We start from the raw sequence: 144,179 nt of genomic DNA, 5'->3' as shown, positions 1-144,179 counted from the left end.
CACCTCTGATGTAAAAAAGCGCATTTGCTCCTAGACTATTTTGAGCGTAGCGGGATTCAACAGAAAAACTTGTGCTCCCTTGCCTTGGAATGATGTAATTAATTGGTGGAATTGCCACCGTTTGGTGGCAAAAATCAAGTCTGATAAAGAACTGAGTACCATTCCCCTCCTGCATCCTATCAGTGCTAGATCATATACACCCTGGCGAGCGAGGAAATTATTCAAGCATATCAAAATAGCCCTGGGCTTATGAGCAGGTTGCCTTGCTGTAACAGGTAGATGGTAAACAGAAACCGATGTGCCCTTTGGATTTCATGGTCCCAGTTCCATACTGATAGTTCTGGAAAGGCCTATATAAACAATTCCATCACCAATTTCCGAATATCCTGTTCCTCAATTCCCTCTGGAATGCCCAGAATTCTCAAGTTATTACGCTGCAGGCGGTTCTCTAAGTCACAAAATTAAGTGGCGAATGGATCACTTGACCTAGGGTTAGCGGTTCCTCGTGTTCAGTCCCAATGAAAAACCCTCAATCACGTGTACAAGATGGGATTGGCGGTATATCTTGATTCTCCGCCTCTTAATCATGTGACAGCATCATCATGGGGTTAGTGCTCATGCTTCCTCCACCCGGAGGTGAACCCCTGGTTAGTGCAGTAGTGATCAGTGATTATGGGGTCAGGAGTGGCTTTTAAAAATACTCATACAGCCAGGAGTTGATTTAATAAGTCTGGATTTGAGATATAAGTTTAAAAAGTAAAGTTTTCTGCGTACTGAGATTTGATTATGGATCTCCCGCACATTAAGATTCCTTTAAAATGGTCGATATGTTTCAGCTCTTGATTTGCCTCTATAGGTCAGATGGGCTTTCTTCAGGACCAGGGTGAAGAAGTGATGTGAGACTGTGGGTGTCTTTAATTGTGTACCCCTTGAAAATAGTTTGTTTTTTCTCTAGGAGAAGTAAGACCAAGATATATTAATCTGTTTCTAGGCAAGGTCCAGCGGTACCTTCTGCAATTTTGATCAACGTTTCAACGGGCTGCCAGTGAGTCTTTAAAACCTACTTCGGCGTGCTGTCAACACAACTTGTGCTGACTCTTCCACTCTGGGCCAGAGTGGAAGAGTCAGCACAAGTCTTTGATTTTTGGTTCTCTAAGTCAACCAGTTTCTATTGGGTGTCATCCTTATGTGCACGCATGACTTTTGTAACAGATTTCTGGGCTGCCACTTCATCCTCAAGGGTGGATATGCGTGCCTCTGCCTCATTGATCCTCTCAATGAATTCGGTACAGGATTATGGGATCCTCCTGACGTGTTCTGAAGTTTCCGACAGGCACCATGTGTTTTCGGACTCTTCATTCGGGTCTCCGCTCTGTGATCTAATATATTTTGGTATGCCGCCAGAGAGATCTTTTCATCTGGGTTTTCCAATGGGGCTTCTGCTGTGTGACTGGAAGAGGCCCCCACAACGTGTGCCATCCCAGGTGATGGAGAGCAGTCCCATAGCGGAGTATCTGTATCCTCTGGGTGCACCTTCTTTTCCATGGGTGCCTGCTTCTTATGCACCGTCATCGCCCATATTGTCTTGCTCCAATTGTATGCTGCTCAACTTGCTGCCGCCACTGTCGAATGACCCTTCTTGTGATTGTATTCTTAGGCTTGCCTCATCTTCATCGTCTGATGTGTCAGAGGCATCTGACATAGAATTTTCCAGAGTCATTTTCCTTCTCTAAATCCTGTAGATCCTGTAGAGTGCCAGCGGATTCCGCCCCTTGCCCCCTAGCCTACCATGGTTGACTCTGTACACACAGTGTGCTGTACGAGATTGACCTTACCCTCCCCAAGATGTGGGGATAGAATCTTTAGATTTTCCACAAATCCTGGCTTACTACCTGCATCCCCCCTTTCCTTAGAATTCAAGTTGGACCTGGACTTATTTTTATTTAGCTGCGCCGGGGGTTTCCAGAGCCAGCTGAACATTTTCCTGGGGCAATTTATTCACCTCCGCAGGATCGGTGCGATGCAAGACAGCCTCTGAGGTTTTCTAAGCACCTAACAGAGGATCTTGTGTCATTGTGAAATTCCTTTTGTTGGCAGACAAGAATAATGCGGGAACCTCCCCCCCCTGCTCACCTCCATGAGAGATGTTTAGGTTTCCCACTGCTCCCTCCTGTGCACCAGCTCCACTACGGGGCACACCAAGACCAGCACCTCCTGATCCCAGCTGTATCCAAGGTCGCCTGAGTCTTCCCTCCTCTGACGGACTTGGGCAGCATGATAAGAGGATGCGTGGCCGAAGCAGGAACAGAGGAAGACACACCTCCAGCAGGATCCGGCCCCCGCAACAGCCACGGAATCACGAAGGCAGGGTGCAGACCACACCAAAGAGTCTCCAAAAATCAGGCCAACATTTTTTTTGCCAGCGACGGCACCAACAGCAATTTCGGGACCTACCAGGTACTTGATGGCTTTATTGGACGCGCTTAAAGCCGTGTTTGCTGAGTAGAGAGGGGGGCGGGACCGGGTGCTTACTGTTTACACATCCGACCCGGCGGACGCCATCTTGCCTTCTCAAGCAGCATAGTCTTTTTGCCTTGATGACTGACACCTTTCTCAATTGATGCAAAGCACACTTTAGCAGCCGAATGAAAATATGATTTGAACCAGTCCTTGTATCCAGGGCCCATATAAGGCAAAAGATTCTCTCATAGCCTGCTTGAGTGGGGTGAAAAGATAATGGTAATCAATTTATATCCACTTTCAGAGGGCTCTTCGGTCGGTGAGAGCATCTGTGCAATTGTGTAGAGTTGTTGTTTTTTGCAGTACCCTGTGATGACGGAGGAGAAAAGTGGATTAGATGTTGCCTGGTGTGCATAGGGTGTTTGTTCCCTTTGTGTATGTTTGTCTTTCTGTTGGAGCAGGGATTTGCACTTAAGCAACTAGCTGGATGAATCCTCTAATAAAATCATAATAAAGTACTAATAATTGTTTGTAATACTAATTCACACAAAATTCGTACGCAATGTAGAAGAAGGGGAAGCTTGCCTATGTGTCTACTAACAAGTAACCTGAATGAAACTAAAATGGCCGCTAAAACGCGGGAAATAAATTGTGCATGCGCCAACTGCATGATGTCATAACGCTTGGAGGGAAAGTTCAGCTTCTGCACACTGAAAATAACCGCTTCAGAACTCTCATGCTAAGCATCTGCTCTGCTTGAAACTAAATTGTATTTTATACTAAGTGCTAATGCATAAAGAATTATTTTTATTAAATAGGATTAGAGTAGAGATAAGTGGTGAATCTAACATCTTGTCTTTTTGACTTCTCTATTAGCTCGTAAGTGGGCCTAAATTGAGAGACAAGGCTAATAAACATGTGGTCCATGCGCACAGGCCCATTAAAGAAACAACCCCGGAGTCGGGATCCCAAATCTTGGAACTCGATCAAGGACAATCTTTTCTCATGATCTGAGTGATGATGCCACATCCTGAAGACTTAATGAACAAATGTATAGATGTTATTACAATGTTATAATGGTAATATGAAAACGGGTGGGATATAAAGCTTGGGAGAAACAAATGAATGGGTGGGAACATAAGACAATGCTCTTAAGAAAAAGTAATAAACTAGTATGGTGTGACGATCATCCCCTTGGCTTGCCCAATCAGAATTCACAATTTACACAAGTTAGAAACATTTGGCGGTGGATCATGCCATCAAAATGTATAATTAGGTTAGTTAGCTAGATGAAGTAGTCTGATCGCTGCCAGAACGCTGAGAGATAGAGATGCTGTCCGAATGCTGATCAAAATACCCGAAGCAGACTTAGAAATGTTTTCATAATTAAAATTAGGAAGGAGTTTTGCGGAAGAATTGAGGAGGCGAGGGAACTAGGAAGGAGTTTTGTGGAAGAATCGAGGAGGGAAACTAGCATCAGAGAGGGGTTTGACGGAGGTGTTAAATCCAGAAGAGGTCATCTGTCCTGTCCTAATCCTGTCCTGAACCTGTCACCTGTTATTTACAGAGAAGCCCAAACTCTTGGCCAGAGGGGTCTGATTCTTGCACCATCCTAGGTAAATATAAGCTGTGTATTTTGTCAATGTGCCTTTTCTCTCTGTCCTCTTTTTCCTGAGGTACTCGTCATTAAATTTTATAGACTAATTTAGGTGACCAAAACATACCTCTTGAGAATGATGGAGTTAACATTGTAATTTGTATTTGGTTCACTAAAATATTTCAGATAAAACTTTAAATCAAAAGCGAGTCTGTGGTCATTTAATGAATAACCAGGTGAATATTTCTGTGATAAATTACCTATATCTAATTAACTGAAATAGATCCATGTGTAAGAAAGGGCTTAGTAATTAAATAGGCTCAATTCGTTAGGCAGATCGAACATATAGAAAAGCTCTAAAAATTGATCTCCAGCTAGGTTTCATCGACCGAGTATTGTAAGTGAGTGTTGTTTATGGACCCTGAATGTATGTATTTTAGTGATAATTGTCCGCAGGCTGGTGACCCACTGGATCAGTTCTGACCTTAGCCTAGTGTAGAATGGATGTGGTCCCTCAGGTGAGCGGTGGATTGGACAGTAGTATGCCCTTTGTGTGTTCTTGTTGTTCACTGTACCTAGGGTGGTAGAGGTGTTGTCTCCTAGGTCAAAGGTTATATGAGGAGTTGGGGTATTGCTGATGTGTCTCATAGGTATCACGTATTGCATCCACAGCGATATCCAAATAGCTACCTTCAGGCATTAAAAGTTAATTTCAGCAGATTGGCCAAATACCCCAATTCCAATGCTAAGTCCAGGTACAGTCTCTCCGCAGTTCAAGCGCTCCTTGCCTCACCGGTTCACTCCTCACCACTGTTTCTCGTCCATATGAAATAGGCAGCCCTCAGCATCTGCCGCACAATTACGCCTGCCTGTTAAAATGCCCTGTACTGCAGTCTGTCTGGTGTAAATTGACACTGATGGGGCTACCAGGCGCAATTCTTCCTAACAGGCTTCAATTTCTTTCCCTGGTAATCTTCTTAGTTGAATCTGTAGTTCTTCCAGTCTCTTCTTAGTTTTTTGTTCCTCACGCTTAGTTTCTTTTCTGCTCGTTACCATTGTTACAATGAAGGATGGATACTCATAGGTTATAAAAGATGTAAATTTAGTAGCTTAGTTGTAGATTACAGATGAAGCCGCACCAAGAGCAGAACCCTGCTGCTCAGCCCTTCTCTCTCCAACTGTCCAGTCATCCAAACACAAACACTCTCATCATTCCAACCATCCAATGACCTCACTCACTGGCTGAGGAGCAGGGAACATCAGGACCGTGGGGAGAATGCATGAGATAGTGAGAGGCCAAGTTTCATCCTGTGTGATGACCTTTTGTGGTTGTATGCGTTAAAGAATGTTGCTGTGTATAATCCCATGGAATGGGTTTGCTGTCTGTTGTTAGAATATGTTGTTGAAAGGAGGGAGGTATGTAGTATCCAGTGTGTAACTCGCTAGTAGGGAGAACAGGAGGGTGTAGACGGCCTTCAGTATATATTTCTCCTTCATGTGTACTTCACTATTAACACATTATTAACACCAAATTCTATTTCCAGTGGAAAGTTGTAAGGACTTATCATTCTAGTCTTTATTTTAAAGCATTAGAATTGTCTTTCTCAAGGCTTAGTTGAGGCCTTGGCAGAACGCACGCAATAAGCGGGTTGCTGTGGACGAATGGAGCAGTAATTCAGGGCTTATCACGGTCTTATCACAGTACCCTGGTTATCGGACTCTACTATTCTCTTGAGAACGTGACAGAAAACTATAACTGTTGAATGGTCTTATCACAGTGTCCTAGATATCGGATTTACTATTTTTTGGCAACGCGACTAAGATTCACTTTCTGCCAAACCTTCGAATATGTATCCAAGAGGTTTCTTGTGTACGGGACTATGGAGCCAATGAAATTTCTGGCCCCCGTTCGAGTATCATCTAAGCCTTGAGAAAGTCGCGGTGGTGACAAAACGCGCCCTGGCTGTTTTCGATGTTCTACCCAACAAGGACTGGACTACCACGCACATCATAGAAAAATCAATCTATGTATGTTTCAACAAATGATTTAGTGCCAGTTTTTGTGTTTCTTGGTATTATTGGAAAATAAATAATTTCAATGAATGATCAATTGATGTTCTCTTAGATATTTCCTGTAATAGGAGGTATCTTTCCTCATCATTGTGTTTCTTTGCTTTAGGGACTAATATACATAACTGTACGTGCAAATAATTGGAGGGCCGGGGTTTTCATTCTGAACACAAGAGTAATAAGTTGACATGCTGTATTATTAAACTGCAACACCAAAAACTTTGCCTAGCCACCTACATTTAAATCCACATTTTATGGAAAGTTGAAAACGCTCACTGTCAAATTCAACAAGGTACTTTTATTTATACCAAACAATTTTTTCAATTTTATCAAAATTTGTCGAAGGAGACACATCAAAGCACACAAAGACACTTATCTATTATACATATTTACACTCTACAAAAATATGTGACATGTGATCATTAACAAATGAATTTATACAACAAAACAGAACAATATTGACATGTATAAAAAACAATAATGTATTAAATGAATAAACCATAGAGGGAAATGGTGAAGAAAGAAAAGGAACACAGACAATTTATGAATATTTCTGCCGCCAGCAGTTGCTGATCAAAAGGACTAATTTCCAATCTTATCCTTTCTAACTAGCCGACGCGTTTCGAATCCAGTGCACGACTTTCTGGAGTCTCATCAGGGCATAATTAGTCTGTCTGTTGGGGACAATTGGAAAAAGGAATGTAAGTTATTTTGACTGCTAAACTCGCCTTCTCATTATGTGGCACTCATACTGGAATGAAACCTACCAGAATTAAAGACAGAGTTGATTCAGGGGACAAGGCACGCTGAGTCTGGCTATGTGGGACTGGGCTTGGGCTTCTGAGGGTACAGTCAAGAAAAGACCATAGGCCACCCGAAAAAATCAGAACAATAAGCAACTACCGGCGTGTGTATCTGCGCACAATATTTAAGAGGTTTATGGGCAAAATACCTTCATTGATTTGAGGGGGGGGGGCCCTGGCGACGATCGCCGTTCTAGCTTGGTGTCCTGTCTAATGTTCTCAGGAGAAAAGGGTCGTCAGCGCTGAAACCAAAAGAGACCAAGAAAAAGGGTTTTGATATATTTTCTCTTTATAAAAAGAAACCCTTAAAGGGCGGGTTTTGAGTCGTGGCATACCTTATATTCGCGCCGTTCGCAAGTGGCTTCTTCACGTGTCGAGCTTGCAAGAGATTGATTGCTCTAGCTCCCGTTAGTTGACGTTTCCGCTGTAAATAAATGCGGAACAGTAATCTTTCTAAGATTCTTTAAGCGCGCGTGTGTTTGTCGGCAAAGCTGAGCGCGGCAGATTCCACGTACCTGTCTCAGCCTCAGTCCCAGTCTGCGGTGTTCTGCAGATGAACAATGCAGGACCCGGAAGTCTTAGCCCGGGTAGTTGACTCGTTGGAGTAGCTATTACTTGTGGGAATTGTAGTTTATTGTATCAGCAAATGCCGATAGTGCAAAACCCGGAATGGAATTTGCGCAGATGGATTAAAATTGCACTACTTGGGTGTCTAGTACAGAAATTGGTTGAAAGAGACAGTTAGAGACGAGCAGAGTGACCCAGGCCGCTGCAAGGCGCCAAGGCAATGGACGTTATTCACAATCTAGCAATTTCAGAAAGACTATTAAGTCCCTTCTGTACACTATTGAATTTCAGGATCAAATATGCCTCTTTTTTAAGAAGCATTTTGTCTTATAAAATAAGATTTTGACTGCTCCAATGGTCGAACATTTCCTAACAGCAAAACATGACGAAAACGACTTGAGATGGACTGTGTTACACACCATCCGCCCCTCAAACCGTAATGTGGATATAGACAAAATGCTTCTTAAAAAAGAGGCATATTTGATCCTGAAATTCAATAGTGTACAGAAGGGACTTAATAGTCTTTCTGAAATTGCTAGATTGTGAATAACGTCCATTGCCTTAGCGCCTTGCAGCGGCCTGGGTCACTCTGCTCGTCTCTAACTGTCTCTTTCAACCAATTTCTGTACTAGACACCCAAGTAGTGCAATTTTAATCCATCTGCGCAAATTCCATTCCGGGTTTTGCACTATCGGCATTTGCTGATACAATAAACTACAATTCCCACAAGTAATAGCTACTCCAACGAGTCAACTACCCGGGCTAAGACTTCCGGGTCCTGCATTGTTCATCTGCAGAACACCGCAGACTGGGACTGAGGCTGAGACAGGTACGTGGAATCTGCCACGCTCAGCTTTGCCGACAAACACACGCGCGCTTAAAGAATCTTAGAAAGATTACTGTTCCGCATTTATTTACAGCGGAAACGTCAACTAACGGGAGCTAGAGCAATCAATCTCTTGCAAGCTCGACACGTGAAGAAGCCACTTGCGAACGGCGCGAATATAAGGTATGCCACGACTCAAAACCCGCCCTTTAAGGGTTTCTTTTTATAAAGAGAAAATAGATCAAAACCCTTTTTCTTGTTCTCTTTTGGTTTCAGCGCTGACGACCCTTTTCTCCTGAGAACATTAGACAGGACACCAAGCTAGAACGGCGATCGTCGCCAGGGCCCCCCCCTCAAATCAATGAAGGTATTTTGCCCATAAACCTCTTAAATATTGTGCGCAGATACACACGCCAGTAGTTGCTTATTGTTCTGATTTTTTCAGGTGGCCTATGGTCTTTTCTTGACTGTACCCTCAGAAGCCCAAGCCCAGTCCCACATAGCCAGACTCAGCGTGCCTTGTCCCCTGAATCAACTCCGTCTCTAATTCTGGTAGGTTTCATTCCAGTATGAGTGCCACATAATGAGAAGGCGAGTTTAGCAGTCAAAATAACTTACATTCCTTTTTCCAATTGTCCCCAACAGACAGACTAATTATGCCCTGATGAGACTCCAGAAAGTCGTGCACTGGATTCGAAACGCGTCGGCTAGTTAGAAAGGATAAGATTGGAAATTAGTCCTTTTGATCAGCAACTGCTGGCGGCAGAAATATTCATAAATTGTCTGTGTTCCTTTTCTTTCTTCACCATTTCCCTCTATGGTTTATTCATTTAATACATTATTGTTTTTTATACATGTCAATATTGTTCTGTTTTGTTGTATAAATTCATTTGTTAATGATCACATGTCACATATTTTTGTAGAGTGTAAATATGTATAATAGATAAGTGTCTTTGTGTGCTTTGATGTGTCTCCTTCGACAAATTTTGATAAAATTGAAAAATTTGTTTGGTATAAATAAAAGTACCTTGTTGAATTTGACAGTGAGCGTTTTCAACTTTCCATAAAATGTGGATTTAAATGTAGGTGGCTAGGCAAAGTTTTTGGTGTTGTTGTTTAAATAAGGTCCAGCCTTCCCACCTGTCCTTATGGGCCTAACTCCTTTTTTTTCGTATTATTAAACTGTGCATTCCTCTAACTGTCCTCTCTAACTTTCGCGCCATTCAGATTAGAGCCTTTTCTCAAACCCACAGGATCCCCATTACTCTTCTCGCTCGTACCTAAAATCTACTCTTGTGTAACCAAGTTGTAAGGGATTTATATAAAGACAAAAACTATTGGCAATGCCAATAGGTCTGGCTTATGAATAAAAGTGCCTTTTACCTCATTGATGGGGTTTGGCACTCACTAAGGCATCTGACTTATCTCTGACCTCATGCATCTATTCACACGTCCACTGACTCATTCTTGCATTACCTCTCTAACACAACTGCAATAAAATACACAAGAACTCAACAACATATGCAAGATTAATTCAAAAAAATACCTTTAGAAAAAGAAAACATGCACCTGTCTAAACACTGTAGGTATATGCTTGCAATAACAAAACTAAACATAAGAGAGGGTGTCCATCTTACATAGTTATAGTAAATAGTTTTTTTTGAAAGTTCCAATCTGGCTCATTTAGGACCAACATGTTGGCCTTCTTGGAATGGTAAAACAATGATACACTATGGATAACAGCAATCCATAATGGTAACCTGATTTAGAGGGTGTTGCCACATGGGAGACAGTGCAATGCAGAGAAAAAGAGCAGCAAACAACCAGTTAGCACTGCCTGCAGAGTTGTAATATCGTCTTAAGCAACAATAAAATAAAATGGGGAAAAGCTAAGAAACGAAAAGGGACTATAAAAGAACACAACTGAAAATAAAGACTGACACATAGCCATGACACTGAAGCACACGCATTTTCAGGTGGATGTACACATATGATCAGACAATGATATCAGTCACAAGGCAAGAGAGGCAGTGGCTGATTAGGACTTGGCCATTTCCCTATGCAATATGCAGTCATGTGTGAAAAGTGTAACGACAGACAGACAGACTGATGGCAGAGCAGAGCTGACCAAAAACTCACCATGTTTCGATTTGGCTATATATTTATATACATGATGCATTAGTTAATGATTATTTAATTACAAGAGCCTCGCTGACAGCTAATAAGAGATTCCAGCAAGAATTAATACAGTGCAAATCTTCTAGCGTTTGCCAGAGGCAGTAACTAACATCAACATCCTTCTCTCCAAAGGTAATCTGTGGCATTTCATCGAACAAAGTACATATCTGTAGGCTTTAATACAGAGAAATAACAATCCACCATTAAATTAATATTGCCTTCAACATATGCTCTTCACAATCAATATGGCAAACCTACTGTGTTTATCATAACTTTTCATAATAAAAAAAGATCAGATCTAAGTCATCAGAAATACTTTTTCCTAGTGAACCAATCAGGCCTGTAGCTGTTATCATTGGCTTATCACCATAACCACCACAGGATTCTTGCTCAGAGCATAACCGTCTCCATAAGGCAGCCATCAGGTATACAGTCATAAAAATACATATTATTCAGAACTAAAATTGCCTGCTCAAAATACTATCTCTCCTAAGATTGCCGTACAAGGATTCTAACAAAGTAAACCTTCTGTACCCAGGGTTTGTCACACTGGGTGACCAACACCAAAATCTTGCCTACTACGATAATCTGTGTGAGTGCATGTAACAAAACACCTGTAGGCTTTATTATAAAGTACTAGCAATCAGCACTTAAGTGTCTGTTGACTTTAATATACATGTGAGGCCTTTATCATAAAATTCATAAGAAACAGATCAGGCCTATTACTTTGATCGTTGGCTTGCCACCGAAACCAACTCCGAATTGCGACTACAATTTTTTCCATAAACTAAATTGTACAATACAAGCAGCCTTTTTAGTGGACGCACACAAGTTCATCATAATCAAATCCTGCACTCAGGGGAACCAACAAGTAGAACCCTGCCATGTCATGTGCCTCTCTCAGTAGTACTCTGCAATCTCTTATTTGTAGATCAAATATGGTCAGGCAACAGCTGTACTGTCCAGCTAGATTGAAAAAAACATGTAGATTAGTGTAGTCATGCCATACTGCTCTCAAACACAAACCTGCAATCTGAAATCCAAAGTTCATGCTGGAATGGGAGGGTTCTGGGACTGCAATTTATTCCTCATAAATGGCACAGAAAAATAAACACAGGTAGCCATACTGTTGTTGGCGCAGGAAACTGGGCTGCACTGTCAGTCCAGATCTAACAAGCTAGATATATGGAGCTGGTGGTGAATAATAGGTCAATGGCACTCTCAGGTCATTCACACATATAATCCGATTGTGTCATGAAATCTGGTACGGTGCCATCAGGTAGGGAAAAACCACCACATCCCCACTTCACTGCAAATACCAATCCTCTGCACACATTTGGGATATTACTACATAAATGCATTTATAAATCAAAATAACGTTTATCCTGTGTTTTTCATAAAGATTTATTCAGTTCCTTCTGAAAATGAAGTTCGTCCTGTGCTTCACGTGGTCAGTTTCTTAGCCAATACGTGTTTCATCGCTGTTACATGGGATTACCCCGCGACTTCATCAGGGCTATGATCAGTCTTTTGTAGTTTCTTTTCTGTGATATTTCTGACCCAAAAATGGTTTCAGTTTGTCAGGTAACATTGTACCATAGTAGTCGTCTACGTATTTTGGTGTTACTTTTTAGTTATGCGAGGACGGTTGTTCAGTGTCAACCTGCTGCCCAATCCGGCAGGGTTGTTGGTCTACAGGTCTTCCTGTTCTCGGTGTGTGCACCAAGCGTGTCATAGCCCTGAGGAAGTTGCAGGGTAATCCCATGTAACAGCGACAAAACATGTGTTGGCTAAGAAACTGACCACATGGAGCACAGGATGAATGTCATTTTCAGAAGAAACCGAATAAATCTTTATGAAAAACACAGAATAAACCTTATTGTGATTTAAACTGCAACTGTATGTAGTAATATCCCGTATGCAGAGGATTGGTATTTGCAGCTCTAACAAACATTGGCAAAGTCAATAGGTCTTGTCTGTGCAAGAGCTATTTGCTTTGCCAATGTGTTTTAGCCATGTTGCTGTTGTTCAGCGTGGTTAAATGTTTGTGGATAAGATGAGAGTGGCATTGGGTGGAGTGGCATAGAGTGGAGCAGCATAGCATAGAGTGGAGTGGAGTAGAGCATTGTGGAGTGGCATGGAGTGTTGCGCAGTGGCATAGAGTGTCGTAGAGTTGAGTGTCATAGAGCGGAATGTTGTGGAGTAGAGTGGAGTGTTATGGTGCAGAGTGGAGTATCATGAAGCGGAGAGGTGTGGCGCAGCAGCCATGGCACCTGTCTACGGAGCGCAGGGCTCGCGGTTCGATTACCAGCTCTGGTGGCAGCTCAGCTCAGCAGTGACTCTGGGCAACAGCTCACTTAATCTCCCCAAAGGACCCCAGTGCCTTGAGATCCTTAGGGGGGAGTAGTTTGTGTCTTATAAATATCAGATTGATTAATGGAGTAGACTAGAGTGGAGAGATATAGGGTGGCATGAGTGGAAGGCTGCCGGGCCCAGACCCAGTTACCGCAGCTACCCCCCTTGTTGATGTTACCATATCGCGTTTTGGTGCCTTTGCTGTTGCTAATGCTAAGGCCCACCCACACAAAAATGGGCTATTTTGATCAGGAGACAAGTGGGAGCACTGTAAGAATTGTGTAGATCCCTACAAATTTGGGAACTTTCCCTCACAGATATGTGAGGGAATGTGTGCTTTTAACCAATGTTTGAGTCTTGCATGGGCTTCTCCTTCACTCTAGTTTTCGGAAATGTCAGAGTTTGGTAGGTTTCCTTGAGTGGTGGCTGACTTAGGGCCCTAAATCTGAAGTTACCCACATCATAAAGAAAAGTATTGATTTTGCTGGGGAAATGTGATCTCTCCAGGTCTTATTTTGTGGCGTTTGCATCATATTTTTATCGGAACAAATGTGAGAACACAGAATAGTAAAATGTTTATAACAACCAATTGGATTTCTCTGTATTTTGGGCTTTCAAATATAAGCCACTGTACAAAAAAGAAGACATTTTGTAAAATAGCCTCATGAATCACATGATAGTAAGGGTACCCACAAATTCAGAGGCACTCAAATAACCACTGTTCCTAAACTCTGTATCTTGTGTACATTTCATGCCCATTTTTCACTCTTTATATTTAACATATGAATTGCTGTGTACACGTCATGCCATGAAAAGCCATTGCAAGGTACAGCTTAGTTGTTTTTGGAGAGCCTACAAACACTGCATATCACAGGGACCAGAAGGGCCTATCGAGCATAACAGTATATTGCTTTGTGACAAAAAGTTACATGAAACGATTGTCAGAAATGGCATTTTTTTCCTACTGATTTTCATATATTTTTTTTAATTCAACAGTTAGTTTTCTAGGAATACCTGGAATGAGCTAAGCAAATGATCCCCAGCTGAATTTAAAATGTTTTCAACATTTCTGAGATGCATAACGTTCCAGGATGACTCCCATGGATTTCACACCTGTTTCTAGACTACCTCTTAGAAAAATGAAAAAACGATGGGAATTTCTTTTAGATACAACTATGCTTGTTCCTGAAAGCTGAGAGGATGGTAAACCTAGCACAGCAAACCTTTTGTTGTTGCCGTTTTTAGGGGAAAAACATAACTTTTCTTGCAGGGGGCTTTTTTGCAATTTTATCCACACACAAAAATGCTGTATTTTAGCAATTTTCTCGGTTCCTATCTTCTAGGAGCAAATACAAACCCTGAGTGTCTTTCGAGACCCCAGGATGTCGGGGGAAAAAGCATGCACATTTGGTGTGGATACCTTTTATGGAAAAAAAGATTTAAATGTGAGATACCCCTAATATCCAACAAAGTGCTTTTTCCCTCCTCATTTTTGCGATCTGTATGGATTGTAGGGGAGAGGTGTGGCGCCGCGGCCAGGGCGACTGACGCTGGAATCTGGGGATCACGGTTCGATCCCCGGCTCCGGCGGCAGGTTAGCCCAGCACCATGTGACTCTGGGCAATAGCTCGCTTAATCTTCCCGACGGCCCCCAGCGCCTAGAGACCCCTACGGGTGATTGTGCGCTTTACAAATGTGGATTATTATTATTATAGCAACAGGGTCACCTCTAATTTGACGCCCTTGGAGATGAGGTAGGACCATGACTTAAAACCAGCAACTTCTTTGAGTTAACGAGACACTGTTCCACCACAAATAAACTCATAAAGTTTGGGGATAGATATAGGCGGTAGGGTACGGCAGGGTAGGAAGGGATGTCCAATGATTTTAACCAACGCGATCATAACCAACAAAGTGCTTATTACTGTGGGGAGGCTGAGAGCCAGTAGGGAGCCATAGCAGTCAAGAGGTGAAGCAGGCAGAGCAATATTTTTAAATGTTCAAAACTGCAGACAAAGCAAAGAAAACTGAACACGTGTTCATTCACACAGTAGACATGAAAATCACAAGGATCAATTCAGTTTGGCTTGAAAAAAATTCTAGAAGCGGAAACATCTGGGACATTAAGAAAATCTCCAAAAATGAAATTGCAAAGGAGCAGCATGAAGAGCTCAGACGTGGACATAAAGTGACTCTAAAATGGCCTCAGAGGCAAGGGAAGGGCCAGAGGCTCAAAGTTGGCCGCTCTTCGATGTTCCCCTGATCTGCCCTCTGGATGGCAGATGGGAAAAGGCATTGCCATATTGTAATTGTTGTCATTTGTCAGAGAAGCAACCAGATGGAATGGTGTGGTGAGAAACACAGAGTCTGCTTTGAACCAGTGAAACAGTAAACAGTCATCCCTCTCTGTGACCTCACCAGGCATTCACAGTATAGATTACAGATCCAACACACTCCAAGCACCTCCTTCTTCTTTTCAGCAAACCACAAAGAAATGACAACATATCACCGACATCCAAGATACATTCCTTGAATTTCAGCAGAGTGCTGTCATTGTCATAATCCAGACGGAACCCAGATGGATAAACTGGGAACATTGGACTGACTGCCTTACTGAGGTCACAGGGGATACCAAAATGCAGGACAGATCTGAAGGAGAATTTGGAAATTTTCTTTTGTCCACATTTGTCAATTCGTGAAGTGAAGGTATGCCAATCCTGGTCAACAAGGCGGGCAAACTTCCTACCAGAGGAGGACTCATTCCTCCGTAGGTTGACAGGGCTGTTGGTCAAGACCTGGAGTTGCGGGAACTGAGCATTACAACTGTGGGAGTGAAGGAGAACTGAGGGGCTTATTTATGGGCCCTCTAGGGAGATGGGTCACTTTTCATAAATGAGGCCCAAAAGGTATAGGCAGCTAAAGGTGTTCTGCTATCTAGCAATTGTATCATGCAACTACCTCTAGTCTGGCATCCTAGAACTCAAACTGACTGGAGTGATGACAGGAGGTCCTATATGATAGATTGGCGAGGGCAGTCTTGTAGTATGTGCTTTACGGGAGGAATTGGGTTTGGTGGGTGAGCTTTTGACACATGCTATGGTGCTATAGCAAAGAATATGACAATTCTGATATGTGTACAAATGTTTATGAGGTATGTGAGAACAAATAGGGTACACGCTAGGCAGCACTTATTCTATCTCCCTTATTGAAGAGGTGTTGTGTGGTGAGTGCACTGCCTGGTCTTTCTTGTTAGAGATTAGGATAGACTTGTTGTCTACAGCAACTCTCCCAGGCCATCCAATCTGAGTGTTCCTAGCATCGGTGTGGTGGGTGTTGGTAGGTGTTGTCTTATAGGGAGATTAAGCATCACTCTCGGGACTTAAGCTTTACGACCCTTTGGGGACGCAAGGTGGTTGTGTAACTTTTATTTCTCGCTGGGGAGGAAGTTTAGAAGGTTATGGACTTGGACTGAGATTAAGTTTGGCACTGAAATTTGTTGGTGTATTGATAAGGAAGCTCTTCTAAAAGTGGCAAATGAGATAGAGTTCTGGAGGACACCACCTCTGTGAGCAGTTTTTAGGAGGATACCAAAATATCGAAAGTATTCAAACGAGTGATGAGTAGAATGCATGAATTAATGTCAACCACTTGTAATTACTCATGCCGCATCCCAGTCCATTGTTATTATGCACACGATATCACCCCGGTTTATGCCGAGCCATATTTAAATCAGTCTTGACCTTGCTTCAATAGTATCAGTCCAGCCCAAACTTCTTGACCCGGACACAAGCAACCCAAGACTAATTATACCCTGACTGGGGCTCTTCAGTTGGGTGCAGCTTAATACTAATGGCACAGGCAGCATGGAATCCATGTCGGAACTTATTTGCCACACTTAGTCAAGTCAAGTCAAGTCAGAGATTTGTATAGCGCGCTACTCACCCGAAGGTCTCAAGGCGCTTAAGGGAGGGGTTTGTTACTGATCGAATAACCAGGTCTTGAGTTGCTTCCTGAAGGAGAGGTGGTTCTGGGTAAGACGGAGGTGAGAGGGGAGGGAATTCCAAGTCTTGGCCGCCAGGTAAGAGAAGGATCTTCCTCCCATGGTGGCTTTACGGATACGTGGAATCACGGCGAGGGCTAGGTGTTCCATTGAAGTATACAACAAAGTGATCAGTGGCATGCTTGAATTAATCTCAGCTCCTGGTATTTACTTGGGACTACATCCCAGTCCACTGTTATTTTGCAGCTCATGCACCTCGTTTTGGACCCAGACATATACAAATCAGTTTATACCCCGCTCCAATAGGAACAGTCCAGCCCTAACTGCCAGGTCAGGTCCTCTCTGAACTGGAACTGGAACACAAGAATCCATTTCACCCTGATGGGGACTCTTCAGCCAGGTGTAGCTTGGTTCTAGTAGAACAGTGAGTACGAGACCGACATCTGGGGATACCCGTCAAACTTAGGGCATCGCAAAGTAGTATACAAAAATGTGATGGGTGAAATGCTTGAATTAATCTCAGCTACTGATATTTACACAGGCAGCGTGTCCTGGTCCTTCCTTATTTTGCACATCATGCCACCTCAGTTTGGACCCAGCCAAATGCAAATCAGTCTTGATCCTGCTCTTTAGTTGTTTGTGCTCTGGTTCAGGGAGAACCTTGCTTGAAAGTATGGGCTGGACAGCTCCTACTGGAGCAGGGTCATGGCTGATTTGCAAATGGCTGGTTCTAAACTGAGGTGGCCTGATGGGCAAATAACAATGGTCTGCGAAGACCGATTCCCGGTGGAGCTGCTCCGCCAGCTATAGACTAGCTTTGGCACACCGCTAAGGCCATCACCTACCCAGCTAGACTTCAGACATATGTCTTGTCTCTTTCTCCGCTGCTGTCTCCTTCATGTGGACTCCCTGCCATCCCTGGCCTTTTTGGATCTTGATTTTTGTGTTCGCTAATAATTCCTGTATTGTATATATATTCATTCTGAAATTAAATGTGAATATTTTTGTAACTTGTCACACGCTGTTTCCCTATGTAAAGCGCTCTGATACCTTCGGGTCTAGCCAGCACTATATAAAAAAACTCAAATAAAATAAAATTAAAAAATTAAAAATCAAGATGTGGGCCGAGTCCAGTGGCGGAGATTAACTGAAGAATTCTACCCATCACTTTTTTGTATACTTCACTACCAAAATGTTATGGCTTATTTTTTAACTGCAATTAGATTACTGCATCACATCGACTAGCAGTCTATCGTCAAGGTAAGTAGATGTGTGGAGTTAGAGTTGTAATTCTATGCTCCCCAGTGTATGCTTACCTGGATAATAAGCTGGAAGGTAATATGAAGCAGATGATATAAGTGCAGGCCAATATTTTTCAATGTCATATTTTGACACGCAACCGAAACAATGACAGTATCTGGAAAATTATCCTTGAATGATGGCAATGGAGTAGAACTTGCAAACAGAAATACTTTATAGCCTAAACCAATCTTCATTCTGGCACAAAGTTCAGGGGAGATTGCAGAAAAAACGTGTTGCATTAGCTACAAACTACTTACCAAATCTTCCAAATAGGGGAACTTTTTTTTGATAAACATGTGTCAGACCACTAATCCCCCTCCAGTGAAATCTCCAGACAACATCTCTTGAAACCACTGGCCTCATGGGGTGGACAGGGAAAAATCATGCACATACTGAAAGATATAGCAGTAAGTAGAGAATGGCATGCTGGATACCTCTGAAGAGTTTACTCTAGAGTTGTAGTCTGGCTGTGCAGGCAGATGGTCTTAGGCCTCCTTGCTGATAGGGATTGCAGTGGCAAATAGCCAAGCTTAGGCCTAGAATACCCTGGCCCTCCTTAGATGCTTTTTAATCTTATAGCATCAAGTTCAGAAGAACCCTGGGCTGAGGGAAGAAGGTCAGCAGCAGCTCCTTCTCTTCAGAATATGCCCAGCCCTCCTCGCTTAGGTTCTTGTAAAAGAGTGTCAGATGTTCGTGCATTAGATCTTGCAGGCATGTATTTTACTCCTGAAGGAGCTACTTTTCTCATATACAAGAGAAGGAAATCGGTATCCAGAGAAGTTTCCTTCCATGCCTTCCCAGGAAACAAAACGTTATGTGTAGTAGATCCTTTAAGACCATGTGAAACTGTCCCTTCAGAACTCATATTCTACACGGCAGATGCTTATTTATTTTATGCGGCCATACGGTCCAGTCTTCTGCTCCACTTTAGCTCAATGGATCAGATGAATTCTATCTGAAGCAGGCATTGCTACCTCTGTTTTTGGTGCTCACTCAGTTAGAGGTGCAGTAGCCTTCAAATCCTCTAATGTTGTTCCACGTTTGGACAAAAGTATCAAAATAGCTGAATTATGTGTATTATATAGTGGTATAAATTGTATCTCATTATTTACCCACCCTAGATTAGTAATTTAGACAAATTTGAAATAGTCTCATCTGGCAGGGGAAGCAGCCGACAATCTGTGGAGACCAATAGAATGTCTTGGAGAATCCGGTCCCATGCTTGAGCATGGTTGGGTTTATGATGTCCCCTCTGTACCTCTAGTTGTATATTAGAACTCTCACATTCCACCCACGCAGGCAGCTCCAGTCTCCATCGCTGTAAGGAGGGATTTGCAGGGGCCTTTCAAAACATAGAAATGTGTCATTTGGAAAACGTGGCAGCATCTGTGAAGCCTGCACAAATAACATGACTACATTTGTCCATCACTGGAAACCAAACACCCAATTGTAGCGCCTGACTCTCAGAGGGTAGCGTTGCAGAGCAGTCTGAGACTTACTCAAGGGAGGTGGTGTGGGCTAGTAATCGCCATTTGCAGGTGTGCAAAAATAACACTCAATAATTGATTGTCCAGTCTGTACTTTGCTTTATAAAAGTAAGAGTACAATTATTAAGCACACACACTACTCAATACTATGCACCAATTTACAAATATACATAATCTGTTGGAATTACTTTGTGACATTGCATAACATTTCCACCCCTCCCACGGGACTGTGAGGTCTAGCACCACCACTCCCATGAATGCACATCATCTTGTCCCTTATTCAATTAGTTGAACATAACCTGGGGAGTGGGCCCTGCGCACTGGCACCATCCCAGTGGCGACCCACCCCATTACCTCAACAAGCATTAAAAATGGGTGCATTGGTGACACATAACCCTGACTGAGCATCTCCTACTGACCATAAAGTATGCACCTTTAAATCTTCGGGGCTAACAGTCTGGGTTGTTCCTCACCTAACCTAACAGCATCAGCAAGAATACATGTTTAAACATCACTTAGAATGACAGTACTTAGCACATTTGTGGATCATTAGAATGCATTGCAAGTACAGCCCCTAAAAGCATCACAGATGAAGTCATAGGATTACGCATCTACAACCAGACATCCTAGCAGGAATGTCTGGCAACATAACCCCTCTTGCTTATGACATCACCTTACACCAGTACTTCACATTACTCATGTGGTCTTCAGTCCCTCTAAAAGAAATAACCTTAGTAAATGCATTTCTGGTGCAATTACACCTCTTCACCTCCAGGGGATGCTGTTCTCCAGAGACCCCCCACTCAGCCATTCACTCCGTGATGCACTTCTCAATACACCCTCAGCTGTAGAACGAAAGTTCCAGCCTAGAAGGTGTTAAATGCTGGGTGAGCCCTTGAGGGGTTATTCTTTTCAAGTACCCATGTGACTTAGAGAGGGACTTCTCTTTGTGATGGGGGGAGACTGCACTTCTCCAGCAGCTCCCCCAACACCTTTTCCATCACTCTCCTTTGCCCTATTTGTCTCCAAGAGGGTACACTCTGCAGGGAGCGGTTTTCACTGGCTCCCTGCGCCAGCCTTTCACCTGGCTCTCTTTCTGGGCCTCTCTTCTCCCTGCGCAGAGGCCCCTGCTTCTACGCACCAGTCTAGGACTCTTCTCTTGGCGCTGTTCAGGGCCCTGGGGGGCAGTCAGGGGGTTCCTCCTCCCAACTGCCCATTGCCAGGCTCCAGCACCTTCAGCCTCAGCAGACCACATCCCAGAGAGAGCTTCTCTTCCCGTGCAAACACTTTTTAAAACTTGAGTAGGGGGCTGGCAGGAAGTCTCTTTTGGTCCTATCAAACAGCGACACATCACTTCCCTGCCCCTGCTCCCTCCTTCTTGTCCAGCCTCTGGGTTTGTTCAAAATGGCGTCGTCCAGGGTCTCTGGCCACATGGTCTCTGAAAAAGCCCCTTCCCCCCTCGCCGCCTTCCCTCCTTGGTACAGCCTGGTGCCTGGCACGCAGTGATAGCTGCTGAAGTAGGAGCCTGTAGCTCCACCCATCTTCTCTTTGTGGAGAGGAGGCCTTAGCTTGTGGAAGAAAGGTTATCAATCCATCCTGCTGAGGTCAGCCCTCAGCCGGGTCTGGTTATGGATGGCTCAGAGAAATGTTACAGTTCTATATGACCCAAAAGCAGTACAAATATGACTTTGAACTCTGCAGAATACTCTTTCTCACATCCGTTACAGTGGAGTTTAGTGCGTGTCTGGAATCTGTAGGCATTATGAAAGTTACTCTAGCTCATGGGTTCCTCATCCCCATAGGGGGATAATGAAGTGAAAAAAAGTAAAGCACACTGACTTTCCCTAGCATGTTCCTTCCCAGTGTATAAAGCCTATTCCATGTCACCACCCAATTCTGCATAAGTCCTGCCACACCATTCACATTGTAGCTGCTCCTGGACTGCGCACACTAGGAATCTCCCCTGCACAGCCCTTACACGTTTGCACACGCATGTACACATGTGTCTGCATGTAATCAGCCCGGTGTCCCTTACACCAGCTGCTGCGCTGTGGCCTGGTCAAGCCCGTGGGACACCAGTAAAATCCCCATGCAGTCTCTTTCATTATGAGTTCACTGTGGGTGAGTTCCAACTTATGAGGCTACCCCACAGTAAAAGATCAACAATTAGGTGCTCTAAAAGCAACAAATCTGGGTGGCCCATAGTATCAGAACCACCTTCTAACAGTATCTGTGGTGGATTGTCCTGTAGTGTTTTGCTTTGTTCAGGAAGGGTGCCAGCATGAAGTTTTGGTGGAATGTATACTGAAGATATATTGAGGTTTCGCCCCTCCCATGTTCCAGTCAGTGTCACAAATCTGTCCAGTGGGTCCTGCCAGGTGCAGTCTCCTATCAATGGCACTGATTTTTTAACAAGTATCGCCACAGGATCCTGTTGTAAAGCCCACGTGGGCTGCTAGCATGTACCCGTATCTATTAACTGCTAGATACTGGTTGCCTTTCAAGTGCATCTCCTGGAGAAGGACCAAGTTGGGGAGTGCCTACGTAGGTACTACATGACCATCGTCCTTTTTATTTTATCCCTCAGGTCATTCACCTTCCAGGTCAAAATGTTCAGTGTGGTTGTGGACCGTGTTGTTGTATCCATGTCCGAGTGTTTTGCATGTGAGGGTCCATTACCTGCTCCCTCTCCACCCCTCCCTTCCCCAATTGCTGCCAGGTGAGTTTGGTCTGAAACGAAGGGTCGACGCATAGCGCAAAAATAACGTACAACAAACATAATCTTATAGTTAGAAAACAAATCACCTTTGTAATTACCCCCCTCCCTGCTAGCCTGCACTGCAGGTTTGAAACTACCCACCTCCCCAATTTGCAGAGGGCCTGTCGCCCCAATAAAACCATTTAACTACAACTTGGGGTTGGCTGGCTCTGCCACCATTACGTGCGGTTATTATTTAAAACCTGCACCCACACCTGCCTTTTAATCTTAGGGATTGGGGGATATTAATAAAAATTCTTTTTTCCACCCAATTCACCTAATTTTATAATTACCCTTCACTTTTCCACTCCTATCACTATACACTGCTTTTGTCATTAGCCACTATCATACCCTTCTGCTCTGCCCTCACATCACTTTTCGGTCACGGTAATTATTTACCGGCCATCTTGTCTCCTGGGTAAGGAGATCCCAAATGATGACAATAAGGGCGGTACAGTGTGGCTTCTGATGGGAACAATAGTTTTTTCTCCATGTACTTCTGAGTCTTGACTTGACCGTTCACTAACTATTATTTCTCACTGATACTGTCTTGTATGCATTTGGTGTAGTGGTCTCTCCTGCTAGACTTACTGACTCCTTTTTTTGACCCCCAGATATTATTTGTTGTTGTATATTGAGTCCGGGGCTTATATCTGGTTGGTCGGTAAACCTGCCCTTAGACCCTCCCTAACTTTTTGTTGAACGTGTCTGCCACGTGTATACCTGCAGCCGCCCTCCCGCACTTCTGCATCTGAGGGTTAGCCATGTAAGGAGTATGTTGTCCAAAGTCTGGGACACCTCCTCAGCAGTCTTTTAGCAAATCAGATAGGCCCTGATTACCTTACAAAGTCCTCCATTCATGTTCTTACTTGTCTGCCGGGCTGGTAGGATCGTTGCATTTTCATTGTTGATATTCAGATGAGCCTTCACTCTCCCCTCTGCCCCCTGCCGCTCAGTGTCCAGAGTCGTCTCCAGAGTGTATGTGTGCTTCTGTTTTGTCTGTCTGGGTTCCACCAGGCAGAGAATGCCATTGAGCTTCCCGTGTCCGGCCTGAGTCCTGCCACCGCTGGTGATTCATTTTTTTCCCTCCTTCAAGCCACTCCATACTTCATCAGGTGTTGTGAAATATAGAGATTTGTCTAGGTCAATGACTTTAAGTTTAGCGGGAAATAGCATCATATATTTGAGATCTTTTGATCTTAGGGTTCTCTTTACCTCACCAAAGATGCATCGTTGCCACTGTACCATGAGGGTGAAGTCTGGAAAGAAGAGGATTACAGAGATTTTCAGAGGGTAGATCGCCCTTTGTAGGAGCTATCTGTAGTATTATGTTGCGGTCTCGTAAGTTAAGGATGCGTGTAATTATTGTCCGCAGCGGGGCACCTGGTATTGGCGGTGGTGCCAGTGCTCCATGTGGTCTCTCCACAGAGAAGAAGTTCGAAAGGCTTGAGTTTGAGGTGGTTAAGTATGAGGTCTTCCAAAAAGAGTCCCGCATCTGGGCCCTCCGCTCCCTCAGGCACCCGCAACACTCTGATGTTATTTCTCCGGGCTCGCCCTTCCTGGTCTTCGAGCTTCGCAACCATCACTCTGTGTTGTTGTGTAAGATACTATATCTATTTCTCCATTCTTTGGAAAGTGGTTTGCAGTTCGGCGATATTTGTTTCTCCTGTGCCTACTTTTTCGAAAGTTTTATTCAAGTCTGCTCTCAGCAAGGTCACTTTGATTTGGCCTTATCCATTTTGGATTAGAGCGTTGTCCCCAGTTCATGTATTGCTGCCATAATTGCCCCCAATGAAGGCTCCACCGGGTCCTGAGTTCCGTGTGCCGCTGCCCCCTCCGTCATTGGTACCTTGGGTACTGTATACTTATCAAGTTTATTGGTCTGCTGCGGTGGGGCACTTTTGGGGCGCAACGTGTATCCTTCCACTGAGACAAGCGGCAGGAAAGACACCGCAGGGTCTCAATCTGGACCAATCTCCTTAAATGGCCTTCAGGGCCTCCCCCTGCAGAGTCAACTGAGATCTTCTAGCTGCAGCAGGGCCAGCTGTGGAGATTTCTTTATGCAGTTCGCCGAGTGGGAGGAGGGGGACCTGTAGTCCTCAGGTTCTTATTCAGGAGAAGGGAACAGATTATTTTACAGGGATATCCTCTCCACCAGAGACCATCCAGTCGGGCACTCCAGCATCCCCCGGTTTGGTTGGGGCGTAGTCCTAGCCCCGGGCCACGTCACTTATTCAATGGCCTATGGGACCCACAGATCTAGGTTCTCACAGCTGTGGCTCGGTTCTTGAGTATATGTGCAGAGTCTCTGTGCAAAGGCCTTGCCTCCGGGGGGGAGTTATTCACGGTCCCCTAGGAGACGGTGGACCGCCTGCACGACGACCGGTTCGCAGTCTGTGCCGCGACGTCAGGGCCCCTGTCTAAGTTCAACCCTGGGCCACTTCGTCAGCTCCACCCGGCGCTTCTCAGCCAGTGGAGGAGGGCCCCGGAGCGAGCAGATGGTTATTTGGAGGGTGGCCGCTTGCGAAGGAGACCACCAATTCAAAGAGACGATGCACATCCACTGCCACTGCGCCGGATCGGCTTCCACGTCTCAGTATGGATTCTCGCCATCTGCCTCACCCTTCTCTCCAAATGTTGGCCACATAGAGCCCAGCGCCTCGCAGGGCACTGCCACGCAGCTGTGGGAATGATTGGGCTTCAGGGCTCCACTCTTTGGCCTCTCTCGTTTTCAGCATGTCCGGGGCTGCGGGACTTAGTCGATTCACTGATGGCTCCTCCCTCCACAAGCTCTCGGCGGCACACCCCGTCCGCGCGGCCTCGTTGCCGTTAAACCTTTCCTGCCACTGATTGCGGCCCCTCTACGATACAGCGCGATGCCCTGCTGCCGTGTAGGTGTCCAGGTGGACCTTGCCGTTCAGTGCCCTCTGTCTGTTGTCGGATTTAGTTGACGATGGGAGGGCTGCAGCGGAGCTCTCGAACTACGTGGCTGGTGCCAGATAAGGACTGGTTTTGTAAGCTTGGATGTTCTGACGTGTTCAGCTGCCCAGTATCCATATCTAAAGCTGACATTTCTTGAGTTAGGAAGGCATTTATTTCACTTAAATTCGAAGCTAGAGAATCTACAGCTTTGAAAGTGAGATCGTATGCCTTGGTCCAAATTTTGCCCTTACTGGAACCCTATCTCAGCTATGGGTTCTCTAATAATCAGAGTTTCTTGCTTACTTGCTTCAGGGTTAATCTAATACATAATTTGTTACGTGTTCCAAAGGGCTGGGTGCATGATGAATTAGACACTTCCTGCCAATGAGACGGTCGTTCGGCTCAAGATACTTTGCACTTTGTCCTTACATGTTCATACGCAAACACTTTTTGAAACCGATTTTGGCAGGGCTTAATTCCAGATGTGCTAGGCCCGCCTTGCTGTATTTGCAGATGTTGGTTAATTTTAGAATTCGTTTTCATGTGGCGTGTTTTTTTAATTCTGCAATCAAAGTAAGAAACACAGTGATTATTGACTGACGTAATGGTCCTAATGACCGCTTGCTCCTCTGTATTGTTTTTAGTTGAATTTGATGATGGATCCACAATGTATTTATTATTATATTGGTTTTATTAATTATACTGTGATCTTAACAATTTTAGCATTTTATGGTTTACCTGTTTTAAACTGAATAAAGATTTTTGATTGATTGATTTATTAACTGAACATGCAGCTTGGTCTTTTCATGGAGCTATGAATCTTTATGTTAATTAAAGCTAGGTGGGTCGCAAACATTTGTCGTACTAAAAAGTGGGTCATGGTTCTAAAACATTTGGGAGCCACTGCTCTGAACCATGCACATGGTCTGCCATCCTTTTTGTTAACCAGGTCTGTGACATGATGCAAGTTTATTTCTCACCTTTTGGGATATACACTATTAAATGCACTGGCAATACGAGTAGATTGGTGTGTATCTGAAAAAGGAAGCCAGACCTATAGGTTTTTCCTACTGTTTTGTTCTAGAATGAAGCTGCAAATACATTAAGCTGTCTCTAGCCAAACTTTAAAAAATGTGCAGAAGTCTTCAGGGTGTAATGCCTATGTAGGGGTGATGGCTGCGTAGTTTCAGAAAAGACACCCGCTCTGCTGCCATTCCACATAGCTCTCAATCTGAAAAGCACCACCACACCTGAGAAGGACTAGGACCAGCATTGGCCCTCAAAAACAGCCCACCGTCCATCCAACCTGCTCTAGGATCTCACACGCCAGGGAAAAATCAGAAAGAGGCACAGTGGACTGGTACATTCATGCAGGGCCTAGCCATGCCTGGCATCTGAGATCTAGGCTTCTGCTACTCTGTGGGTTGAATAGGGTGTTAGAGTTTTCGCCACCAAATGCCATGCTACAGTGTGAGTACCCCCTATATATTGTGGAGAAGTGTGGCTCACTGGTTAGAGGAGGCAGACCTTGAAGCAGAGGTCAGCCCGGGACCAGGGTTCAATTCCCGGCTCGGCGGGGTCTTGAGTCCTAAAATGTCCATGGACTCGACAATTCTCGCTCCGGTGCCTACTTGATTCACGGGTTCACACTCTGCGACTCTGGGCAATAGCTTGCTTAATCTCCACAACGGCCCCTCGTGGCGGGATGCCTGGCTTTCACCTTGCGGATACCCTGCCGGGGTTATCTCACAGGGGAATACCAGGACGGGTTCCCTAAGCAAGCGCTTAGAAACCGCTCGGTGATTTGCGCTATATAAATTCCTGTACATTTACATTTATATAGTATTTCTCACATTCATGACTTGGTGTGTTTCTCAGCATGATGATGACACTATGGGCCATATATATAGGTATAACCAGTTTTGCGATTCTCAAATTGCGATTTTGAGGCAATCGCAATTAGAGAATCGCAAAACGCAATGTAGGTAGGATTAGCAAAATATTTTGCTAATCCCACATATTCCTTATTTGCGAATCGCAAATTGAGATTCGCAAATAAGGAATACCTTCCCATTCATTCCTATGGGCTAGAAGGCCAATCGGAATGAATGGGAAGACAGTCTCAATTTGCGATTCCCAATAAGAGAATCGCAAATTGAGAATGCAATTTCAAGGTTACAAGGGTGTCAATAGGACACCCTGTTTCACCCCTGAAATAAGCATTTGTGCTCATGTAGTGCACATACATGCGCTTAGGGCATGTATGTGTGCCACATGGCACTTTGTAAAATGCAAAAAAGTGCATTTTTCAAAGAAATCGCAAATTACCACCAACCTGAAGTTGGTGGTAATTTGCAATTCCTTAAGCCAAAATCGCACAACTTGAGTGCTTCCTACATTGCATTTAAGGAATCGCAATTTGGGATTCTTTAAATGCATTCTCAAAATAGGGAATCGTACATTTTGCGATTCCTTACTTTGCAAGTGGGTTTTTGTCTGCTACATATCACTCTGCCGAAATTGCGATCGCAAATGCTGAAATTCTGCGATCGCAATTTGGCTTCTTACATATGGCCCAAAATTCCCCTTTTGGTAAAGATTTGACATCCTCTCATTGGCATTCCTTCTCAATGCTAACTCTGCCAAACACGGTAGCAGATCTGCCACAGCAGATGGGGCAGCTGAACCCACACCATCTTTGGTGGACACAGCACCTGCGCAACAGGCTATTTACCCTGTACCAACCTCTAATTTGGACAGTTGGGTTTGGAGGTGTCGATGAAGGATTTGCCATTTTACGGGTGATTCAGTTAACCCCCACCTGATAATGAGGTCCTATTTCTATAAAGAAAGCTGGGCTGGGCTGGACTGTGATGTTAGAAGAATAACATTATTTTGGATATCATATTATGGCTCCTGCTTCATAATGGACCCAAAGAAGAATTCATTTGTTTGATGGCCAGTGAGTAATATTGGATGAAATAATCTCTCACTAAAATGTTTGGATCTTTTTTGCGCTCCCTTATGTATGTTGTTTTCAGTGTATGTCTTGTGTTTCCTGAGCAGTGGAACCCTATGAGGTGGAGTGCTACATATTGTATTGACATATTGAACAACCAACACCAGTGCTGTCATATAGGGCCAATACTGCTCTGCTTGGAAGTATTCCTATGACTACAGAGAAAGGTTACAGCCTCAAAGATTCTGCTGTTCAAGGTAGACTTGTTTCAAAAAGTCATTCAGCATTTTACTTTTTAAGATTTCCTTTCTAGACTTGCTTAGAAGATCAGATCTAAGTTGTAGATGTGCGCCTGTCAAGATGTCCCACCTTCTCAGTGAGGACATGTCCTAGTTGACCACATTTCTTCTGCTGGTCCATCACCCTGGAATCAACACTCAGGGCCTGATTTAGAGTTCAGCAGACCAGCTACTCCATCACAATTTGACAGATATCCCGACCATCGTATTGCATGTGATTTGGATATAATACATGAATAATAGAGCGGACAGGATATCCGTCATGTTTGTGACTGAGTAACCAATCCACAAAACTCTATATAAAGCCCTTAGTCAGCCTCCGGCTTTCAGGCACTGTACTGCAATGCTTTAAGTGTTCTAAGTCCTTCCACCTCAACTATATCACAAGGGACAAAACGGGAAACCATTCCCCAACACAATCAAATCTCAGATCTTTGCTGAACTGACATGTTCAATTCTTTATTTGCATCACTCCACTCAGAAACAGTACAGCAGGGTGGAGGCATGGAGGTAGCTCTAAATATCCAAGCTCAATGTTTCTGCACAATGTTCTATGTGAGTGCCACAAACACTACTTCATGCCCATATGTAGGACGTGTGTTGCCATGCTTTACTTTCAGTAAGCCTGTTCTCTGGGATGTTTCTGGAAGCCGCATCCACACCTGCATATTCGAGACTAGGGGCCAGATGTAGTAGAGGAAATACCGGTCAGTAACGGCCGAATACGGCCGTTACCGACCGGTATTTAGGAATCGGCATGTAGGGGCTAGCATTTTACAGAATCAGTAAATTTACCGATTCGGTAAATTTACCGAATCTGTAAAATACCGAATCGGTAATTTTACAGATTCGTTAATTCCACATGTAGGTCACACTCCTGAGAGTGCCACAGGCCCTTTAGAGTCGGTATTTTACCACCCAATCCTATCGGGTGGTAAAATATCGAATGCAGGTGTGCATGCACATCTGTGCATGCACACCTGTGCCATGTGACACACAGACATGCCCTTAACACACAGACATGCCCTTAGGGCATGTCTGTGTGCCATATGGCACACATGCCCGTACTTGGGGTGCTAGAGGGTGTCAAAGTGACACCCCCTGCACCCTTGCAGGATTCGGTATTTACCGATTCGGTAACTACCGAATCGGTATTGCCCATTGATTCCTATGGGCTTCAAGGCCCATAGGAATCAATGGGCAATACCGATTCGGTATTTACCGAATCGGTAAATACCGAATCTTACCGATTCGGTAAATGTGAAAAGAAAATTACCTACATCTGACTACTTCTATTTTACCGATTCATAAATACCGAATCGGTAAAATTCTGTATTTATGAATCGGTAAAATAGAATTACCTACATCTGGCCCTAAGACACTGGAGAAATACACTCACTGAGATTGATCTCCTTACAATTATTTTATCCAAACAAATTGTCCTGAGACGTTACACTATATGCTCTTTCTCACCCATGTTGATTCCAAATGATCCTCAACAGGGGGTTTTCCAAGGCCAGAGTGGCCACATACAACCTTCTGGGGTCCTTTGTGCTTCAGGGGGAGGGCACCAGTCTCGTTCTTTTGTTTTCTTGGGAGTTTTCTATAGCATGAACTAGACCAAAGGTAAGAGAGTGATTTACATGAGCATCAGTTGTGTTACAGATGGATACATTCAGGGGAGTTCAAGTGATTTGCCCAGAATCACAGGCTATTGAGCGCCCCAGTCGAGACTCAAATCCAGTTCCCTAGCATCGAGGTCGATTGCTCTAGCCGTTAGGCCACATGGTTTGTTCCATGCTAGCAGTCTAATGAGTGGCTGAGCAGCAAGTCGCAACCAGAGGCTCAGACTACATCCTCCTCACAGGTCGGCTCCGTAACACCAACAGACACCTCCTTCACTTATCCAGACTGGTCTCATTCTTGGCAAATCCAAAAGGTCCATTGGTTGGGCCTCACCAAGTTTGTGTTTATCAATGTCATTTGGCTTGAATCCATCAAACCTGGCTACTTTGGACTGTTGCACCTTCAGATCTCTAGCCCTCTGATTCATTGCTCCATCCCACTCACCTCCAAGCACAGGTCCCAACAGGACCTCTGAAGTATGCTCCTACTGCGCACACAGAGCAACCAATACAACAAAACACCCTATGTGGCAAACACCGAAAGAACAAGGACAACAACACACATCCTGCTGCTCACAAAGTGTTTCAGGGCACCTAGCGAGAGTAACAAGGTTTCAACCAGTACCCAACATGCACCCAACGCTCCATTTCACAAGCACATACATATTGCATGATTAGGTGCCTGCTACACCACAAAACACATTCACCCTCCCATGAGCACCTCATCCTAACAGGTCTGTACCTCTGCTTCAGGTACCCTGGTCCATCTTTACGAGGACTGTGCCATGATCCCCCCAGCTGATTCCGTTCAGCCATTCTCTATTTCAAAAGGCTTTTTCTATTTCATAGTGGTCCTCTCACAGTCTCGCATTTCCTCCCCTCTCGCCAGCATTATTCATCCTACTAAACTCATGTCAACAGCCATTGTCATACCCTCTCCTTATGTTCATGAAGGTGCTACACGTATCCATGTGTACTCTCTCATCAACCACGGACAATCACTCTATGTTCAACCATGGATAGACATTCTCTGTTCAACCATGGATAGACATTCTCTGTTCAGCCACGGATAAACACTCTCTGTTCAACCACGGATAGATATTCTCTGTTCAGCGATGATAGACACACTCAAATCGACCACAGATAGACACTACCTGATCGACCACGGATAGACACTCTCTGATCGGCCACATATAGACCTTCTCTGACTCATTCTCTGGTCAACAACAGATAGATACTCTGTTCAACCATGCATAGACACTCTCTGCTCAACAACAGATAGACCTTCTCTGGTCGATTGCGTATAGACGCTCTCTGTTGAAATCTGTTCATCCATGAATAAACACTCTCTGTTTCACTCACTATTCATCCATGGATAGCCACTCTCTGTTACACTCTGGTCAATCACTGATAGATACTCTCTGTTAGAGCTTTCAATCACATATAGACATGCTTGGTTTAACAAGGAACAGACACTATCTGTTACACTCTCTGGTCAAGCACAGAAAGATATTCTCTGTTCAGCTACGGATAGAATTTCTCTGTTCAACCACAGCAGACACCTTCTGTTCAACCATAGATTGACACTCTGGGCCCGATTCATACAGGTAATCTAAGACCTGAAGTCTTATTTTATACCTAAAGACTAACTTTGGACCTGAAGTCTATTTTTAAACCAGACGTTTACCTTTAGACCTTAAGACTAACTTTAGACCTGAGGTCTGACTTTAAACCTGAATTATTTCTTTAGACCTGAAGTCTAACTGAAGACCTGAAGTCTTGGACTTCAGGTCTTCAGTTAAACTGCAGGTCCTAAGTTCACCTTCAGGTCTAAGGTTAGACTTCGGATCTAAACTTAGACTCGATGTCTAAACTTAGACTTCTGGTCTAAACTTAGACTTCAGGTTTAAACTTAGCCTTCGTGTCCAAACTTAGGCTTCAGGTCTAAACTTAGACTTCAGTTTTAAATTTAGACTTCAGGTTTAAGTTTACATTTGTGAATCGGGCCTTCTCTCTTCAACCTCAGATCAGCCCTCTCTGTTCAACCATGGATAGACACTCTACGTTCAACCACGGATAGGCACTCTCTGTTCTACCACGGATAGACACTCTCTGTTCAATCATGAATAGACACTCTTTGTTCAAACACGGATAGACTCTCTCTGCTCAACCATGGATAAACACTCTCTGTTCAACCATAGATAAACACTCTCTGTTCAACTATGGATAGACACTCTGTGTTCAAAGACGGAGAGACACTCTATGTTCAACCACGGAGAGGCACTCTCTGTTCTACCACGGATAGACACTCTCTGTTCAACCATGGATACACACTTTCTGTTCAACCAAGGATAGACACTCTCTGTTCAACCATGAATAGACACTCTTTGTTCAAATGTGGATAGACACTCTCTGCTCAACCACGGATAGACATTCTCTGTCCAAGCATGGATACACACTCTCTGTTCAACCATGGATAAACACTCTCTGTTCAACTATGGATAGACACTCTGTGTTCAAAGACGGAGAGACACTCTGTTCACCCACGGATAGACACTCTTGGTTCAACCATGGATACACACTCCCTGTTCAATCTCGGATAGGCACTTGTGTTATGTTTCATATAGGTACCCTAATATAGGCCTGGGTAACATCATACCCCTTCACCTACATTACCTCCCCTACACTGCACTGTAACAACCCTTTTCAGGATTGAACCTTTTACCTAGTTCTAGTCCTTGGTGCAGAAGGAGGGTATCTCGTAAACAATAGAGTCCTATAACTTCATCAATAGACTTACACAGTATAAATGAATACTCATAATGTAGTGAGGGCTGGGCCTGGTTTGCGCACATTGCTATGTTAGCATGGCTTATTAGAAGTTTAAACGCCATTTTACCTTTTGCCGCTTTTGCACACGACAGTGCATATAGCTGTTTTTGTAAGTTAGGCTGCGTGAATATCTTCACATGGGAAAGGCTTGTTTTCATCTTCCCTAGACCTACATCGCGACCCTAGTCTGCACAGTGAGTGCTAAAGCCTCCAAGGTTATCATAATAACAAGGTAGCTGTTGTTCGGACTGATCGGCTCACGTCTTTAGACATAACATACATGCAGCTTCAAGCCAACGGTGAATCTGGCGCATTTAATATTGCACCATGGGCATGATTTCAGACACTTGGAAGATGTTCCGTTTCCAGTGAGACAGAGAGCTTGGTCTGATTCTGATGTGATTCGCTCTTGCTGATCTTAGAGGTATGGCGTCCCCCGCACAAGCCTAAGAAACCTTCTATATTTTATAAAACATAGTTCCCAGCTAGGGAGGGTGATATAACTAGGCGCTATAAGACCTGTTTTCACCATCATTGTAATATGATTTCTCCTTTTGTGTTTTATGGAATTGTAACAATGCTGATCATATTATTTCTAATCATATGTCTGCTTATGTTAGCAAAAATACTGCATCTGAGAGCACGTCTTTAAAATAAATATTTTAACCTTTCATGTGTCTCTTTTTTTACTCCTGTTGTGGACTGGTATAATAGTATAACGAAAGAGTGTTCTTGCTTCCCACCATTCCTGAGTATAACCTAGGTCACATGTTCTGGGTTGTCTAATCATTGGTTCCTTTGCTATAGGACGAAGAGCTAATGTGACACTGATGCTAGCTGGTTGGGGTTTTCTAGGAACTGAGGTGAGTTTTATGGTACACTACAATTCACTGAGGTCCTGGGTTTCTGTGCACAGTTCTGTGTAGGAGCAGAATCCTTGCAACAATAAGAGTTCCTAGAAACCAGGGTGGGGCTACACCACCTTCCTCCCCATATCTACGTACACGGTTCATCCCATAAGTTATCCTCAAATCCAACAATGGCTAATACAAGCAACAAGAGACAAAGGAGCCCTAGATACTTTCTGTATAAATATAGCACCTCTTGCTAGTGTTAGTTAGAGGGAACCGAGACTTCCAGGCCGACACACTGACCAGAGACACTGAGGCTCCTGCATGCAGACGCTCCAGCTGACAGTGGTCTGAACATCCCTTGCGGGGTGTCCAACTCGAGACCAAGAAGGGCTCCAGCAGTCTCACACCTCAGGTAATGGGGTCGACTAAATCCTAGAGGGATTCTTGGCTATACACCTACTCACATGCTAGATACACTTAGGTACATCTAGATAGGCATCGTAGGAGTACGCACACTTTTATCATGCATTTTATATTCATGTATTTATTCATGCTTATTGCCAGATGGTAGAACTGTACTATACTTTTATATTCACTGTACTGCTAATCATATATCTCTGCTACTGTCTGTTATGTTATGTTATGTGGTATTTATTAAGCGCACTGTCACCGTGAGTTTCCTGGCGCTGCAAGGATCCTGAAGCTAAAACAGAAGAATTTTAATAGCAATGGGAGAAAAGCAGAGTTTTCAAGGATTTCCTAAAGGCAAGAAGGGAACAGGAGGTCTTGAGGGGGAGAGGGAGAGAGTTCCACAGCTTAGGGGCCAGATGAGAGAAGCTGCGGCCACCGGATCTAGTGAGTTTGACGCGGGGAACAACTAAAAGATGAAGATGGGTAGACCTTAGGGCTCGGGAGGGACAATAGGGAGTGATCAGGGACTTGAGGAAGACAGGAGATGGGCCGGTAAGAGCTTTAAAGACCAGGCAGTGGACCTTGAAAGCTATTCTTTCACTGACTGGAAGCCAGTGAAGTTGATACAGTAGGGGTCGAGCCGACTGCCATCTGGAAAGATTGAACGCGAGTCTGGCAGCCTGGTTCTGGATGAGTTGTAGCCTGGATAACAGGGAATTGGGGAGGCCGTGATAGATCGAATTTGAAAAGTCCAGGCGGGACAACACCAAGGCTATGATGACTTGTAGCAGTGCTTCAGGGGTTAGGAAGTGGGCAACCTTCCGAATCCTGTATAGCTGGAACATATAGGAAGATGTTACTGCGCTCACCTGGGCCTTGAGAGTGAGGCCGGAGTCAATAATGACCCCGAGACTCTTCACACGGTCAGCGGGAGAAGGAGGTGTACCAAGCTCAATCTGTCTAATGGTTGTTGCAGCTCATATATTTTACACAAGAATAACAACTGTTCAATAAATCCTTTTTGAGACGCCCAGACTGTTTATTCTGTGTATCTCTAAGATAAACTAAATGTGCACGAGTGACTGAGCGAAAAGTAGTACATTGTTTCCACGATCTTGAGGGATCAGGGATGTCATGTTCTAAGGTTGCCAGAAACGGATCTCTCCCCGATAAGAGGAGACACTAGTGGCACTGTGAGCTAGCTAAATGCAAATAGGCTAACATTTCTTGGTGGGGGTGTACGGAACCAGTCTGCCACCAATCCCACAGTTTATGTTATCCAAACGAGCAGGTCCTGCATGGGTACTATAGGAACTACAGAACACTCTTTTTTCAACCATGGATAGACACTCTGTTCAACCAGGGATCAACACTCTCTGATCAACCATGGATAGACACTTTTTGTTCTACCATGGGTTCACACTCTTGGTTCAACCACGGACAGACACACTCTGTTCAGCCACAAATCGACACTCCCTGTTCAACCACGGACAGACACTCTCTGTTCAACAACAGATAGAAACTCTCTGTTCAACCACAGAGAGAGACTCTCTCTTCAACCACGGATATAGACTCTCTGTTCATCCATGGATACACACTCTCTGTTCAACCACTGATAGACACTCTCTGTTCAACCATGAATAGTCCCTCTAAGTTCAACCGTGGATAGACACCTTCTGTCCAACCATGGATGCACACTCTATGTTCAACCATCGACAGACACTTTCTGTTCAACCACGGATAGACACGCTGTTCAACCATGGATACACATTCTCTGTTCAACCACGGATAGACACTCTCTGACCAGCCATGGATAGACACTCTCTGTTCAATCATGGATTCACACTCTTGGTTCAACCACGGATAGACACTCTCTGTTCAACCATGAATAGTCCCTCTATGTTCAACCGTGGATAGACACCTTCTGTCCAACCATGGATGCACACTCTATGTTCAACCATCGACAGACACTTTCTGTTCAACCACGGATAGACACACTGCTCAACCATGGATACACATTCTCTGTTCAACCACGGATAGACACTCTCTGACCAGCCATGGATAGACACTTTCTGTTCAATCATGGATTCACACTCTTGGTTCAACCACGGATAGACACTCTCTGTTCAACTACGGACCGACACCCCCTGTCCAACCATGGACAGACACTCTCTGTTCAACCACAGACAGGCACTCTCTGTTCAACCATGGATAGACACTCTCTCATCAACCACGGATATACAATATCTGATCACCCATGGATAGGCACTCTGATCGACCACAGAGAGACACTCTCAGTTCAGCCATGGAGAGAAACTTTCTGTTCCATCATTTGACCATGGTTTTGACTATAAAAGCATTCACACATTAAAATGCATGTAGTTAGCTGGAATTTGACCTATAGATTATGGCGGACGTAGAGCTCTGCCAATGCACCTCACACATTAAAATGCATGTCTTTAGATGGAATTTGACCTATAGATTATTGCGGATGTAGAGCTCTGCCAATGCACCTCAAAAATCGCCTTCATTACCACGTGTTATTTAATTATGTAAGCGTGCAGCTAGCTCTATCAGTGCACCTCAAATCTCATCTGAAGGCCCAGTGGTTAATTTGTAAAAAAATAAGTGCCGAGCCTCTCATCAGGAGGCAGCTTGCACCACCCCATTTCTCCTGTTAGCGCCGCCTTAAACAGAACCAACTACTAACTGTGAAAGTTGGTTGGGGGAGGATGTGGTGTAATGGCCAGAGCTGCTGACTTTGGAGCTGGGGTTCAAGTCTTGGCGTCAGCTCAACATCCTGGGCAAATCATTTAATCTCCTCATAAATGAATGTTTTCTTAATTGGTGCTCATGAAAAGCGCTAGTGTTGATGAGCACTGAGTACTGAGCACTGGAAACCTCCGGCTCAAATTAGGCACTAGAAGGGCCTGATCTATTTAATTACAATATAAGCCAGCTCCTAGCTCTGTCAGTGCACCTCAAACCTCATCTGAAGGCCCTGAGCTGTTTAATTACATTATAAGCCCATTCGTGGCACCTTCAATGCTCATCAAACCTCAGCTGCTGCGCCCCGTGATAGTGAAGTACAAAAGCCCCTCTCAGCTCCACAGCACCCCCTGCTGTTCACATTGACCCACACACATTCATACTCACATTCTGCCTTGCTGACATGATGGGAAGAGAAGAGCACTCCACGCTGGTCAAGGAAATAATAATGTTTATTTACAGTTTACCAATACTTAGACATGTAACGCAGTGATATAAAATGGATGTAATCGCTATAAATACCAGTTATAAATATCAGCAAGAAAGTTATACAAAGGCACCCTGAGCAGTTCCCCTGGCCTGGACTACTGGACTTACTGACTTACGTTGTTCCTGAACAAGAGGCCTAAGAAGGAACCGGAGAACACCAAATGGAGCAGCCTTGAGAAGGATGGGAGGGTCAATGCTACTGAAGTACAAAAGCCGACAAAGAGCTTAGTACCATGATGGAATTTGAGACGGTAGCCTCACTGACCAATCACAAATAATGCAGGGGCTTTATTGATGACTTACTGTTCTGTGCACAGCTACTGAATCCTCAACTAGCTTTGACAGCCAATCAGCTTCTTACTTAGCAGAAGCTACAGCTGTCCATGACGTAGGGAATCCACAGTCAATCACCTATTTGCTTAGAAGAAGCTACAGCTGTCAATGTCTAGGGAGTTGATAGCCAATCAGCTCCTTGCCTAGCAGAAGCTACAGCTCTCCTGACTGTGATGACTTTATGGCCACAGCGAGGCCAGCCAAGCACCGATTCGACAATGAGTGATACCTCGACGTCCTCTGGCCTAACCCAGGAAAACATCAAAAAATCTAAAGGCATTGAGGATGGCAAGAGATTATAGAAATGTTCATGGAAACTTCAAACATTCAGAGACTCTGTTCTCAGACCCTCACATACAATGTGGATAAAGATGAGCTCAAAATGGCCACCATGGAGCAAGGCATTATGAGAATGATTTGCCTCTTCTGGGATTAGAATATTGAGGGGCTTAACCCTTGTAAAGCCCCATGACTCCCAATGCCTCCATGTTTGTTTGAAGATATTTCTAAAAGTGATCCTAAGAAAGCATATGCAGACTGCTGACAGCGGGGGACATGTGCTAGAACCTGAGCATGGGTATGGTCCAATTCATTCCTTCTTCCTGGTCGCTGGCATTTGGGTCCTGGAAGTGGGGGTAATATTTTGCAATATCACTGCTAAACCTAGAGAAGATTAGTTATTTCCACTATTCAGAAAATCTCAGATTTGTAAATTGCGATTGAGGGTAAACATTTTCAAGTATGCTTTAAATTAGAAAAAAAGATCACATTACTTGTTGACTTGATGAATGAGAAGCAACAGCTATACCTTATGTTACTATCTGTATTTAATGTTTTCAAATGAATGTATTGAGAATTTGAGTTTTCTCAGGGTAGTTCAATACAGGTGACCTGCAACTCCTCGCTTGCTTGTAGATCCACATATCAACACCCAAAGCAAAGATGAAAATAGGTCCTGGTGTTTCAATGTCAGACCTTTGCCTTTATATGACATCTATGTATTAGTGCAAGCATTAGTGTAGATGTACTACAATGTAGCACAGCAACCAACTTTGTTGCGCTATATTGCGCGAGCAGAGCACTATGTATTACGACTGGACTGCTGCCGCGGTCTTCCCCTTCGGTGGCGGCCTTAAAGGCTGTCTTGCACTGTCAAGTGTGCGCTGTCTAGCAGAGGATTTACCTGAAAACATACTTTTCCAATATGCATTTCTATGTTTTGACAAACACAGAAGGATTCCACGTGGTATGTTACCATTACTTTGCATTTTTTACATTGTGCAACATTACGTCACAGGTAAGTACATCTGCAGTACTTACTGCAGATGCACTTACCTTACAGTAGTTTACATCATAAGTAAGCTAGTTTTTAAAGTATTTAAGTGAATTAACCTTAATTGTATATGTGTGAGTATGTATATATATCTCTAATCACTGAAATAAACAAATATTAAAGGGACGTAATAGTTAGGTGAAAAGGTCAGTTAAAACATACCATTTTAAAGTAACAAAACCACAGAAATTCACCAGTTATTGTTATCTCAAGTAACTATAACTCATGCCCTAAAGTAATTCGACACCAGTGCCATGCACACTTGCACATTGGAAAATCTCAACTTTGAGTCTAGAACAGTATTCGTAAACCCTATTTCACGTCAACAGTCATAAGGCACTAGTGTGTATGGGTTCAGTGATCCACCTACAAAGCAGGGAATGTGTCTATGAGGAGGGGGGGGGGGGGAAACATCCTGTACAACGCAACTTTTACCACGCAGTGCTTTTACATCACAACTTTTACAACACAAACCATTACAACGCATTGCGCTGGGGGGCGCTCTAGGATAGGGAATAGATTTAATTTACTATCCAACACCTTCCCTACTATCCATGGGGACTGGAGTTGGAATAGTAAATTAAACTATTCACTATCCAGCACCCCAAAGTGCTATGCGTTGTAATGGTATGCGATGTAAAAGCATGCGTGGTAAAAGCATGCGTTGTAATGTCATATATCCGAAGCGGGGGCAACAATCAGCCTTTCTGGAACATCTGCTCTGTTCATCACGAACAGTAACTAAACTAAGGTGGGGCAGTAGTAGGACTGAGCATATGTTTGGGCCCATGATTAAGGCTACATATCACGAGGGCTTCAGTTAGAACTGACTCCGTCAACTATCTCCCCCGGCAGAGACAGGCTTCCCCCAAAACTAGGGAGAAAGCAGCTAGAGGGCAAGAAGCCTATTGGCAAAGTCAAAGGGTCTGGCATCGACCGTCAGCTTTTTTGCTTTGCCAATGCTTATTTCATCATGATTCTTTAAAAACGTTATTGTTGGAGGAACTGCTGGCCCTAGTCATTCTAAAAAACAATAGAAAAAACGTCTATAAGCAAAATGTTTTTTGAGTTACCAAAATACACATTGCCATAGTAGTCCCTGGCACTTAAGGGAACTACTTTGTGTGTGGATGTGAAAAACAAGTCACTCACAGTCAATTTATCTAATCGCCGAAGTGAGCTGACCCACTGCCCATTGCGGTAGCAGACTGAAGAAGAACATGAATGGCAAAATAACAACCAGTGGGCGAAGAGGACTGAGAACCCCTATAAATAAGTATATTATACATATAATTTTAGTAAAATCTAAAGATGTTAGCTGACGCCAGACCTAAATAGGAAAATAAGAGTTAAGATGGAGTGGAAGAGCAGGCAGTGGGCAAGCCTACCATGCAGGGGGAAAAAACAAGGTCCCGTCCAGGCTCTATAAACAAGAGAATTAAAAAAAAAAAATAATATTAAAACAGAACTTTTTTTTTAAAACAATCACAGTGATTTTGATCACAGAAAACATTCGGCTGAGAAAAATATGTCATGACGTATTGCTTCAAAACTGAATACACCAAATCCCTGAGTCTACAGGTCACATTCCGTAACATGTCCAGGCTAGGCCAATGGCAGCCCCTGGCCTCTTCTTACCTGTTGTAGCCATGATGAGGGTGATTTGCTCCTAACTGCGGCCACAAACCACACCTAAAAGTCTTAGGTTTACATATGCTACCAATCACCTGTGAACAAAAGGCCTCCAGTGATTCTGCTACACAACTGTCAAAAAACACAAATCCAAGTGCAATTGTGATGTCTTCAAAGTCTGGGACACTGCATGTGCATCCTGACACCAGCCACCGCCCCTGCCTGACCTAGCAGTAGGGCGGTGGACTCGGACCAGCCTCCTTTAGCCCATAGTTCAGGTAGATGGGCATCATGGGCGCGAAGGAAGCCTTGGGGAGGGTGGGATACGGGGTAGAGAAGTCCTGTAGCGAGAAGATGTGCTCCGGGCTCTGGCTGAATGTCTCCAGGGGTGACTCTGGTGAGGGCTGGTGATCTTCTGGAGTGTCGGCTGAGCACCCCATCTCTGGGCTTCCCTCCTGCGACAGATTCTTCCGCAGCTTCGCCCGGGCGTTCTGAAACCAAACCTATGGACAGTTTTATCAACAATACCCATCCCTCTGGAAACGAACATGAGAGTCCCATGCACACATGGAGAAATCATTATAATTATGCAATCCAGATCCCTGGGGCAGACATCATGCATTTCTAATCTATCCCTTTCTTTGCTATGGTGGCTTGCCTACAGTAGGGTAACTGCCCCACCCTCCCCCACCAACTTTCCAGCTCCTCCCTGTTCTCCCAAACATCAAATCAAGTTTCATGCAACCCCAGCGAGCCACATCGAACTGTCCTGTTTTCATGATCCCAATAGGCAGGGTTAGGACAGACCCCTCCCCCACCCTATTCACTCACATGCTCTTTTTATTACTTTGAGAAATGTGTGGCTGGCACACTACAAACTGCATTGTTCCTAAATGTGTCCCATTGGAACAGATTGTCATCCAATGACTTATTGTAGTTGTCGGTTTGTGTACAAAGGGGGGATTGAGGAAGAGCTTTTGTGAAGGTGGTCTACAGAAGCAGGGCTCTGATGTGGAAACCAGGTGGAGGAGGATCTCACAGGTGTGTTATGTCTTATGTGGAGGTGGAATCCGATGGACATGTTAGGAACACACGGATGAATTCTTTTTCTATGGAAAGGTATCTGGGCGATGACGTGAGGCTTTCTAGAGGTGTGTTATCTTAGAACGGCTCTTTGTTATGTTATTAGGGACTTGTTATGTTATGTTATGTTATTAGGGACTTGTAAAGCGCACGGCTACTCGATAGTGTCCTGGCCCTAAAAATACTGGGTGGGGCAGATGAGGAACCAGCTATGGGGCTCTGGTCGACGGTTGAGGGGTGCTTGATTAGAGGGCTCAGAAGACTTAAGAGCCATGTTTGGGGCTAGCACAAATCTATTAGTTACTAAGCTTTTGGCTGAAAAGCACTCTTGATGCAAAATAATTATTTACAGACAATCCTAGATTGAGAATCTGACTTCAGCCCGCTTGCAGAGGAAGGAGATATTACGGGAGATATCAACAAATGCTGCGAAAAAAGTAACGATGACATTTGGAAATCAAGAAACAAAATAGTTTTGTTATTGTACCCTCGCACACCATACGACCTGTGATAATTGACAGGCACATTTTTGCTAAAGGTGTACGACTGCACCCAAGCTAGAGATGTCCCTCCAACCAGCATGACATCCTGGAAAGCTGCCCCATGTCATCACTAGTGGAAGCAGCAAACACAGTGAAGGGAGAGATTTGTCACCAGCACACAACACACCCGCAGTAAGCACGCCTCACAACTCCTTCACACACAGACACATGCAATCCACACACCACAGATATGTTACTACCATATGAAGCATCAAGCAACACGCTAGTAGTGGAGAAGCTCTACCTCTACGCCTGATCTTCCGAGTGCCTACATTCCGTGAGCCATAAAAGTAACGGATACACCTAATTCTTCTCATCTTGGTTGAACAAAAGGCCATGATCCAAACGTTACTGTGTCGTTTGGCAGTACATGTGAGTCCACATCAGCCGGACGGGAAACTGGAAGCAATCAGACAGGCAGCGCTCAGAGTCGTCCCGCACTGGACGTATGGCCACTTTAAAGTGATCAGGAAGTGACACTACGGAGCCTCTGCAGGTTCACTCGGGAATGTACCAAGTTTCACAAGTATTGGCAAAGCCAATAGGTCTTACTTATGCAAGAGCTATTGTTTAGCCATGTTTTACACCATTCTGGCTGCTGTTCAACATGGCTCAAAGTTAGTAGTGTGGAGTGGGGTGGGGTAGATTGGAGGGATATAGACTGAGGTAGAGTGGAGTGGGGCACAGTGGAGTGGGCTAGACTAGGGTAGGGTCTGGTAGAACGGGGTAGATTGCAGTGGGGTAGACTGAAGTGAAGTACAGTGGAGTAGATTGGAGTGGAGTAGAATGGGGTAGATTGGAGTTGACTGGGATAGATTTGAGTGGGGCGGGGTAGATTGGGTTAGAGGGGGTGGAGTGGGGTAGACTGGAGTGGATTGGGGTAGATTGGAATGGAGTGGGCCATGCACAATTGCACATTGGAAAATGTCAACTTTGGCTTTAGATAAGTCTTTGTAAACCATATTTCATGTCAAAGTGATAAGACACTAGAGTGTATGGATGCAGTAATCCACCTACAAAGCAGGGAATTTGTCTTGTGGGGGCAACGATCAGTCTTTGTGGAATATCTGCTCTGTTCGTCAGCATTGTTAGCTACTAGTTGGGGCAGTAGTAGGAGGAGGTCATAGGAATTAGCATATGCTTGAACCCAGGATTAAGGCTTCTACCAAGAGGACTGGATTCAGTAAGAACCCACTCTGCCAACTGACCCCCCCCCCTCCAGCACAGATAGGCTTACCCCAAAACCAGGGAGAAAGGATCTGGAGGGCATGGCTACCTAGAAACAACAGGGAGAACGTAGAGGGCAGGATGTCATTTCAACAGAAGCAAGTACATGCTGAAGAAAAGGAGGTGGATTGAAGTGGAGTGGGGTAGATTGGGGAGGAATGTGGTAGGTTGGAGTGCGATAGATTGGGTGGATTAGAGTAGGGTAGATTGGAATGGAATGGGGTAGATTGCAGTGGAGTGGGGCACAATGGAGTGAGATAAATTGGAGTGGGATAGATTGAAGTGGAGTGGAGTCAGGTAGATTAGAGTGGAGTAGGGTAGAGTGTTGTGGGGTAGATTGGGATAGGGGAGTAGATTGGAGTGTGGTGTACAGTGGGGTACATTGGGGTGGATAGAGTATATTAGAATGGAATAGATTGGAGTAGAATGGGGTAGAGTGGAGTGGGTAGATTTGAGTGGAGTGTGATAGAATAGAATAGTGTAGATTGGAACGATGTGGAGAGTGGTAGATTGGGGTGGAGTGGAGTGGGGTAGATTGGAGTGGAGTGGGTTAGATAAGGGTGGGGTGGGGTGGGGTAGATTGGGGTAGATTGGAGGGGTGTAGATTGGTGTAGGGTAGATTGGAATGGGTTGAGGCAGATTGGGGTAGAGTGGAGTGGGGTAGACTGGAGTGGAGAGGGGTAGATTGAGGTAGAATGGAGTGGGATATATTGGAGTGGGTTATAGTGGAGTGGGATGGGGTATATTGGAGGGCTGTAGATTGGAGTGGAGAGGGCTTGATTGGTGTGGGGTAGATTGGAATGGAATGGCGTAGACCGGGATAGATTGAGTGGAGTGGGGTAGACTGGAGTGGAGTAGATTGGAGTGGAGTTGAGTGGGGTGGCGTAGATTGGATGGATTGGAGTGAGGTAGATTGGGTGCAGTCGGGTAGACTGGAGTGGAGTAAATTGTAGTGAAGTAGATTGGGGTAGATTGCAGTGAAGTGAAGTGGGTTGATGTAGATTGGAGTGGAAAGAATTGAGGTAGATTGGAGTGGAGTGGGTTGGGGTAGAGTGGAGTGGAAAGAATTGAGGTAGATTGGAGTGGAGTGGGTTGGGGTAGAGTGGAGTGGAAAGAATTGAGGTAGATTGGAGTGGAGTGGGTTGGGGTAGAGTGGAGTGGGTTAGAATGACATGGAGTGGAGTGGTGTAGAGTGGAGTGGCATGACATGTTGTAGAGTATCTTAGAGTGGAGGGGCGTAGAGTTGAGTGGAATGACATGTAGAGTTTCTTAGAGTGGAGGGGCCTAGAGTGGAGTACAGTGTCGTTGAATAAAGTGGAGAGTCATAGAATGAAGTGGGATGGTGTAGAGTGGAAGGGCATAGAGTGAAGGAGAGTGTTGTAGAGTGAAGTGGTGTAGAGTGTTGTAGAGTGGAGTAGTGCAAAGTGGAGTGGAGTAGTATGCATGGTGTGATAGCGCAGCACCATAACAGACAACACATTTCCAACTGAAATGACCATTACATTTGCACAAACATACAGCTTTTCCTTGCACAAACAATAATGTGTGATAATCTCATCACCTTGTGCATTGATATGTTTTGGCAGTATTGAAATATTTGTTTCCACTACACTTCAAAATTACAAAAAAAAGGCCCTTCATTTCTACTTTCCTAATTCACACTCGCGTAAGATGCCTGGGTCAACTTGGAGTCCAGTTGCAACCTCAAGCCAATAACGAGACAATCTTTAACGTGGCTTTTGCCTGCCAACCTTGCTGTACCCTCATGCACAAAAAGGTAAAAATAAAGCATAAATAACTGATGTAACAAGAAGACACATATATCCATTTAGGGCTGCTTTGTACTGAGTGAAGTCGGAAAACCTGGATTAATCCCGACTTTCCCGCTTAAATTGTGTGATGTTAGGCAAAACATTTATTGAATTGATCCTCCCTTTCTTCATTATCGCACAAGAAAGCACCTTCAAATGCATACAACCATATTGTGTTTTATTTAATGGAATTTAATTATGGTTTATCTACAAGAATCTGAACCACATACATGGTTCACATTTCAACTGCCTTGCCTCTTAGTTCACTAATGGTACTGTCACCAGTGTGGGGGCATAAATGGTTCTGAGTTCATGTCTAAACTCTATCACTTTTATCATGTAGTTGTGAATGCAGTGGAGTAACGTGACATATTGATATAAAGAGCATGCACGTTAAAGAAATACACTTTTTGAGTTTTGAGGAGACTGTAACATATTTTAGGTGATGCCCGAGTTATGATATACACAGCAGCAAACTTTTAGGGCTTGGCTCGTGTACCTGCTCTTCTGCTGATAAGGAAGGCTAGATAGAATGGAAGACACTTTGGCCCTCTTTATTAGTCGGGTGTGAGCGGAACTCCGCTCCGTCTGATCACAAAAGTCTCGGGGGCAGATTTACGAGCCCCGTGCGACAAATTTGCGCCGCTGCTGAGTCACGTATGTCACGCAGCGGCGGCATAAAGCAAGCGCCACGCTGCAACGGATTTACAAAGTGATGCATCTAGGGAGATGCGTCACGCCGAAAACCCCTATGCCACATTATAGCTGACGTCAGGTATAATGTTGGCGTACCGTTGCAGTGTGGGCGTACCGTCACAGGAAAGCCTTGGAAAAGTGCCTGAGTGAAATCTACAAGATTGCACTCTAATTTTTCCGACGCCGCTGCGTCAAAACTTTGCGCCTGCCCGAAGCAGGTGCAAGGTGTGACACACAATGTTAAAGATAGGTCGGTTTGGAACAGTGCTGGAGTTGTGTCACGCCCGCGACACGACTCCAGCACTGCGCCAACCTTACGCCAGCAGATACGACACGCATCTACCTATCCTAGCACCACGGCGCCCCGCATTGTAAATGCGGCGCATCCATGGTGGCGCAAGGGTGGTTTTGCGTGTCGCATCTGTTCTGGCGCATCCCTGCTGATTTGCAGAGATGCGCCAGACATTGTAAATATCTCCCCTCCCCCCCAGTGTTTACACTCCCGGATTTCCCAGCTAAGGGACCACCAAATCCAATTTTACTGGCCGGAAATAACGTCTGTAAAATGCTTTAGGGTTCGGCTGCACCAGCATCCTTGCTTTGTACTCCCACCGCCCAGGCCCGGTTCTAGCGGGTGGGCCGGGTGGGCCAGGCCCACCCAAACATAAGCCTGGTGTGAGAAGTTGGCCTGGTAGGGGATGTTTCCAATTCTGGAACCACCTACTACCTGACCAAACAATCCCCTTATGGTGTCTGGTTGTAAGTCAACCTTATTAGACAAGCTATCCTAGTGGTAGCATGGACTAAGCAGCCTAAAGGCTTAACTTAAGAGGTCGTGTTAAGCGAGCTGTTTTACCACATACAATCCTGTAATACCAAATGAAAGGACACCACACAAGTATATATTATAAAAATATATGTGTTTATTACTAAAAACAATCCCCAGTATTCTTTATGAATAAAGGGGCACAAGCGTTAAATCAAAAGCACTGTTTAAACATACAAAGTTGCACAATTATGGATGAGGGCAGGGGGCCACTCAAACCATATACTAAACAAGTGGTATAAGAGAGGCCACTCGAACAGTGGTTAGGCCTAGGGCCTAGGGAATCGCTGGGAGCAGTCAGGACAAGCAATGCTGAAGTCGGGAATGGCCCTCGGGATTCGGGAGATGTGCGGAAAGCGCACGCATGCACCAATGTTAACCAATGGTGCGTAAAAGTCAAATAGTTAAAGTTTAAGGACACTTCCGCTGAACCTAGAGGAACAAAACTTAACACACAGACCCTAGAGGTGTGCACCAGTGTGGGAACACCGGCGGAGCAAAGTTACCTCACCCACAGGAAGTGGGTGCACAGGGTCGAAGTGGCGTCGGGTTTTGACACGCAGGCTCTTGGTGCTTGAAGCTGAAAGGGCTGCAGGCAGGGGGAAGACGAAGTGTCCGGTGGAGTCCAAGGGTGGACTCAAGTTGTAGAGTACCTGAAAGCAGAGGGGACAGAGTCTGGGTCACTCAGCAGTGACCAGGGTGGAACCAGGACGGAACCAGGCAATGTCGGGCGCAATCAGGTGGTCGTCGAGGCGCTTCTCTTCGCTGTCACGTGGGCTCTGGGGCATCTGCGACGTCCAGGAGCAGGTCACGATCTGTCCCACGCAGGCTCTCACCGTCGGTGCAGTCGGCTTCCGGTTTGGAGCAAACAAGCCTTGGTAAGAGCAATCCACGCGGGATTGGAAGATGGCGTCTCACTCGGACCAGGAAGGTCAGAGTCGGGGCTCCCTTTCAGGGGAGCTGGTGTGGATCTGGAGCAACCAGAATCACGAGTCTTCTTTTGTAGTTCGTCGGCACAGGGACCACAAGCCAGCTGGCAAGTGACCGGGCCAACGCGTTGAGCCAAATCGTGCCAAAGGGCCCCACGCAGCACTCGTCGAGTGTGGAGGGCTGAACTTCGGCTCAGGAGTAGCTCAGGGTGGGGGCTTCTCAAACCCCGGTGTACAGCTTCGAGGGTCACTCGTGGGCTGCACGGTCAGCGTCTCGTGGTCACTTCAAGATGGCGTGCCCCACGCTTCCGGTCGCCTCCACGGGTCTCAGCTTTGCAGGGACTGTGGATCGGGCTGTTAGAAGCTGGGCAGGCTTGATCTCGTCGATCTCAGTCGCTCGAGTTCCGGCGGGAACTGCAACTAAGTAGACGTCGAGGGCTGGATGGTGCCTGCTGCTGCAGGGTGGTCACTCCTTGACCACAAGGGAGATTCTTCGGGCTTCCACGTTGAGATGGAGGGCGAAGGGTCCAGAATATCGTTTCAAATGTTTCTTCCAGGAAATCTGATGTCCATTGGCACTCCTCCCACTCTTATTCGAATCTGGTGGGCGTGATTACCTGCTAGGTCCCCTCCTATGGGTGGGACCCAGGAAGTGGGTGGATACACCCCCTTCCTTTGATCCAGGCCGCCCTGGCACGAGGGCTGGAGTGCCCCAGAACCGGTTTGGCCGGATTATGCAAGGGGCAGCCTTGTGCGCCCCAGGCAGTGTCTGGTTTCTTTCAAACCTCCCTGCTACAATACACTATCTCCTGTCTGGAGGGCGGTGACACCCTCCTGTGACAGGAAACCCTTTGTCCAGGACCCCCTTGACTGGGTTTCGGTCAGCTCCAGGGGTCCAGACATTTGTCTGTGGCAGAGGCATCCATTTTGTGGATCTTAAGGCCTTTGGAGAAATCAACCGCATTAAAGCAAAGTAACATGTCTTACCCCTCTAGAGGGGTGGAATGCCATCCCCGTCGCCAGAACTGGCGAGGGGATGGTATTCCAAAGCGTATGACACCTTACACGACATGTTTTGATAAAGCCAAACCAAAGTTGCTAAATAACCGCGAGGATTATAAGGCACTTAATAGTATATGGTATGGCATTATCCTGAAACAGCTTAGGGATTTGTTCCCGACGGCTGCAGACAGGCTCAGCTCATGCTAGAGCTCCATCTCACATAAAAACCATGCACCCAGCCTCCAGGATTGGTGAGGCCTGTCTATAGGAGTGGCTCACAGGTTTACATGTGTCCAGATATAGGTTTAGACATAGGTATACTATATCTAAGCAAGGGGTGTGTACACCACCTTACCCCAGCTGAGTGATCAGCCAGTTGTGTCAATTTAAGAACCAGCCAGGGGTGGCAAAAGATATGCTGCAGCCCCTGGTAGGCCTTAGTGGCTCCTGTGCCCTGTGCACCTATAGTGCATTCTACAGGGGCTGACAAGGAGTCCATTTCCAATTGGTATGTACCTAGGGTACATGGAATCCATTTTACAGAGAGAGCAGATGGCCTGGGGCCCTGATTAGCAGGGAACCAGGTCAACTAAGTCAAAAAACCAGCTAAACACAGGCAAAAAATCTGGGGTAACCATAGTCAGGTAGCCACCTTCCTACATAACCCCCCCCCAAACGAAAGGAGATAAGGCTATCCTTGGCCAGGTAAGCCTATATTGCCTGAGTGGCCATATAAGGAAGTACCTGCACTAGCATGGGTACCCCCTGTCTCATGGTCCACTAAGCAGTCCCTCACCCTTTGGGTATTAGAGGGTCTCCACCATAGGGAATCACTACCTTGGGTGTGTTTATGCAAAGTTAAAGGCTGGTTTGGATATGGAGTATTGAAGTGAGGCTCTACTAATTTAGGGCTTAGCTTCCTCCAATTATCTTCCACCATGTGTGCCTTTCTTTCTTTAACTGAGTTGCACTGTGCTCTCAGGGTCAACCTCTGGCTACCTAAAGCTGGAGGCTGGGTCCCTCTGTTTGGCTTGCTGGAGGGACAGTTCAGGTTTGGGCCCTTTGGGTCCCAGGTTTGGCTGTGCCCAACAGAATCCATCTGGGGGAGGTCCCTAACTGTTTTTAAGGGGGCTCCCTCAGGAGTTTTTAAAGTTTTCACCTTACTAGGGCTACTAGTTTTGGTGCACCTAATCTTTTGATGGGGGTGCTTTATTTGACAGGGGGCCCTCTGGGTCTCACTGTCCTTCTTGTCCTCTGCAGCCCTGGGCTGGCTAAGGCAAGGGAGAGAGGGGCAGGTTACCTGCTCCAGACTGGGTCCCACCTGAGAAGGGTCCACTGACATCAGAGGTTCTGTCAGGCTAGGCCCAACCACCTCTGGGGCAGCTCCTTCATCAGGGGTAAGATCAGTTCCCTGAGGAGGCTGATCCTGTCCTAAAGTCTGGTGAGGGGGAGATTTCTCTTCCTCCTCCATGCTCTCAGTTTGTGTGGAGTTATCCATCATTTCAGGTTTCACAACACACATGTCAGTTTGAGTTTGGGCTGTGGCCATCACAGCCCCACCAACCTTTTCAGGAGGAGACTCAGTTTGGGTTTCTGCTGTTATCATAACAGCTTTGCTATTCTGTTCAGGAAGAGCTTTTACTAAAGATGGGGCAGAGAGTTTCTCAGCCCTACCAACCTTTTCAGGAAGGACATCTTGGATTGGGGCTGTAGCCAGTACAGCCTCATTAACCTTTCCATGGGAATTCACCATTCTAGAATGGGTTTCCTGTTCAACCTCAGCCCAGGCTGAGATTTCTAAATCATTACCCAGTAGACAGTCCACAGGCAAGTTTGGTGACACTGCCACTCTCTTTGGGCCAGTGACACCTCCCCAGCTGAGACTTACTACTGCCATGGGATGATTTGTTTGGATGCCATCAATGTTTATTACCTGGTATGTGGCACCAGGTAAAAGTTGCTTAGAGGGGACTATGCCATCAGCCACCATGGTGATGCTAGCCCCTGTGTCTCTAAAAGCTTCAACTCTTAAACCATTGATGATGGGTTCTTGTCTATACTTACTCAAAGTATTTGGGCAAGCAGAGAAGTTGGCAAACCCCATGCCAGTCTCATAAACAAGATCATTGGGTGATGGGGACCTGGATAGGCCAGGGTCCACCTGATTTCCAAAAGTAAACCCACCCAGATTCCTGGATGTGCTCCCACTTCCTGGGGGATTACTGCTGACAGTAACAGGAGGTGTTGAAGCTGGCTTTGGAGGTATATTTTCTTTATTGTTATTCTTGGGACAACAGTTATCTGTTTTGTAATGCCCCACCTGTTTACAGGCATAACAATAAGGCTTTTTCTCAGTTGAAGAAGTGTCTTGGGACCCACCCCCATCCTTGGAGTTTTGGGGCCCTGGGGAAGTCTTTTCTTTACTTTTATCCCCACCCTTATCTTGAGGCTTGGTAGACTCCTTCTTCTGGTTACTGTCCTGATTCTTAGGCCTAATCCTGGTTCTGACCCATTTGTCTGCCTTCTTTCCCAATTCTTGGGGAGAGGTCAGATCAGAGTCTACCAGGTGCTGGTGTAAGAGCTGGTTCTGACAATTACTTAGGATCTGCTCCCTCATAATCAAATTATACAATCCTGTAAAGTCATGTACTTTGCTGCCATGTAGCCAACCCTCCAGAGCCTTAGTAGCACAATCTACAAAATCAGTCCAGTCCTGAGTCTGTGTCTTCTGGGTGTCTCTGAACTTCAACCTGTACTGTTCAGTGGTTAAGCCAAACCCATCTATCAGAACACTCTTCAGGACTTTGTAATTGTTTGCATCCTCATGTCTAACAGTGAGGAGCTTATCTCTCCCTTTCTCTGAAAAGGAGTACCATAAGATTGCTGCCCACTGTTCCTCAGGAACCTGCTGTACCATGCAGGCTCTCTCAAGAGCAGTCATCCATTTGTGGATGTCATCCCCTTCTTTGAAGGGGGGCACAATCTTTGTCAGGTTTCTACTATCATAGGACCTGGGTTTCTCTTTTGGAATATTGCTGCCACCAGTGGCATCTAAGCCACACAATTTCTGCTCTCTTGCCAAGGCAAGTTTAGCTTGAGCTAAGGTAAGCTTAGCTTGACTCAGGGCTACCTCCTCTCTCTCTATCTGGAGTCTGACAGCCCTCATTCTAGCCCTATGCTCAGCTTTCTGAGAAGCACTCATGCCTCTCTCTGATTCTCTGGAGGCACTAGAAAGATGAGAGTCCCCTGAGGGAGATCTCACTCTTCTGTTGCCTGGGAGAATCATATGTTGGGTTCTGGGGAGGTGCTGGCCCTCTCCATTCCCCAGTAGGTCCAAGTTGGCCTGGCTAAGCCTACCAACTGGAACCTGGCTACCCTGATCCTGTACTTCTAAGTCCTCAACCTCTGAGTCCTCATCCAAGTCATCATCATCCTCCTCTTCAGGGGGATCAACTGCAGGGGGGTTCCCTCCAGTTCCTGTATCTAGGGAAGCTGCTTTTGCCTTCTCTAAGTCATCCTGTTCTAGGAGTTCTACCAGGATTAGGCAGGTGGGGCTTCTGCCCCTTTTTAACCCTCTTGCTTTGCACAAGACAATCAAGTCTCTGCGGGTTAGTTTGTCATATCCAGAAGTTGCCTGGGTAGGGTCAACTGTCACAGGACTAGACCCTGAGGCCTTTCCTGTGTCAGACATGGTTACTAGTGAGGTGTAAGTGGTGCACTTACCTACACTAAGTGTTTTCCTACTGGACCTTGCTAGTGAGTTGTAGTCAGGGGTGTGCTACTCCCTTCAACCTACAACTACTAAGTTCAGTAGAACTTAATATGCTAAGCTTTTGATTTTATATGTACCTAGAGGTACTTGATGTGATCTTTCAATTTGATATAAAGATTGCAATGGTAAAACAACAGCAAGCTCAAATCCGCACCGCTGCTCACCAATGTGAGAAGTTGGCCTGGTAGGGGATGTTTCCAATTCTGGAACCACCTACTACCTGACCAAACAATCCCCTTATGGTGTCTGGTTGTAAGTCAACCTTATTAGACAAGCTATCCTAGTGGTAGCATGGACTAAGCAGCCTAAAGGCTTAACTTAAGAGGTCGTGTTAAGCGAGCTGTTTTACCACATACAATCCTGTAATACCAAATGAAAGGACACCACACAAGTATATATTATAAAAATATATGTGTTTATTACTAAAAACAATCCCCAGTATTCTTTATGAATAAAGGGGCACAAGCGTTAAATCAAAAGCACTGTTTAAACATACAAAGTTGCACAATTATGGATGAGGGCAGGGGGCCACTCAAACCATATACTAAACAAGTGGTATAAGAGAGGCCACTCGAACAGTGGTTAGGCCTAGGGCCTAGGGAATCGCTGGGAGCAGTCAGGACAAGCAATGCTGAAGTCGGGAATGGCCCTCGGGATTCGGGAGATGTGCGGAAAGCGCACGCATGCACCAATGTTAACCAATGGTGCGTAAAAGTCAAATAGTTAAAGTTTAAGGACACTTCCGCTGAACCTAGAGGAACAAAACTTAACACACAGACCCTAGAGGTGTGCACCAGTGTGGGAACACCGGCGGAGCAAAGTTACCTCACCCACAGGAAGTGGGTGCACAGGGTCGAAGTGGCGTCGGGTTTTGACACGCAGGCTCTTGGTGCTTGAAGCTGAAAGGGCTGCAGGCAGGGGGAAGACGAAGTGTCCGGTGGAGTCCAAGGGTGGACTCAAGTTGTAGAGTACCTGAAAGCAGAGGGGACAGAGTCTGGGTCACTCAGCAGTGACCAGGGTGGAACCAGGACGGAACCAGGCAATGTCGGGCGCAATCAGGTGGTCGTCGAGGCGCTTCTCTTCGCTGTCACGTGGGCTCTGGGGCATCTGCGACGTCCAGGAGCAGGTCACGATCTGTCCCACGCAGGCTCTCACCGTCGGTGCAGTCGGCTTCCGGTTTGGAGCAAACAAGCCTTGGTAAGAGCAATCCACGCGGGATTGGAAGATGGCGTCTCACTCGGACCAGGAAGGTCAGAGTCGGGGCTCCCTTTCAGGGGAGCTGGTGTGGATCTGGAGCAACCAGAATCACGAGTCTTCTTTTGTAGTTCGTCGGCACAGGGACCACAAGCCAGCTGGCAAGTGACCGGGCCAACGCGTTGAGCCAAATCGTGCCAAAGGGCCCCACGCAGCACTCGTCGAGTGTGGAGGGCTGAACTTCGGCTCAGGAGTAGCTCAGGGTGGGGGCTTCTCAAACCCCGGTGTACAGCTTCGAGGGTCACTCGTGGGCTGCACGGTCAGCGTCTCGTGGTCACTTCAAGATGGCGTGCCCCACGCTTCCGGTCGCCTCCACGGGTCTCAGCTTTGCAGGGACTGTGGATCGGGCTGTTAGAAGCTGGGCAGGCTTGATCTCGTCGATCTCAGTCGCTCGAGTTCCGGCGGGAACTGCAACTAAGTAGACGTCGAGGGCTGGATGGTGCCTGCTGCTGCAGGGTGGTCACTCCTTGACCACAAGGGAGATTCTTCGGGCTTCCACGTTGAGATGGAGGGCGAAGGGTCCAGAATATCGTTTCAAATGTTTCTTCCAGGAAATCTGATGTCCATTGGCACTCCTCCCACTCTTATTCGAATCTGGTGGGCGTGATTACCTGCTAGGTCCCCTCCTATGGGTGGGACCCAGGAAGTGGGTGGATACACCCCCTTCCTTTGATCCAGGCCGCCCTGGCACGAGGGCTGGAGTGCCCCAGAACCGGTTTGGCCGGATTATGCAAGGGGCAGCCTTGTGCGCCCCAGGCAGTGTCTGGTTTCTTTCAAACCTCCCTGCTACAATACACTATCTCCTGTCTGGAGGGCGGTGACACCCTCCTGTGACAGGAAACCCTTTGTCCAGGACCCCCTTGACTGGGTTTCGGTCAGCTCCAGGGGTCCAGACATTTGTCTGTGGCAGAGGCATCCATTTTGTGGATCTTAAGGCCTTTGGAGAAATCAACCGCATTAAAGCAAAGTAACATGTCTTACCCCTCTAGAGGGGTGGAATGCCATCCCCGTCGCCAGAACTGGCGAGGGGATGGTATTCCAAAGCGTATGACACCTTACACGACATGTTTTGATAAAGCCAAACCAAAGTTGCTAAATAACCGCGAGGATTATAAGGCACTTAATAGTATATGGTATGGCATTATCCTGAAACAGCTTAGGGATTTGTTCCCGACGGCTGCAGACAGGCTCAGCTCATGCTAGAGCTCCATCTCACATAAAAACCATGCACCCAGCCTCCAGGATTGGTGAGGCCTGTCTATAGGAGTGGCTCACAGGTTTACATGTGTCCAGATATAGGTTTAGACATAGGTATACTATATCTAAGCAAGGGGTGTGTACACCACCTTACCCCAGCTGAGTGATCAGCCAGTTGTGTCAATTTAAGAACCAGCCAGGGGTGGCAAAAGATATGCTGCAGCCCCTGGTAGGCCTTAGTGGCTCCTGTGCCCTGTGCACCTATAGTGCATTCTACAGGGGCTGACAAGGAGTCCATTTCCAATTGGTATGTACCTAGGGTACATGGAATCCATTTTACAGAGAGAGCAGATGGCCTGGGGCCCTGATTAGCAGGGAACCAGGTCAACTAAGTCAAAAAACCAGCTAAACACAGGCAAAAAATCTGGGGTAACCATAGTCAGGTAGCCACCTTCCTACACCTGGCCCACCCAAACAGGAGCCTTGGCCCTCGCAGTGAGGGCTTGAAGGGAGGCGCGCAAGGGCATTGAGCTGAAAGGGCTGTCTGTGTGTGTATGTGTGTGTGTGTGCACCCGGGCTGAGACAGCTTCCCGGCGCACACACACACACAGACAGTTTGAGAGATTATCGCAGCCTCACCCTAGTACTTCACAGGTCTTTAAAAGACCATTTACATGTTAACGAGGCTTTGTTTATTTTTTCACCCCTTCTTCTCTACTGGGGAAAGGCGGAACGGTCACCTTTGCCTCCTGCTGTGATGTGTAGTTATTTCTTTTTCAATGCCTTGCAGGAGAAAAGAAGTTTGTTTATTCTTATTCACCTTTCCTGACCCCTGCAGCTGCTTATCACATTGGGCTGTGACACAAAGCTTGTTTTATGGAGTAGGTAAGAGAATGTGTTACTATTTGTTTTTGTTTTTTAAATCTGCACAGGCCCAGCAGGGCACATACTTCTTGTTTGCTTCATTTGAACAGTTTTTATCATTATCATGGCTGATGCAGGACAACAAGACAATACAAAATGCCTAAATAACGCTGGTGATTAATGATCCTGCTGGAGAGCAATCATTTGTCTGTTAGTAGTTTTTTAAATGCAGATGAACTGTATTTTATGTGGTTAGCTCAGTGGGTTACTGCCTTTTTCACAGAGGTCCTTGTGTTACTTGCAGTTCAGAAGTTACTATACTAACATAGGACAGTGACCAATGAACTGTCACCAGAGCTGCATACAAACATGAATGGTATAGTTAGAACTTCCCTTTTTTTAGGTTTTGTGATATAGTTAGAACTTCTTCAGTCTTTCCTTAGTCTAATGTTGCTAAAATGAGTATTTTGGGGCAGATATACATTTTTATCAGTAAAGCTGACCCCATGGAATACTCTTTAAATCCTAAGGTTGTGTTTCCACAGACCAAACCCTCTTAAAATATACTGCCCACCAGTATGGATGACATGTGATTCATACACCTTGAAATCCTCATTGGCTTATGTGACATTCCCTGTGGACTGATTTACATACTTGTATGATTCATTGTCTCTGGATAATGTGTGTGGTGTAAAGTACTAACATACACTACACTGATATGAGTAGTGCTATACAACAAATTAAATGCAAATGAGAGAGGGGCTAAGTAAAGATGAGGGGCACTGGTGGAGGGTGGCAGTGAGGGAATCCGAGGAGGAGGTAGTGGGAGGGACTATGGAGCGATGAGGGGCACTGTTGGAAGGTGACAGTGAGGGAATCTGAGGAAGAGGTCATGGGGTGGAGGGAGGAGCTAGGAAGAGATAAGGGGCACTGGTAGAGGTGGTAGTGAGTGAGTCTGAGGAGGTGGTCATGGGCTGGGGGGCTACACAGAGATGAGGGGCACTGGTGGAGGGTGGCAGTGAGGGAGTCCGAGGTGGAGGTCAATAGGGGGCGGGGCTATGGAGCGATGAGGGGCACTGTTGGAGGGTGGTAGTGAGGAGTCTGAGGAGAAGGTCATGAGGGGAGGGGCCTTCGGAGCGATGAAGGGTACTGGTGGAGGGTGGCAGTGAGGGAATCCAAGGAACAGGTCATGGGTTGGAGGGGGGAGCTAGGTAGAAATAAGGGGGAGGGTGGAAGTAAAGGTATTTATGGAGAAAGAGGTTATTGGTGTGGCGCCAAAAAAGACTTTCGCATCAGCGCTAAAGCTGGCCCTGTCATGGCCTTTCTGTTTTTGTTTATTTAATTAGTAGTCGGGTCATAAGGAACATACTTTAAAAGTGCATGCTAATTATATTTACTGCTATATTCAATGTTTTAAGTTTGAAGGCGATTTTACTAATGTTTTTACCGGGAAAATGAAAGTGGTGCATGATGGTGCCTTATATGGGGCTGGGGCCCAAGGTCAGCTGTGCGATAAGGTGCACTGGAGAGGAGTAGTGGATAATCAAGCCTGTGAGGGAGTGTGTGCGTTGCAGAGTACGGGGTCAGGTGGAGGTAGTAATGAAGAGGGATTCTCCCTGAAGGCTCGCACATAGGGAACCCGAGAAGTGTCACTTGCCTGATACTCCCACCTCAGAAACCTCCTCTTCCCATCAAAGGAACATTTCATGGAAATAACACTTTTTGAGAGTGATAATATTTAGAAAGAGACTTGGAAAAGAGTGCGTTTTACTGGGCCTTGCAAGAGTAAGAAGAGATAAAGGAGGGCCCTGAAGCAGGCCTGCCTAGACATATATGCGACAAATCGAGCCCGCAGTGGCCCACCCAAATATAAATTCCTGGAGCCGGGCCTGCCACCGCCCCTTCCTGCACCTGTTCCTACAGTGAAGAAAGTTGTTTTTCTTCTGAAAGTATTGTTATCGCTCAGGCACGAGGTCTGGCGCTCGATCCGGTGCCTTTTTTGTGTGCATATTTATGCACGAACTAGATCCGAAGGTATTGGAGCGCTTTACATTAGCACAGTATTTACATTACACATTCAGGCACGGGGAGATTAAGTGATTTGCCCAGAATCACAGGATGTGGACGCGACCCCGAGGCTCGAACCCTGGTCTTCAGCACCAAAGTCGGCGCCCCTGGCGCGTTTCCGGCCTCACGTGCCAGGCACGTGTGCGCTGCTTCACAACATGTGGTCATGTGCGATAAACGTCAAGAGACGAGAATTTATGTCTCAAGTAGGTTTCTCTGTAAATGATGACGCTCTCATAGTATTTTTAAGCCCTTCACATCTCCATGTTCACAAGGCCCAGAACGCCCCCATCTCCCTGGGGTCATGGAGAGGCAAAGGGTGTCATGGCCTCTCTGCTGAAACTGCGTCATCAGGCCTGCTGGCCTCTCACTCAGACACCCCAAGGACAGCAGGCTTATCGGATGTCTTCAGAGAGGGGTTACAAAACCCTCCGGGGAGCCGAGCAGGGTAAACTGGAGACCGAGCAGGGCTTGAGCTGGAGCTAGGCCGTGGTACAGCTGTCAAGGTAGAGGTGGAACAACAGTACTGGGCAAGCAATGCTAAACTCGGGAGCAGGGGTGAACCTGTTCAGAGGCAGCAGTGCCCTGAGCCCTTAGGGCCCCATTGAACGCTGGTAATTGCTATATTTTACTACCCATAGAGCAGTTAAATGGGCCATCTCCCCTGTTTGCACAGCTCCCATGGCATCCTTGCAGCACTACTGCCCAGGACCCCAGCACGTGCATGCACTGACAGCAAGAGAGGCCATTTATGGGCAGGTGACTGGCACTGCCTGCTGCACAGGTAGGAAGGGAGTCAGCAACATCACAGACAGGAGATAGCCGAGTGTGGGGTGGTGAGGGGGAGGGGGAGGGGTGCAGCTAAGAAGTGAAAAAACGAAATCCACACACTAACCAAAGGGTGGGCCATGACTGTACGCTCCGTAGTGAGAGCCAAAGCAAAAGGATTGGGCGCCACTGCTGTGAGGCAGGTACTTCCGGGTTCAGTGGCGGCTGGCATGTACGGAGGGTGAGTGGAAGAAAAATATAATAAAAAAAGTACAAAAATAACTACACCTATCTTCCTGGCGCGGTCTCCTCTTTGCTCCGGTCTTCTCCAGGCAGGCAGGCTCCAAAGCAGGGCCCAGGAAACTGCACTAACCAGTCCTGACGCTGCTGTCATGCAAAATGAAAGCAGCACCAGGATTGGAGAGAGCGGCCTCCTTTGGCGCTTCTGAGGACAATGGAGCCCTATGCTTTTACCTAAACCAATAGTTAGAGAACTTTAAAATGCGCATGTCTGGCTGGCCGTCGCAAGACGGTTGGCATAAGAGACATGCACACTTTAAACTTAAAGTGCCCTGCCCATTACTGCTTTCTGCAGCTGCATGGCAGCAGCAGAAACCTCCGACCCCCATCCCGATGCTCTGCTCGGGACAGGGTTTTGAAAAATAAAATAGTAATACATTTACTTTATTACCATTTTTTTTCATCTCTGAAGGCAATTTGATTAGTGGGGTGATGCTCCTCTCCCTCAACGAGGAGTTGCCCCAGTTCTGGTCTGGAAGCTTCCAGTCCGGTTACTGCCCAGTATCCCTAGTGCTTGGTTCTGTTGTTTCTCACCGCAGTCCCCAAATCTGACCCCATAATCAGCGCCGGACTGGCCGTTGCGGGCACCGGGTAATCCCCCGGTGTGCCGCAAGGGTGGGGGCCGGTTTTGGGCCCCTGGGCGCCGATTTTGTTACAGGGCCGTTTTTGCAGCATAGCTGCAAAATCGTCCCTGTAACAAAATCGGCCGAAAACCGGCAAAGAGCTCGGTCGCACCCCCAACTCTCCTGGGGGAGGGGGGCTGGCCGAGCACTTTGCCAGGGCCGGTTTTCATTCCCAGTCCGGCCCTGCCCATAATCTCTGCGTCTAGCCAGAAGCATTTCTTTGATACGGGAGGGGGAGAGGACGCGGGGAAGTGGCTATATAAAAAGGAAAAGTACATTTTTGCCGCTATCTCGCCTCGTCTCTCCTCCGTAGTCCTCCATTGCTCGGCCACAGGAAGCACACCCAGGCTCCCAGTCAGCCAATCACAAAGATGCTGACTGGAGGCCTGGTCGTGTTCTTCACGTAGGCTGTAATGTAGCCAGCATGGTAACATACGAAGTGTGCAAGACTGTTTTGGCCAGCCCAAGAGGGCTGTGGAAGCAGTTATTGCTCACTTTTGGAGGGCACTACCACTCCTCCCTTGCCCCCACCTCCTCACGCGAAGCTGTGGGCGGAAGTAGGAGAAAATAAAATGATAATAACAGAGTTATTATCATTTTATTTTGTCTGTGTTCCACTGCAAAAAAAGCAGTGGGGCGACGCTCCTCGGCCTTAGTGGAGGAGCTGCCACTGCTCCTTATGTTATACCCTACAGCCCCTGGTGTCATTAATGCTGGGCGTGTTAATACCACACCTCTTTAACAGGACTCCTAAGGGGGGCCCTAACAGGTGTCTCACTGACATCTGTGACATATGTGCTTACAGAAACACAAGTGCCTTTGGCTGATAACATTATCTAAACCCTAAAACCAAGAGTGGTTCCCCTTGTCAACCAGAGGAACACATACACCGACAGCAAAGTCAGGCCACTCACAGCAATCAACAAACCACACTGGCAGCAAGAGAGCAGTCACGCAGGGTGATCAATAAATAAAAAACACAGCAACAGGGAGGCTATTCACAGCGATCAAATAAACAGGTACAGCAACAGCGGGGGTCACTCACAGCAATCAATAAAACACTGACAGCAAGATAAGAACAACTCACAATGATAAATAAAAAAAGCGTAGCAAGAGAGGGGTCACTGACAGTGATCAATAAAACAAGTACGTCAAGAGAGAGGTAGATCACTCACAGCGATCAATAAAACATGTACAGCATGAAAGGGGTCACTCAGCGATTAATGAAACACCTACATGACAGAAAGATCGGACTTACAGTGATCAATAAAACATGTACAGCAAAATCGAAGCCAATCAGTGATCAATAAAACATGTAAAACTCACGCATGGCATACGGTAACAAGACACTTGGGATGGACTGGCAAACTGACACAACACACCCCACTATGGGACGCTGGCAGATTAGGCACACTGGTTCCAAAATGGGATGTAATAGGGATATCCCGACTGTGTGACTCCATTAGGGGAGGAAAGTCGTCACCTTTGCCTACTTACAAGAACAATTCGAAATGGCCCCTACCAAAATGTTTCGCTACATGCAGGTCAGGCATGCACTAGAATCGGCCATTCCCGAGGCCTCTCCACAGGAGTACTAGTGTTTTCAGGCCATCTCACTTGTATACATACCACTAAAATGCACGTGCGTGTACATAAACAAATGCATTTCTTAAAAAGCTGTTAAAACATGAAGAGCACTTGTTTATTTTATTTTTTTGCACGATCCGATGGTATTGGTATGCATGCTCTATCGTACCTCTTGCCAAAGCGCAAACACAAGCCAATGATATTGGAGCACTTTAAGGTTTACCAGTTACATTACACAATGACACATTCATTTTTGTCACTGATTCTGCTTCAATTAAGGTTTTCTTTTCCAGTCATCGCTTGCCCATCTCCCTGCCCCCTCCTGCTTACCAGCTTGACCTGCGCCCCACTACATCCCTCGTCGCTACTGATTTTTTTGGGGGGATGATCCGATGGTATTGGAACGCTTGTTCCGTCCTTCCTCTTGCCATAGTTCTAATACCAGCTGATGGTATTGGAGCGATGGTATTGGAGCGCTTTCACCAAACAATGACACATTCATTGTCATAGGCAGCGTAAGTGATTTGCCCAGAATCACAAACTGTTCAACTGATCCCGAGATTGGAACCTAGTTCACTACTTATCCTGCCCGCAACTCTGGCCATTACACCACATCCTCGCTTCACTTCAAAACTCCTCAACTGTTTCTCACTATCACTTCCACTTTTGTTCAGCAAGACCTGGTCAACACTGAACAAGCATTGGCAAAGCCAATAGATCTCGGCAAAGCCCGAGCTATTGGCCTTGTCAATGAGAATGTTTTTTAGCCATGTTGTCTAACATATGGTGTTCCACATGGCTGAAAGCCACTGAAAGAAAGTGCCATGCTGCGGGCATTGCAGGCCACGTCATACCACTTTTTTGTGTTAGGAGGGGCAGGACAATAAACTCAACATGGGGGGGGGGGCGAAGAGACTCGGCATTGACTCAACATCCTGTGAATCTGGGCTTTCAGTAACTTTTAGCCATGCTGAACAGCAGATGTGCTGCTAGACAACTTGGCTAAAATAAATTCACATTGACAAAGCCAATAGCTCAGGAATTGCCGAGACCCGTTGGCTTTGCCAATGGTTTTTTTTTTCTGCTGACATGCTTCTCCTTTATTCTCCATGAAAGGCCAGATAGAAGGGAGCACTTTGGGAAGAAACTGGCACTAAAGATAGCACACTGCTGAACAAAGTGGAAAGGGAAGCAAACTCTCAAAGAAACTAACATTGCACACACAGAGGTGGCCGAGCCAGTGAAAGTTCGAGCCAGGTTCGAGCCAGATACCGGGCTCTGTCTCACATCAAGATGAGCCAAAAATGAACCAAACGTTCATGCAAGCAGAGTGGCCTTGTGGCTACATGTGCCTACCACGTAACATGGGGAGCCAGGCTCAAATCCTGCGCTCACCATAATGTAAATCCTGGCAAATCGCCCTGTGCCGAAAGAAAACATGTAATTTAGTCTGTATTTGTTGTGAGGTTCCCTTATGTCTTTGGGCAAGGTTAGCAATGTGTAAAACTGCCACAAAATGTGGATTCCAGCTGACACCCACGCTCTAAACGCACCCTCCAAGATTTAGAAACAAAGCATTAACCTCTGATGTGAGAAATCGCTACCCCTCTAGTGGTTGAATTGCAGAATATGAAACCGGAAAATATGGGATAAATACCTGCTTCCCAACTCGACCAAATTGTGTGATCCTAGACAAATAATTTATTTCACAGAGCCTCATTTTTGCTCATTATTAAACCCAAGAGTACTTTCAAGTAAGTGAGTTCAGGATGTGCACTGTACAAAAACCTCTTCTTTTTGATTTAATAGCCAATTTTATTGCTCCATCTATAACAAGACTCTGGGCCACATACAGGGTACGCAGGACAACTGACTTGCCTCTTAGTTCACTAATAGCACTGTCATGAGGACATGGTAGGAATGTTTGTCAGTTTATGTTAATAGTTCAGATCCTGGGCTCAGCATCCTGTAAATCCCAGCAACCCTCCCTTTGCCAAATAAAGTGTAATGTAGTCTCAGTTGTGAAGAGCTCTTATGACTTTGGCAAAGATCAGCACTATTTGAAACTGCCAAAAAATGTGGATTCTGGATGACACCCACGTTCTAATCTCACTCGCCAAGAAGAATTAAGGACAAAACATTAACCTTTCATGTGAGTAAGTGATACCCATCTAGTGGCTGAATTGCACAGTGTGAAACTGCAAAATAGTGGGCCATCCCGGCATCCCTGCTTGTACACCAAATTGTGTGATCCTAGACAAATACGTTTTCACTGTGTCTCAGTTTATAATCACATAATACGAATCTGGGCCAATTATAGGGTACACATGACAGTTGTCAGTGGAAATAAAATAATAATAAGTCAAGGCTATTATCATTTTATTTCGTCCTGCTCCGGCAGCTCTGCAGTGCGGGCGGGCTGCTCTGACACAGGAGCAGGGGGAGTGGCAAGCACACTTTGTAAGTGCACATGAATGTTTGGCCGGCCAAACATTCATGCGCACTTACCATGTTCTTCACCCAGGCGAGAACATGCCAAGGCCCCCATTCTTTGACTGAGTGCTGAATCGCGGCACTCAGACCAATCACGACGCTGCTTTGCAGGACTGTGATTGGCTTAGGGGAGCCATTGTGCTTACCATTCACAATGCTGCATTGCAGCATAGTGATTGGCTTAGGGAGCTTCGTTCCGGTGGGTGTTGTGCGACGAGGAAGAGAGATGGAGGAGAGACGCGGCGGTATGGTACGTTTTTGTTTTTTTAATTATTTTTAAATTATTTTCATTATCCTTAAACCCCCTACCCCACCCTATCCCCCCAGCCCCCGCCATCCCCGATCAGTGCCGGCTGCGACTGGATGCACCCCAGCCCTTATCTTGTCCAGGTCCTTTCCTGTCAGTGTTGCAATCTATAGTGCTGCTGTGTGAACAGCGTTATGTGCCACAAGTACAAATAGTGATAGTTTACGGTGAAGAGAGGAGGCTGGCCCAGTCATGGAGGCTAAGAGGTCACTGCTGGTCTATGTTTTACCATTTTTGTCTGGGCCAGCACAGCTGCAGCTGCCATGACCAATGCACCCGGTGGTGGGGCACGAGGGGGGCAAGGGACGAAAAGTTATAAGTGGGGCATCACTCCCTCCCCAACCCCTTCTAACCCCTGGTTACTCATAGCGATAAAATACATATGCTAACTGCGATATCAGATCCACTCACAGCGATCAATAAAACACTTTCACATACAGTAAGGCCTGAGGCTCCTATCCCCGCCGCACTCCTGAGTTATTTTCCTTTTCCTCTCGCCTGCCAAGCCAGCTTTCCGACACTCCTGCCTCTTTGCCCACCCCGACACAGTCCGCACGCTCGCCTCCCTACCTGATCCCGGCCCCTTCCCTACTTAATGGCAACCGCTGCGTGCTCGCGCCGAAGGCACGCCTAAGGCAAACCCGTCTGCGCCCGTCCATGACCCAACCGCGACCAGCGCCAGGACCCCTGGATCTCCGAGGTCCCATTGCTACGACTCAACCACCCTCCACGCACTCAACCCCGAAAGACATACAGACTGCGCAAAATCCTCACCAAACACCACCCGTAGACAGTTCACGTGCAGATCCTTCACCTCTGACACAGCTCCCACTACCGTCATAGGCCCGCCTGAAGAACGCACCTCTGAAACCCTGACATGTATTCTCCTCAACATGCAATCCAAGCACCGACACGCCATAAAAATCTGGGACCTGCTCGACACCCTCTCGCCCAACGTTGCCTTCTTCACGGAAACCTGGACAAACGCCTCCTCCGGCCCCGATGTCGCCATCGCCATCCCCGACGGCTACAAGATCCAGAGAAAGGACCGCCCTGCCACCGAAGGGGAGGACTCGCCATCGCACACAAGACCCCCGACTCTCTACATTCAGCACAAGTGACCCACACTCCAGCAACAAGCACCTCCAATTCCAGATCCAGACCAGCACCAGGACCACGCTACGCGGCACCCTCATCTACCGGGACCTCACACACAGCCCGCTACCACCATCGCCAAGCTAGCCGCACCCCACGCCATCACCTACACTGACTACATTCTACTCGGGGACCTGAACTTCCACCTCAGCAACCTCAACGTCCCCGACAACACCACTCTCCTCGCCAACCTCGGACTAAAGCAGCTGGTCAATACGCCCACCCACAGAGCTGGACACACCCTCGACCCCATCTTCATGGGAGGCTTAAACATCCGTTTCAGCCACACCACTCACCCCCTCTGGACGGACCACTACTTCGTCCATTTCACTTTCAACACCAATGCCGCACCCAAGCCCGCCCCGGGCTCTCCACGACGGAACTGGAACAAGGTCACAGAGGAACAACTCAACACCATTCTCCTCCAAACCCCGCCTAGCGCCACAACCATTACGAACAACGCAGTCACAGAGTCACGGAGAAGTGTGGCTCACTGGTTAGAGGAGGCAGAGGTCAGCCCGGGACCAGGGTTCAATTCCCGGCTCGGCGGGGTCTTGAGTCCTAAAATGTCCATGGACTCGACAATTCTCGCTCCGGTGCCTACTCGATTCACGGGTTCACACTCTGCGACTCTGGGCAATAGCTTGCTTAATCTCCACAACGGCCCCTCGCGGCGGGATGCCTGGCTTTCACCTTGCGGATACCCTGCCGGGGTTATCTCACAGGGGAATACCAGGACGGGTTCCCCAAGCAAGCGCTTAGAAACCGCTTGGTGATTTGCGCTATATAAATTCCTGTACATTTACATTTTACATTTACAGTCACAGAATTTCACCGCTGGATCTCCTGCTGCGCCGACAAGCTCGCACTCCGCCATAACCCACCAAACAATGTCCCCCCAACCGCCACCTGGTTCACCACAGAACTACAAGAAGAGAGACGCTCCTGCAGACGCCTTGAGAAAACCTTGCGAAGCCAGAAAACCATGGAAGCACGAAACAACCACAGGAGCGCCCTAAAGGAATACCACCAGCGCATAAGAGAAACCAAGCGGACCTTTATAAGAGACAAAGTCCAGATCAACGTGACCAACGCCAAGGAACTGATCAACGACATATAGCAGTTCACAAACCCCCGCAGCGAAGCCACACCCTACAAGGAACTCTGTGACAAGCTCAGCTCCTACTTCCATCTGAAAATCAAGACCCTCTACGACAACTTCAGCGATCAGACACCGAACTCCACCATCCCCCTCCCCACCGCCGCCGACAAGCTACACATCATGACCTGGGATCCCGCCACTGTTGTACCACAGCAACCATGAAGATAACCCACTCAGGAGCCCCTACGGACCTCTGCCCACCCCACATTATCCACAGGGCTGTCATCGCACCTGAACTAGGACGGACCATCAACACGTCCTTCAGATCCAGCATCTTCCCAGACGACTGGAAGCGGGCAGAGGTTAAAACCTATCCTCAAGAAACCAACTGACCCTACGGACCTGAAAATCTACCGGCCCATCTCTCTCCTCTCCTTCTTGGCCAAAGCCACCGAGAGACTCGTAAACACCCAGCTGACCGCCTTCATCGAAGAGAACTCCATCCTAGATGCCTCCCAGTCCGGATTCAGTAGCAAACACAGCACCGAGACCGCCTCCTTCCCACCACTGACGACATCCGCATGCTACTAGACCAGGGACACATTGTGGCCCTCATCCTCCTAGACCTCTCCGCAGCCTTCGACACCATTTCACATTGCTCGCTCACAGCCAGGCTTCACGAAGCAGGGATTCAAGAACCTCCCTCCACTGGATCCAATCCTTTCTCTCTGGCAGAACCCAGAGAATCAGACTCCCTCCCTTCCTCTCTGAACCCACCGACATCAACTGTGGAGTACCCCAAGGATCTTCGCTCAGCCCCACGCTCTTCAACATCTACATGGCCCCCTCGCCGGCATCGTCAGACAACATGGGCTCAGCATTGTATCCTACGCCGATGACACCCAGCTCATTCTCTCACTCACGAACACACCCATAGACACCAGACTCTGCTTCCAGGAATGAAGAACGTGGGAGCCTGGATGAAGGACAGCTGTCTGAAGCTCAACTTTGAGAAGACCGAGGTCCTCATCCTCGGACCCTGCACCTCCACCTGGGACAACACCTGGTGGCCACCCGCCCTCTGAAATCCACCCACCCCTACACACCACGCACGAAACCTCAGCATCATCCTCGACTCCTCCCTCTCCATGAGCCGCCAGATCAACCCTGTCGCTTCCACTAGTTTCAACTGCCTATGCATCCTCCGTAAGACCTTCAAATGGATACCGCTGGACTGCAGAAGGATCGTCACCCACACACTAATAACCAGAAGACTGGACTACGGCAACGCCCTATGCGCCTGAATCAACAGAACTCTTCTACACAAACTTCAAACAATCCAGAACGCCGCTGCCAGACTCGTCCTCGAGACACCGCGCCATAAACACATGACCCAACACCTACGAGACCTCCACTGGCTCCCCATCGAGAAGAGGGCCACCTTTAAACTCCTCACCCACACCTATAAATCCCTCCACAACATTGGACCCAAATACCTCAACGAGAGAGTATCTTTTCACGCACCCGAGAGGAACCTCGACTCAGCCGACCTCGCCCTGGCATAGGTCCCCCGCATCTGCAGAAACAGAACAGGCGGAAGAGCCTTCTCCTACATCGCGGCCAGGACCTGGAACAAGCTCCCTGTGAACATCAGTCGCTCCCGACCCTGCACACCTTCAGGACGGACCTTAAGACCTGGCTCTTCGACTGATCCGGAGCTGCACCCTCACCCCCCAGCGCCTTGAAACCCTCAAGGGTGAGTAGCGCACTTTATAAACCCCCTGATTGATTGATTGATTGTACAAAAGGATAAGTTACTTACCTGTAATCCTAGTTCTCTTCCAGGGGTATACTCATCAAAGTGATAAGCACTGAATAGTCCCTCCCACATGCGGGATCCCGGAGCAATAGCCAATAATATACATATATCTACATATATATATATATATATATATATATATATATATATATATATATATATATATATATGTATATATATATATATACATATATATATATATATATATATACACACAAATACCCATGTATATAGATAATATGCATATACATATACATATGCAGCCTGTAAAACACCATATTAGGCTCCAAAACTGCCATTATTGCATGTAAAACTTTTACATTTGACCAAATAAAGACATATAAGTCACCATATATGATATATGTAAAGAAGAAGACTGCCCTGAGTTTCTTTGAAACACACAACCTTTATTTTCAAAGGTAAAAACAGGCAGGATCATAGAGGCACGTTTAGCCTAGGCAGGCTGCATAGAAAACAATAGGAAAATTGGCGCCGTGCCTTTAAGACCTCCAGGAACCCCCATCATGCACCAAGAGGGGCCACTCACTGCTATCAATAAAACACATACAAAACCAGCAAAAGAGGGGCCAATCACTGCTATAAATGAAACTCATACAAAAACAGCAAGAGGGGCCACTCACGTAGATTAACAGCAAGTGGGAGGCCACCCACAGTGATAAATAAATCAAGCAGACTGACAGCACCATCGGACTCACTCAGTGATAATCAAATTACACAACCTGGCAGTAAAATAAGTGCCTTTCTCTGCCATCAATGATATAAATTGAACGCAAGGGAGCTGAAGCACAAAAAAGAGTGACATGCCCAAACATATCTCATCCATTGCCACCATTCATGCTCCTGCACTCTGTCTCACTGTAAGTGGGAGGAGCTGAAGAACTCACAAAAGCCTAAGAGTTGCTACTTACAGGGGAATATGGGTGTGCATGGTGGCCATGTTGTCTGAAGCTGATTTGGGGCATGGATACATCTTGGGAAACTGGGAGCACGGTTGGGCATGGCATTAGGTAATTTTTCAGGGAGTTCTAGGCATGGCGCACTACCGCATGCCATCCATGCGAGCCTTGACTGATGTTCTTCAGTGTTTCAGACAGAGAGTCCATTGTCTAGAAGAGGAATGACTCTTAGGAACTGCCCTATCCGTGATCTTAGTGTGAGAGCACAGTGGTCTTTTAATCTAGTGGCGGCTACTCCGCTAAGGCGGAGGAGCGTTGCCTCACTGAGTTAAAAGGAAAAATAGAATGATAACAATGCAACGTTAATACGTTATGTTATTATCATCTTATTTTTTGTACGGAGCCCGAGTCAGGTTAGGGCAGGGCAGGGCAGGCTTGGCTGTCCTCACAGGGAGGCACCATAAGTGCGCATGACGATTTGACGGCTGGCTTGGGCCTGCCAAAACGTCATGCCTACTTAGATGTCCTCTACCCGGCTGTATTGCAAGGCCGAGTGAAGAACTTGCACAGACTCTCACTACCTGTCTGAGCACTGGACCAGGACGCTCAGACCAATCATGACGGTGCAGTCATGCGGGTGACAGCAGCGTTGTGATTGGCTAAGGGAGTCTGGGAGCTTGTGTGCTTCCTGGAGACTACAGAAGAGGCAGGAGGAGAGGCAGTGACCAGCAGGCAAGTGAGCTTTTCTTTTCTTTCTTTAATTGTTTTTTTCCCCCCTCTCTACCACTACATTTCCCAAATGGCTGCTCCTGGTTTTATCTTGACTATTAGACGGAAATGGAAGAGAGGAGCATAATAGGGTCTCAGGAGTTCTGTAGCACTGCAAGCACAATACTCACCCTTTCACCTAATATTACAGAATTTCATATTCAACCACCACTGCCAGTGAGACTGCTCCACAGCTAAGCCGTTGACTCAGCGTAAGTTTATCCACCTTACTCTTTGCTCTAAGGCGCAGCCCTTCCACCTTCGCCAAGGCCCAGGCTGTCATTTGACCTTCTCCCAGACACAACCATCCGACCAGCGCCCAGGTCTCTGCAGAGCTATTCAACTTTCATCCAGGGCCAGGCAGTCATTTAACCAAAGTCCAGGCCCATGCAGCCATGTGACTAGGTCTATACAGTCCTTTTACCTTGGTCCAGGCCCAGCCATTCAACCTTTGTCCGGTCTCCCCTGCATTTTTAACCCAGCATTGAGCGTCCAGTTTATATTTATTAGGACGTGTATTTTTTTATTGCTGTCTTTGACTGTTAGTTAGTGGAGTGTTTGCCATACTGTGGATATGTAAGAAAGTTTGTGGAACCCCAAGTAATCTGTGATAAATATCCAAACTGGGGCTTGCATTGAGTGGGCGGCTTGGAGTTACCTGTTTTAAGCATGGTTTTGTATTAACTCCCATCTGAGGGACTCATGTTAGGTCGTTATACCTATGCCCTACCCAACCACCTCCTTTTCCAATGACCTGAAGAAACCCTCGGCCCCAAACTCAATTAACCCTTATTCCAGGCCTCATCACGCTCACCTGCAGCACTCTTTTGGGTAAGCCGGTCTTTTTGGCCAACTGCTCCCAGTCCTTGCCATCGGGGTTGTGCTTGACGGAGAAGTACGACTCCATGGTGCGCAGCTGGTGGTTCTTGAAGGAGGTCCGAACCCGCTTGACCTTGGGGATCCGGGGTTGCTGGGGCTGTCGCGGCCGGCGCTGCTTGCGCAGTTCGGGGGAATGCTCTCCGTCTTCGGACTCTGGAAGGCAAGGGCGATATGGATGAAAAGTAAAAGAGTGCAGAATGTGGAAACTAAGCAGAAGAGATAAGAAGTGAGATGCTGATTGTTCTATCCAACTCATAAGTCATAGATGACCTGACTACTTTCAACCTAAGTCCGGCCCATGGTCAGGCATGTCAGCTAGCAGTAACTGTGTGCAACGGCTATTAACACAAACTTGCCTTTCGGTACCCCTGACACCATTCGTTCAGGGGTAGGCACAAGGATCAGAAAGTAGCCAGGCTTCAATTAGATCCATATTTGCTATCTACGGTTTTTTCACCTTTGCCTGAACAAATGACAGCTGTGCCGTCAGGGGCGGCCTTAGGCATGTGCAAGCTGTGCACCTGCACAGGGCCACCAAACCCCAGGGGCCACCACGCCAATATATATCCTTAATATAATAATCCTCTGCGGATGGATACATATTTGCGTGGCGGCCCCTGGCAGGGATTTGGCGGCCTCCGGCTCTGTTCCACTTCCACACACCCTGACCCCCTTCCTAAGCTCCAGGGGGCTCCGCCCCGCACGGACCCCCTCTTCCGGGGCCCCCTACCTACGCTCCCTGCCCAGGGCCGCCATGAGCCTAGAGCCGCCCCTGGTGCTGTGATATACAAAGCCTGTGTTTCTGAGGGTTCATTTAGGCATTTGTTATTCTGATTGGGTATGTGTAGTTGTGAGTGGTCATTCCATAACTGTATCTTAATGTGTGCCAGATAAATGCGTTCTATCTCTGGCATATCTCGGCAGCGCCCATGTCATGATAATACCCTAGTTTAACATATGGATAGATGCTGATGACTTTCTATAACATAAGCTGCTGCCACAGTACATGCCTTCCGCAGGGGCCATAACATCCACGGGCAGGACGCTGCCCTGCCCGGTTGTTTTGCACTCCTGTCTAATCAGCCTTGTTGCTGTTTTGGAGGATTAGCTTTACCTTAATTCCCAAACACGACTTGGCATCAAAAGCCTGGAAAACTTTCGAGAACACACTGATAATGCCAATATAACACAAGGTCTTGAACCATATCCGTGTACGTACAGCGTTTTGTTTTTTTACTGTAAATGTCTTTTCTTTATTTAGTTGATGTTTAAATAGCACAAACGTAGCCCAAAGGCATTAAAAGTACCGTACAAGAGAACAGGGAGTCAATAATGGATAACAAACAGGAAATAAAAAGACTTAAGTAACACAAATAAAAAGAACAAAGCAGCCATTTTCAATCAGCAACAGGTCGACTTAATGAAGGAAATATCTCCGCAATAGAAGAATGTTCATTTCCTTTTAAGGTGGCATGAATGGGTGTGATGAGTAGACCTGGTGGCAGTGAGATCCCTTGGCCATGGCCGAGATGTCCCTCAGAAGATTAAGACGGCTGTGAGGATAAATCGCAGACATTTGGCATTCTCCAAGATAGACAGTCAGTCCGGAATTCAGGTGGGATGATAATCTGGGGGTCTCTAAGAGGGGCGTGATAAACCTGCTTGAAGGGGCGTGGCCAACACAATTAGGGGCGTGGGCAATCTCATGAGCTTGTTAAGAAATTCATGAATTCACTTACAACAAAGGATAATAAAATTGTAAAAAGTTACATGAGACCTGTGCAAAGCACAGCCAGGCAAGAGGCACAATTTAGCATGTTTAAAACAATAGTGGTGTAGGCGTGGTTAATAGTCCCTAGTGCAAGGAAGGACAATGGCCCTCAGGTTGCTGTTTGAACAGTGAAATCCAGAGTTCAGTGGGCCCCTCAGGCCTATGGGCCCCGGTGCCTCTGCACCTGCTGCACCAATGGAAGATATGCTCCTTTATTCAACAAGTGGCGGCAGCAAGACAGGCGTGGAGGCAAACTATAGCACAGGCCACAGAGGTTAAATAGCTGTAGCATGGCAGACTTTAAAAAGACACTACTCTTGGTCAAAGAAATAAAAAAAAAATGATCAAGTTCAAACATGATGCTTGTTGTACGGTTTAAATTTACATACTGATCCTGACCATTAAAATACTGAGAACACATTGTCCCTGGATATGCATGCAAAAGGCAAGGGATCCCAGGTGGAGGGGCGAACCCCCCAGGCAGCACTCTTCTTGGGGCCACCATCTCATTGTTGAGTGTGTGGTGGTGGCACCTGACACACTCTAAGCTTACCAGGCCACCTTTGAGCGATGGCAGTGCCAGTCAATGAATAAATAAGCGTGGCATGTTGACAAAAAATGCTCCCAGATGAGTCAATCAGGGTTTGTAAAGCGCGGCTACTCACCCATGAGGGTCTCAAGGCGAGTCTCTTTTCCATGCCACACAGATTACAATACAATCCGTGAAACTTCCAAAGCCAGGCTCGTGCCCGGCATAGCTTGTTCTCTATGGTTAAATCAGGCGGGTTAGACATTTACGGCTCCACATCAGCCTAAGGATAAACTGCAACCGCATTTGTGTCCCGGCAATATCATGTGCACAGGCGCTATACAAATAGGTAATAAAGCGTCATGAAAGCATTACATAAATAGGCCAGCTCAAGCCATGGTCCATTGTGGTTCGCATCATTCTAATGCGGTGTCTGTACATGGGATGATTCCCTTTTGGCTTTGAACACCATCACATCCAGCAGCAATAAAGCAGAGGTTGTGGCTTATAGCAGGAGAGGTTAGGTCAACACAAAGTCACACAGGGCTCTAAGTGACTTTAGCCATGCTGCTGGATTCCCGCAGAGAAAGGAGGCCCCGTGGCCGGGATACATTTAAAACAACATTCCTCCTCTTACGATTACTTTTCAGTGACGGAAGTATTACATGTGACCAGTGGTTCATTTTTTTAAAAATATAAGTGCCGGGGCTCTGTTAAAATCTGGATTGTGGCGTAAACATTATCGGCGCCATCTTGTCCTTTTCAGATCCATACCATTTTGATTGCCATGGCCTCTCTGCCCACTCCCGATAGCCAGCGTCTCTCTCTCCCCCTCACTCCCCAGCCTCGCAAGCATCCCCGACAGCCCCCGGTCTCTCCTGCTTGGGTCATAAACGCACCTCCAGCGCGACCCTGCCTCCGAGCCACATCCCGTGCTGAACCCCCCTCACTCTTTCATCTCATTCATAGAACAGGCCCTTTTGATAACCTCTTCCTCCCTGCCCGATTGTTCGGCCTGATCCCAGGCCATCACTTAGCCCAACAGATGCAGTTTATTGCCCCTACAGTAGGACCTCGCCCCACATCAAAGGAGCGGGGATTAATCAATGCCTTCACACCCCTAGATCCGACCGATCGCCCACATTCCTGTTCCCAGCGGAATGTCCAGCTGCGCGATAGCCATCATGCTGAGATTTGGGTGGGGACCTCTACTTTAGATATGTGTGAGAACGGGCCTGAACCGGGGATTCCAAAGATGCCTTTGTGAACTTCAAAGCAATACCACGGATGTCATAAATGTAATAAAGCCATAAACCTGTGTATAAGAGGCCAGGCCTCAGAGATGCGGTTAGAGCACCTCGAGAAGATACCCTGTTGTCTGATTTGACGTGTTCTGCTCCGTCGGAATAAACTCCTGTTTCCTGCCTTCCAGTCTCCAGCGCCTGCCTCTTTATTTGATAATCGTGAGTTGGGTGAGAAGCGGCTGACGCCGGGCAAACCTTGAGAGGGGTAATCGACCTGATCTGCCTGAACCCTTTGTTTAACAATTGGCGCCCAACGTGGGGCCCATCAGCGACACGTGGATCCAGTGGGAGAGGTCCTGATGACGGAGTGAACGACTGCAACGATCGGGAAGTGCACCTGCCCGATAGACCCTCGTCTGGCAGCCGATCATCCGAACTTCACTGGTTCCGAGCAGACCTCTCTCGAGTGATCTACGGTCCTGACTGGGAACCATCAGGAGTGCCACAGCAATTACGGAGAATAGAGGACGATCGGGCGCTGGAAGCGGAAGACGAGAAACTGTCCATACGGTCCGGGTAAGGTCGTGTAACACGACAAACTGTGAAATATTTGATTGATTGATTGGAAAATACTAGTATTACTCTCCGAATTGTTGGTTCTCTTGGAGATTCTCTGTCTGCAAACGGAGAGGAATAGAAAGTATTCTCTCTTCCTTTGCAGGTAGTGAAGGGTAGGTAATGCAGGCCTTTGCCCCCGTTGTAATCCGTCGTGCCTATCTTTCTCCCCCACTGATTGATTGTTTGCCCGAACATTGTTTGTTCGAGGATTGTTTTCTCGAGAATTCTCTGTCTACAAACGGGGAAGGATAAAAGTATTCTGTCCTCCTTTGCAGATAGTGAAGAATAGGTAACGCAGGCTTTTGCCCCCGTTGTAACCCGTCGTGCCTATTTCTTTCTCGCCACTGATTGTTTGATTGAACTGACATTAATTGTTCGTTATTGGTTCTTTGGAGGTATTCTCTGCTTACAAATAACGTGGAATAGAGATATTCTGTCTAGTCTTTGTAAGCAGTGAAAGGATAGGTAGTGCAGACTTTTGTCCCCATTGTAACCCGTCATGCCTATCTTCTCCCCATTGTTCAGTAGTTGGTTCAGCCCGGACCGCTTATTAAAGGTGGATCATCCGGCTCCTCTGGAGGGCACCCCTAATAAGGATATGTTTTTAAAGTATAGACTAGTCGCCGTAGCTTATAGTAAGTTATGGCATACATATACTAAAAAGGATCAGGAAAGTCAGTGGCCACTGATAGGATCCTTCGATGACACAAAAATAAGCGTGCTGGAAACAGCCCTTTGTAACAATAAAACCACGCCCACTATGCTTGATAGTTTCGGCATGTGGCGCAAAGAAGCAGAGCAACGAAAGAAAAGAGAAGAAGCAAGAATAGGAAAAGAGTTACGAAAGGCAGCCCACCTGGCCGCTAAGAAACTAGAAGAAGAGATGAAAGAGAGAGAGGAAGCCAGAGAAAAGCAGGAATCTGAGTTGACAGGCCAGTGCCCTGTTAGGACCCCTCTACGCTCTACCCTGAGCTGCCCTCCAAACAACGGGCGAACGATGAGTTGCTGCTAGGTCCTCCGATCATCTATATGCCCCCCCATATGCCCCCTCCCAACCCCTAGTACAGCACTTGCCAGCTCCGAGTGCAAAAGAGAATAACCTCGGAGCTAGTGCCCCAGCCCTCACGGCCTCCGCTCCGGCCAGATTAGTAACGACATCAGATGAACCCGAGACTAGCAAGCAGCCACCGGCTAGACTGAATAGATTGAGCAAAGATGAGCAGGAGGGAATTGACAAGATAGTAAAGGCACTGGTAGAACGGAAGGAGAGCGAAGAATATACGATGGATATGCACAATTCACATGCCGGTAGCCACAGACGACATTTCATTTTACGGTTTAGTTACCATACCCTGAACGCATATGAGGATAGGTATCAGAATCGGGGTCCTGCTAAACTGACAGCGTTATATAGAAAAGTCGATATTGGAGACGAGGCCGAGCGTGACGTGGCGGACCTCTTCATGCAAACGCTTGAGGTTTTCCGCCACCTCACAGAACAGAAACCAGAAGTTAAGATTACAGTTCCTGAAGCGACTGGGTCCTCATCAGAAGTAGGCAACACTATGATGCCTATCAGAGAAGCCGCCCCCTACTGGGTTCCCCCACGAGGTCAGGGAACGAACGACGATATTAACCACGCAGATGCGAAGGGGAGGGTTGTGTACAACTGGGTTTATCAACCATGGGATCGGCAAGATATTTTAACTTTTAGGCAAACCCTGCCCGATTTAAGAAAGAACCCGACAGCATTTTATACCGAACTAGGTACAGCCTTGGGTTCAACAATAATGACTCTAGCGGACATTGACTTGTTTTTCGGGCTATGTCTGCCGGCTGACGTGTGGAAGCAAATCCGGAAAACCGACCACACAGATCTGTTCGGACATACCTGGAATCAACTCAGTGAACTAGATAGGCAGCGAGAGCCCGGAAAGAAACCTGTAAAAGACATACTGGAACTCCCGGACAAAATAGTTCAGAAGCTAAAGACATTGACCCCAGAGAAGAAGGTAGACTGGTCGATAGTCACGGCTTGCCGTCAGAAACCCCAGGAAGACGTATCAGAATACTTCTCCCGATTTGAAACAGTGTTCTCCGACTACAGTGGCCAAGACATGACCACTGCAACCGGACAACACCTATTTGTGCAAAACTACGTAAAGGGTCTATCGCAAGAGGTCTCCCAAAAGTTACAGACGAGCGAGGGTAGTTGGGGGGCCTCCAAACCTGCAGCTATTCTTCAGATGGCTCAGTACTACGAACACCAAAAGAACGAGAACGATAGGGCGACAGAGAAAAAGAAAAAGGACTTGAAAGAACGAGTGATGATTGCTCAATTGCAAGGAGTGACGACAGGAAGGGAACAGTATAGAGGAAACTACCAGTCGAATGCCCCTAGAAATCCACCCCCTAGAGACCGCACACCCACACCCGGCGCTCCACGAACAGACCTCGATGAGAACCAGTGTGCGTTTTGCAAAGGATTTGGCCATTGGAAGTCTCAATGTCCGGTTCTCCTGGAAATGATTAAAAATAAAGAGACGAGGGACATGACGAATGGCCCCAGGTCTAGAGGGCAGGGACGAGGGCACACCCACGACACCAACAATGACAGACCTGGCAGACCGAACACGTTTGACCGTCCCCGGCAGAATCAGTGCCAACAGTCTGACTGCGACAATGCCCGCGACTTTGCATAGGACTGCCAAGGGCAAGGAAGGGATCCAGTCGAGCTCTATGTTGACCAGCAAGGTCCTTATGTCACCGCTAAGGTCCTAGGTACAAAGTCTCCATTCCTGGTAGACACTGGCGCGACACGTAGTGCGTTATCTAAACGACTGATTCCAAGGGCACCCTTGTCTGGCTCACACATAACATCAATAGGCTTTGATGGAACGCCCTCCACTAACCCTTTATCCGCACCAGTTTCCTTTGACTTGGACAGTAACCCCACTGACACGACGTTTCTGCTTTCCTCCAACACCCCCGATGCCATTATGGGACTTGACTTACTGAAGCATTTCCGAGCTACTATCAGGTGTTCACAGGACGGGGTTCGAGTCATTCTGTACGATAACCCGACTCTGCTCAGACCTCATCATGCATGACACATGCTCTCCATCTCTGACACTGACGCATCCTTACTTGACTCTCTACCTCTGTATCTATGGGCTAAAACTGACGCTGATGTAGGACGAATGATGATCGACCCCGTGCGCATAACTGTCCGCCAAGATGCGATACTCCCAAAACTCCCGCAGTATCGGATATCGCCCGAAGGTGAGAAGGCATTGGTAATGATAATCCAGTCCCTGGTAGAGGCAGGAGTGGTAGAGGAAGTAGTCAGCAATATTTGCAACAGCCCTATCCTACCCATTGTGAAGAAGCAGGGCGAGGGAGATGAGAAAGCGTACCGCTTTATCATCGACCTTCGAGAGGTCAACAAGGTAGTTGTACCTCAGTACCCCGTAGTCTCAGATATCGCCACCATTCTGACCCTGATTCCTTCCACAGCCACCACCTTCACTGTAATAGACCTCAAAAACGCTTTCTTCTCCATCCCCATCCACCCGGACAGCCGCTACCTTTTCGGCTTCACGTTAAAATCCCGCTCATATAGATTTTGTAGAGCTCCCCAAGGTTACACTGAAAGTCCCAGCATCTATAGCCAGGCCCTCAAGAGACAGCTGGACGCCGTTCAGCTACCGGAGGGAGTGGTGTTGATACAGTACGTCGATGACATCCTTTTGGCGGCCGACACCACTCCACTTGCAGTCACAGCCAACATCCAACTCCTGCCCTTCCTCGCGGAAAATGGCCACAAGGTCTCCAAGAAGAAGTTGCAATTCTGCCAACCCCAGGTCACCTACCTAGGCCACCTCTTGTCCAAAGACGGGAGAAAGCTTACACCCGATCGAATTCAGGCCATTCTAGAAACCCCTGTCCCAAAGACCCAGAAACAAGTCCGCTCCCTGGTAGGCCTCACCTCCTTCTGCCGGTAGTGGTTGCCAAATTTCAGCCTCATTGTAAAGCCACTACTTTCCCTACTAGCCAAAGATGTCCCATTCCCACTCCCTTGGACCCCCGAATGCCAATCCTCCTTCAAAGAACTTCGAGACGTCCTTTGTTCTGCGCCAGTCCTAGGAACCCCCGATTACACCAAGCCCTTCTCTTTCTACACTCACGAAAGGGAGGGGTGCGCTTTGTCTGTCCTAACTCAAACTATTGGCCCCAAGCAACGACCATGTGCCTATTTCTCTGCCACCCTTGACCCCGTAGCGAGAGCCTTGCCTGCCTGCCTTCGAGCCGTTGCTGCCGCTGCTGTCTCTATCCGACAAAGTGAGGGGATCGTACTCTCGAATTCCCTCACGGTATTAGTGCCCCATGCTGTTGACACCCTCCTAAACCAGACTAAGACACAACACCTGACTAGCGCACGACTGACCGGATACGAACTGACTCTGCTTGCACCCCACATCACGCTGAAAAGATGCACCACACTGAACCCAGCCACCTTGTTGCCCCTGCCCGAAAACGACCCAAATGTCCCCCCCATACATGACTGTGTGACCCTCACAGACGAACAGACTAGGAGTAGAGTTGACCTCCGAGACACCGCCTTCACAGACCCTCACGGAGAGCTATGGGTAGACGGCTCTTGCAAAAAACTCCCCGACGGCACCACCTCAGCTGCCTATGCAGTTACCACAGCCCGAACTGTAGTTGAAACCGCCCGCATCACGCAACGATCCGCACAGGCGGCAGAACTGATTGCCCTCACACGAGCATGTATTATAGCGACAGGGACTACGGCAAACATTTACACGGACAGCCAGTACGCCTTCGGAGTGGTTCACCATTTTGGACTCTTGAGGAGAGAAAGGGGATTCCTGACGTCCCACGGCACGCCCATCCTCCACGGAGATCTAGTCTCCGCCCTGATTGAAGCAGTTCTCCTCCCCAAACGATTAGCCGTAATCAAATGCCAAGCACACAGAAAGGTGACGGACATCATAGGACAGGGAAACGGACTGGCCGACATCACTGTCCGAACCACAGCTGATAATAGGACGAAGACACGCATGTATGTGACCAGGTCACAAGCAGAAAAATGGACTGACGCTAGGAAAACGATTAGGGACATCCAGATGGCCAGCTCACCACACGAATTGACTGAATGGGCACGGGTGGGATTGAAAGACGATGAAGACTGCTGGCGGACAAAAGACACAAACAAATGGTTGCTGCCTGACTCGTACCTGATTCCCATACTGACTATGGCACACTCCCCCGCACACATAGGATCTGCCCCCATGATCGAACTCATCTCCAAGGTCTGGCACAACAACAAAATCCCCGACTCAGCCAGACGCCTGGTCCAGCAATGCCTTATCTGCCTGCAACATAACCCTGGGAAAGGAACTGTGGTACCCCGGGGAGGGTTTGGGGTCCCCGACCATCCTTTTGAGGTCCTCCAGATGGACTACATCCAACTAGAAAGATGCCAAAGCCTGAAGTATGTATTAGTCATTGTGTGTGCTTTCAGCAAATGGGTAGAAGCCTATCCAACCCGTGATAACACTGCCATGACCACTGCCAAGGTACTGCTGAAAGAGTTTTTCCCTCGATACGGTCTTTGTCGAATTCTATGGAGCGACAACGGCCCCCACTTCATAGCTGAAGTTATCCAACTAATCTTGAAAGGGTTGGGTGTAAAACAGAGGTTTCATGTAGTCTTTCACCCCCAATCTGCTGGCTTAGTTGAGCGACACAACGCTACTCTGAAACTAAAACTGTCGAAGATAGTGGCCACCACAGGACTTAAATGGCCAGATGCCCTCCCACTGGCATTGCTATCGATGCGCTCCACTCCCACTAAGCACCATTTGACCCCCTACGAGGTTGTATTTGGGCGACCGATGAACCTCTGGACTGCCCCTAAACCGACCTCCATTCACAATGTCCCGGACGTCCTACTGTCTGATTACTTGTGCAAATTGACTAAAACATTGTCTGTCATTCATCAGCAGGTGCAGCAGGCCATCCCCGATGCTTCCAGGGGTCCGGGTCACGATATCCAACCGGGGGATTATGTGCTGATCCGAAATTTCCAACGGGCAAAGAGTCTGGAACCCCGGTGGACGGGCCCCTGGCAAGTACTGATCACCACCCGGACGGCTCTTCGAGTGGAGGGGAAACGACACTGGCTGCACGCACACCACTGTAAGAAGGTCTCCTCGACCCTGGCCACGGCAGAAAACGTCGGCACCCAAGAAGAACTGCTGAACAAAGACCGGCCATCACTGAACTGTTATCCTGATACCGAGGCACTTGAACTTGCAAAAATCTCTGATCCCACTGTGCCATCCAGGGAAGGGTATTTCCTGCGTCGAAGGGAGGGAGCTTCGGCTAAGTAGACCACAGACTGAGTTGAACCTCAGAACGGTAGCCTAAACACAACCAAGGGTTACCCGGAGAGAAGCTAAACGAAGTCTGCGGTTCTGCCCACTACCGAGCACCTCGAAGATGATGGAAGCGCCAGATAAGAAGATGATGGAAGCAACCGGAAATACCCACTACCGGAACCCAAAGACTGACAGTATACACAAATCGAAGACAATTGCCCTTTTCATTGTCCTCCTCTTTTGCCTCCTCCTCATGACTTCCTTCTGGATCGTGGAAGAGAGCGCACTCGCTCATCAGATATTGCTGACCACTGCACAGCCAACCACTATGAAAGAGCATCACCTGATCTCCCTTTCGCCTCAGCTCCGAGAAAGGCGTAAGGAGTTCTGGAACAATTCCTTCATGCAACTGTTGCACCAACACAACCTTGCCGCCAACACCACCAACTGCTGGATCTGCGGGTTGCTCCCGCATGCCACCGGACACTCTATCCCTTTCATCCCTTCCCCTTTCTCAGTTCACGGCTCCTGCCTTGCCTGGTTGATTCTCTTGCAAGAGAGCTACAAGGACAACGCCACTTCAGGTCAAACAGTGTCACACTTCTACCATGGGTTCTGGCTGAACAAAACGGGAAGAACATCTGCTCCCTTCTGTCCTTTGACCTCTGGTCCCTCCTTCCAGATGGACATCCCTGCCAAAGAACGAGTCGAAATGCAGGTGTTCCATAATCCAGCCAGACCCACCTTCTCCTACCTACGGAAACGAACTGCTGCCACACTGACTGTGGCCCTGTCTGTTATCAACGTCACGGGCCTCGTGTGCCTCGAAGGCCTGGGAACACAGCTGGTGGGCCACAGTTCCTGCCGCATCACCAGAACATTGGACTCGATTGATCCCCCCTCCTTTGTTGCTTCTCCGAATATGTACTTTGTTTGTGGCACCAAAGCTTACACTTGGCTTCCAAAAGGTTGGGGGGGTACTTGCTACATCGCCTTCATTCTCCCTCCAACGTACGTGGCCCCAGCAAACCATCACCGGCAGAAGCGCGCAAGAGACATTGAACAAGCCGACTCCACTGGAGCACAGTCCCTGGATGCAGTGAAGGGACTTGTTCCTCTGTGGGGCCCAATGGCAAACAGCCGCGCCATCCGACACCTGACCCAGGCAGTAGAAACGACCATGAACATCACGGCTGGCATCCTCACTAACAATACGGCCGAGCTTCAGGCAGTCCGCCTGGTGGCTCTTCAGAACCGCCTTGTTCTAGATGTGGTTCTAGCTGACCGTGGAGGAGCATGCCGCATCATCGGATCCAGCTGTTGCACCTACGTGCCAGATAACTCGCCCTCAGTCTACAAAGCAATCGAGCACCTCCACAGACTTTCCTCAGAGGTTCACCAGGAGCAAGAAGGATGGTCGCTTGGGAGCTGGTTTTGGGGTACTTTGAAGGACTGGGGATGGAGGTTGTTTACATTTATATTGATACCGGTCGTGGTACTGTGTGGGTGTTGCCTAGGTATTCAATGCTTGCCACCTTTGTGTTCACTCATTGCTAACTGCATGTGCCCTAAGACTCCGAATTTAGAAGCTGAACGTATGAAAGCTTTGTATGATATCGAAATACGTAATATAATGGGGATAGACATAAATTGACAAGCTGGCTAGATATGTTGAAAAGGGAGAACTGTTAAAATCTGGATTGTGGCGTAAACATTATCGGCACCATCTTGTCCTTTTCAGATCCATACGTGCGCGTAAGCAGCAACCATTTTGATTGCCATGGCCTCTCTGCCCACTCCCGATAGCCAGCGTCTCTCTCTCCCCCTCACTCCCCAGCCTCGCAAGCATCCCCGACAGCCCCCGGTCTCTCCTGCTTGGGTCATAAACGCACCTCCAGCGCGACCCTGCCTCCGAGCCACATCCCGTGCTGAACCCCCCTCACTCTTTCATCTCATTCATAGAACAGGCCCTTTTGATAACCTCTTCCTCCCTGCCCGATTGTTCGGCCTGATCCCAGGCCATCACTTAGCCCAACAGATGCAGTTTATTGCCCCTACAGTAGGACCTCGCCCCATATCAAAGGAGCGGGGATTAATCAATGCCTTCACACCCCTAGATCCGACCGATCGCCCACATTCCTGTTCCCAGCGGAATGTCCAGCTGCGCGATAGCCATCATGCTGAGATTTGGGTGGGGACCTCTACTGTAGATATGTGTGAGAACGGGCCTGAACCGGGGATTCCAAAGATGCCTTTGTGAACTTCAAAGCAATACCACGGATGTCATAAATGTAATAAAGCCATAAACCTGTGTATAAGAGGCCAGGCCTCAGAGATGCGGTTAGAGCACCTCGAGAAGATACCCTGTTGTCTGATTTGACGTGTTCTGCTCCGTCGGAATAAACTCCTGTTTCCTGCCTTCCAGTCTCCAGCGCCTGCCTCTTTATTTGATAATCGTGAGTTGGGTGAGAAGCGGCTGACGCCGGGCAAACCTTGAGAGGGGTAATCGACCTGATCTGCCTGAACCCTTTGTTTAACAGCTCTAGTGAGGAGGAAGCTTGCACCAGCCCATTTCTCATGTTAGCGCTGACTAAAACAAAACCAACTACTAACCATGAAAGTGGAAAGAGGGTGTGTCCTAATGGCCAGAGCTGCAGGTTCAAAGCTGGGCAACCAGAATCGAGTCTTGGCATCGGCTTAACATCCTGTGATTCTGGGCAAACCTTTAATCTCGCCGTAAATGAATGTGTCCTTAACTGGTGCTCATGGAAAGCACCAGTGTTGATAATTAAGTGCCAGTGCTGAGCACCGGAAACCATCAGCTCTAATTATGCACTGCATGTGACTCACGTAACGATGAGTGACCCATTTTAGTTAAGCCTCACCAGTCTGTATTGCCAGTGCATGGCACAAAAAGGGCAGAGCTTGAAAACAGAGCCCAAAAGGGGAAAGTTTAGATGCCCCCAGTGCTCAGCACCAGCAGGAGTTCAAGTTCAAGTTCAAGTTCAGGCATTTATAAAGCGCACTACTCACCCAGAGGGTCTCAAGGCGCTAGAGGGAGGGGTTCACTGTTTATCGAATAGCCAAGTTTTCAGTTCTTTTCTGAAGGAGATGTGATTCTGAGTAAGGCGGAGGTGGGTGGGGAGTGAGTTCCAGGTCTTGGCAGCCAGGAAGGAGAAGGATCTGCCACCCATGGTGGTTTTTCGGATGCGCGGGACTGCAGCGAGGGCTTGATTGGATGATCTTAGTTAGCGGGTGGGATAGTAGAAGGACAGTCGGGTGTTGAGGCATTCGGGTCCTAGATTATAAGGGGCCTTGTGTGCGTGGGTAAGAAGGCGGAAAGTAATTCTTTTGTTGACGGGAAGCCAGTGGAGGTTTTTTAAGTGACCGGTGATGTGCTCTTGGCGCGGGATGTCTAATATGAGTCTCGCTGATGCGTTTTGGATGCGCTGGAGCTTTTTCTGCAATTTTGTTGTAATTCCGGCGTAGAGTGTGTTGCCATAGTCCAGTCGACTCGTGACCAGTGCATGGGTGACAGTCTTTCTTGTTTCGAGGGGGATCCAGCGGAAGATCTTTTTGAGAATGCGAAGGACGTTGAAGCAGGAGGACGATACGGCGTTGACTTGTCTGGACATTGAGAGAGAGGAGTCTAGAATGAAGCCAAGGTTACGTGCATGGTCTGTGGGTGTGGGCGCTGATCCCAAAGCGGAAGGCCACCAGGAGTCGTCCCAAGCTGAGGGGGAGGATCCAAGGATGAGCACCTCCGTTTTGTCTGAGTTGAGTTTTAAGCGGCTCTGTTTCATCCATTCGGCTACTTCTTTCATCCCTTCGTGAAGGTTGTTTTTGGCGGTGTTGGGGTCTTTGGTGAGGGAAAGGATTAGCTGGGTGTCGTCGGCGTAGGAGATGATGTTGAGGTTGTGTTGACGTGCGATGGAGGCGAGGGGACTCATGTAGACGTTGAAGAGGGTGGGACTGAGTGAGGAGCCTTGAGGTACGCCGCAGATGACTTCGGTGGGCTCTGAGTAGAAAGGGGGGAGTCGGACTCTCTGGGTTCTTCCGGCTAGGAACGAGATGATCCAGTCCAAGGCTTTTCCTTGTATGCCGATGTTGTTGAGGCGTTGTATGAGGGTGTTGTGACAGACAGTGTCGAAGGCGGCGGAGAGGTCGAGTAGAATGAGGGCCACTGTTTCACCGTTGTCCAGGAGTGCTCGGATGTCGTCGGTCGCCGCAATGAGGGCGGTTTCGGTGCTGTGTTTGGCTCTAAAGCCGTTCTGTGAGGGATCCAGGGAGTTGTTGGATTCAAGGAAGGCTGCGAGTTGGCTGTTGACGGCTTTCTCGATGACTTTGGCCGGGAAAGGGAGGAGGGAAATGGGTCGGTAGTTTTTCAGTTCTGATGGGTCTGCAGTTGGTTTTTTCAGAAGGGCGCTGAGTTCGGCGTGTTTCCATATTTCTGGAAAGGTGGCGGAGTTGAAGGAGCAGTTGATGACATCGCGGAGTTGGGGAGCGATGATGGAGTCAGCTTTGTTGAAGATGTAGTGGGGACAGGGGTCAGAAGGTGAGCCAGAGTGGATTGAGTTCATGAGGCGAATGGTATCTTCAATGGTGATTGGGTTCCAGGAGTTGAGGTAGTTAGTTGGAGGGGTGGGATCAGAAGGGGGTGGGGTGAGTTGGTCATTGGGAATATTCTTGAAGCTGTTGTGGATGTCGGCAATTTTGTTGTAGAAGAAGGAGGATAGCGCATCACAGAGGTCTTGGGAGTTAGTGATGTCGTTGGATGCTGCGGGAGGGTTGGTGAATTCTTTGACGATATTGAAGAGTTCCTTGCTGTTATGAGAATTGTTGTCGAGACGGTCCTTAAGTGCTGATTTCTTGGCAGATCGAATCAGTTGGTGGTGTTTGCGGGTGGCTGTCTTGAGGGAGGCCATGTTGTCTGAGGTTGGTTCTTTTCTCCAAATCTTCTCCAGGGTGCGGCATGTCTTCTTGGATTTTTTAAGGTCATCATTGAACCAGGGAGCCCTTTTGCTGAATGATTTCAACTGGTGTTTTTTCAGGGGTGCTAGTTCGTCCGCACTGTGGGTAATCCATTGCCTGAGGTTTGTGGCCGCTTGGTCTGGGTCCGTTGTTAGGGTGGGAGTGTTTTGGCTGAGTGATGCGAGGAGTTGGTCGGTGGTGATTTTGTTCCATTTTCTTCGGGGAATGGGTTGTGGACGGTTGTGGGTCAGGGTTGTTTTGTAGCTGAAGTGAACACAGCTGTGATCCGTCCAGTGGAGAGCTGTAGTGTGATCGAAGGAGATGTGCTTGCTGGAGGTGAAGATAGGGTCGAGCGTGTGTCCGGCTGTGTGAGTGGGGGTGTCAACAAGTTGTTTGAGTCCGAGATTGGACAGGTTGTCCAGGAGGGTGGTGGTGTTGTTGTCGAGAATGTTGTCAAGGTGGTAGTTGAGGTCTCCTAGAAGAATGTAGTTCTCGGAGGCGAGGGCGTGCGGGCTGACGAAGTCAGTGATGTCGTCGCTGAATTGAGATCGGGTGCCTGGGGGCCTGTAGATGAGGGTTCCTCTGAGGGTGGTCCTGGGGTCGGTGTGGATCTGAAAGTGGATGTGTTCGGCGGTTGCAAGATTGTCGTCAGAGCTGGTTGTAATTTTGATGGTGTTTCTATGGACGATGGCGATGCCTCCTCCAGTTTGATCGGTGCGGTCTTTTCGAATGATCTTGTAAGTGTCCGGTATGGCTATGGCGATGTCGGGGGCAGAAGATGCATTCATCCATGTTTCAGTGAGGAAGGCGATGTCAGGTGACGCAGTGTCGATTAGGTCCCAGAGTTCGGTTGCGTGTCTGTGGACCGAGCGGGTGTTCAGTAGGATGCATTTCAAGTCGTTGGGTTCGGAGCTGAGTGTGGAGGAAGTGTGTTTGGTGAGGGTTCTGAAGCAGTTGAACTTACAGGAGAGGCAGGAGAATGGGCCGTGGGTACGTCCTGGGGTAGCTTCGCAGCAAAGTGGGGTGCGTCCGGCGTTGAGGGCGAGGAGAGTAGCGGCATCATAAGTGACTCTGGGGGGTTGGGTGCGGCATAGGGCAGGGGGACGGGCGCTGGGCGCGGTCCAGGCGCGGACGGGCGAAGACGGGCTTACCTTTGGCGCACCTTCGGCGCGACCGCTGCGCGTGGACGCTGCGCGCGATTGCATCTGTCATATGTGGATAGTGGAAGGGGAGGGGCGAGGGCGGGTCAGCTGTGAGGCGGGGGCGGGGTGTACAGACGGGCCAGGAGGCAGAACAACAAACAGTAAAATGGCCGCAGGATAAACACGAAGATTCCAGGCGCAGGACGAATAAAGTTACAGCAGTGGGCACTGGGAGCAATCAAGCGCTAAGATTATAAAGCGCGCTGATGAATATGTTCTTTTAAATACAAAGCGAGGCTTACGATATGCAGCAGGCACTTCGCATGTAATTATGGCAATCAAACAGCTGATTTCTATGAAGCGCTACGAGACAAATGATGCACAGAGGAAATGGGCTTTAAAGCGTCACAGGAGATGCAAATAACCAAGCAATGCGCGCTGCTGTCAAAGCACAGATACTTAAGTGGCCAGGGAGCGTGGTGGAGCGGCCGCTTCTGAGTGAATCAGGACGGACACAGCGCTTCACTAGGCAGGACACTCCAGATCTACTCGTGGGAGGGAGGGTCAGCTGTGAGGCGGGGGGCGGGGTGTACAGACGGGCCAGGAGGCAGAACAACAAACAGTAAAATGGCCGCAGGATAAACACGAAGATTCCAGGCGCAGGACGAATAAAGTTACAGCAGTGGGCACTGGGAGCAATCAAGTGCTAAGATTATAAAGCGCGCTGATGAATATGTTCTTTTAAATACAAAGCGAGGCTTACGATATGCAGCAGGCACTTCGCATGTAATTATGGCAATCAAACAGCTGATTTCTATGAAGCGCTACGAGACAAATGATGCACAGAGGAAATGGGCTTTAAAGCGTCACAGGAGATGCAAATAACCAAGCAATGCGCGCTGCTGTCAAAGCACAGATACTTAAGTGGCCAGGGAGCGTGGTGGAGCGGCCGCTTCTGAGTGAATCAGGACGGACACAGCGCTTCACTAGGCAGGACACTCCAGATCTACTCGTGGGAGGGAGGGTCAGCTGTGAGGCGGGGGGCGGGGTGTACAGACGGGCCAGGAGGCAGAACAACAAACAGTAAAATGGCCGCAGGATAAACACGAAGATTCCAGGCGCAGGACGAATAAAGTTACAGCAGTGGGCACTGGGAGCAATCAAGTGCTAAGATTATAAAGCGCGCTGATGAATATGTTCTTTTAAATACAAAGCGAGGCTTACGATATGCAGCAGGCACTTCGCATGTAATTATGGCAATCAAACAGCTGATTTCTATGAAGCGCTACGAGACAAATGATGCACAGAGGAAATGGGCTTTAAAGCGTCACAGGAGATGCAAATAACCAAGCAATGCGCGCTGCTGTCAAAGCACAGATACTTAAGTGGCCAGGGAGCGTGGTGGAGCGGCCGCTTCTGAGTGAAGCAGGACACACCCCACTTAAAGCCCTAAGGCCAGTGTACAGTTCAGGAGAGAAAATGATTTCAACTATTCTCGAATGGAAAAGCTGGATTTTTCCAGTGAAATTAGAAAGAATTTCTGTTTATGTTGGGTTGAGTTTTAAACAGTGGTTAGCCATCCACTTTTGGATTATGTCCGGGGTATTGGAGAGTAGAATGATACCATCAGAAGATGAAATCTTCACACATATCTGGATATCCTAACATATTGATTATAAAGAAATCCAGAGTTAATCAGGACCTCCCCATAATAGTCAAGATATAAATTGAACAAAGTTGGGGAAAGAGTCGGACCCTGTGAAACCCCTCGTTTTAGGTTGTTTTTGCTAGAAGGTGGTTGACTCTATCGAAGCCGGCTAAGAGTTCCAGGGGAGCAAGAAGGTATGAATTGCCTGTCTCAAGGTAGAGGAGGGAGTCGTCAGGAATTATAAGCAGGGCAGTTTCTGTGCTACAGCCCTGTCTGAAAACAGATTGGAAAGTATCAAGGATATTATTTGCCTGGATATGGAGCGATGGTTGTGGGGCAATGCAGCTTTTTTACACCTCGCTTAAGTGTTAAATTCACCGGTGTCTTAAGTGGATATTTTTTAAGAGTGGAGCGACTTGGCTGATTTTCATACAAGCAGGGAAAACACCTTGTTCAAGTGAGGAAATCACCAGGGAGGTCCAGGAGGAGGTTTAGCAAATTGGCCATTCCCTTGCTAATGGAACCAGATATTGCCTCTGGGAGGTGATAAGATGGTTGGACATTCCTTTGTAGTCCCTAGTAGCACTGACTCAGAGACAGTATCAAAGTGCGACTAGGCCCATTAGGTTTTGTGGATCAATTTTCTGTCATCTTGGTTGTCAGATCTTAGGGGAAGGGACTGTCCAATAGATTTTCATTTTACAGGAGGTCTCAGAAGCTTTACATTTGTTTTCTGGTGCAGGGGACGTGCTAACCTAAACACATACACATACACAAACACATAGACATTTTGGACAATTGTTTGATCATGTGAGAGAATTTCGCTCTGAAGATGTTTAATTTATAGTTTCTTCAGACAGCCCAGAGTCTAGTAAGATTAGGAGAGGGTGATGGCCTCCAGAGTTTCTCTGGAGATGTCTCAGATGCTTTATTTCAGCTGAAAGGTCCTTAATATCAATTTGTGTACTACCAACGCTTTGTCAAGACTCCTCAATTCCAGCTGCCAAGGGGTCACAAAATGCTGCACGTTGATAAGTTTTAGCAAGACTTGAGGAATGTGGTTACAATCTTTTGTACTCTATTGCCTTAAAATTCGAAGATCAACTTAGGGAAAACTGATTTTTGAAGGTATTTGCCATGGTTTCCCTTGAATAATGTCTCTAGTCATCTCCGAAAGTATATCTAGAGAGAGTGGCCAGCAGTGTCCATCATTGACCGCCTAGCCTGCTTTCCCTGCCCTGCAGTGGCCTTGAAGGTCAGTGGACTTTCACAGCATGTCAGTACAGGCTTATGGCAAGGAGGAGCGTTCTGTGCCCCTGCCATATTACAGTGAAATTCAGTCAAATGTCTCAGTGTTTTCAGATCTTGTGGAAGTCTGTAAATGTTTGTGGGAGTTGCTGTTGCTTCATATGCATAGCTAGCATATTGTAGTGCCAGTGAACATGCTTTGGCGCTGTAACATGCACTCATAACGAGTGAGGGCAATAAAACCTTTATTAGCCTTTATTCGTCAGTCTACTCTCTGCATGGCTATGTCTACTCTCAGCATTGCTATGCCTTTATGCATCAGTCTACTCTCAGCATCGCTATGCCTTATATGTCAGTCTACTCTCAGCATTGCTATCCCTTTATGTATCAATCTACTCTCAGCATTGCTATGCCTTTATGCACCAGTCTACTCTCAGCATTGCTATGCCTTTATGTATCAGTATACTCTCAGCATTCCTATGCCTTTACATCTCAGTCTACTCTCAGCATTGCTATGCCTTTATGCATCAGTCTGCTCTCGGCGTAACTATGTAAACTCTCAGCATTGCTACGCCTTTATGCATTAGTCTACTCTCTGCATAACTATATCTACTATCAGCATTGCTATGCCTTTATGCATCAGTCTACTTTCAGCATAGCTACATCTTATATGTCAGTCTACTCTCAGCATTGTTATGCCTTTATACATCGGTCTACTCTCAGCATTGCTATGCCATTATGCATAAGTCTACTCTCAGCATTGCTATTCCTTTATACATCAGCCTACTCTCAGCATTATTATGCGTTTATGTATCAGTCTACTCTCAGCATAGCTAAGCCTTTATGTGTCAGTCTGCTCTCTGCATTGCTACGCCTTTATGCATCAGTCTACTCTCAGCATTCCTATGGCTTTATTCATCAGTCTACTCTCAGCATTCCTATGCCTTCATGTTTCTGTCTACTCTCAGCATTGCTATGCCTTTATGTATCAGTCTGCTTTCAGCGTTGCTATGCCTTTATGTGTCACTCTACTCTCAGCATCGCTATGCCTCTATGTGTCAGTCTACTCTCTGCTTTGCCTTTATATGTCAGTCTACTCACTGCTATACCTTTATATGTCAGTCTGCTCTCGGCATTGCTATGCCTTTATGCATCAGTCTGCTCTCAGCATTCCTATACCTTTATGCATCAGACTACTATCAGCATTGCTATGCCTTTATGCATCAGTCTACTCTCAGCATAGCTACATCTTATATGTCAGTCTACTCTCAGCATTGTTATGCCTTTATACATCGGTCTACTCTCAGCATTGCTATGCCATTATGCATAAGTCTACTCTCAGCATTGCTATTCCTTTATACATCAGCCTACTCTCAGCATTATTATGCGTTTATGTATCAGTCTACTCTCAGCATAGCTAAGCCTTTATGTGTCAGTCTGCTCTCTGCATTGCTACGCCTTTATGCATCAGTCTACTCTCAGCATTCCTATGGCTTTATTCATCAGTCTACTCTCAGCATTCCTATGCCTTCATGTTTCTGTCTACTCTCAGCATTGCTATGCCTTTATGTATCAGTCTGCTTTCAGCGTTGCTATGCCTTTATGTGTCACTCTACTCTCAGCATCGCTATGCCTCTATGTGTCAGTCTACTCTCTGCTTTGCCTTTATATGTCAGTCTACTCACTGCTATACCTTTATATGTCAGTCTGCTCTCGGCATTGCTATGCCTTTATGCATCAGTCTGCTCTCAGCATTCCTATACCTTTATGCATCAGACTACTATCAGCATTGCTATGCTTTTATGTATCACTCTACTCTCAGCGGTGCTATGCCTTTATGCATGAATCTACTCTCAGCATTGCTATGCCTTTATGTATCAGTATACTTTCAGCATTGCTTTGCCTTTATGTATCAGTCTGCTCTCAGCATTGCTATTCCTTTACGTGTCAGCCTACTCTCAGCATCGCTATGCCTTTATACATCAGTTTACTCTTCGCGGTGCTATGCCTTTATGTGTCAGTCTACTTGCAGCATTTGCTATGCCTTTATGTATCAGTCTACTCTCAGCATTCCTATACCTTAATGTTTCAGTCTACTCTCAGCATCGCTATGCCTTTATGCACCCGTCTACTCTCAGTATTGCTATGACTTTATGTATCAGTATACTCTCAGCATTCCTATGCCTTTACATCTCAGTCTACTCTCAGCATTGCCATGCCTTTCTGCATCGGTCTGCTCTCAGCGTAACTATGTAAACTCTCAGCATTGCTACGCCTTTATGCATTAGTCTACTCTCTGCATAACTATATCTACTATCAGCATTGCTATGCCTTTATGCATCAGTCTACTCTCAGCATAGCTACATCTTATATGTCAGTCTACTCTCAGCATTGTTATGCCTTTATACATCGGTCTACTCTCAGCATTGCTATGCCATTATGCATAAGTCTACTCTCAGCATTGCTATTCCTTTATACATCAGCCTACTCTCAGCATTATTATGCGTTTATGTATCAGTCTACTCTCAGCATAGCTAAGCCTTTATGTGTCAGTCTGCTCTCTGCATTGCTATGCCTTTATGCATCAGTCTACTCTCAGCATTCCTATGGCTTTATTCATCAGTCTACTCTCAGCATTCCTATGCCTTTATGTTTCTGTCTACTCTCAGCATTGCTATGCCTTTATGTATCAGTCTGCTTTCAGCATTGCTATGCCTTTATGTGTCACTCTACTCGCAGCATCGCTATGCCTCTATGTGTCAGTCTACTCTCTGCTTTGCCTTTATATGTCAGTCTACTCACTGCTATACCTTTATATGTCAGTCTGCTCTCGGCATTGCTATGCCTTTATGCATCAGTCTGCTCTCAGCATTCCTATACCTTTATGCATCAGACTACTATCAGCATTGCTATGCTTTTATGTATCACTCTACTCTCAGCGGTGCTATGCCTTTATGCATGAATCTACTCTCAGCATTGCTATGCCTTTATGTATCAGTATACTTTCAGCATTGCTTTGCCTTTATGTATCAGTCTGCTCTCAGCATTGCTATTCCTTTACGTGTCAGCCTACTCTCAGCATCGCTATGCCGTTATACATCAGTTTACTCTTCGCGGTGCTATGCCTTTATGTGTCAGTCTACTTGCAGCATTTGCTATGCCTTTATGTATCAGTCTACTCTCAGCATTCCTATACCTTAATGTTTCAGTCTACTCTCAGCATCGCTATGCCTTTATGCACCCGTCTACTCTCAGTATTGCTATGACTTTATGTATCAGTATACTCTCAGCATTCCTATGCCTTTACATCTCAGTCTACTCTCAGCATTGCCATGCCTTTCTGCATCGGTCTGCTCTCAGCGTAACTATGTAAACTCTCAGCATTGCTATGCCTTTATGCATTATTCTACTCTCGGCATAACTATATCTACTATCAGCATTGCTATGCCTTTATGTGTCAGTCTTCTCTCGGAATTGCTATGCCTTTATGTGTCAGTCTACTCTCAGCATTGCTATGCCTTTATGCATCAGTCTACTCTCAGCATTGCTATGCCTTTATGCATCAGTCTACTCTCAGCATTGCTATGCCTTTATACATCAGTCTACCCTCAGCATTATTATGCGTTTATGTATCAGTCTACTATCAGCATAGCAAAGCCTTTATGTGTCAGTCTGCTCTCGGCATTGCTACGCCTTTATGCATCCGTCTACTCTCAGCATTGCTATGCCTTTATACATCAGTCTACTCTCAGCATTCCTATGCCTTTATGTTGCTGTCTACTCTCAGCATTGCATTGCCTTTATGTATCAGTCTGCTCTCAGCATTGCTATGTCTTTACACCTCAGTCTACTCTCAGCACTGTTATGCCTTTATGCATCCGTCTACTCTCAGCGTAACTATGTAAACTCTCAGCATTGCTATGCCTTTATGCATTAGTATACTCTTGGCATAACTATATCTACTATCAGCATTGCTATGCCTTTATGTATCAGTCTGCTCTCAGCGTTGCTACGCCTTTATGTGTCACTCTACTCTCAGCATCACTATGCCTCTATGTGTCAGTCTACTCTCTGCTATGCCTTTATATGTCAGTCTACTCTCTGCTATACCTTTACATGTCAGTCTGCTCTTGGCATTGCTATGCCTTTATGCATCAGTCTGCTCTCAGCATTCCTATGCCTTTATGCATCAGACTATTATCAGCATTGCTATGCTTTTTTGTATCACTCTACTCTCAGCGTTGCAATACCTGTATGCATGAATCTACTCTCAGCATTGCTATGCCTTTATGCATCAGTCTACTCTCAGCATTGCTATTTCTTTATGTATCAGTCTGCTCTCAGCATTGCTATGCCTTTATGTGTCAACCTACTCTCAGCATCACTATGCCTTTATACATCAGTTTACTCTCCGCGTTGCTATGCCTTTATTTTTCAGTCTACTCGCAGCATTGCTATGCCTTTATGTTTCAGTCTACTCTCAGTATTCCTATACCTTTATGTTTCAGTCTACTCTCAGCATTGCTATGCCTTTATGCATCAGTCTACTCTCAGGGTAGCTATGTATACTCTCAGCATTGCCATGCCTTTATGCATTAGTCTACTCTCAGCATAGCTATGTCTACTATCAACATTGCTATGCCTTTATGTGTCAGTCTCCTCTCAGCATATCTATGTCTACTGTTAGCGTTGCTATGCCTTTATGCATCAGCCTACTCTCAGCGTTACTATGTCTTTATGTGTCAATCTGCTCTCAGCGTTGCTATGTCTTTGTATGGCAGTCTACTCTCAGTGTTGTTATGCCTTTATGTATCTGTCTGCTCTCAGCGTTGGTATGCCTTTATGTAACAGCCTGCTCCCAGCGTTGCTATGCCTTTATGTATCAGCCTGCTTTCAGCATTGCTATAGATACCTTAATGTATCAGTCTGCTCTCAGTGTTGCTGTGCCTTTATTTGTCACTCTATTATCAGCATCGCTATGCCTCTATGTGTCAGTCAACTCTCTGCTATGCCTTTATGTTTAAGTCTGCTCTCTGCATTGCTACGCTTTTATGCATCAGTCTGCTCTCAGCATTCCTATGCCTTTGTGCATCAGACTACTCTCAGCATTGCTATGCCTTTATGCATGAGTCTACTTTCAGCATTGCTATGCCTTTATGTATCAGTCTGCTCTCAGCGTTGCTATGCCTTTTCATGTCACTCCCCACTCAGCATCGCTATGCCTCTATGTGTCGGTCTACTCTCTGCTATGCCTTTATATGTCAGTCTACTCTCTTCTATGCCTTTATGTGTCAGTCTGCTCTCAGCATTGCTCCGCCTTTATGCATCAGTCTGCTCTCAGCATTCCTATGCCTTTATGCATCAGACTACTCTCAGCATTGCTATGCCTTTATGTAATACTCTACTCTCAGTGTTGCTATGTCTTTATGCATGAGTCTACTCTCAGCATTGCTATACCTTTATGATAGTCTGCTCTCAGCATTGCTATGCCTTTATGCATCAATATCCTCTCAGCATAGCTATGCCTTTGTGCACCAATCTACTCTCAGTGTTACTACGTCTTTATGTGTCAGTTTGCTCTCAGCGTTACTATTGCCTTTTTGTAACCATCTGCTCTCAGCATTGCTATGCCTTTATGTGTCAACCTATTCTCAGGATTGCTATGCCTCTATGTATCAGTCTACTCTCTGCTATGCCTTTATGCTTAAGTCTGCTCTCAGCATTGCTATGCCTTTATGTGCATAAACTATCTCCCGAATGACAAAGCCCGCTACAAATTGGCACTGTTACAATACAAACTCCTCATCACATCAGAAAAAAGTAAATACTACACTAATCAAATTGAACAAGCTCAAGATTCCACTAAACTCCTCTTCCAGGTAGTCACCAAACTTTCTGGTTCAAGAACCAATCCCCCTACTGCTCCCTCCCAAGAACTGTGCAACTCTTTAGCCAGGGCTTTTCAAACTAAGGTGAGCACCATATACGATAATTTGGCATCCCCACCTAAGGTTCCCTTGCTCTCTTCAGACATCAATGAGAATACTACCCCCTTTTTCACTCAGTCCAACCAAGTTGACGTCTCACAAGTTCATGACCTCATCCTCAACATCAAGTCAGGCTCACCCACCGACCCTTGTCCCACATCGGTATCCATACTCATCCCAGACCTCGTAGAACCCAAGCTCACGGAAATATGCAATACGATGTTCAACACTGGTATCTACCCAGAAACCGGGAAAAAGGCAATCCTAAAAAAACCACACCCCGACCCATCAGATCCCAATAATTACAGACCAATAACTGCCCTCCCTTTTGCAGCTAAAATTTTTTAAAAAATTAATAAACAAACAATTAGCCAATTTTATTGAGGACAATAACCTCCTTGACGAATCACAATTCGGATTCAGGACAGGCCACGGTACCGCAACGGCACTCATCAAAGCCGCAGATGAGATCAGAGCCACCATAGACCTAGGTGGAACAGCAGTCTTGGTCCTGCTGGACCTGTCGGCCAACTTTGACCCAGTTGATAATGCTACATTGATTGGCCGTGTCGCGGAGATGGGCATCACGCACAAGGCCAAAGAACTGCTGTCCTTTTTCCTGTCCAACCGATCCCAGCTAGTGAGCTTCAGAAAATTCAACTCCCCCACCTTCACTCTCCCATGTGGGGTGCCGCAGGGATCTTCCCTCAGTCCGACACTATTTAATATCTATGTGTCGGACCTGGCCAAAACAATCAAAACCCATGGGATGTGGCTAACCACATATGCCAATGGCACACAACTGGTGCTAGCCATCAATAACAACGGAGGAGAAATAGCAGCCAGCTTCCAAGCAGCCATGATTGACATCAGCTCCTGGATGGCTAAAAGCTGTTTAAAATTAAACTCAGACAAGATGGAGGTCATGATCTTCGGCAACCTACACCCTACATGGTCCCCCTCATGGTGGCCCCCTGATCTAGGCCCCCCCCACCTCCAGTACAGAAAGTAAGAAACCTCGGTGTCATCTTTGATAATAAACTCTCCTTCTTAGCTCACGCAAATGCCATCACATCCTCAGCCTTTTACACACTAAGAGTAATCAAAAAACTACTTCCTTTCCTCCCCCTCAACATAGGAAAAACCCTGATAAGCTCTCTGGTAATGACAAAAATAGATTATTGCAACGGACTACTCCTGAACGCGCAAAAAAAGGTAATCAGCAAACTACAGCTGATACAAAATGCCGCCGCCAGAATCATCACAGGCACTCCCAAGCACCAACCTATCTCAGCAGAGATGAAAAAGCTATATTGGCTCACAATTCCCCAACCGTATCAAATTCAAGGCACTTTGCATAGCCTTAAAGCATCCATCAATCAGGTCCCTTTTATCTTAGTCAATTCTCTGCAATGCCTTTATATGTCAGTTTACTCTCTGCTATGCCTTTATGTGTCGGTCTGCTCTCAGCATTGCTATGCCTTTATGCATCAGTCTTTATGCATAGGAAGGTATGCCTTTATGCATCAGACTACTCTCAGCATTGCTATGCCTTTATGTATCACTCTACTCTCAGCGTTGCTATGCCTTTAAGCATGAGTCTACTCTCAGCGCTTGCTATACCTTTATGCATCAGTCTACTCTCAGCGTTGCTATACCTTCATGTATCAGTCTGCTCTCAGCATTGCTATGCCTTTATGTATCAGTCTACTCTCAGCATTCCGATACCTTTATGTTTCAGTCTACTCTCAGCATGGCTATGCCTTTATGCATCAGTCTGCTCTCGGCATTGCTTTGCCTTTATGTATCACTCTACTCTCAGCATTGCTATGCCTTGATGCATGAGTCTGCTCTCAGCATTGCTATGCCTTTATGCATCAGTTTACTCTCAGCGTTGCTATGCCTTTATGTATAAGTCTGCTCTCAGCATTGCTATGCCATTACGTGTCAGCCTACTCTCAGCATCGCTATGCCCTATGTGTCAGTCTACTCTCTGCTATGCCTTTAGGCGTCAGTCTACTCTCAGCATTCCTATGCCTTTTTTTACATGTATATACTGGCTTTATATTGATAATTTAAAAAGGACCACGAATCCAACTGATGCCTAGGAACAAACATTGTAACTCTAAGTATAATGTTCATGTTGGAGGGGTCTGTCCTGTTCATCAGTACTAACAGATCAGACTGACAAAGACTTCTCTGCGCTTACATACATATGTTTATGTTGATGAGGTATTTACGTGGCACCTGCGTGAGTAAAGCGGGTTTGCACAGACTCATTTATAGGCGTAAAAAATGTATTTGTGAACTTTTATTTTCACCCCAGCAAGAGCAATGGCAATAACTGGATTGGATATTCTTACAAGTTTATCACTTAGCTGTCTACCTCTCACTCTCTCATTTAATACCTCTCTGTATAATTCTGTTTCCCTATTTATTTTATTCTCTCGGCACATTCCTATCTTGCTTTGCATTTCACTTCTCTCTGCTCCTCTCTGTAAAGGTATTGCAGTAACACTTCGGTCTTCTCTTTACACTGCTCCTTCTCTCTTTCATTTTCTGCTTCACTTGCTTGTCCATGCCTCTAATCAGCCCACCGTCTCCCCGCCTCCATCTCTCTGATGCTTTCTTCCCGCTTCTTTGCTTTATCTATTCCTTTTCACTGTTGGTTTGTCTTTTCAGGTCTCTGTGCACTCTATTGGCAGTTCTCTTATACATTACAGCTTTTAGTTAACATCAAAATACACTTCTTAACGGAATGAACTGTGCATTCCAACTTTTAGCAGACTGCTGCCAGTCGATTGTATTTTTTTATACACACACTATTTCTTATCTTTGCGCATTCTCAGATTTTTGGGTTCACTTTTTTAGAATATTTATTAACGGCTCAAAATTCCTATCTCTTTTGAGCAAAAGTTTTGGATTGCGCAAAAAAGGGCAACTAAGGTGGTTCTTGTGCAGATAAATGGCAGCGGGCAAATCATGGACTATGAATTTGAAACCTTGTATATGTGCAAGGCCTTTTCAACCACTGTGTTAATGTATTTCATTAATAATAGGTTTCATTTTATAATAATGGATGATATAAAAAAAGACAGAGACAAGGAGAAAATATTGTGTGTAATTTTTCCACCGATAGAAAAGAGATTGAGGGCCAGATGTAGGAAGGCTTTTACCGGTCGGTAACGGGCGAAATCGGCTTTACCGACCGGTAAAAGTCTTTGCCTATGTAGGAGGCTATTTTACCGATTCGGTAAATAACGAATCGGTATACCGAATCATTATTTACCTATTCAGTATTTACCGAATCGGTAACTGAGATGTAGGAAGCACTGTAAACAGTGCTTCTGGGCTTTAAGAATTCGTTATTTACCACCAACTATTAGTTGGTGGGAAATAAGGAATTCCTATGTAAATGCATAAATGTGCATTTACACATGTGCCATGTGACAGCATGTATGTATGCCACATGTGCACACCAGCACTAATCAGGGGTGGCCACCCTTGAATTTTTCCCAATTTTACCGAATCAGTAATTACCGATTCAGTAATTGACATTCATGCCTATGGACCTCCAGGCCCATAGGAATGAATGGTAAATACCTAATCGGTAATTACCGATTCGGTAAATACCGAATCTTAACGATTCGGTATTTTTTACCGATTAATTACCTACATAGGATTTACCTATTCTAAAATACCGAATCAGTAAAATTCTGTATTTTAGAATCGGTAAAACCTATTTACCTACATCTAGCCCTAGGTCGTTATGCCTTCAATTCCTTGTGAATTTTGTGGGTGTGTGGAAGTTTAGAAGGCTTAGGGCCCGATTATGAGTGGCTCGTTATATATTCTGACCCATGTATAAACCCCTGTTTACGGACATGTTGGAATTACGGTGTGTAACGTTTACAACGCAACTTTTACAACTCACTACCATTACAACGAAACTTTTACAACGCAAAAACTATTACAACGCATACATTTACAACGCGTTTTTACAATGCAGATACTTTTACAACGCATACCATTACAACGTAAGTATTGGTAAGTATATAATTATATTTAAAATGTTATATGTTTGGTTTTTGGGTAAAGGGGTATTTTTAGGGTGCAGGGTCAGTTTTGGGTTTTTGGGTAAAGGGGTATTTTTAGGGTTCAGGGTCAGTTTGGGGTTTTTGGGTAAAGGGGTATTTTTAGGGTTCAGGGTCAGTTTTGGGTTTTTGGGTAAAGGGGTATTTTTAGGGTTCAGGGTCAGTTTTGTGTTTTTGGGTAAAGGGGTATTTTTAGGGTTCAGGGTCAGTTTTGGGTTTTTGGGTAAAGGGGTATTTTTAGGGTTCAGGGTCAGTTTGGGGTTTTTGGGTAAAGGGGTATTTTTAGGGTTCAGGGTCAGTTTTGGGTTTTTGGGTAAAGGGGTATTTTTAAGGTTCAGGGTCAGTTTTGGGTTTTTGGGTAAAGGGGTATTTTTAGGGTTCAGGGTCAGTTTTGGGTTTTTGGGTAAAGGGGTATTTTTCGGGTTCAGGGTCAGTTTTGGGTTTTTGGGTAAAGGGGAATTTTTAGGGTTCAGGGTCAGTTTTGGGTTTTTGGGTAAAGGGGTATTTTTAGGGTTCAGGGTCAGTTTTGGGTTTTTGGGTAAAGGGGTATTTTTAGGGTTCAGGGTCAGTTTTGGGTTTTTGGGTAAAAGGGTATTTTTAGGGTTCAGGGTCAGTTTTGGGTTTTTGGGTAAAGGGGTATTTTTAGGGTTCAGGGTCAGTTTTGGGTTTTTGGGTAAAGGGGTATTTTTAGGGTTAAGGGTCAGTTTTGGGTTTTTGGGTAAAGGGGTATTTTTAGGGTTCAGGGTCAGTTTTGGGTTTTTGGGGTACAGGGGTACAAGGTAAAAAATTTTTTTTAAAATAAATTAATTAAATTAAATTAAATTAAATTATATTAATTTTACTTATATTACATTAAAAAAATTATTATATACTTACCAATACTTACGTTGTAATGGTATGCGATGTAAAAGTATATGCGTTGTAAAAAATTGCGTTGTAAATGTATGCGTTGTAATAGTTTTTGCGTTGTAAAAATTTTGTTGTAAAGGTAGGCGTTGTAAAAGTATGCGTTATAACGTCATACATCCTGGAATTACGAGTTAAAAGATATTTAACGCATCTGATAATTATCGGATGCATTATTGTCATGACGTTTTGTTTGTATATAAACAACAAACTGTTCTAACCACTGGACCATGACTCGTGCCTACCTATACATATATGGCACTCTTCACATAGCCATTTTCAGTCACAGACGTTCACATACGGCTGCCAACGGCTACCTCTGCACCTGTCCAGAAGGATGTTTGACAGGCGTAAATGCTTTTACTACTGCGCAATTCTCTGTGGAGAAATTTTCTGTAGTAAATCCTATGGATGGGGTGGAGAGTGGGCGTGTCAAGGTGTGCTTTACCTTGTAAGTTTGGGAACTCCTGAAACTAGTGAGGTTGTTAGCACACATCATCGTCAATCTGTCCCTTTACCACGCTAGACACCGTTACATTTTTACTCCAACAACAACACCCCAGAGTAGCTCCTCTTTCAGGACTAGAAGGAAAACAGAGCACCCTGAAATGTGGAGGGGTGTAGTGAAAAGGGTTACTTCGCGGGGGTACAAAGTTTCCTTGAGGAGAGAAAAAATATATAGAATTGCATGTTGTATCACATGTTGCCTAGACTCCCCTTTCCCCAGTGCAGAGATACACACTCTGAGTAGTTCTGCACTGGGGAAAGGGGAGCCCAGGCAACATGTGATACAATACTCACAGTAGGACCCCTGGATTTCAGTTCCTTGTGCAGTGCCACAGTGATGCTACCGTCAATACTTCTACTATGGAGGCAGAACTGCAAATTTGTTTTGTGAACCCGACCCAAACAGTCATCGAAAGATGGAGTTTGAAGGCAGCTGCGGAGCGCATAGCCCATCCAGCGTGTGGGTTTCTTAGCCTACTTATTTAGCACAAATCTAAAAGCACACCCTTCAAATTCTATTTTACATTTCCGCTTAGAGCTTGATTTACTAGGGAGATTTTCAGATTTACAACTCAGGCCTCTACAGAGGAGTGACTTACACATAGTAAGTTATACCTTATTCACAAAACTCCGAACACAGGTCAAAGTTAGTGAAATTAGATTGCATAGCTTATTCATATTGCATACATAATACACTTCTATGTTTTTTCTCTTGTTTCACATTTGTACGTGCATTTTTCATATTCAGCTGCAAACTACAGTTACAACTGGAAGTTGCAGATGTTGCTGCTGCTGAGAGAGGCAATAAATGTCAAAACACAAACTACCACATATCACTCAAAGTGTGAACTAATGCAGACCTAGTGCTAGGAAAACAGAGTTAAATGTGTGTTTTGCATTGTGTTTAGTGAATATGATAAAATTAAGAATATTTATTTTTACAATGGTAAAGTACTCCTGTTTGGTTCTTGTAAGTTACACCTATTTATTAAACCTGGCCCTAACTGTGAACTAAAATACAAACTGTCTTGTGCAACAATATTTGGCAAGCAAAAATACAAGCACTGGTAGAAATATCCGGCCTGACTCACAAAGCCATTTGTGAGAGTAACTTCAAGGTCAATGGCAGTCAAAGACAACATAGGGCATCCAGCTCGTCCCTTTCCTGGGCTCCTCTTTCAGTATTTCCAAAGCTCACCGTCTGTTTTATTGTGACCATCAAATATTACTTAATATCCTTTTTATCCCAGCTCAATGACACTCGGTTGTTATTTCATTGACATTAGAAGAAATAAAAGGCTGGGTTGGCCATGTCAGGTCTCAAACTTGGGACCTTCAAGTTAGCCTACACACAAAGGTGTACAGCAGACCCACACAGACCTGATTGACCTTCAAGCTTAATTGTGTATCTTTTAACAATTTGTTGTTTATGAAAGATGACTTGAACACTCACCTGGAGTGCAGATCCCTAGACTGACAGCTCCCCCATAGCTCCGCCTTCTTCGTCCCCGGCCTTTCCGCTGTGGCTTGCTGCTGAGGAGAGCCAGAGCGGAGATGTCAATGGTATGTGTGTCCGCTGGCGGCAGGCGGTCAGTAACCAGGAGGCCGCTATCAGTAGGTGGGCCAGGGTCTGCCTCTTCCGGCTCCTGTTCTTCCTCTGGCCCCATGACCTGGCAGTGCCGGTGGCAGTAGAGCTCACCCTCTCTGAGGCCAAAGAGGTCACCGGTGCGCAGCACCACACCACAGTGGAGGCAGGAGAAGCAGCCCACATGGTAGACCGCCTCGCGGGCCTTCATCACCATCTCCGAAGACGCGATCCCTGCATGGCACTTGGCACAGCGGTTCACAGAAAAACGCCTGGTGGGAAAATAACTAGTTAGTTCAAGCAGAGAAACCAACAAAAAATAAAATAATATTACTAAAATAAAAATAATAATGAAAATAATAATAACACTAATATTTTTCAAAATATATTAATAATAGGGACTGATACGCTGCTGATGATCATTATAATGGTAACAACTGGATCAATAAGATACCGAATTATAGACGGGTAACTCTGAAAAATGTGGCATTAAACAGACAACGAGCACAAAGCTCGAGTTGTCCATGATGTCACTCAAAACCCCAAAGTGAACAATATCTCCTTAATTCACAGTTACCCATATCCAAATGTATGATGTATGTAGTTCATATACTCATCTAAAAGAAATAATTAGTTCAATGACTGTGACCAGACAGTGGCAACAGTGGCGTTACAGAAGGGGGAACCACTGTGTTGAAGTACTTGCAGTTTATCAGTCAATCAAAAATCTTTATTTCAGCCACACGGACCATAAAAGCACATAAAATAAAACAATACATTGTAGCCGAAATATAAACACATCATATAAAAAATACTCTGTTTTTGGTATTAAAAACATTATAAATATACATTCATTGAAAGTGAGAGAATGGTTTTGAAGAGTGTCAGGAAGATTGGCGCTCTGCAAGTTCCCAGTATGTAGGGGGTGGTGAGGCACTTTTATGTTCGGTGCGAAACAGGTCAGGGGAACAAAACCAGCAGAAAACAACCCCTGCGTAGACAGAGATACGTATCCCTTGTCAGGTGAGAAGCAACGATGTTCCTGTGCACACGAAATTCTCATATAGTTCTCAGGTGAGAACCAAAATATAATCGACCTTCAAGAAATGATCTCACACACCATCAGTGTGGGATGAAAGAAATTTAAAAGTTCCTTATAAATCAGTACAAACAAGAGCAGAAAGCTGACACGTGTTTCGTCACACCGTGTGCGGGTAATGACTCATCAGGGCTGTGAGGAAGGCGGCCTCGTGTCAAATGGCGCGCCAAGCATGGTTGAAGTAGGGGTAATATGGGTATCGAGGGAAACAGTTTCCTCAGCAGAGGAAACGAAAGGATAAGTGCAATGGACAATCTCATCATCCGGATGATGAGATTGTCCATTGCACTTATCCGTGCCGATGCTACACTGCAGCACGCTTACTAGGACAGACCCGTCCTGAGACGTGCCCGATATCCATTTTATCATTTTGTTTCCTCTGCTGAGGAAGCTGTTTCCCTCGATACCCATATTACCCCTACTTCAACCACGCTTGGCACGCCATTTGACACAAGGCCACCTTTCTCACAGCCCTGATGAGTCATTACCCGCACACGGTGTGACGAAACACGTGTCTGCTTTCTGCTCTTGTTTGTACTGATTTATGCGGAACTATTACATTTCTTTCATCCCACACTGATGGTGTGTGAGATCATTTCTTGAAGGTCGATTATATTTTGGTTCTCACTTGAGAACTATATGAGAATTTCGTGTGCACAGGAACATCGTTGCTAAATATACATTCATATCTGCATTCTTAAGTTAACTCTCCCAAGCCAACTCAACCTTCTCGAACACAGAGTTATGCAATAACCATACAGTACATATTTTCTACATTAGGTGCTCAGTGAGGAGCGATTAAAGTACATGTAAACAGAGAACTGTTTCGTTCAGAATTAAAAAGTACCTGATTAATACAATTTGTAAAAATTTAACTGTACCTAATCAAATAACTAAAAAAAATCTATAGATAAAACACCCTAGCAATAATTAATTTGCAGAAGGGATAGGTATGCGCTACAGTGATTACATTTACTCATAATTGTAGAGGGAGCGGTACATAGCATAACGTGTCTAGTAAATAGTATTGGACTGGGAATAACCTATGGATTCTTTCTTTAAAATGGCACTGCAGGTGCCACCACATGGAGTACAAAAACCGTGAGATGGAAAACACAATAGTCGTATCGGTGTCATACTTAAAAAGCCTCAAAATCTCTGGGCAATGTCTAGTCCCCATACTCCTACACAATTGTAGCAACCACCGAGACCTTGGCTTCCTATAGGCGGGGCAGAAGAAAATTACATGCATTTTAGTTTCCTCTACGTGCTCACACCCTGGACAATCTAGATTATGGGAGCCCAACCACTTATTGGTAAAAGTTCGAAGCGGGAGCAGCCCATGTCTAAATTGGAGGAAAAGCTTCTTCGCTAGAAGCGGTTCCATGTAATTTAGCGCAGGCTCTAGGCTATATTGCTGTTTTACTTCCATAAACCTGGAAGTTAAACACCCAAACTTCACCCTCGCCATTGCTGGCCCACTTTGTATTCTCTGTAACTCTCGAGGAGTGCCTTTCTTGGGGTCTTAAGGCAATTTTTTTCAGCTGAAGACCACATGTTTACCCTTCCCAGGTCCTGACATGTATTCCTAATATATGCGAACCAGGGAAGTTTCCCCGCACCTTGCATATTCATAACAACCTTATAGGGGGCTAATTCGAGAGTACTCCAGAGGCGTCGCCAGTATTGGAGAGGTTTGGAGGGAATTATGTCTGGCATGGAACTGATCCCTAGGTCCATCCTAAGTGGTGTTAGAGGGGAACTAGTGGGAAGACCCAACAATTACCTCGCAAATGAATTCTCTGTCAATACCAAAGGGGTAGATGGACAATGGCCCCATAGTTCTGCTCCATATAAGGCTGCCCCCCTTGCCTGTACCTTATAAACTTCTGCCGCAGGGCCTAACGCTTTGTGCGTACAGCTCTTGTAAACCTTTATAATGCCCCTCGTAGACTGGGCCAGTTTTAGGCTTGCTTTCTTTATTTGTATCCCCCATTCCATTTTTTCAGTTAATTTGATCCCTAAATACTTAAAATTAGACACCCTCACAAAGGCCCTTCTGTTTAGTCAGGGATTTGCGCAATTACTGGTATTTGCGTTAAAAGCCATGTACTTGGATTTTTGTAAATTGATCTCCAATCCCCGACATATGCAAAAGCCACTAAATATGTTAAGAGCCCTTTGCATGCCCAAAGTAGATTTTGAAAACAATTTAAATAGTTCTATTCATGATACTGGATGGGTACAGGAACCCTATAAAACTTCAATAATTATACCAACAGTTGTAATATTAAAGCGAACAGTACTATTAAAATGATAACATTGAAAACATTAACAATAAGGATAAAAGCACAAATACAATAATCATTTGAATTTAAATAGCAAGTTAAGAGAAATTGTCTTTATCATTGCTTATAGTAATAGAACAATTATAGTGCTGATTATAATAAATAAATGTATGCTATGTTATGTTAAAAGCATGGTAGAGTGTGTGTTCTGCCATTGGAAAGTCTTTGCAGCTAATTGTATAACTTGTTTCTATATGTTTTTTTATTGCCACTCTCTTGCAGTTCTAAAGTGCTATGAATGATGTTACTATAACATTAATTTGTACTTCTTTCATCAACCTCATAAAGATGAAATACGCCAGCCTTAGATGGGTGCATATGCATTAACCCTCTGAGCTACCCAACCCACAAAACCAAAAAGACGATGGTGTTTAAGATTCTCACTTCCAGCGTTTTCGGGAAGACTTCTATAAGGCCCACATGGCATCTAAGCAGCTTTAGGCCATAAAAAGAAAAGAAAGGTGCAATGGCATCTACCCTCATGGATCAAAGATTACCTTAGCAATAGCTCTTCCATCTTGCCCAAGGTGTTCTGTGGGATTGAGATCTTATCTGAAGCACCCACTCTCTGAGGTTCCCAAACTTTGCATAACAGCTAAAGGATAGACACAGCCCCCATCTGCACAGCCTGTTTTCTGGGTAGGTTCTACCTCACCTATAGTAGTCTGTCTTACAGTAGATGCCCCCATCCTTGGAGAAACAGGTAAGCTCAGAGCCCAGGGGCAGTTGGCACATGCAGCACTTGAGGCACGAAAGATGCCAGTGGCGGTCCACTGCAAACAGGAAGTACCGGTCACAGATGTGGGCACCACAGCCGGCACATGAGGCTGCTGCTGGAACCTGCATGGAGCGCCGATTCTACGGACAGAGAAAAAACAACTGTTCACTGCCCAAACGATTCATATAGTAACAACTCCACCTCTTGGTGTCAAAGGTCAATAGCACAATCAAAGCATAACCTCACTTCCCCAACAAATCAGAGGGCATACATTAAACCAAGTTTAATCCTTTTTCAGGACAGGTCCAAAGAATGGCATAACATAAACGTCTGAGACATTAGGTGTTCAAATTCTTCTTCACTTCTCAGTCATAGTTTTTAAAATAATTTAATAATATCCATAAAGCACATATTATACAGTTAATTATTGTAATGCACACCTCATAATGCTCTCTAACAGAACCCACCATAAACTGTGTGGCCCACCAACCCTTATCACATTACCACAGCAAAATAATGGCATTCGCGATAAGACGGGCATATAATGTAGCTCAACTTATTCAAGGAAAAATAATAATAAGCAGTTTGAGTTTTAAGACTCATTAACGAAAAAAGATATCCGTCCAAGAACTTTTACACTGTAGTAGTACATTTTACATTTAAATTATCACTTGTGCATGTTCTTAAATTTATGTTGGATCAGCCATCAGACCAGAAAAGTAGAGGTGGAAGGAACATCTTAGGGCCTTTAAGAATTTTGTTGTAAGATACCCCTTGCCTATTGACATTAGATACTAAAAATGTACCTCTACATTTCTTGAAGTCAGGGTTGTGGCAATTGAAAAGTATAAACTGAATAGGGGGGGTAGAGATACAAAAACACCTATTGAGAAAAAGAGAAAGCTTTTTGATTGTTAAGTTCGAATCATTTCCATATAGTTTTAATGAAGAATTGAATACACTATTGAAATCAAAAAAAGTAGTTACCACTGAGATAATAGGGGTTCAAACTTTGTGGACGAGTTCATTCAAATGACTAACCGAGGTATTCTTAAGTTTGATTCATGAAGTGCAATACTGAACACTTAAATGACTGGTACTGTATTTAACTTTTTAGCCAACAGAATACACTACTCAGATAGCGTCATTGTTGAATTCTATTGCCTATCAAGGAGACAATCCATTTATTAGTGAGACGAAATAATTTAATTGTTATGTATTTAAATTGTTTTTATTAAAAGTTTATAACTATATTAGACTAAAAGAAGATTTTAATACGTTTTATTGTCAAATGTAGGTTTTAATATTTAAAAAAATATATATATTCTGAATCAAATTTTGCACAGAGTAACATTATGTGGGAGCACGCATAGCTAATTCATTTGACCCATGTAACGGGCTTAAATGAACAGGTTTTCAAATGTGTCTCTTGTAAAAATAATTGTTCAGTACGTGTTCACACGTTAATTATGAAGTGCAATAAACAATTCTGAGAATAACCTGGTGGCTACTTCTGTACTATTTAATACTGAAGCACACATTGACCATAGAGCTAGATCGCTTCACTGTCTAGTTCCTCTTAATGATTGATTTTGGTACACCAATCTGAATAACATGTGGTACCCTAAAGATGGCAACTGATAATTAAGAATTTGCGTCTCGGGTGGCTATTCACCATTTTTCCTGCACTGGATCAGCAGTAGTTATCATGCTCCCTACAGGTATGCTGTATTCAACCATATCTGTCATATTCTTTACGCATTCCACTTTATTTGTATTTTGCTACATTTTTTGTTAGAGAATAAGGTTCTTAATAAATATTGATATTGCTTCCCTTCAAACACTGCCATGAGGTACAACGCTTTAATATTAGGTGCTGGTAAAACAATTGATTATGACTGAACTTTAAATTATTCCACTTGTTTTATATTTTTCTACATTTCTATATTTTAGCTCAATGACAAGGTTCTTATTGAATATCAATATTGCATGCCCTAAACACTAAAATGTAGTGTTGTTACAAGAACAGATTATGATTAATACAAATTAAAAAAGAGTTTTGCCACATACTCTGTTTTATGTATGTTTTTCCTAAATTTTGAATGTTTTCTTTATATTTTTCTTCTCTTGTAAATATGTATTGGTAAAAAATAGTTAAAATATAATACTACATTCCTGCACACATCTTCTGCCAGTTGGCATGAAGTTTCAAAATTCAGTGTGTGGTAAAACATCTGATTGTGACTATAAACTTCAACAATAAATTCCACACATCCATTTCTGTATGTCATGGTTATGTAATAAAAAATGTTTGATTGCATCATGCATCTCTTCTTATCTAAACAATACACATACTGGTTAGAAACAGGCCCAACAATGTCAAGTATATCCGGTTTCGAGCTATACAGTGTCAATTGTGCATTTTGTCAAGTGCATTTTTAAGGTTTATTTGTTGAGATGTATTTCCTTTCATGCATATGTTCCTTTTGGCACCCTGGCTATCACCTTTTACTTTCACTTATCTTTCTGTTCTGATGCTTTATCTCTTTGTGGTGTACTTGTTAGTTCACTGTATATTTATTTGCACTAATTTAGCCATTAGAATGTTGAGAACCCGAAAGTTCTGAAAAAGCAACATTCTGTAATCACGAAATTTGTGTTGGCCAAAGAATTTCCTTTTGAGCAAAATACAGAACCTCTTAATCTCGAGAGACAAGGTATTATTTCAAATGACCTCAAGAATCAGTGTTCAAGGAAAATGTATTAGTATTTAAAAAAAAACTGTGCTGTATCAAGGACTCCATATTGTGCTTGATACTTACCGTTGGCAACCGTAGGTCTTGTGGGCCCTTCTCCATCCCTCTCTCAACCATGTCTCCCTCAGGAAAGCCTTGGAACAGCATTGCTGAGTAACAGAAGCCATAACCCCCAGCCATTGGGGACACTACCGTTCACCTGCAGTGTGGTTTAATGCAAGTAGGCGGGCTGCTGAAAGAAGGAAATGTGGGTTAGAATTAGAGGCTTTCTCAACTTTCCATCAAATGCGAATTTGGGACCATATGTATCAAGATACCCATTTGCGATTCTCAAATAGCGACTTTTAAGAAATCGGTATTTGAAAATCGCAAATGGGTATGTATGTACAAGTTCGCATTTTTTTTGCGATCCCTTAAAATTCCTTAATTGCGATTAGCAAATTGCGAATCGCAATTAAGGAATACTTTCCCATTCATTTCTAAGGGCCAGGAGGCCCATAGGAATGAATGGGAAGTTATTCTCAATTTGCGATTCGCAATTTGCTAATCGCAAATTGAGAATAATTTTAAGGATGCAGGGGAGTCCAAAGGACACCCTGTTGCACCCCTGAAATATGCATGGGAGCACATGTGGGGCACATACATGCCCTAAGGGCATGTATGTGCGTTACATGGCACTTTGAAAAATGCAAAAATGTGCATTTTTCAAGGAATTCGCAACTTACCACCAACTAGAAGTTGGTGATAATTTGCGATTCCTTAAGGGCATTTTGCTAATTGTTTTTGCTATATACATTGCATTTAAAGAATCGCAAAATGTGTGATTTCTTAAATGCAATTGCAAAATAAGGAATCGTAAATTTGCACCAGTTTTGCTTCATACATTCTATTTAGCAACTTCGCATTTGCAAAGGCCGAAATTCTGCGAATTTCGGCCTTTGCGATTGCGAATTTGCATGATACATACGGCCCATAGTGATCTACTTTCTCTCATGCCTTCCTATGCAGAATTGGTAAAAGAGGCCACTGTTAATACCTCTCACTGGTATTCTATGCCAACATTTGTGAAAGTAGCACTAACTTCTAGAGGGAATAAAGCAAACAAGGATCCCTGAGCAGTGTGCATCCAGGGTCTCCGGGGAATGAGTGTTTTGATCAATTTAAACTTTTAATATAAACTTTCATACCAACATTCAACCTGTTTCTGGGACATATATTCAAAGAATAAACTACTAGGGTGCAGAAAGTATTGTCAAGGAATGCATAAATTGCAGAGGACTAGAAGTAAGGCTTCTTGGTGTTGCAGTCTACAATGAGTCCACCGGATTAAAGGACTGCATCTCAAATAAAGCACCAGCCAAAGTCTGAACATCACCACTTGATCATATATCAAATATCCAGCATAAACCTCAAAATAGCTACTACAGCCCATCCAAATACACAGCTTCCCCAAATCTTTACATAATGACTATACCACATCTTAAAAATAAAACGACCACATTTCTCAAAGTAACCACCAGACCATTTTTCTAAAACAAAAAATGTCAAAATCTCAAAGCAACTATTTTATGGGTCTATTATTGCACTGATTTTGATTGGTCCTTCCCTCGTTGGCCTTACCTCGTCTTCCCCGTCCTATTTCAAGACAAAGGTGAAGGCGTTATATGTATTTTTGAAGGATGCTACACTATATCCCTATGATATATATTATATACTGGGGCCATGGCGTGTGCCCACTCCTGAGCAGGTTAACACCCCACTGACCCCACGTGTAGGTGTGCCACCAGAGGGCGATGTGTAGTCAACTGGTGAATAAACTGGGGCTACACTGTGACCAGCAGACTGGACACATATGTCTTTAACAGCCTTATCAACCCACTGAGCAATATTCCTATGAGTGGAATAGCCCATTTTGGGCATTATCAGCCACAACCTAAGAGCTATGTTTACCACCTCCATACCTATAGTTCTGTGCACTCCCTCCACGCTGTTATGTCTCTTTTTCCCCAAAACATCGCCTTGTCTGATTTCCAAACTCCAGCATTGGCTGAAATAGAGTGAAAGTTCTGTCTCAGGGTGAGTCCGTGAACTCTTTGAACCTAATGACCATTTAGCATCCTGCAGGTTCAACCAATCCATTGAACCATACCCATGCCTGGACTCCATAGTGGCTGACGTCTTGAATGTGGGTGACGTCTATTACTTTTATCATTTGGTGCCCCTTTTACATTTGCTCTCTCACTTTCTCTCTGATTTTTGATTTTTTTTTAACAAAATTTTTATTGCAGCATTAATACGTGCACAATCAAGTCGTCAACGAGGGCAGCATCTTGCATTCGTGGCATAAAAGTTCTGACATGGAATACTTAGTCTAACACGGCCATTCAGCACACATCCCGGAGGTCGAGCGGCAGCAGACAGGAGAGTATCATTCGCTAAGAGCTGCAAGGGTATTCACATGTAACTGTTTCTCAGGTAGTGCATATGCTGCGTTTCTAACCAACAGGTTCCCCCCGCACCTGGTCCAGATAGCACTGAACAGTAACAAACAACTCTTTCCTCCCCGCTCTCAATTCCCCCCCCTAAACCCCTCTATCCCGTAACCCCTTTCCCCCTATCCCACCCCCCTACACCCATCCCTCCCCCCAGGCATGTCAGAGGTTCACAAGAGCAAGTCCGATTCCCTTGCGGGCACAGCAGGTCCGAGACCGACAATCAGGATTAGCCAGTAGGAAAGTGCAGTCAACACGTGGGACGCGGGGCAATCCCAGGAAATAAATGGGCCTAGCACCCACCTAAGCCAGGGTGCCTAAGGACCAGAACTAATTGCGGGGGAGCCCTCACTGTCAGAGGTCGGCATTGTGAGTTCTAGTACCAGCCGCTCCCAGGCCCGGGCCCGTTCCAGAGCAGTATCAGTGCCTGCCCTAAGTGCTAGTTGCAGGCGTACCTCCCCCTCACAGCTGGCCCATTTAGTGAGCTCCGCCCACCATCTCTCCACTGTGGGCCCCCTATTTGCTTTCCATTGGGACGTTATGGCTCGCTTCGCTAGCAGCAGACCCAGGTCTAGGAATTTACTAGTGATTTTGTTTTTTGATGTGTGTGGGAACCAGTGTAGGACGCAGTGTGCCATTGTGGGTTGCAAATCTCTCTCAGTGACCTCCCGCAGATTCTCCACCACCCCTTGCCAAAAGGAGTTCCGGGCAGGACCAGAACATGTGTTGGAAATCGGCCATTGCTGCCGGACAGCGCAGGCAGGCCGCTGAATGTGTCGGGAAATACCTATGGAGCTTGTCAGGGGTCAGGTACGCTCTGTGTAGAATGTAAAAATGCACCAGCTGAAACCTCGCATTGCGCGTCCCTTTCCAGGCCCGTTCTACTATACCAGACCACGCCATCTCAGGGATCTCCGTTGTTAAGTCCGCCTCCCATTTCGCCTTCAGAGCTGCTAGTGGGGTCTGAGCCTCCGCAGCCATGCGATTATAGAGGCACGTTATAGCCTTAACCGTCCCCGCGGCCACTACCACGTATTGACAGCCCGTGGACAGTGGGGGCTCCACCAAACCCGCCTTCCAGTGTTTACGGATCGCCGCAGTCAGTGCCGCATGAAGGAGGAAGTCTTCCCTCGGCAGCCCGAAGCGATCTTGCAAGAGGTCGAAAGGCATTAGAGCTCCGTCGTCATATAGATCTCATATAGATCTCCAATGGTTGCCAGACCCTGGTGCTCCCAGTTCTCTAGGCGGTCGCCAGACCCAGGTGCTCCCAGTTCTCTAGGCGGTGCCATGAACCCCCGTGCGGGAGCGCCCTGCATAGCTTGAGCGGGATCTCCGATGCGTATGGCACCGCAATGCGACCTCTCCGCAGATACCTATTCCAACACTTCCGAACCATCGCAAATTCCTGAGTAAGATGGAGGTCCCCCATCGGCAGGCTCAGTATAATCCGGGAGATCACCTGTACCGGCCCCTCTGATTCACCAGATCCGTTCTCTTCCCTCGTGGCTCTCGCTGCCCACTGTGTCAACCACTGTAGCTGGGCCGCCAGGTAGTACAGTTCGTAGTCCGGCACCGCTAGACCCCCCTCAGCCCGAGGCCGTATAAGCGTGGTCAGTGCCACCCTGCGCCTACCCGAGCCCCACAGAAAACCGGTCACCATGGTCCGTAGACGACGAAAGTAGCTCGCCGGGATCCAGACCGGAAGAGTCCAAAAAAAATAGAGCAGCCGCGGCAGAGTCACCATCTTAAGGAGTGCCACCCTTCCCGCCAGGGATAGGGGAAGCGTACCCCAGAAGTCAAAGTTCGTCTTAGTGAGTCGGATCGCCGATCCGATGTTACCCTCCAGAATGTCTATGTTAGTATGGTAGATCGAAGTGCCCAAGTATCGAAGGCTCCGCTCCTCCTAGGTCACCCCTTCCGAAGAGTGTGGGCATGGTCCGCGCGCCCGAGTCGGGAACAGGTACGACTTCGTCCAGTTCACTCCGAGGCCAGACACCCTGCTCAACGCCTGAAGTAAAGCTTTAGCTCCCCGCAGGGAGGCCGCAGTGTCCGCCAAAAACAGCAGGAGGTCATCAGCATATAACGCGATATGATGCACCTGTCCATATATGCCCAACCCCTGATACGCCCGCCCCAGTCGGACCCGCGCCGCTAAAGGTTCGATCGCTATGGCGAACAACAGGGGCCTCACTTTCTCTCTGATGTGTGGGCAGTGGTTGCTCTCTCTTCTTTGACCTCTCAGTCACATCTCTGGACATCCTGCCAAAGTGTCTCTTACCACGCACGCCTTTCCGGTGGCTGTGCAACACTGGCCTCTGGTGTCTGACAGTTTGATGCAAACACAAGGAGATGAGGGACGGAGCGCTGGAACTTTTCAGACACTCACCCCAAGTAACTATTAGATCTGGGTGAAATCCATCATCGTTCTTTAGCTCACTTCGCCACCCCAGTTCAGACCCGGCCATTTGCAAATAAATCTTCACCCTGTTCCTAATGGGAACAGTCCAGCCTGAACTGCCAAGCCAGGACTTCCCTGGACCGGAAACAAACATCCTGGGACCAATTTCGGGGTAACAACCCTCATCTGCCAGGCTTGCTTGAATCCAGTGGCACCTTCTATGATGGAATAATACCAACAACTAGAGAGAGAGGGAAGAGACACTCTCAGTCCCCCAGGTTCTAATTATCAACAACAGAAGAGTGTCCACACAGGGAAACGTAGTATCCAGCACAGGATTTGAGAAGAAAAGGAAATCAACCTATGAAGGAGTCACTTAGGTTACTGCGGAGCTGGTTGTGTGACAATAATGTGCAAAAAAGTGAGACCCGACATGAAAAAACGCTGAACTCTAAAGACTTGTTTAACTTTGTATATGCCTTGCCAGACCCATGCCATGCCTGAGCATAAGAGGGGTAAGGCAGATAACACCACCCCACGCTGACGTTGGCATAAGCTAGCCAAAGTAGTTTACCTTGTGACCATATAGTGCCAGTTATTTCAAACCATCTTAGCCTTCTCATTGGATTTCTGTAACCTAAATGTTAATTATGTCCGTAGATACTAAACTAGTAAGAAGAGATGCTACAACTGGGTCAAGGGTGCAAGCAGACTGTACCACAAAAAATGAAGTACGCAGTGACTTTTCCATATTTGTTCACTTCTGTGAAATTTTGATGGTTTGAACCAGTTTTCGAGAGTTTGCTAGATCATGCGTAGCAGAAATTCCATCAGAATCACAAAATTCCAAGAAATGTTTGAAGTCGAACCAATCTGCAAAAATTAATGCAAATCCGTACCGCTACTGTAAATTTTGCAAACTTCCGTTTTGGTGAAATATTTTGACTATTGTCACCCTGGACCTATAATATTAAATACTTTGCTTGTACCTGCCGTTCAAGTATCATACAGTGAGATTCCGCTGCACGTCACTGAGATATAAGCCCTGACTCTGTCTCCACTCTCCAGTTGTTGAAAGTCACCACATCGAGGAGAAAAATACCGAGCAGCGCAAATACCGACTTCCACTATAAAGTTAAGGTAATTATATAAAGGGAAGAACAGAGTTAGGGCATTATGTATGAACACATTTTCCCATAGACACAGAATGGGTAAAACCCTTTGGTACATCTGGCCCTAGTATTCTACCTCCACATCTGCTTACCTTGATGATAAAGTGCAAGTTGATATTGTGAAGTCGTTTTCGGTGCAGATCGATAGTAAAGGGAGGAGACCTGGCCTACTAGCTAGAGCCGAGTTTGGACCATGGGGAGACAGCTTTGAATCCTGTCCTGGGTTCAGCATACCTTGTCACACTCGAGGCGGGAGCCTGGTGAACTACTACTAGGCTGCTCCTGCCATTGGCATGTAAATAACCCTTGCACCTGAGGCGGAAGCCGGGTGGTAGTCTGTCTGCATTTTTAAAACTTTTGTGTTATTGTTTTTCATTTGCGGCGCTTTGACATTTGCCATTTTAAAAATCACCCCACTGCCTTAACAGCATAGACTGCATACCTACCTGTGTCCCTCCGAGCTCACAGACGATTAGGTACTGTGGCCGGTAATCGCGGGACCAGACCCCTGACAACTACGGTAGGGAACTACAAGTCCCAGCGCCCTTGCTGTAGAAGGGACTACAAATAAAGATGGCTACCGCTTCGCGCAGCGAACGCGAGCAGCGGGCGCGCCATTGTCGCACCGGAGTCGAGCCTGAGTCTAGCTCGTCTGCGCTCGTCCGCGCCGAGGCCACCCATTATACTCAGGTAACTCCCCTATCTAGAAATGTTATGTTATGTTATGTTATACATTTATTTTTTATAGCGCACGGCTACTCCATAGGAGTGTCCCGGCGCTTTATTGAGGCCATGCCTTATTGAGGAAATGCCATTTTAGCGTTAAAACCCCCCCATTCTCACTGCCACCATACTCTAAATGTAGACAAGTGGGCAGGTCCCATTTGTTGTTGTGTCTGCAGACATACACTAAAACTCGACCACCTTATTGTCAATCAATCGACTCCCAACTATCTGAAGGGTGGTCTGATAAACGCTCGCTCAATGTGTAAAAATGCTCTTCACATATTTGATTTAGTTAACGAAAATGAGTTGGATTGTTTATTTATCACAGAAACTTGGCTTCGGGATTGTTCCAACCCTGACACAGTCCATGCCATCCCCCCTGGCTACTCTATCTGTAGACAAGATCGCACTGAACAGTGTGGTGGTGGCCTGGCTATCATTTATAGAGATACCTATAAATGTTCAATTAGAGAGCTTCCTGACATTGAAGAAGCTGAGAGTTTATACTTTTGCATTCAAGTGCTTGACACTTTTACCTTCTCGGGAGTATTGCTCTATCGCCCTCCTCGCACCCCCACGAAGTTTCTTGCAAGTGTGAGTGAAATATTGAGCGACTTGATCCTTAGATACTCCAACTTTACTATTATTGGCGATATAAACCTCCACTTAGACAACTCTTATGATAGTCATGCCTCTCACTTTAAAGAAATTCTACAGATCCTGGGTTTAACTCTCAAGACTCTCCAAGCCACTCACAAAGCTGGACACTCCCTTGATTGTATCAGTTCCAATTTGGATAAAATGACGGTTAATGATCCCATACCGCAGACCTGGACTGATAATTTCTTCATTGAATTCAATATTGAACTCACAGGGAGTCAATTGAAGTCTAAAGAGGTAGTAAATAAGGGTAATACTTTACCCAACTGGGGAAAAATCATGAAACACCCCGATCTCACAAGCTGGGTCGAGAAAAGTAAACCTACTCTTTCGGGGAAAACTACCATAGACTATCAAAAATTCGAAAGATGGATGACTGATATTGGAAACAAAATTAGAAACTCTGAAAGAACTAAAAATACTATAGGAAAAAGAAACATTTCTGCTCCCTGGTACCTAGACACCTTAAAAGAACAACTAGTTGAAATTCAACTTTTAGAGCGCAAATGGCGACGAAACTATGACAATGACGCTAAGGTGACATATAAGAAAGCTAGAAGATCATATCAATTCAATTCAATTTCAATTCAAAGATAGCTTTATTCGGTATTTGACAAACACCATATAAGCAAACATTACAAAATACAATTAAAACACCAACATTAAACATTTAAGTACAAAAATTCCTATTCGTTGCGCTGGTCATTCAATTTAGTCTAGTATTAAAAGTTATAAAAAGTTTTCTAAAAACGTTTGGTACAAAAATTAATTCATTAACTTGATAGGAGGTTGAGGTAAATATGACATATTTATGTATTATGTGGTGTTATTAGGCACAGAATAATACTCCTACAAACCCTCAGCCTTCTACTCACTTCTCATAGACCCTCTACATCTTATAATGAACGACAAGAATTTTATCATCACTATAATAGTAAGCTCATCTTGGAGCAAATACAATCTATGGAGGGCTGCTTTGCAACTTCTCACACCCCACAGCTTTAGTAGTGGCAGCAGGTGTTTTTTTCTCCCCCAGTGATAATACTTGCAGAATAGGATACAATGTATATTAGTCTGGGTAGCTACTCCATCACACGGGCATTTTGTCAATTTCACAGACCAGTCATTTGGGACAGGGAACGTTATTAATCTGAAGAAAGAATCTGTCCTCAAACGTGCTAAAAGCATTCTGTGATAACAGGAGAAATTTGGCTCCAAGTAAGGATGAAGACCATGATCATGGAGTATCTGACGATGGGCTATAATAGTGGACTTATTCCCATCCAGATAATATCTCCTCTCCTCCAGTAGACCAAGGCATGTCTCTTTTAATGCTTTTTTTGAGATTTGGGCACATGAGGTTGGGTCTAAAAAGAATTCTGGTTGGCCGATGGAGTTCAGAAATTTTTTGACATATGCCAGCCATGGCTGTTTAACGCCATTCACTTGCTGCAGACAATCTTGAATTATTTCCCTATTGAAGGTCGTGTCCTCGCATGTCCAGATCTTGTGCCACAACATGACTGGGGCTATCTTTATCAGATCGCTAATATGGGATCTGTCCAGTTCGTTGTGGCAGATTGTAATAGATGTGGAACGCGGGACTCCTAGGAGATACCTCAGGAAAGCATTCTCCACCCTTTGGATTTCAGAGCTATCTGCAAGTCCCCAGATCCCCGCCCCATAGACAGCTGTAGATACACATTTTGCTGCGTAAATCTTAAGTAGTGTGTCTACCGGTTTCCCGCCAAGTTTTTTGGCAAATTGCTTAAGCGCCCCTATTGCGCGGGCAAAAGCCAGGTTTCGGGAGGTAATCGCTGCAGACCATGTCCCTCTATTGCTGAAAATAATCCCCAAATAAGAAAAAGTTTTGGACATTGCTATCTTTGAATCATTAACATAGGTTTTGCAGTCAGGTACTTTTTTTCTGGTGGTGCATGACATCGTAAAAGTTTTCCCCACGTTTATTATTAGGCCTCTAGAGCTCATAAAGGTTGCGAATCCCGTTAGTGCCTTTTGGAGACCCCGCTGAGTGCGGGCCATAATCACCGCATCATCAGCGTATAACAGTAGTGGGACTACGAGTCCATTTATCTTAGGGTAATCAACCTCCAGATTATTCATAGAGACTGCTACCTCGTTTATATACAAATTAAATAAAAACGGTGCGAGAATGCAACCCTGGCGGACACCCTTTGCTATTGGAAATTTTCTGGTTTGCTCGCCATTTTTGCCAAATCTCACCGTGGCGCCTGCGTCTCTGTACAATTCCTGGATAAAACTTAAAATGTTTTTATCTATCCCCATTTTGGTCAGGGTTTTCCACAAGATTCCATGGTCCAAACAATCGAATGCCGAGGTTAAGTCGACGAATGTTAGGAACAGGTCCCCTTTTTTTGATCCAATGTATTTATTTATTATGAGGGACAGGTTTAAGCCCTGCTCTATGGTTCCCACGCCCGACTTAAAACCGTATTGGAATTTTGATAGTATCCCGTTGCTCTTGGACCAGGTTTGTAGTTTGGTTAACAACACCCTGCCTGCTACCTTCATTAAATTATCTAACAGGGAAATGGGGCGATAACATTTTGGGTCTTGTCTGTCCCCTTTTTTAAATATTGGGATGACTATCGCTTCTTTCCATGTGTTGGGAAAGCCTAATTTGGTGTAAGCATTGAGGACATTTGCTAGTAAGGGGGCCCAGAGGTCTACGTTCCCTTTAAACAGATCAATGGGGACTCCATCAGGCCCCGGGGCCTTTAAACTTGCGCTCTGGGCGATCGCTTGTTCCAGGTCTGTAGGGGTGAACATTACATTTAGTGGAAATTTAGTGGAAAATGTCCCTGTGACTGTGAAGGAAGCTCTCCCCCCGCGTCCATCACCTCTTGTGGGATCAAGTCAAGTGATTCTTTCTTATAGAGGGAGGTAAAATGATTGACCCAGACGTCTTCCGATATGCCTATTTCCATGGAGTCTACCTTCCTATCCTGAAAGAAGGGGGCATTAATTTCTTTCCAGAAAGACGTGTTGTCCCTTAATGCGCTTGCCTTTATCAAAGCTTCCCAGGCTGTGTTTTTAAGTTCTTTCTTCCTAGTTAGGAGGATCAGCTTATAAGCTTTTCTGGCCTCCTTGACTCGTCCGCTATCCCTAGGTACGGTTTTTAGGGCCTGTAAGAGTGCTTTGTGTGCATTAGTACAGGCTCGATTAAACCAGCCATGTATTCTCGTTTCATCCCCTGCCTTTATTTTTTTAATTAGCTTCGTATTTATTGTGGCTTTAATCTCATCATATGCCTGTACAATTTGCTCGGGGTTGGTACTTAGTTCCAACCAGGTAGTAAATTGTCTAGATTCTTTCTGTAGTAAATCTTTTAGAAAATTTGTGGGTTCGATTTTTGCCCATTTAATGGCATAGCCATTTTTCCTGGCCAACGCCACTGAACGACCATGCAGTGTATTCGTGGTACTTATTTTTTGGGTATCAGGTTTCCCTAGTTTAAGGGAAGTACTGATGGGAAAATGGTCGCTTATTGCTAAGCCCTCAGTGTCAAAACCCCCCACCCAGCCTTGATTCCTGTTTGAGACTAGGATAAAGTCGATTACAGTGCCTGCCCCATGACCAAAAAAAGTTGTTTGAAACGCTACGGGTGGCTGGCAGAGTTCATTTATAAAGGCCAAATCCCATTCATGCATGAATTGGTTCAGCAAATTTCCCCCTAAGGAATGGTCAAAATGCGTAGTGGGATCCCCTTTTAAATCAAAGATGCCACAGTTTTTTGTCTGACTATAGGGACATAGGTGGCAGTTGAAATCCCCTGCTATGAGTAAGCAGTCTGCCGCCTGGCTCTCTTTAGCAGTGAATCCAGTTCCGCTATTAAAATTTTAACCTCAACTTTTAGCACGTTATTATAGAGGTTTATCAGAAAAAAGGATCGCCCATTTGATTTGATGAACAGGCCTTGTAGTGAGCTCCCTACACCTGTTTTTGGCCCACTTGCCTCATATATATTCTGTTCTAAGTTACAGAGGTTAGAAGTAAAAATGCACAGTCCCCCAGAGCCTCTGCCTCGGTTACCCTGGATCGAAGGAACGTAGAAAGTGCTAAAACCCTCAATATGGGTCTCATCTGGGTCCCAGCACTCCTGTAGGCAGATTATGTCCTGCCTCTCCATAAAGGTTAGGAATGGCTGGTCCCGCACTTTTTTCGCGAGCCCCGCGATGTTCCATGATGTTATTTTTAGCGAACATTTCCCCTCATTGGTTGGACGGGGTTCTTCCTGCCTAATTAGTGAGACAATGCCCACGGGCGGGGCTTCAATCTCGTTATCAGTTTGGGTCTTGGTCCTGTCTACTTTGCTCAAGTATGGGATTGTGCTGCTAATTTCAATTGTGGGCCCTAGACCTCTCTCCCTCCATGGCATACTGGGTTTTTCTATTAACTGCTGGCCTGACCAGTTTCCACCCCCCGTGTCTTCCACTGGTGTAATCTCTGTTGTCACGGGATTTGTGTTTGTGTTTTTTACCTGGGGGGGGACATCATAGGTCTTTAATTGGGCGACATTGACTTCTAATACCCCTGTGATGACCTTTATTGGTCAATCGACCATGTCTAAGCAGTCGTATCTGTTTCTTGTGGGAAACCCCCCCCAATAGTCAAAATTTGGGTTGCCTCTACTATGGTGCCAGGGGCGGGAATCCCAGCCTCTGTTCCAGCATTTATTGGTGTTCCTATTTCTGCTTCTATTGGTGTACCCCACCTGTGTCCAAGGCCAGTCTTGGGCGTCATCCCAACCAGTTGTATTCTCGTAGTTGGGAGTATTTAACGGTGGGTAGAAGAAGGAAAGACGCTGTACGTCCACCCCCCCCCTTTTTTCAAGCGCTGGCCAAGAAGAGATATAGTCAACCATGGCAGGGTCGTCACAATTGACTATAACACAATCACCCTGTAGGCTTTTTTTCGTGTCCCCAATCCAAAACACTCTTTTAACTGAGTTGATTCTGCTAAGGTGCGATGGCTGTATAGGTCTATTTTGGCTAAGCCATTGCAGAACTTTATTTCTCAGTGACCACGGGGGCTCATCCGAGCCCTCTGGCAATTCTGAGACCCCTGTTAGGACAACAGTGAACGGGGTAGCCTCAGGTGGAAGGTGGTACGGCCGCCTGAATCTAGAACCCGACCTCTGTTTCCCCTGAGTTTGGGGAGGCTGGGTTTTTTGTGATTTATGTGAGGTCTCCTTTAGTTTGGCTAACTGAGTATTTAAAGCCACTAGGGCTGGGGTGGGTTGTACGTTATCACTGGTGGTAACGGGTTGGCCCTTCCCCTCTACAATTTGGGGTTTGGGGGTGTTTTGTGGGTTTTGTTTGACGCTTTTAGTAGTCTGGGTGTTTCCTTCTTTGTCTTGCCCACGGGGCTTTGGGCACACAGCTGGTAAAGTGGGTGGTTGAGTTGGTTTAGCCGGTTCAGCCGGTTTACTTGGCTGTTTAATTTTCCCCTCCCCCATATCTAGGGTACTCAGTGACTTCTGGGTGAATACAGGAGTATTTAGTTTAGCGAGTTGTTTTTCAATTATCCTTATACTTTTCTCCAGGGGTTTCAGATGGTATTTTAACAATTCCCCCATACTATTTGTAAGAAAGTCATGTAGTGTCACACATGTGGTGCATGGTTTTTGTATACCACCTACTGCACCTAGTGTATCTAGGTTCCCCATTAGCGTGCTATTCTGTGGGGGCGTGTTAATAATCACACTATTGGTTTGTGGTGGGGTTTGCAGCATTACGATGTTGTTACTATACTTATTCAGGTTGCAGGGGTTCACACCGTTTGGTGGAGCTGATGGAAGCTCATGTGGGTTCAACCCCTTGTTTAACTTCTTAGGTATGGCACCCTCCCTATCCCCCATGGGGTTGGGTTCTAAAACCATTTCATGATTGTGTAGGAGTTGTAAATCTGGTGTTTTTTCCAGATCCTCCACAGAATCAGAATCTGAACCTAGTGATAACTGTGTTGCTGACAGGTCCACAGTGTTTGGAACTGTGTGAACTAATGCACTTGCTTGATTCAACAGGGGTATCGTCGGGCCCTTTTGCATTGGGGTTTGTGCTGAGGCCAACGGGCCCAATGATGATCTTTTCCTGGCCATCTCCAGTTCGTGAGACACCCGTCGATCTATTATTTGAATGGTGTTATCAATGACGGCATTGGCCTTATTTAGGAATAGGTCAATGGGTCCAGTTATATCATTAGTTTTATCTGCCTTTTTACTTCTGGTGACTCTAGACATGATCGTACGCTAAACTTCTCGTTCTTGAGGGACAAGACGATAGGGCACGAACAGACAGGTCTCACTATAGGCTTTTAACTGTGATAATAATAAACCCCACAATTTCTATCAGAAAAAGTTTACAGATGGCTGGGAGAGAAAATGCAAATACCGTGGCCCAGTCCAGTCTCTCACAGTCTGGAACGGGCTGAAACGGGCCCGCCCTTGGCCCGGGCTTCGCCTCGCGCTTCTCCTCGCGCGCGTCCCGCGTTGCGTGTAATGCGCTCCAATTTATGGGGAGGTTGGTACACGGGGGCGTTACCGCCGGGGGAAGAGGCACCAGGTGTTGGAAGCAAAGGCTTCTGGGCCTCGCAGTCCCCCGGTGCCGGCAGCCAATGGAGATGGGGTCAAGCGCTTGCTGGGAGCTGACAGCCTCCGTCGAGCACAGGAGAGCTCCCACCAGCAGCGCGACCTCGATGGAAACGGAATGCAGGCAAAAAGTTTACACGAAAAGCGCTCCTCGCTTCTGGTGCTGTAGACGCTCCCTCGCAGGCAGTGGTGAGTTTGTGAGTGGCACCCGCGAAGCGGGTGTCACGAAAAGTTAAAGGCCGCAGGTAGGGGGCGTTACCGCCGGGGGAAGAGGCACCAGGTGTTGGAAGCAAAGGCTTCTGGGCCTCGCAGTCCCCCGGTGCAGGCAGCCAATGGAGATGGGGTCAAGCGCTTGCTGGGAGCTGACAGCCTCCGTCGAGCACAGGAGAGCTCCCACCAGCAGCGCGACCTCGATGGAAACGGAATGCAGGCAAAAAGTTTACACGAAAAGCGCTCCTCGCTTCTGGTGCTGTAGACGCTCCCTCGCAGGCAGTGGTGAGTTTGTGAGTGGCACCCGCGAAGCGGGTGTCACGAAAAGTTAAAGGCCGCAGGTAGGGGGCGTTACCGCCGGGGGAAGAGGCACCAGGTGTTGGAAGCAAAGGCTTCTGGGCCTCGCAGTCCCCCGGTGCAGGCAGCCAATGGATATGGGGTCAAGCGCTTGCTGGGAGCTGACAGCCTCCGTCGAGCACAGGAGAGCTCCCACCAGCAGCGCGACCTCGATGGAAACGGAATGCAGGCAAAAAGTTTACACGAAAAGCGCTCCTCGCTTCTGGTGCTGTAGACGCTCCCTCGCAGGCAGTGGTGAGTTTGTGAGTGGCACCCGCGAAGCGGGTGTCACGAAAAGTTAAAGGCCGCAGGTAGGGGGCGTTACCGCCGGGGGAAGAGGCACCAGGTGTTGGAAGCAAAGGCTTCTGGGCCTCGCAGTCCCCCGGTGCAGGCAGCCAATGGAGATGGGGTCAAGCGCTTGCTGGGAGCTGACAGCCTCCGTCGAGCACAGGAGAGCTCCCACCAGCAGCGCGACCTCGATGGAAACGGAATGCAGGCAAAAAGTTTACACGAAAAGCGCTCCTCGCTTCTGGTGCTGTAGACGCTCCCTCGCAGGCAGTGGTGAGTTTGTGAGTGGCACCCGCGAAGCGGGTGTCACGAAAAGTTAAAGGCCGCAGGTAGGGGGCGTTACCGCCGGGGGAAGAGGCACCAGGTGTTGGAAGCAAAGGCTTCTGGGCCTCGCAGTCCCCCGGTGCAGGCAGCCAATGGAGATGGGGTCAAGCGCTTGCTGGGAGCTGACAGCCTCCGTCGAGCACAGGAGAGCTCCCACCAGCAGCGCGACCTCGATGGAAACGGAATGCAGGCAAAAAGTTTACACGAAAAGCGCTCCTCGCTTCTGGTGCTGTAGACGCTCCCTCGCAGGCAGTGGTGAGTTTGTGAGTGGCCAGAAGATCATATCACTCTTCTATCAAATCTGCAAAGATTAATTATTTCACTTCCCGTATCGAAGCAGCTAATAATAAACAAAAAGAAATTTTTAAAATCGTTAACAGCTTCACGAAGCCTAAAACTGCTACCCAAGAGATCCCTCCGTCTCAGGTCTTATGTAATGACATAGCCTCTTACTTCACCCAAAAAATAGAAACGCTTACTAAAGACTTCCCTCAATTTGTAACAGCAGAACTCGTGAATGAAACTGCTCTCAAGACCCATAAACACATATGGGAAAATTTCAGCCATATTAGCCTTGACGACTCTTTACAGGGAATTTCTACCCTGAAATCAGGATCCCCTTTAGATCCCTGCCCCCCTACACTCCTTAAATCCATTATACAGGAGGTAAACCCTTATATCAATGCCATTATCAACTCGTCCCTCCAATCGGGAGAGATTCCCCCTCAGTGGAAGGTAGCGATAGTGAAACCATTACAGAAAAAGGCGTTACAAGACCCCACTATCCTTTCTAACTTACGTCCGATTTCTCTTCTTCCCGCCATTTGCAAGATTACAGAGTCTGTGGCCAACAAACATCTTATGGCATTTTTGGAAGAAAATGACATTTTACATCCTTGTCGCACAAGTTACTACTTGTGTAACGATATATCTGTAAGAGACATTAGTTAGTGATAGATTCCTTACCTTAGAATATCCCCAGGCGTCAGACTGGATCCGGAAATTTTTGCGTAGCAATACCCCTGCGCGTCGGTAGGCGTCGTCCGCGGCTCCGCGTCCGTCGTCGGCGTCGTTAGCGCCGGAATGACGTCGTCGGAGTACTTAGACGCCGCCCATGCGCGCTGACGTCAGTTCTGATACACAGCTTTTCCGCGCCAGATACGCAGAGCCATGATAGAACCAACACTGGTGCCAAGAAACTAGGGCCCTGAAAGGGGATGACCTTAACCCTAGATATCGGTTCGCAGAACGGGGAGGATGGGTGGATCGGTAAGGAATCTATTACTATCTAATTTCTCTTACAGATATATCGTTACACAAGTAGTAACTTGTGCATCTGAAAGAGACACGTTAGTGATAGATTCCTTACCTTAGAATAGATACCCCAGCAATACCAACCCCTGTGGTGGGTCTGAAAACCAATAATTACACCAGAAAGTCCTGGAGGACGGAACGGCCAAAGAAGCCATCCCTCCGGACTTGACTGTCCAGGCAGTAATGTCGAGCGAACGTGTGCAACGAGGCCCGCGTAGCTGCCTGGCAAATGTCCTGCAAGGGCACTCCCCGGCCCAGGGCAGTCGTAGTCGCCGTGGTCCGAGTGGAATGAGCCCTCAATCCAACAGGGGGCTCCTTCTTAGCCATGGAGTAACATGCCTGGATACACAAGATGATCCACCGGGAGATGGTCCGCTTGTGTACCGCCTTCCCCTTCTTAGCGCCCACGTAACCAACAAAGAGTTGGTCATCCACCCGGAACTGGCGTGTGCGATCCAAGTAAAATGAGAGCGCACGTTTTGGGTCCAGACGGTGGAGCCGCTCTTCCTCTTTAGAGGGATGCGGAGGCGGAAAGAAGGTTGGCAAGGTGATGGACTGCCCGATGTGGAAGGCTGAAACAACCTTGGGCAGGAAAAATGGCTTGGTACGCAACACAACCTTGTCCGGATGGACAGAAAGGAAAGGTGGAGTACAAGAAAGGGCCTGGAGCTCACTCACTCTCCTGGCAGAGGTGATGGCAACCAGGAAAGCAGTCTTCAGAGTAAGAAGGCGAAGAGGACAGTTGTGAAGTGGCTCAAAGGGAGCGCACATCAGAAACGTAAGAACCAGGTTCAAGTCCCACTGAGGCATCACAAACGGAACAGGAGGGAATGTGTGTGTGATGCCCTTTAGAAATCTATTTACAATAGGGGACTTGAACAAAGAAGGTTGATCAGGCAGCCTTAGAAAGGCTGAAAGGGCAGAAAGGTAGCCCTTGATAGTGCCCAGAGCAGAGCCCTGCTGGGCAAGAGACAGAAGAAAGAGGAGAACCTCAGAAAGGGGGGCAGAGAGTGGGTCCACAGCCTTCGCTGTGCACCATGCCACAAATCTGTTCCACCTGCAGGCGTATACCGACTTTGTGGAGGGACGCCTGGCTGCCAGAATGACATTACAGACTTCGGGAGGCAAGTCAAATGGCATCAAGTGTCGCCGCTCAATCTCCAAGCTTGTAGGTGGAGACTGGACAGGTTCGGGTGGAGGACCGTCCCCTGCTGCTGCGACAGAAGGTCCTCCTGAAGAGGCAGACGAATCGGGGGATCGACTGACATGCTCAAGTACCAGTATCTTCGTGCCCAGTCCGGAGCCACAAGGATAACCTGGGCCCGGTCGCGCCTGATCTTCTTCAGCACTCTGGGCAGAAGTGGTATAGGCGGAAAGGCGTACAATAGACCGGAACTCCACTCGCGACGAAAAGCGTCTCCGAGCGAGCGCCGCCTTGGAAATTCCAACGCGCAGAACTGATGACATTGCGCGTTCTCTTCGGTGGCGAATAGATCTAACCAAGGCTCTCCCCACTGCTGAAAGAAGCCTTGCGCCACGTCCGAGCTCAGACGCCATTCGTGATCCATCATGCACCGACGGCTGAGTTTGTCCGCCCTGGCATTCAGAGAACCTGCCAGGTGTTGAACCACCAGGGTCACGCCCTGATGTTCCAGACACTGCCAGAGGCGCAGAGCCTCCTGGCATAGGGTCCACGACCCCACCCCGCCCTGTTTGTTGCAGTACCACATGGCGGTGGTGTTGTCCGTGAACACCTGCACTACACTCCCCCGGACAGAGGGGAGGAATGTCATCAGTGCTAGACGAATCGCCCGTAACTCCAACAGGTTGATGTGGAGCCGGGCCTCCGCCGGAGACCAGAGTCCTCTGATCCCCGCCTCTCCCATGTGGCCTCCCCAGCCCAGCAGGGATGTGTCCGTCACAACTACGTGCTCCGGGTGGGGTAGGGAGAGGGATCTGCCACTGACCCAATCGCGGTCCGTGAGCCACCACTGCAACTGTCTTGCAGTGCCCTCCGAGATCAAGACATGGTCAGACAAGTTGCCCTGATGCTGGGCCCACTGAAACTTCAGGTCCCACTGCAGAGCCCGCATCCGCCACCGGGCGTGACGCACCAGAAGGATGCAGGAGGCCATCAGTCCCAGAAGTCGCAGCGTCAACCTGACCGAGACTCGGGATAAAGGCTGGAAGATTGGAATCAGAGCCTGAATATCCCGAACCCGCTGTTCGGGAGGGTAAACCCGAAACCGCGCCGAGTCCAGAACTGCTCTGATGAAGAGGAGCTTCTGAGAGGGACACAGGTGCGACTTCGCCACATTGATGGAGAACCCCAGCAAGTGCAGGAGGTTGGCCGTAGTCTGGAGGTGGCTGACGACTGTCTGGGGCGAGCCCGCCTTCAACAACCAGTCATCGAGGTAGGGGAAGACTGACACCCCTAACCTGCGCAGATGAGCTGCGACCACCGCCATCACCTTCGTGAACACCCGTGGGGCGCTTGTAAGGCCGAAGGGGAGCACGGTAAACTGAAAATGCTCGTGGCCTACCGTGAACCGCAGATAACGCCGGTGGGCTGGCAGGACAGGGATGTGAAAATAAGTGTCCTGCAAGCCCAACGCTACCATGCAGTCTCCGGGGTCCAGGGCAGCTAAGACCTGAGCCAAAGTCAGCATCTTGAACTTCTCTTGTCGGAGGAAGCCGTTGACGTTCCGTAGATCCAAGATAGGGCGCAGGCCCCCCTTGCCCTTCTTGGGCACCAGAAAGTTGTGGGAGTAACATCCACAACCTACTTCTGGCCCAGGAACGCGCTCGATGGCCCCCTTGGCCAAGAGGGCCGTGACTTCCTCTTGCAGAAGTTGCAAGTGATCCCCCGACACGCGGTGGAATTGCGGTGGCATGGCTGGAGGGGTCGCCTCGAAGGGGAGGGAGTAGCCCCTTCGGACGATTTGCAGCACCCACCTGTCCGACGTGGCAGTGCGCCAGTGGGAGTGGTGATGGCGAACCCTGCCTCCCACAGGCGTCACATGGGCCTGAAAACTCGGACTAGGAAGGTTTTGAGGCAGGTGCTGCGGAGGGAGGTGTGGACTGGCCTCGCCGCTGACCCCGACCGCCGCCACGGCGGTTTCCACGGCCGCCACCGCGCTCCTGGGTATTCTGCCGTGCGTGGCTGGCAGCACGTGTGGGGACGCCCCTTCTGTGGCCACGAAAGGAGCGAAATGCACCCGATTGCTGGCGCGTGGCCGAAAGGCCTAAGGACTTGGCCGTAGCCCTGGAGTCCTTAAAGCGCTCCAGCGCATGGTCCGCCTTGTCGCCAAAAAGGCGACGGCCATCGAAGGGCATGTCCAGAAGAGTGGCCTGGACATCGGCCGAAAAGTTGGCGGACCTCAACCAGGCATGGCGTCTAACTGCCACCGTCGTTGCCATCGCCCTGCCCAGTGAGTTCGTGGTATCCAGCCCACACCGGATAGAGTATCGTGCCGCATCTCGACCCTCCACAAGGGCTTGCGCGAGTTTAGCCCGGACCTCCTCCGGGCATTGTGGCAGCACGTCCGCAACCGTGTCCCACAGGGTGTGGGTGTAGCGGCCCAAGAGACACGCGGTATTGACAGACCGCAGTCCCAAACTTAGGGACGAGAACACCTTCTTTCCGAACTGTTCGTATCTCTTGGATTCCTGATCGGGCGGGGCCGTCGGGAATGCGGTCTGGGAAGTGGAGGACTGGATAACCAGGCTCTCGGGGGTGGGATGGGTGGACAAAAAGCAAGGGTTGCCCGGAGCCGGGCGGTAGCGTCTGGCCACGTTCCTATCCACAGGCGGACCTGTGGCGGGCTTGGACCAAGTGCCCACAAGAACGTCACATAAGGCTTCATTAAACGGCAGCAGAGGCTCACTGGAGCTTGCCTGCGGTTTAAGAACCTCAGTGAGGAGGTTAGTCCTCACGGCCGCAACGGGGAGCTCAAGGCCCAAGGCCTTGGCTGCCCTCGTCAACACTACTCTATAAGCAGCCCCCTCCTCCGTAGCCACGGTGGGAGGGGAGACAAATCCAGTGTCTGGCGAGGTGTCAATACCACTGGCCTCCCCAAGCTCATATGTCCAGTCCTCTTGAGACTGGCATTCCTGTGCCAGAGGGTCCTCAGACCCCTCCCAATCACCTCCGTCACCAGTCTCCTGTAACCCAGGGTCAACAGACTGGGCCTCCTCATGGAAATAAAAATCTCCAAAGGCTGTCGGAAGCGGCGCCGTTCTGGCGCCAGAGTCGGACCGAAGGGAAGAGTGGGGACGGCGTCCACAACGGGCGCCGGGGGCGACACCCTCGGGGCTGGCGCCGGTGAGGTCGTGAGGTCGACCGGCGACGACCCGGATCCGGAAGCGGATCCGGTGAGGTCCTGCGGCGCCGGGACCGAAGTCGCCGGCGGCGCCGGGGCCTAAGCACCCGGCGGCGTCGGGGCCGTAGCGCCCGACCCGCTAGGGTCTCCAGCCGGGACCGCTGGGCCCGAAGGCGCCACGGGACCCGGCTGAGGTGGGAGGGACCTCATGGCCATGAGGTACCGCTCGACCTCCTCTGGCGTCGCGCCGTGCCAAGGGACCTGAAGGTGTGGGGCAGGCGGCGACGCTTGCGACTCACTTGGAGCCGCGTGGGCCGTGTCGCCCGAACCCCCGGCCGCATCGCGCGAGCGTCGGGGTGGGTCGGAGGAGCGATGAGGCCGCTCCGACCGCTCATGCCTCTTACCTGAGGACTTGGATCCCGACGACCGATGTCCACTCCCGGAGCTGCGAGGAGTCCGACCCCGTGACCGGTCCCTCGACCTCCCGTGGGACCGGGGCCTGGAATGGCACGAGGCCGACTGCCGGAGCTCGAGCCGCTTGCGGGACCGCTCCCGCCTAGCCTTCGACGTCAGGGACGGCAGTCGGAGCAGGTGCGGTCGTCGTGGTCGAGGCCTAAGCACTTCAGGCACCGGCGATGGGGGTCCATGACCGACATCAGTCGGTCGCACTTCGAACAGGGCTTGAACCCGGGCATCCCTACCGGCACCGTTGCAGTCGAAGACTCGAGTAGAGAAATGATCAAAAAGATCAAAAAGTTTAGTAAAAAAATGACTAGGGGTAGAGCTTCTCCGGATCTGCGCTAGCTGGCGCGGAAAAAAAAAAAACTGACGTCAGCGCGCATGGACGTCGTCTAAGTACTCCGACGATGTCATTCCGGAGCTAACGACGCCGACGACGGCCGTGGAGCCGCGGACGACGCCTACCGACGCGCAGGGGTATTGCTACGCAAAAATTTCCGGATCCAGTCTGACGCCTGGGGATATTCTAAGGTAAGGAATCTATCACTAACGTGTCTCTTTCAGATAAGCAGGTTTCAGGACCCACCATTCCACTGAATCTGCACTCCTGTCATCCACTGAAACCATCCGTGCTGCATTGGATCAGGGCAAACATGCTGTCCTGATCTTATTAGATCTCTCTGCAGCTTTCGACACGGTATCCCTTGCTATCCTTTTACAGCGCCTTACCAATGCAGGCATAGCAGGAACCGTGTTCGAGTGGTTTAAAAACTATCTAGCACATAGGCGCCAGATTGTAAGGCGACTTCTCTTCAGAAGAAAAAACTATCAAAACAGGGGTCCCGCAGGGCTCTAGTTTAAACCCTACTTTGTTCAATCTTTATATGGTTCCCCTACTAAATATAATCTCCTCCTACAACATCAGTACCGTCGCCTACGCTGATGACACTCAGCTTGTTCTGACTCTTGACAAAAATCAATCTAACGCAGAACAAATATTGAAAGAATGTCTGTCAGCAACCTTCAAATGGATGTCACACAACCATCTGAAGTGTAATTCGTCAAAAACTGAAATCATCCCTATTGGACTCAACAATTCCTTCTCTCCACAAGACTGGTGGCCTGAAAGGCAGAGGCCCCCCCGAATACCATCAGTGCTGCTCGAAACCTAGGCATAAAATTTGATAACACTCTGACTTTTAATCAGCAAGCCAAGGAAGTAGCAGGGGTGTGCTTCGGCATCATTAGGAGCCTTAAAAAATGTTTCGATCTTTTTCCCCTGAGGGCCAGATGTACAGTAGCTGTTGCTCTTATAACATCGAGGCTGGACTATTGTAACAGCCTTTATGCAGGACTTAATAAATCAGCCCTGCATAAACTTCAAATGGTCCAGCATGCAGCTGCCAGACTGGTCCTCAGACTGCCCAGGAAATCTTCGGCTTCTACAGCTCTTGATGCATTACACTGGCTCCCAATACAAAAGCGCATACTTTTTAAAGTTCTTACTATTACCTACAGAGCCTTTTACCATCACGGCCCTCTGTACTTGCGCAAATACTTCAAACAATACCATCTGTCAAGATCACTCAGGTCTTCCACAGCCGACTTACTTCATGTCCCTAGGTTCAAATTGTCAACTAGAGGAGGCAAATCCATTGCAGTCACTGGCGTAAGGGCATGGAATAAACTTCCCTTACTTTTGCGTCAATCCACTACTGAACTAAAATTCAGAAAACTTTTAAAAACATGGATCTATTCCTTGCCAAACGCCGAATGCATGGGACTCCTATGATGTGTCTTATAGACAGGTAGTTTTTTCTCCATCTACTACCTGCTGTCTTCAGGAATCCAAGCGCCAAGATACTCCCTGGAGTGGTAGCGCGCTATATAAGCTTCATCTCACATCACATCACATACGATGATTGTGGGCAAATCCGTCCCTCTCCCTGTGATTGAGGAATGTGTAACACGGTCTGCTTCTGGTGTAAAGTGCTGGAATGCGCTGGGGCCAAGTGTGTGCTCTAAAAACATGACTGCAACTCTCCACCCTCTTCAGTTTGAAAGTTCCCACTCCTCTGATCTGCTAGACCGCCCTCTCTCTTTCATAATGAGTCTGCACTTCTGCTGGAGTTATTTGCAAAGAGAACACACGCATGCTTTGGAATCGGAATGCTATGAAAAGTGAGAACTAAATAATAGTATAACTGGCCTGTTTCCACTTATACCTTCAGTTTACCTGGTGTAATACCTGTTCTAAATCAGCAGATTTGGTAGGAGTCTTTACAACGCAGGCATTACCACACAGTAGACTTACAAGTCACGCAGCAATGACCATGTACGTAGGTGCCACTCATGATCTTTTCTGGCACTTTTCAATATGGCACTTTACCAAGCATGTTTGCATTTTTAAATATATTTCATTGAGGGAATTTATGTGTTTTAAGGGTTCATGGATCAGCTAGGATACATATATATATATATATTATTTTTTTGGGGGGGGGGGGCACAAACACCGTTTTTATGTAATCTATACCAATCTCCCAATCCCACTACCCTTAAAAGTCCCTTACTACCCGATACCCGTGATCTTACCCTAAAAGGACCATACCACTCCGTACCTTTACCCAACCCTGAACCCAAAACACCCTCATATCCCTGAACCCTTACCCATCCTGAATTCTAAAAGCCCCTTACTATTCTTTATTTTCCCCTGCCTCCACCCTTACCACCTCTTATTTACACTCACTCTTGCACACCCCTGTACCCTAACCCTTCCACCATGTGGTAAAGACATGCGTGGTAAACATGTGTGCTAACAACTGATATTCACAGGTTTTCAGAGCACAACCTTTCCCCTTGGCAGAAGTGCTTTACTCGTTCCATGTCTGGTATTGCTTCATAGAAACAGCAACATACATAAAAAATAGATGTCAAGGCAAGTCTAAAAATAATTGAGCTAATAAATAAAACGTAAAGGTGGTAAATGAGCCTTCGAGTTCCCACAATCTGGTTGGTCAGTTTAAATAATCTGTGCGCCCGCTAAAGCTAACGCTATGCACCATCTATTGCTATTATTTAAAGGTACTCTGCTATAAGGAATCACAATCTCATGTGGTTGGATTGACCACTAGGTGGCAGCCTAAGTATAGAGAACTGCTCGGTACAATCACAATCTCTTTAGGAGGAAAGGAAATCCTTCCCAGCAAACTTGGTGAGGGCTGACAGTAAATTTCGAAGCCGGCTGAAACTTTAAGAATAATTAATTCGTTTTTTGATTCACAGTAGTCTTTTAAGCTTCTTACATAACGATAAAACCCTACATTAGTGAAAGCCACTAACATTATTCAAATACTAAATGGCAATTGGCGCCAAAAAACAGCGCCACACTTTAAAAATACGGGTTTAAAAAACATTCTTATGAACACCGAGTAAATGGTACGGCAGGGACATTTTAAGGATTTTGGTGGCCCTGGGCCAAACGGATTTTGGGGGCCCCTGCTTTGAACTTACAAACCAGTTTCAGCTCTTTCATGCCCTCTTTGATCTGGTCACTGACAGTGCACAGACACTCGTCCAATTTCTGAATATGTTTACATCTATTATTCAGGGATATTGATGTGTGTTTGTAATATTGCAACACAGCAGCAGCTCACTGATATTACAGCAAATAATCTCTGTCACACACTTCAGTTTCTCATGTGTGAGGTCTTGTTTTGCTCTAAAAGAAACTTTTTTATGGATGTTGCATGAAACAAGCCCAAGTTTCTTTACAAAATGTCTGTAATAGACTCACACATCACCCACATTAAAAATAAATTAAAGAGAAACGTTATTTGAAGCAATTTAAGAATTATTCAAGGTCATTAGGGCAAGACTATGCAGAGCAGAGGTGGCTCTATCAGGGGCCCCCCTGAAAGACTGGGGCCCTGGGCCAGAGCCCACTTTGCCCATGCATTGAAACGTCTCTGTGGTACGGTTTAATACATTATGCTTAATCGTGGATTTTCCTCCACTAGAGTAGTAACAAGCCCCTCTGTGACGGAGAGGGAAGTTTCCAAAGCATTGATAAGATTAGCATGGATTCCAAACAAGCATTTACAATGCAATGGTCTCGGCATCATTAAAGGTAGAGCTATTGGCATTGCTCATGACATGTTTTTTTTCTTTAAATCATAAATAAATGGCATTGTCATTTACATTGCCAATAGCTTAATCGTTAAATAAATGGCATTGTCATTTACAATGGGCAACTGCAAGACTTTGATTGTAATGTAAGCCATGCTTTCGCAGTACTGCATTATCCTCGCCTTGTGCTATTTTTCAGCCGTATATAGCGTGAGTTTTGTGGAATTAAGCATAGTGTAACCTACCTTTGTGTTTTGGAACCTTGTGTAACAAGACATGTGTTCAGCTGTTCTTTGTTTTAGCTCCTGTGTATCAGTGCACCGTGTAAGCGCACAAGCATACCCTGCTCTATCTGGAACAGTCACTCTGCACTCTGCCCTCAACGGCACTCTGCCCTCAACAGCACTCTGCCCTCAACAGCACTCTGCCCTCAGCAGCACTCTGCCCTCAACAGCACTCTGCCCTCAACAGCACACAGCACTCAACAGCACACAGCACTCAAAAGCACTCAACAGCACACAGCACTCAACAGCACACAGCACTCAACAGCACTGAACAGCACACAGCACTCAACAGCACACAGCACTCTGCCCTCAACAGCACTCTGCCCTCAACAGCACTCTGCCCTCAACAGCACACAACACTCTGCCCTCAACAGCACTCTGCCCTCAACAGCACTCTGCCCTCAACAGCACACAGCACACAGCACTCAACAGCACACAGCACTCAAAAGCACACAGCACTCAACAGCACACAGCACTCAACAGCACCCAACAGCCCTCAACTGCACTCTGTCCTAATCTCCTTCTGTTCCCGCCCTCCTCGCCGCCCCCCGTCTTCCCTCCCCGCTCCCCGCTTCCCGCCACCATCGCAGACCCCGCCCCTTTTTTTCTTCTGTTCCCTCCCCGCTCCCGCCTCCCAGCTGCTCCGCCCACCCGCGCACTTCGCCTTATATGGCGACCGTGCGAACGCGCAGCGGCCACGCGCAGCGGGTGCGCCGATTGTGCGCCGAAGGCGCGCCAAAGGTAAGCCCGTCTGCGCCCGTCCGCGACCGGATCGCGACCAGCGCCAGGACCCCTGGCCCACGAGGACCCCGGCCAACCCGTCTGAAGTACTCCGCCGCCTCCCTCATCGCACTCAACACCGGCCGACTCCCAGATTGCCACCAAGCCACCCCACGACGAACCCACGGACCTTTCAGCTGCCACGCCTGCGAGTTCACCTGCATCCGGACTTGCCTCGCACCAGCACCCGCCAAGTCGAACACCAGCAGCACCCACCTCAAGTGCATCCTGCTCAACACCCGCTCCGTCCACAGACACGCCATCGAACTCTGGAACCTCCTAGACGCCACAGCCCCTGACATCGCCTTCCTCACGGAGACCTGGATGAACGCCTCTTCAGCTCCCGACATCGCCATCGCCATCCCAGAGGGCTACAAGATCGTCCGGAGGGACCGCAACGCCAACCAGACAGGAGGAGGCATCGCCATCATCCACAAGAACACCATCCGTCTCACGACCAGCACCGACAACACCCTGACCAACGCCGAACACCTGCATTTCCAGATCCACACCAACCCAACCACCACCCTTAGAGGCACCCTGATCTACCGACCTCCGGGACCACGCACCCAATTCAGCGAGGACATCGCCGACTTCGTCAGCCCGCATGCCCTCCCCTCCGCCGACTACATCCTCCTGGGGGACCTCAACTTCCACCTGGAGAACAACAACGACCGCAACACCAGCACCCTGCTCGACAACCTCGCCAATCTGGGACTCAAGCAGCTAGTGTCCACCCCCACCCACCTCGCCGGACACACACTCGACGCCGTCTTCTCATCCAGCAAAGACGTCACCTTCAGCCACGCCACAGAACTCCACTGGACGGACCACAGCTGCGTCCACTTCACCTTCAGGAGAACGACGACTCACCACCACCAGCGACAGGCCGCCCGCAGAAACTGGAACAAGATCACAGCAGACCAGCTCGCCACCTCCCTGAGCCAGCACCCCCCTGCCGGCTCAACGAACCCCAGCCAGGCCGCCGACAACCTCACGAAGTGGATCAGCATCTGCGCGGACGAGCTCGCCCCGCTGAGAACCCCGCCCAGCAGACCCGGCAGCAAGAAAGCCCCATGGTTCACCGACGAACTCAAGAGCTCCAAGAAGAACTGCCGAGCCCTCGAGAAAGTCTGGAGAAGGGAACCTACACCGGACAACAGAACCACCCTCAAACTGGCCACTCGGAAGCACCACCAGATGATCCGCGCCGCCAAGAAAACTGCATTCAAGGACCGGCTGGACAACAACGCGCACAACAGCAAGGAACTCTTCAACATCGTGAAAGAGCTATCCAACCCCAGCGCAGGAACCAACGACATCACCCCATCGCAAGACCTCTGCGACTCCCTCGCTTCCTACTTCCACAACAAGATCGCGGACATACACAACAGCTTCAACAAACAACCAACGCACACCATGACCGAACAACCTCCCCCCACCACCACCCTCCACGCCTGGACCCCGATCAGCACCGAAGACACCATCCGCACGATGAACTCCATCCACTCCGGATCACCGACCGACCCCTGCCCTCACCACGTCTTCAACAAGGCCGACGCTGTCATCGCACCCCACCTGCGAGACATCATCAACACATCCTTCAACACCGCCACCTTCCCTGAGAGCTGGAAGCACGCCGAACTCAGCGCTCTACTCAAGAAACCAACAGCGGACCCCACCGAACTCAAGAACTACCGCCCCATCTCGCTCCTCCCGTTCCCAGCCAAAGTCATCGAGAAGACCGTCAACAAACAGCTGGCCGCCTTCCTCGAGACGAATGGATCCCTCGACCCCTCACAGTCCGGCTTCCGAGCCAATCACAGCACCGAGACCGCCCTCATCGCCGCCACCGATGACATCCGAGCCCTGATGGACAACGGAGAAACAGCGGCCCTCATCCTCCTAGACCTCTCCGCGGCATTCGACACGGTCTGCCACCGCACCCTAGTACAGCGCCTCAGCAACGTCGGAATCCGGGACAAGGCGCTGGAATGGATCATCTCCTTCCTCGACGGAAGAACACAGAGAGTCCGCCTACCACCGTAAAAGTCAGAGGCCTCCGAAGTCATCTGCGGCGTCCCTCAAGGATCCTCTCTGAGCCCCACCCTCTTCAACGTCTACATGAGCCCCCTCGCGGCCATCGCACGCCAACACAACCTCAGCATAATCTCCTACGCCGACGACACCCAGCTGATCCTCTCCCTGACCAATGACCCCGCCACCGCCAGAGCCAACCTACACGAAGGGATGAAAGAGGTAGCCGAGTGGATGACGACCAGCCGCCTGAAACTGAACTCGGACAAGACGGAGGTCCTCATCCTGGGCTCTTCACCCTCCGCCTGGAACGACTCCTGGTGGCCTCCCGCCCTGGGCACCGCACCCAAACCGACAGACCATGCACGCAACCTGGGCTTCATCCTGGACTCCTCCCTCTCCATGACCAGGCAAGTCAACGCCGTCTCCTCAGCGTGCTTCAACATCCTACGCATGCTACGGAAGATCTTCTGGTGGATCCCCACCGAGACCAGGAAGACCGTCACCCAGGCCCTCGTCACTAGCCGACTGGACTACGGCAACGCCCTCTACGCCGGTACCACCGCCAAGCTTCAGAAGAGACTCCAGCGGATTCAGAACGCCTCAGCCAGACTCATCCTCGACATCCCACGACACAGCCACATCTCCGGACATCTGAGAGACCTTCACTGGCTCCCCGTCAACAAAAGAATCACCTTCCGCCTCCTCACCCACGCACACAAAGCCCTACACGACCAAGGCCCGGACTACCTCAACAGCCGGATCAACTTCTACGCTCCCAAACGCCACCTCCGCTCAGCCAACCACGCCCTCGCCGCCGTCCCCCGCATCCGAAGAGCAACCACAGGAGGAAGGTCCTTCTCCTACCTGGCCGCCAAGACCTGGAACTCCCTCCCGACCGACCTGCGCCTGACCCAAGACCACCTCTCCTTCAGGAAGAAGCTGAAGACCTGGCTGTTCGAGCAGTAGCGGAACCCCCCCCCTTCCCCTAAGCGCCTTGAGACCCTATGGGTAGGTAGCGCGCTCTATAAGTGTCAGTGATTGATTGATTGATTGTCCTCAACAGCACTCTGCCCTCAATAGCACTCTGCCCTCAACAGCACCCTGCCCTCACCAGCACTCTGCCCTCACCAGCACTCTGCCCTCACCAGCACTCTGCCCTCAACAGCACTCTGCCCTCAACAACACTCTGCCCTCAACAACACTCTGCCCTCAACAGCACACAGCACTCTGCCCTCAACAGCACTCTGCCCTCAACAGCACACAGCACTCAACAGCACACAGCGCACAACAGCACACAGCACTCAACAGCACACAGCACTCAACAGCCCTCAACTGCACTCTGCCCTCAACAGCACTCTGCCCTCAACAGCACTCTGCCCTCAACAGCACTCTGCCCTCAACAACACTCTGCCCTCAATAGCACACAGCACTCAACGGCACACAGCACTCTGCACTCAACAGCACACAGCACTCTCCACTCAACAGCACACAGCACTCTGCACTCAACAGCACACAGCACTCTGCACTCAACAGCACTCTGCACTCAACAGCACTAAACAGCACTCAACAGCACTCTGCCCTCAACAGCACTCTGCCCTCAACAGCACTCTGCCCTCAACAGCCCTCTGCCCTCAACAGCACTCTGCCCTCAACAGCACTCTGCCCTCAACAGCACTCTGGTATTGTGTGCATGGTGAAAGCGTGCACTGATGTGTGGTATTGTGTGCATGGTGAAAGCGTGCACTGATGTGTGGTATTGTGTGCATTGTGTGCATGGTGAAAGCGTGCACTGATGTGTGGTATTGTGTGCATGGTGAAAACGTGCTCTGGTGTGTGGTATTGTGTGCTTGGTGAAAGCGTGCACTGATGTGTGGTATTGTGTGCATGGTGAAAACGTGCACTGATGTGTGGTATTGTGTGCATGGTGAAAGAGTGCACTGATGTGTGGTATTGTGTGCATGGTGAAAGCGTGCACTGATGTGTGGTATTGTGTGCATGGTGTAAGCGTGCACTGATGTGTGGTAATGTGTGCACACCCTGCATACTCACACTCTGATCACCCTGCATACTCATACTGATCACCCTGCATACTCATACTGATCACCCTGCATACTCACACACTGCTCACCCTGCATACTCACACTATGCTCATCCTGCATACTCACACTGATCACCCTGCATACTCACACTCTGCTCACCCTGCATACTCACACTCTGCTCACCCTGCATACTCACACTCTGCTGGCCCTGAACGCCCACATACAAATCACCCTGCATACTCAAACACTGCTGGCCCTGAACACCCACATACAAATCACCCTGCATACTCACATGCCTATCACCCTGCACACTCACACACTGCTCACCCTGCACTCACACACTGCTCACCCTGCATACTCACACACTGCTCACCCTGCATACTCACACTCTGCTCACCCTGCATACTCAGTCTGCTCACCCTGTATACCCATACTGATCACCCTGCATACTCACACTCTGCTCACCCTGCATACTCACACTCTGCTCACCCTGCATACTCACACTCTGATCACCCTGCATACTCATACTGCTCACCCTGCATACTCACACTCTGCTCACCCTGCATACTCACACTCTGCTCACCCTGCATACTCATACTGATCACCCTGCATACTCATACTGATCACCCTGCATACTCACACTCTGCTCACCCTGCACACTCATACTGATCACCCTGCATACTCATACTGATCACCCTGCATACTCACAGTCTGCTCACCCTGCATACTCACAGTCTGCTCACCCTGCATACTCATACTGATCACCCTGCATACTCACACTCTGCTCACCCTGCATACTCTTCTCACCCGGCATACTCACACTCTGCTCACCCTGTATACTCACACTCTGCTCACCCTGCATACTCACACTCTGCTCACCCTGCATACTCACACTCTGATCACCCTGCATACTCATACTGATCACCCTGCATACTCACACTCTGCTCACCCTGCATACTCACACTCTGCTCACCCTGCATACTCACACTCTGCTCACCCTGCATACTCACACTCTGCTCACCCTGCATACTCACACTCTGCTCACCCTGCATACTCATACTGATCACCCTGCATACTCACAGTGTGTTCACCCTGCACACTCATACTGATCACCCTGCATACTCACACTCTGCTCACCCTGCATACTCAAACTCTGCTCACCCTGCATACTCACACTCTGTTCCCCCTGCATACTCATACTGATCACGCTGCATACTCATACTGTTCACCCTGCATACTCACAGTCTGCTCACCCTGCATACTCATACTGATCACCCTGCATACTCTTACTGATCACCCTGCGTACTCACACTCTGCTCACCCTGCATACTCTGCTCACCCTGCATACTCTCACTCTGCTCACCCAGCATACTCACACTCTGCTCACTCTGCATACTCATACTGATCACCCTGCATACTCACACTGATCACCCTGCATACTCACAGTCTGCTCACCCTGCATACTCATACTGATCACCCTGCATACTCACACTCTGCTCACCCTGCTGGCCCTGGACACCCACATACAAATCACCCTGCATACTCACACACTGCTCACCCTGCATACTCATACTGCTCACCCTGCATACTCACCCTCTGCTCACCCTGCATACTCACACTCTGCTCACCCTGCATACTCACACTGATCACCCTGCATACTCACAGTCTTCTCACCCTGCATACTCATACTGATCACCCTGCATACTCACACTCTGCTCACCCTGCTGGCCCTGGACACCCACATACAAATCACCCTGCATACTCACACACTGCTCACCCTGCATACTCATACTGCTCACCCTGCATACTCACACTCTGCTCACCCTGCATACTCACACTCTGCTCACCCTGCTGGCCCTGGACACCCACATACAAATCACCCTGCATACTCACACACTGCTCACCCTGCATACTCATACTGCTCACCCTGCATACTCACACTCTGCTCACCCTGCATACTCACACTCTGCTCACCCTGCATACTCACACTCTGCTCACCCTGCATGCTCATACTGATCCACCCTGCATACTCATACTGATCACCCTGCATACTCACAGTCTGCTCACCCTGCATACTCATACTGCTCACCCTGCATACTCATACTGATCACCCTGCATACTCACACTCTGCTCACCCTGCATACTCCCCATGAGGTAAGAATTTGCTCCTTTATTAATTAAACTATGATACGGATGAATTGCTCCGAGTACCAGCGTGATTAATTAGTCTATGAGCAAACCACGGTTGATTTGCTCCAGGTACCAGCAAGAGCCTTAAATAAAGAAGCACGGCCACTCCTTCTATTACAAGGTTGGACTTTCCAACACAGCTACCGTGTAGGGCCTAAGGCTGTGTGCCATTGCGCGGTCTACTTGTATACTTTGTGTCTTCGTTACTGAAAGCCTACTTCTTAGTTTGCGCTAGGTTGGGAACGCACAACACATGGACAGCACAGCACATCTGGTAATGGGACAGGGGATGCTTGCACATTACGTCCATGTGGTTTACAATCTAAATTTCAAACGTGGGAAAAAAGGGGTGGAAACGCACAACTGTGCCTCTTCCACACAGCACAGCAACTCTGGGAACTATTCTGCAAATGAAACAGCTGCATCACAATTAGGGGGAAAAAGTGATACAGATCAAGTACACGCGAAATGCCCTGTATTGCTCCAGAAATCACAATAACACAGGTAATGTGCTAACAGGTTACCAGTGACTACGGCCACTTTCAAAGCATTATTGTCCTGCTGCAGGGCACTGCAACCGTCAGAATCACAGAGGTGTTCACACCATAAATGTAAACGCTTTAAAACGTAAATATTAAAGTGCAAAAGTTTGTGGTATGGCTTCGAGTGTTGTGCTGACATGATTAACACGGTCTCAGTGTGCGAGCCACATGAAGTGGAAGAGCTTCATAGAGCAGACAGCAAAGAATGGTGCACGCGTGCCCAGCATCTGGCTTCAATTACCCCGGCCCCTGACAGCTGGTAATTGATGAAATATAGCCTTCTGCTGCGCGTCTCCGCATGGAATATGCAGGAAGTGGAGCAACTCTACAGTCTATGGCCTATTGCGTGCTGGCTTGTAAAAACACAGCCATGCGAGGGCCAATTGCCATGCAGCTGCCATAAATTATGAGCAAAAATCA

General features: G+C 47.0%; 1 protein-coding gene across 1 annotated transcript; it reads right to left on the bottom strand.

Moving 5' to 3' along the window:
• Nucleotides 1-39,852: 39,852 nt before the first annotated feature.
• On the bottom strand, nucleotides 39,853-110,607 carry LOC144753962 (LIM/homeobox protein Lhx9-like). Its single transcript, XM_078641482.1, has 5 exons — nucleotides 110,494-110,607; nucleotides 107,609-107,811; nucleotides 103,375-103,778; nucleotides 70,785-71,002; nucleotides 39,853-41,364 (listed from the first exon to the last, which is right to left on the bottom strand). The coding sequence occupies exons 1-5, from the start codon at nucleotides 110,605-110,607 to the stop codon at nucleotides 41,089-41,091; spliced, it is 1,215 nt and encodes a 404-aa protein (XP_078497608.1). The 3' UTR covers nucleotides 39,853-41,088.
• Nucleotides 110,608-144,179: the final 33,572 nt, after the last annotated feature.

Source organism: Lissotriton helveticus, chromosome 5_1, assembly GCF_964261635.1.
Source record: "Lissotriton helveticus chromosome 5_1, aLisHel1.1, whole genome shotgun sequence".
Lineage (NCBI taxonomy): Eukaryota > Metazoa > Chordata > Amphibia > Caudata > Salamandridae > Lissotriton > Lissotriton helveticus.
This window is presented reverse-complemented; position numbering and strand designations above follow the sequence as displayed.

Bases quoted from the DNA above. Each gene is read 5' to 3' on its own strand.
- LOC144753962 (XM_078641482.1), bottom strand. From the start codon at position 110,607: ATGGCTGGGGGTTATGGCTTCTGTTACTCAGCAATGCTGTTCCAAGGC. The intron at 107,812-110,493 runs GTAAGTATCAAG...CTCTGTCCGTAG, and splicing joins AAGACCTACGGTTGCCAACG to AATCGGCGCTCCATGCAGGT. The intron at 103,779-107,608 runs GTGAGGTAGAAC...TTTTCCCACCAG, and splicing joins TGTAAGACAGACTACTATAG to GCGTTTTTCTGTGAACCGCT.